The sequence below is a fragment of the Myxine glutinosa genome, chromosome 9 (genome assembly GCF_964187855.1).
Source record: "Myxine glutinosa chromosome 9, kmMyxGlut1.1, whole genome shotgun sequence".
Classification (NCBI taxonomy): domain Eukaryota; kingdom Metazoa; phylum Chordata; class Myxini; order Myxiniformes; family Myxinidae; genus Myxine; species Myxine glutinosa.
The window spans coordinates 51194664-51320557 of NC_136269.1; the positions used below are offsets into that span (position 1 = coordinate 51194664).

General features: G+C 48.0%; 2 protein-coding genes across 2 annotated transcripts; one reads left to right on the forward strand and one right to left on the reverse strand.

Moving 5' to 3' along the window:
* Positions 1-1964: 1964 nt before the first annotated feature.
* HSBP1 (heat shock factor binding protein 1) lies at positions 1965-44595 on the reverse strand. The gene is made up of 4 exons (XM_068129161.2): positions 44501-44595; positions 13287-13353; positions 8897-8985; positions 1965-3372 (listed from the first exon to the last, which is right to left on the reverse strand). The coding sequence occupies exons 1-4, from the start codon at positions 44537-44539 to the stop codon at positions 3361-3363; spliced, it is 207 nt and encodes a 68-aa protein (XP_067985262.1). The 5' UTR covers positions 44540-44595; the 3' UTR covers positions 1965-3360.
* A 1228-nt stretch (positions 44596-45823) lies between these two features.
* On the forward strand, positions 45824-105050 carry SLC66A2 (solute carrier family 66 member 2). The gene is made up of 4 exons (XM_068129160.2): positions 45824-46415; positions 58788-58921; positions 95469-95685; positions 103329-105050. The coding sequence occupies exons 1-4, from the start codon at positions 46204-46206 to the stop codon at positions 103558-103560; spliced, it is 795 nt and encodes a 264-aa protein (XP_067985261.1). The 5' UTR covers positions 45824-46203; the 3' UTR covers positions 103561-105050.
* The last annotated feature ends 20844 nt before the right edge of the window (positions 105051-125894 follow it).

The following is a 125894-nucleotide window of genomic DNA, read 5'->3' on the forward strand; positions in this document are numbered from 1 at the left end:
GTTGTCTGTGATCGGTCTGTGCCTGGTGCCTGCATGGCATGGCAATGGCCTGCAGCCTGTGCCTGGGCTAGGGGGTTTCACCTCTGCAACTGGTTCTCCCCCACCCAGCAAATCAACAGTCGACTACTGCACGCCTATCCACCAACCGATCACAGACAACGCAGTTGTTCGTGAGCTACTGAAGCGTTCCGAGGCAGCAACTGCTGAGGTGGGTCAGAGATGGGTCCTGAATACATTTGATCTGGGTGTCTGCATGAAAGCCCTTCCCATCATCTGGCGCTGGCCAAATGAATTTGCTAGTCATGTAGTAACGATTGGACCCTTCCACACATCCATGAACTACATCGGGATGCTCACTGGACACAAGATGCGTGGTTCTGGATATGCAGAGATTCTCTTTGAGGCACAACTAGTAACAAGTGGATCTCTCAAAGGTGTTCTCAGTGGAAAGGCCTACGCAAAGTCCCTCTTTTGCCTCAAAACAGTGTGTGAGGCAATGGAGAGGCTGTTGATGGAGAGATTCACTGAGGAGGAGAACATCATGATCTCTGACCCTGCTGTGCTTCTCAGAATGACCCAGTCTTGCAACCGAGAGCACCTCGATGAAGCCCTCAAAGACCCCTCAACTCTACTCCTCATCAAAAATTTGCATAAAATTTGCATAATTTTGCATAAAATTTGCAGCAGTAATTTGCATAAAAATGGTATGTGGGACATTTTTTCAGCTTGGGGCCATAGCTAGTCATTTTCTACACATTTTTTCCAATCTAGAAACACTGATTAGAAGTATATCTCCGGGGGGTGCAGAGGGACCTAGTCTTCCTACTAGACTACTTGTATCAGATGTATAACCTCAATTATTATCCCAATGTCTCACAAGGAATACGAATGGGAATTTCGTTGTGGCTGCACATTTCTGAAAATAAACGTCCTTTAAAACGAGAACGACATGCCTCCACCCACATTATTACATCATCATACATACTTGAACCGAGTTTGATTTAAATCCATTCAGCTGTTCTCAAGTACAACATTTTTACTTAACATGACCTCTTACCTTTGACCACATGACCCCAAAATCTAATCAGTTAATCTTTGCATCATAATATATACTTATACCAAGTTTGGTCAAAATACCATCACTGTCTAACAAGTTAGCGCAGCAACATAATTTTTACTTAACATGACCTTGGACCTTTTCACCCCAAAATCGAATCAGTTCATCCTCACATCATTATCAACAAGTAATAAAAAAATTTTTTATGTAAAAGGATGTAGGGATGTTTCTCCAAAAAGTATGGAAACAAGGTAGGGATGATTAAAATAAATGATTTCATTTTAATTTAGGGAGCGGGAAGCGTCAAATCTTTTGTATGGAAAAAGGTCCTCTGGCACATAAAGCTTGATGACAGGGTGTTTGCCAATTCAGAATACAGACTATCATACTCGTTCCGTGGATTCTGCTCATGCATAATGATCTGCATCCTCAACTCATAACTTGTTGCCTGCATCCAGCTGACCATTTGTGTGTGTGTGTGAATCAAGTTGGCCATACACCATTAATAAAATAAAACATGAAAACACTCAAAATATAATCAAATTCATTTTGAACTTATTTTATCAATGGGATATCAATTGAATGTCCTACACGATGCTCAAATAAATAACATACAATGTAGTATTAAATAGTCAATGATATCATCATAAAGTTACAACTCACATTCCCAATGAATAAATCATCTTCCGTGAATCGGAAGATTATTCAGCTACATCGCATTTGATCGTGAAAACCCTTTAGGAACTTTATCAGAGCAACCGAAGTACAAGTTTGAATTGGCAACTGATTATTACCCAAACCAAGTAATGTTTCTTTTTATAAGTGTTCTGATACATCAAGATTGCACATATGGGGGGGGGGGGGGGGGGTTCAAAATTTTCGATAAACAATGTACAGTATTCACAACAACAGAAACACCAACATTTTATTATCTTGTAGATTGAAAAGAAAAGGTGTACTTTGGTCTATTGTGAGCATATTTATTTTTTGAATGCCACTCATAAGGATGCAATGCAACGGCAAGAGGACTGCACACCGTTTTAATGCAGGAACCCCAGATAAATAAAAGATCATGTCCGCAAGCTGTTTTATTTATCGTGCACACTTGTAAAGGGGCTGGCAGGATAGCCTGCAGATATGCACACGCTTGCCTCCGAGTGGTCTAGCCTGGGTTTAAATATTGGTCCAGCTATAAACTGTCATCGTGGTGTTTCACAGGTATGGCGAGGTATCAATGTGAGCACTTATCCCTTGGATTGACACCAAGTCGGATGTCCTGTCTGCTATCCATTAGTTGGTGGATGTTGGTGGATTCCTGTCCGAATGTGCAGGGAGCATGGCATCAGTGGTACGTAATGCAACCAGCTTGGTAACCAGCGTAATGCAAACTTGGTGATGATGCAACCAGCGGGTCAAATTCAGAATTGAATGCCAGTCTAATATGCATTTGCAAATAACAGTTTGGGATTGACAAATTGCTCTCCCAACTATCATTCAATAATCTGTCCAAGAAGAACATTTTAAATCATACAACTGTGTTTTTATACCTTAATTACAATCTTTGTCTGTTGCAGGGCATCCCTGTGTTTCGTCGTTTTCGACAGTGCTGTTCTATATCTCGTCTGCGCAAGTCAAGTTGGATTTTATGATCAAACAAATGCAAGAAGAAAAAAATGCACTTTCAAATCTGTCATTGTTGATGACATAAAATAAAAAAAAGCAATTCATTTTTTCACTGGTAAATCGTTTTGACGATAAACCAATCGTAAAGAAGGCAAAAAAAAAGAGAGGAATGTTTAAAATGAAAATGGCATTCCAAATCTCAGATTCCTGATACAAAGATTACCATTTCATGTGAATCCCTGAGAAATGGATTAACCACACAAACACCCATGTGAAGTGTGGCACTTTTATTCCTCACATTTTCTGAGATTAAAAATGCAAGATTTAAAAGCTCTTTACCCATGGCACTTTTGATGAGCTAAAAGGTCAAATTCTTGGAATACTAAAATTATTAACCTCTCAATTTCCTTCTACATTTTAAAATCCCTATGCTTCCACAAACCTTGACATGTGTCTGAGGCCAACTAAGCAAAAACAAGAATTTAACAGAAAAGTAAAAATTCAATGAAGCCAACCATGCTTAAGTCAAGCAAAATGACAGCAGTAAAAACTATATTAAAACCAAATAAAGAATGCAATTATTACTATACATGGAAATAGAGTTTAATAGATGAAGACTGCAGAAAAAGAAGAAGGGGAAACCATTAATTACACGAGACATTATCAGCTCGTGTTCCAAGTCAACGGATGCCCTGAAACACAAAAGGCAGGTGGTTTATACAAACATTCAACTCTTCAAGAGAAATACAAATAGTATATATAAATATAATATACAGTGATTCCCCGGTTTACATACACCCAGTTTCTCCACATTTGTTCATACGAACATGATACTCTATCATCATGTTTCCTCTTTCGAACGCTCGACGAACATGGCTTTTTTAAACATATCGCGCCAAGCTCTAAATGCAGAAAATCGCACCTCGAGAGTCAATTACACATTCGCATCATAATTTACACCTCATTCACATGGGCTTCACCCCATCACTCTTCTGCAATTCCACGTCATTATCTCCACGAGTTCCTTTCCAGCACGAGAGAAAGCATTCTCTCCAAGAAGTTCCTTACTGGCACGAGAGAAAGCATTCTCTCTAAGTGTTGTTTATACCAGCACGAGAGAAAGCATTCACTCCACGGGTTATTTACCGGCAAGAGAGAAAGCATTCTCTCCAAGAAGTTCCTTACTGGCACGAGAGAAAGCATTCTCTCCAAGAAGTTCCTTACTGGCACGAGAGAAAGCATTCTCTCTACGAGTTCCTTTCCAGCACAAGAGAAAGCATTCTCTCCAAGATGTTCCTTACTGGCACGTGAGAAAGCATTCTCTCTAAGTGTTGTTTATACCAGCACGAGATAAAGCATTCTCTCCAAGAAGTTCCTTACTGGCACGAGAGAAAGCATTCTCTCCAAGAAGTTCCTTACTGGCACGAGAGAAAGCATTCTCTCCAAGAAATTCCTTACTGGCACGAGAGAAAGCATTCTCTCCACGAGTTAATTTCCAGCACAAGAGAAAGCATTCTCTCCAAGAAGTTCCTTACTGTTACAGGCACGAGAGAAAGCATTCTCTCCACGAGTTCCTTTCCAGCACGAGAGAAAGCATTCTCTCCAAGAAGTTCCTTACTGGCACGAGAGAAAGCATTCTCTCCAAGAAGTTCCTTACTGGCATGAGAGAAAGCATTCTCTCCAAGAAGTTCCTTACTTGCACGAGAGAAAGCATTCTCTCCAAGAAGGTCCTTACTGGCATGAGAGAAAGCATTCTCTCCAAGAAGTTCCTTACTGGCACAAGAGAAAGCATTCTCTCCAAGAAGTTCCTTACTGGCATGAGAGAAAGCATTCTCTCTAAGTGTTGTTTACCAGCACGAGAGAAAGCATTCACTCCACGGGTTATTTACCGGCAAGAAAGAAAGCATTCACTCCAAGGGTTATTTACCGGCAAGAGAGACAGCTGCCTGCTTCACTTCGCCATACCCCCCTCTAACGAGCTCATTATCCCTTGTCACCCCTTTCACTACGCAAGTTTGATCTACTCTAATATATTTATTCTTGTTTTTAAAAGTACATTTTATAACGTTTAATGTAAAAAAAAAAAAAAAAAAAATTTAATTGCCTTTCAAACATACCACACAGAGTGGCACAGGAAATCGGACGAGAAAACCATTGTGCAAGCAGGGCGCAGGGATTCATTCATGCTCTCATGATGCATCTGGCCTTTCTGGTGGCACCATACTGTACTGTGTCATACTGTATTTGTACACGTTGACCTCCCCAAATTGCCATGTCTGTCAATTGGCCAAAACAAATTGTTCGTACAAGTTGTGTTCGGTGTTGCACTTAGTGAGCATTTTTCATTTTTTTGCTGTAATAACGATTAACAATGGCCAGTAGTGTAAAGCAAGTAGTACCAGTGACCATGGTGAAAAGCTTTTTGGTCTGGTCTCATCAGAGAAAAACGCAAACAGAATGAAGTAGTAACAAAAACACGTTTCATAGATACAGAGGAATAAGCTCAATGGTCATTGGTTGATTCAGGGGGCACCCAGTAGCCAATATGATAGGAGGATGGATCATCTGTCGATGATTCACTAATATTGGTGCAGGGAGTTAAGATTGTCAAAACAAATACAATGTGCGCACAAATTCCTTTTGTCGACAAAGTACAGGATCATTTGACTTGATAAATGTTGCTTCCATTATGCGGAAGTGTGTATGTGTGTGTGCCTTGCTCAGGGTTCAGAACCAGCTTTCATTCCATTGCTCTGCACACAAAGGATTACTTAAAATATGAGATCCAATTGCTGAAGCACATGGAACACCAGCCATACTTTGTACATTCCGACATGTCCGCCATGGTAGTCTTTGTCCAGTTGATAAATGACAGTCAAAGAGACATGCTGTTTAATGTGTTCCATCAATCACAAAGATGTACGGCCCACGTACTGAGCTCAGAATTGACACTTAAACTCGGAAACAACATTGCTGGGTTGAATGGTAGGCAGTACATCCTTACGGATTGACGGAAGCGGCCTGCGGGTGGTGAAAATTACTCGTAGTTGAACAGTATAGTGTTACGGATTCGTCACTTCCGCTGTTGTGGTTTTCCTCCCCTTGAAAGATTTCTGATTCAAGGTACAATTATTGTCTTCCAAAGGTTTATTGTTTATGAACAGTTATTAAAAGTTAAAAAGGTAAACTTAAAATGATACAGGAAATCGTGCCCCGGAAAACGACGAGCGAAGAAGAAGAGGTCGTGAGGAAAAGGTCGAAGAAGAAACGTGTCTTGAAGCTCCATTGCGAGCGTGGTCGAGCGAACGGCGTCGAGGGAACTTTGAGTCCGTGAAAAGAATCTCATGCGACTGGTGATATCGCCGGAGTATTGTGGAGCCTGCGTAGTCGGGTATCGGCATTGAGATTTCCAGAGAATCCTTGCCTAGAAGCTCCGGCTCGAGTGAGAGCCGTCCGCCATTTCGCCCCGCGCGCTGCCTTCATCGGAAAAGGTTTTTGTCGCGTCGGCCGGGCTTATCCTCCGGTGGTTTGCCGAGGACGGCTGTGCAATAAAGCGGCGTTTGAGGAGTACACGGCGATTCGCTGATTGAACGGCAAACGTGTACGTCGGCGCTCGTCTTTGGAGATTTTCCATGCTACCGCGAGTTTGCTGGGTGTTGGACCATGTGACTTCGGTGTCGCTTCAACCGTCAACGCCTCGATTGCTCTTGATCGGACATTGTTCCAATGATCGCCGGAGCGAATCAACTTCATCTTGAAGGTTATAGAGACATTGAAGAGGTTCTTTCCATGTACTGGGAACAGTGAGTTCGATTACTTTAACAGATGGTACCATCCTAAGATATTGATTGTATGGTGGCTGGCTATCAGGGTTGTATCATAATTCCTGTGTGATTTTTTATATATTATTTTTGTTGATAACCATTGGTCTGGTTTCGATCTTGATTTTGACACGGAGTAATACATTTCTTTTCTGCCGTGGCTCCACCCGGGGTTCGGGGGTATACCGAGACCAGGGGGTCGGGGAGGAGCACGTAACAATAGGAGTAATTGTACACCGTCGAAACATTGAGATTTGATTCTCGAAACGTTGAGACACTTTTTCTTTCCAGGGTAGACAGGTACACCGGACATTTATCAGGTCCAATTGTTTCTTTCATTTGCTTAACTCAGGAACTTGTGCAAGTACCTGTTAATAACTTGCTCAGGATATCCATTATCAAGGAGGATCGACCTCATGGTCAGGACTTCATTAGGGAGTTTGTCTGCTGTGCAAATATTCATTGCTCTATTGACCAGAGTAATATCAGTCCAATCTTGTACCTAATGGGACTATAAGAATCCCGTATACTGTCCAGTAAATGTCTAGTATACTGTCCAGTAAATGTTGGAATGACGAGTGTTTTCTGAAAATATAAGGTAAGTGAGATGAGCGTTTTCTGAGAATATAAGGTAAGTGACGTGTTTGTGGGGTTTCAGGTTTTGATTTCATTAATGTTTAAAATTCCCCGTGCTTACAGATCAAGTTCGAACTTCACGACGTTTCGATCATTTCTGACAAAGTTATCGCACTTTGAACTTTGGGAATTCTGATAATTCTGATGATCCTTACCTCAGTGCCATTTTAAGTTTTAATTTCCTTTAAAAAAGATTTTCTCTGCAATAATAGGACCGATTGAGATCAAATTTTCACCATAGGAGGGACTCAGTCTGTAGAATATTTTAATGGTAATTATGACGTCACAGGTCACGTGGTTCGGGCGCCATATTGTTTTTCGTGAAAACACGAAAACCCCTTTTTCTCTGCAACGGCTGAACAGATCGAGGCCAAACTTTGCAGGCAGTATCGCATACCCATGACGAACAAAAAAGTCAGCGAGCATGACGTCATGCGTCACATGGTTTCAGAGTTATGACGTTTTTAAGCATGAACCTTTAAAACCGAGCCCCTCCCTCATTCTTGATCCAATCGAGGGGAAACTTCACAGATCTGTTCCGCATGTCAGTCTACTAAAATGTCCTTTTGGAATTTGTGATTGCTCACGTGGTTTGGCAGATATCGTTAATTAAACGAAAATATTTTTTAAAAATGGAAATCTCTTGAATCGCTTTATTGATCAACGTGAAACTTCATACTATAGTAGAAGTCATGGAGTAACAAGTGTGCAAAATTTCAAGTTGATTGGATGTACGGTCTGGAAGCTAGAAGTTGTTATTGCGTGAAGAAGAAGAGGCGTCAAGTGTGCGGATTTAATTATTTATCACATGTACAGACTGAAAGCATTGTTGGACACGACCTGTCACGGTCATTTTAACCTCAAATAAAATTCTAATTTAAGATTTGTAAATAGCTGAGGTATATTAACAAACGAATAAAACAGATTTGGTCAAATTCTGACTTTTTTAACTCGATCGCATTTGACAGAGTTGTATCAAGCTGAGGAAGAAGAAACCTCGCATTGGCTTCTCCAATGTGCCATAAAAAAATGGATATCTCTTGAATCGCTCGTACCTCAGACCGTGAGTTGGTAATAATTTATATAATTCACACAGTGCAATACGTGCAGGCCGCTCCACGGAGCGACCTTGCGGGCTTATCAACGAGGCGAGGCGTGACACATGTGTCTCAGCATACCTCAGATCAAGTTTGAAAACCAGCATCAACCGTGCATAAATTTGCATATTCGATCATTTTTGACATAGTTATGGCACTTTGAACTTTGGTAGGGGACATGTATTGCAGCGCAATACTCAGAATGCTTGTTAATTTACTTATGACATCATTTTTTTTGGTGATGTAATTTTTCACTGTCACACATAGTTTAAGACACGACTAAAACAAATCCCGAGAAAACTGGATACATTTTTTTTTTTTTTTTAAACAAAAAATGCATTTTAAATGACAAAATAGATGTGTAGCTTTTGGACTTTGTAGTGGTGACGTGAATCCATTTTAGATTTTAACGAGCACATATTGCCTACAAAGCAGACACAATGCTTTCGTCAAAATAAACAAAGGATTCATTTGTAGCTTTGGTTATGGTGTTACAAATTAAATGTGCTCTGTGTTTGTCGCATACTGCATCCACCCAACATTTGTTTACAATCAGCGGTGTGCAAGCGGTCCAAGGGCACTGTACTGCATATGCAAATAGGAAATCAACAACCTGTGACGTTAAAACCATGGTATACATTGTGAAGGAGCATTACTCATACCTCTGGATCTGTGCTTTCATCCTTTGCTTGTGACATTAAATCCCCGATGTTCTTTTCAAGGTCATCAATCCGCAAACTCATTTCATCAAGTAGAGAGAAAGTCAAGAAAATAATCCAAATTCTGTTTTATTCATGTCATTAATATCTGGAGACTGATATACCAAAATGGCACTCTACGACATTGCGACGTTGACCTATATGCCTCCACCCACATTATTACATCATTATACATACTTTTGTACAAGGTTGATTTAAATCTCTTCAGCTGTTCTGACATATCAGATTTATACCTGACATGACCTCTGACGTTGAAATCGAATCAATTCATCCTTGCATCATAATGCTTATTTATACTGTACCAAGTTTTTTTAGCCTGGTGTTGGCTCAGCGGTTAGGGTGCCGGCTTGGGATCCTAGGATCCTGGGTTCGAATCCCGGTCAATCACTGAATTAACACCAGGGGGGTTGACTCAGCCTGTCATCCTTCCGAGGTCGGCAAATTGAGTACCAGCTTGCTGGGATGAATGATCCCGGTGTGTACCCCAATTTAGAATAGGTACACCGTATCCCTGCGCATCGTAAGAGGCGACTAAGGGTTGGCGCCAGGAAGGGCATCCGGCCATAAAAACATTGCCTCAAACAGGGAACCATGATTGTCATGGGGGGAGGGGGGGAGGGGGGGAGAGGATACTGTACCAAGTTTATATATATAGAATATAGATACTGTACCAAGTTTGATCAAAAGGGGGGAAAAATAGGAACTGAAGAAAAATAAATTAGAGAAAGGGAAGAGAGGACAGCAGAGGACAAGAAGGGCTCGATATATTGGGCAGGATGTTTCAGAAAAAAGTGAAAAAGTGGTTTGGAAAATAAATGATTGAAGGGTGGGGAGGGAAAGTGTATGGGAAGAAAGACTAAAATAAATATTACACCTTTTTTGGGCAATCTACAAATTAAATAATTTGCCACTTAAATTTGTGTCAAATTAAATAATTTGCAGATGGTCTCTTTCAAAAGACAAGACATCGGCCATAGCACTAGTAAACCAAGTTTTGTGTGTAAAAGAAACAAAATGTTGTTACATTTATGGGGGGTAGGTAAAAGGATCCCATAGGAAAGGTAGGATTGTATAATTTATAGCATGGGCCGTGTCATGCGTAGAAGAAACCTCAATGTAATAAGTAGGGAAACCAGCTTACGGTTGTTTATGTGGTCTTCACACGGGGAGGGGGTGGGGGGACATGCTAATTAGTGTAGGGATTAAGGTTAGTTTCCCCAGTGTGCAATTCCCTCAGGAACAAACCAAGCTATGATAAATTCCTAACATTTTACAAACCAAGCTAATCCAGCCCCATGAACACTTACCACACTTGCAATAAGCCAGGAAGAGCCAATTGGACTAAGCCCCGCCTCTAAAGGACGAAAAAGGCCATGAGGCCACGCCCCGATGGACGCGATTTGACCATGGATGTAGGCGGGGCGAACTGGGAGGCGAACAATACGATTGGCTCTGAAGAGTGAAGAGGAAGAGGTCGCTCTCTATTGGTCTTGGACAAGGAGACTTCGCCATCTTTATCATCTTGGTCGGGACAATTGTATTTTTTTTATTTTTTTTTGTATACAAGACTGAGGCTCGTGAAAGAACCAACATTAATCACACAGAAAGACAAACCGACACATAAAACATATAACATGGGGAGCGGTAGACAAGATGGGGCGAGAGGGGGAGGAACACAAACACAACATCTGAGAGCAGGGACATCGAGAGATCTGTGGGAGGGAGAGGGCTTTTGGGGGGAGGCATGGGAAGGGGGGGTGGGAGAGGTATAAAACATATGGAAACTGCCAGGACTTCCAGGAAAGAAGTTGGAATTTCAAACAAGGTGGATCTGGGGTGAATTCGTGGGGGTAGAAAAGATCAAGGTTTTGGATGGGGAAAGATAAGAGATGGTGGTGAACAGCTGTTTTAAAGACCTGGTGGGAGCAGTGGGATTGAAGGGAGTGTGGGAGTTTGTTCCAGAGGCAGGAGAAAAGAGGAATGAAAGAGTGAAGGTGAGCAGAGAGCCGAGATTTCGGCAGTTTAACCATCAGAGGGCTGCTGGCAGATCTTGTGCGACCTGTAGGAATATTTGGGGGACAAAGCACAGAGAGAGCTGGGGGAGCAAGGCCGGAGAGGAGTCGGTAGAAGACAGAAAGACCACCTACCTGTCTGCGGTGATTGAGTGAAAGGCCCTCGGAGATAGCTTCATCACGGGAGATTCCAATGATTCTGAAAGGTTTGGTTTCAACAGCTTGAAGCCGAGCTAGGTGTGAGGCAGGAGCACCGGCCCATAGGGGAGAACAGTATTCCATTGAGCTGCGGATGAAAGCCTTGTATGTGGTGAGGAGCTCAGGTGTGCCGAGGAAGGACTTCGCACGACGGAGGATGCCCAGTCGGCGACTGGCTTTGGAGGCCAGCTTGGAAATGTGGTTTTCCCAAGAAAGATCATGGCAGATAGTGAGACCAAAAGCTTGAGCGACAGAACTTCTTGGAGAGGATTGTTGAGAAAGTAGATGGGAGGGTTGTCCAGTCGATCTTTTCGGAGAGACAGAGTAAGAGTGTGAGATTTGTCAGGATTGAAAGACATGTTCCACTTGTTTGACCAGTCTGTGATTTTGTCCAGGTCTTCAGAGAGTGAGGAGGCTGCAGACTGCCGATCTGAGGGAAGAGGAATGGAGCGGCAGAGAGTGGAGTCATCAGCAAAGAGATAGAGAGGATTTTCCAGAGTCGGAGAGATCATTGATAAAGACCAGAAAAAGTACAGGGCCCAGAACACTGCCTTGGGGAACTCCAGCCTGAACAGGAAGGGGAGATGAGAGAAATCCATTCAGGGCCACACGTTGTCTATGACCAGAGAGGAAGTCCGCAAGCCATGCACGGAGATTTCCATGGATACCATAGGAGGAGAGTTTGGTGAGCAGAGCTGGGTGCCAGACCGTATCGAAAGCACATGATATGTCAAGGGAGACGGCTCTGATTTCCTGTTTGGCATTGAGGACCTCCATCCATTGTTGAGACAGCAGAAGCAGCATGTCCAGAGTAGAATGACCTGATCTGAATCCAAATTGATGATCGGAGATCAAGCTATTGGAGAAGAGGAAGGATTTCATATCCGAAGCAATGATGGATTCCATGACTTTGCTGATAATTGGGAGCAGGCTGATTGGTCTGTAGTTGCAAGGATCTGTTTTTGCACCTTTTTTGTGTAAAGCGGTAATGTTTGCTGATTTCCAGGATGCTGGCAGATGACCTTGAGCAAAAGAGAGGGTGAAAAGAACAGTGAGAGGGTGAGATAGAGCGGCAGAGCAGGATTTTAGGACCCGTGGGCTGATGCCGTCTGGTCCAGTTGCAGAATCAGAGTCGAGGTTTGACAAAAACTCCTCCACCTTGTCAGGAGAGGACACAGAGTCCAGGAGCAGTTGGGTTCGACTGGGTAAGGTGGGAACAGAGAGAGATGGGTTTGGGACACAAGATTTTGAGGCAAACACAGAGTTGAGGCATTCGGCTTTGTCACGTGCGGTGTCAACTGTGTAGCCATTTGAGGTAAGGGAGGGGATGGAGGGAGAACAAACACCAGAAACGGATTTGACCAGACGCCACCAGGATTTGGAGGAAGGAGACAGGTTTGAGAGTTCATTCTTGAGTGTGGAGAGATAGTGCTTCCTGGCACTCCTGAGGGTATGGGCGTTTTGAGGAGGTTTTGACAGTGGTGCTCTGTCAGGAAGCTGAAGGTCACGCTGTCCGTTACAAGGTTAAACAGTGTGTGGAGAAAGCCTCATCCCCGGGCGCCCATGGTGCCTTCGACACGCGGTGTCCGACGTCGCCTTTTAGGGCAACCTTCAACGTGCGGTGGTGCCGCCATTTTGAGCTTCCCATTGGAGGGAGGCTTTTTTTTTTTTTAGCTTTGAGCCTCCAGTTTCAACGGCCACTGCCAATCTCATCAAAATAACTCATTGCGGCCAAGCTAAGTGCTGGCTGAAGGAGTTTTATTTTATTTCATTTCCCCCTGTGTGATCGTATTTGAATCCGTGTGTGGAAGTACCTCCGTTAGGAATTAAATTTACCTCAACATTTATTTCGACATTTTCACCACTTGCTTTATTTTAATCATTTTATTTGTTGTATTTACTGTGGTGTTTGCACATTTTGTGGGTTCGGGAATAAGCCCGTGTTTCTTTTCGTTTTGTGAGATAAACGTCTCGCAGCCTCCATCACGCGCGCGCAATAACCGTCAAAAATTTGGGACGTCGCCTTGGGAATAAAGCTGGTTCGGCTATTCGTCCAAGGCTGGTCTTGACTAACTACGGACAGGACAATATAAATATATTTCAGCAAACCAAGCAAAGGATATTTCTGTTGATTATCTGATCAGACATGCCCTGGAACTTGTCCTGCATTTGCTGCATGAGTGTTTGCACCTAAACATACAAACAAAAAAAAACAAGAATAGTGTTTTCACCTATTAAAAACAACAACACCAATATTCACAATGTCTTCAGGAAAAATGATTCAAGGAAGAGTGAAAACATTTCCCCATTTTCTAAAACTGAGACAAAAAACATGACTCCTAGTCCAGGAACCAAGTGAGTCGATTGCATCACCCATGGTTGACCGAGTGGGATAATTTGCTAATTTCATAAATCTAATCCTTATCCTCTGAACTTGATTTTCACTTGTCATTTGGACATTATGGAAAGTACCAAAAATGGTCAATAAGCACAGTCTTTAAAAACGCTAAACGATAAAGGAGCGAAGCTGCATAACTTGCAGCTTTTAACTAACATGGCTAACAAGTACATATAAATAGTCCCAAGCATCTCTTGAGGTTGTAGTTCAGACCCCTGCTAATTTTTGGGGACCCCTTGGGAGCCCCTCTGATCCACTGGAAGGCTGGCTGAGAGGTAATAGAAGAATCTAAGACTGAGAAATCCTGCAGACCATCGAATAGAAGGGCTGTATCGGGTTTCAGAGCAATCGGTTGCAAAACCAGGGACGGGAAGGGATCCAAAGTTATTTGGGGTAAACCTCCAACCCCCCCCTCCCCCCGCCCCCACCCCCCTCCCCGGGAGGTCCCATAATCTGAGACTTGGTGGAACGAAGTGGAAGGGGGAGCCAGCGATTTCGCAGACCTGCGATTTAGCGGTGCCAGCTAGCATGCTGTGCCACCTAGCTAGGCCCCTTAAGCTGTGGGTATTGTGTGCATGCTGTGCCAGCTAACGAGGCCCCTTAAGCTGTGGGTATTGTGTGCATGCTGTGCCAGCTAGCTAGGCCGCTTAAGCTGTGGGTATTGTGTGCATGCTGTGCCAGCGAGCTAGGCCCCTTAAGCTGTGGGTGTTGTGTGCATGCTGTGCCAGCCAGTTAGGCCTCTTAAGGTGTGGGTATTGTGTGCATGCTATGCCAGCTAGGCCTCTTAAGGTGTGGGTGTTGTGCGCATGCTATGCCAGCGAGGAAGGCCTCTCAACGTGTGGATATTGTGTGTGTCATGTATGAAGCTGCAAATATTCACCGTTTTATCCCGACACCGTGACCGCGGGTTTATTTCCGTTTCCGGGAGTTACGGTTCAGCTCAGAAGGCGCTGGGGTGAATCGGGCCTGTATCTGCAGAGTCAATAAACGTGTGCAACAATCGATCGTCGTCTGTCGAGATACCTCACAGTGTGCATGCTGTGCCAGCTAGCTAGGCCCCTTAAGCTGTGGGTATTGTGTACATGCTGTGCCAGCTAGCTAGGCCCCTTAAGCTGTGCCAGCCAGCTAGGCCCCTTAAGCTGTGGGTATTGTGTGCATGCTGTGCCAGCTAGCGAGGCCCCTTAAGGTGTGGGTGCTGTGTGCATGCTATGCCAGCTAGCTCGGCCCCTTCAGCTGTGGGTATTGTGTGCATGCTGTGCCAGCTAGGTAGGCCCCTTAAGCTGTAGGTATTGTGTGCATGCTGTACCAGCTAGGTAGGCCCCTTAAGCTGTGGGTGTTGTGTGCATGCATTGCCAGCTAGGTAGGCCCCTCAAGCTGTAGGTATTGTGTGCATGCTGTGCCAGCTAGGTAGGCCCCTTAAGCTGTGGGTAATGTGTGCATGCTGTGCCAGCTAGCTAGGCCCCTTAAGCTGTGGGTATTGTGTGCACGCTGTGCCAGCTAGCTCGGCCCCTTAAGCTGTAGGTATTGTGTGCATGCTGTGCCAGCTAGCTAGGCCCCTTAAGCTGTGGGTATTGTGTGCACGCTGTGCCAGCTAGCTAGGTCCCTTAAGCTGTAGGTATTGTGTGCATGCTGTGCCAGCTAGCTAGGCCCCTTAAGCTGTGGGTGTTGTGTGCATGCTGTGCCAGCTAGCTAGGCCCCTTAAGCTCTAGGTATTGTGTGCACACTGTGCCAGCTAGCTAGGCCCCTTAAGCTGTAGGTATTGTGTGCATGCTGTGCCAGCTAGCTAGGCCCCTTAAGCTGTGGGTGTTGTGTGCATGCTGTGCCAGCTAGCTAGGCCCCTTAAGCTGTAGGTATTGTGTGCACGCTGTGCCAGCTAGCTCGGCCCCTTCAGCTGTGGGTACTGTGTGCATGCTGTGCCAGCTAGCTAGGCCCCTTAAGCTGTGGGTATTGTGTGCACGCTGTGCCAGCTAGCTAGGCCCCTTAAGCTGTAGGTATTGTGTGCATGCTATGCCAGCTAGCTAGGCCCCTTAAGCTGTAGGTGTTGTGTGCATGCTGTGCCAGCTAGCTAGGCCCCTTAAGCTGTGGGTGTTGTGTGCATGCTGTGCCAGCTAGCTCGGCCCCTTAAGCGGTGGGTGTTGTGTGCATGCTATGTCAGCTAGCTCGGCCCCTTCAGCTGTGGGTGTTGTGTGCATGCTGTGCCAGCTAGCTCGGCCCCTTAAACTGTGGGTATTGTGTGCATGCTGTGCCAGCTAGCTAGGCCCCTTAAGCTGTGGGTATTGTGTGCATGCTGTGCCAGCGAGCTAGGCCCCTCAAGCTGTGGGTGTTGTGTGCATGCTGTGCCAGCTAGCTAGGCCCCTTAAGCTGTGGATATTGTGTGCATGCTGTGCCAGCTAGCTAGGCCCCTTAAGCTGTGGGTGTTGCGTGCATGCTGTGCCAGCTAGCTAGGCCCCTTAAGCTGTGGGTATTGTGTGCATGCTGTGCCAGCTAGCTAGGCCCCTTAAGCTGTGGGTATTGTGTGCATGCTGTGCCAGCTAGCTAGGCCCCTTAAGCTGTGGGTATTGTGTGCATGCTGTGCCAGCTAGCTAGGCCCTTTAAGCTGTGGGTATTGTGTGCATGCTGTGCCAGCTAGCTAGGCCCCTCAAGCTGTGGGTATTGTGTGCATGCTGTGCCAGCTAGCTAGGGCCCTTAAGCTGTGGGTGTTGTGTGCATGCTGTGCCAGCTAGCTAGGCCCCTTAAGCTGTGGGTATTGTGTGCATGCTGTGCCAGCTAGCTAGGCCCCTCAAGCTGTGGGTATTGTGTGCATGCTGTGCCAGCCAGCTCGGCCCCTTAAGCTGTGGGTATTGTGTGCATGCTTTGCCAGCCAGCTAGGCCCCTTAAGCTGTGGTATTGTGTGCATGCTGTGCCAGCTAGCTCGGCCCCTTAAGCTGTGGGTATTATGTACATGCTGGGCCAGCTAGGTAGGCCCCTTAAGCTGTGGGTATTGTGTGCACGCTGTGCCAGCGAGCTAGGCCCCTCAAGCTGTGGGTATTGTGTGCATGCTGTGCCAGCGAGCTAGGCCCCTTAAGCTGTGGGTATTGTGTGCATGCTGTGCCAGCTAGCTAGGCCCCTTAAGCTGTGGGTATTGTGTGCATGCTGTGCCAGCGAGCTAGGCCCCTCAAGCTGTGGGTATTGTGTGCATGCTGTGCCAGCTAGCTAGGCCCCTCAAGCTGTAGGTATTGTGTGCATGCTGTGCCAGCGAGCTAGGCCCCTCAAGCTGTGGGTGTTGTGTGCATGCTGTGCCAGCTAGCTAGGCCCCTTAAGCTGTGGGTATTGTGTGCATGCTGTGCCAGCTAGCTCAGCCCCTTAAGCTGTGGGTGTTGTGTGCATGCTGTGCCAGCTAGCTCGGCCCCTTAAGCTGTGGGTGTTGTGTGCATGCTATGTCAGCTAGCTCGGCCCCTTCAGCTGTGGGTGTTGTGTGCATGCTATGTCAGCTAGCTCGGCCCTTTCAGCTGTGGGTGTTGTGTGCATGCTATGTCAGCTAGCTCGGCCCTTTCAGCTGTGGGTGTTGTGTGCATGCTGTTGCTGTCCCAGCTAGCTCGGCCCCTCAAGCTGTGGGTGTTGTGTGCATGCTGTGCCAGCTAGCTCGGCCCCTCAAGCTGTGGGTGTTGTGTGCATGCTGTCCCAGCTAGCTCGGCCCCTCAAGCTGTGGGTGTTGTGTGCATGCTGTGCCAGCTAGCTCGGCCCCTTAAGCTGTGGGTATTGTGTGCATGCTGTGCCAGCTAGCTAGGCCCCTTAAGCTGTGGGTATTGTGTGCACGCTGTGCCAGCGAGCTAGGCCCCTCAAGCTGTGGGTGTTGTGTGCATGCTGTGCCAGCTAGCTCGGCCCCTTAAGCTGTGGGTATTGTGTGCATGCTATGTCAGCTAGCTAGGCCCCTTAAGCTGTGGGTATTGTGTGCATGCTGTGCCACCTAGCTAGGCCCCTTAAGCTGTGGGTATTGTGTGCATGCTGTGCCAGCTAACGAGGCCCCTTAAGCTCTGGGTATTGTGTGCATGCTGTGCCAGCTAGCTAGGCCCCTTAAGCTGTGGGTATTGTGTGCATGCTGTGCCAGCGAGCTAGGCCCCTTAAGCTGTGGGTGTTGTGTGCATGCTGTGCCAGCCAGGTAGGCCTCTTAAGGTGTGGGTATTGTGTACATGCTGTGCCAGCTAGCTAGGCCCCTTAAGCTGTGGGTGTTGTGCGCATGCTGTGCCAGCTAGCTAGGCCCCTTAAGCTGTGGGTATTGTGTGCATGCTGTGCCAGCTAGCTAGGCCCCTTAAGCTGTGGGTGTTGTGCGCATGCTGTGCCAGCTAGCTCGGCCCCTCAAGCTGTGGGTGTTGTGTGCATGCTGTCCCAGCTAGCTCGGCTCCTCAAGCTGTGGGTGTTGTGTGCATGCTGTGCCAGCTAGCTCGGCCCCTTAAGCTGTGGGTATTGTGTGCATGCTGTGCCAGCTAGCTAGGCCCCTTAAGCTGTGGGTATTGTGTGCACGCTGTGCCAGCGAGCTAGGCCCCTCAAGCTGTGGGTGTTGTGTGCATGCTGTGCCAGCTAGCTCGGCCCCTTAAGCTGTGGGTATTGTGTGCATGCTATGTCAGCTAGCTAGGCCCCTTAAGCTGTGGGTATTGTGTGCATGCTGTGCCACCTAGCTAGGCCCCTTAAGCTGTGGGTATTGTGTGCATGCTGTGCCAGCTAACGAGGCCCCTTAAGCTGTGGGTATTGTGTGCATGCTGTGCCAGCTAGCTAGGCCCCTTAAGCTGTGGGTATTGTGTACATGCTGTGCCAGCTAGCTAGGCCCCTTAAGCTGTGGGTGTTGTGCGCATGCTGTGCCAGCTAGCTAGGCCCCTTAAGCTGTGGGTATTGTGTGCATGCTGTGCCAGCTAGCTAGGCCCCTTAAGCTGTGGGTATTGTGTGCATGCTATGCCACCTAGCTAGGCCTCTTAAGGTGTGGGTGTTGTGCGCATGCTATGCCAGCTAGGTAGGCCTCTCAACGTGTGGATATTGTATGTGTCATGGATGAAGCTGCAAATATTCACCGTTTTATCCCGACACCGTGACCGCGGGTTTATTTCTGTTTCCGGGAGTTACGGTTCAGCTCAGAAGGCGCTGGGGTGAATCGGGCCTGTATCTGCAGAGTCAATAAACGTGTGCAACAATCGATCGTCGTCTGTCGAGATACCTCACAGTGTGCATGCTGTGCCAGCTAGCTAGGCCCCTTAAGCTGTGGGTATTGTGTGCATGCTGTGCCAGCTAGCTAGGCCCCTTAAGCTGTGGGTATTGTGTGCATGCTGTGCCAGCTAGCTAGGCCCCTTCAGCTGTGGGTGTTGTGTGCATGCTATGTCAGCTAGCTCGGCCCTTTCAGCTGTGGGTGTTGTGTGCATGCTATGTCAGCTAGCTCGGCCCTTTCAGCTGTGGGTGTTGTGTGCATGCTGTCCCAGCTAGCTCGGCCCCTCAAGCTGTGGGTGTTGTGTGCATGCTGTGCCAGCTAGCTCGGCCCCTCAAGCTGTGGGTGTTGTGTGCATGCTGTCCCAGCTAGCTCGGCCCCTCAAGCTGTGGGTGTTGTGTGCATGCTGTGCCAGCTAGCTCGGCCCCTTAAGCTGTGGGTATTGTGTGCATGCTGTGCCAGCTAGCTAGGCCCCTTAAGCTGTGGGTATTGTGTGCACGCTGTGCCAGCGAGCTAGGCCCCTTAAGCTGTGGGTATTGTGTGCACGCTGTGCCAGCGAGCTAGGCCCCTCAAGCTGTGGGTGTTGTGTGCATGCTGTGCCAGCTAGCTCGGCCCCTTAAGCTGTGGGTATTGTGTGCATGCTATGTCAGCTAGCTAGGCCCCTTAAGCTGTGGGTATTGTGTGCATGCTGTGCCACCTAGCTAGGCCCCTTAAGCTGTGGGTATTGTGTGCATGCTGTGCCAGCTAACGAGGCCCCTTAAGCTGTGGGTATTGTGTGCATGCTGTGCCAGCTAGCTAGGCCCCTTAAGCTGTGGGTATTGTGTGCATGCTGTGCCAGCGAGCTAGGCCCCTTAAGCTGTGGGTGTTGCGTGCATGCTGTGCCAGCCAGGTAGGCCTCTTAAGGTGTGGGTATTGTGTACATGCTGTGCCAGCTAGCTAGGCCCCTTAAGCTGTGGGTGTTGTGCGCATGCTGTGCCAGCTAGCTAGGCCCCTTAAGCTGTGGGTATTGTGTGCATGCTGTGCCAGCTAGCTAGGCCCCTTAAGCTGTGGGTATTGTGTGCATGCTATGCCACCTAGCTAGGCCTCTTAAGGTGTGGGTGTTGTGCGCATGCTATGCCAGCTAGGTAGGCCTCTCAACGTGTGGATATTGTATGTGTCATGGATGAAGCTGCAAATATTCACCGTTTTATCCCGACACCGTGACCGCGGGTTTATTTCTGTTTCCGGGAGTTACGGTTCAGCTCAGAAGGCGCTGGGGTGAATCGGGCCTGTATCTGCAGAGTCAATAAACGTGTGCAACAATCGATCGTCGTCTGTCGAGATACCTCACAGTGTGCATGCTGTGCCAGCTAGCTAGGCCCCTTAAGCTGTGGGTATTGTGTGCATGCTGTGCCAGCTAGCTAGGCCCCTTAAGCTGTGGGTATTGTGTGCATGCTGTGCCAGCTAGCTAGGCCCCTTAAGGTGTGGGTATTGTGTACAAGCTGTGCCAGCTAGTTCGGCCCCTTAAGGTGTGGGTGCTGTGTGCATGCCATGCCAGCTAGCTCGGCCCCTTAAGGTGTGGGTATTGTGTGCATGCTGTGCCAGCTAGGTATGCCCCTTAAGCTGTAGGTATTGTGTGCATGCTGTACCAGCTAGGTAGGCCCCTTAAGCTGTGGGTATTGTGTGCATGCTGTGCCAGCTAGGTCGGCCCCTCAAGCTGTAGGTATTGTGTGCATGCTGTGCCAGCTAGGTAGGCCCCTTAAGCTGTGGGTATTGTGCACATGCTGTGCCAGCTAGGTCGGCCCCTTAAGCTGTAGGTATTGTGTGCATGCTGTGCCAGCCAGCTAGGCCCCTTAAGCTGTGGGTATTGTGTGCATGCTGTGCCAGCTCGCGAGGCCCCTTAAGGTGTGGGTGCTGTGTGCATGCTGTGCCAGCTAGGTAGGCCCCTTAAGCTGTAGGTATTGTGTGCATGCTGTACCAGCTAGGTAGGCCCCTTAAGCTGTGGGTGTTGTGTGCATGCTTTGCCAGCTAGGTAGGCCCCTCAAGCTGTAGGTATTGTGTGCATGCTGTGCCAGCTAGGTAGGCCCCTTAAGCTGTGGGTATTGTGTGCATGCTGTGCCAGCTAGCTAGGCCCCTTAAGCTGTGGGTATTGTGTGCACGCTGTGCCAGCTAGCTAGGCCCCTTAAGCTGTAGGTATTGTGTGCATGCTGTGCCAGCTAGCTAGGCCCCTTAAGCTGTGGGTATTGTGTGCACGCTGTGCCAGCTAGCTAGGCCCCTTAAGCTGTAGGTATTGTGTGCATGCTGTGCCAGCTAGCTAGGCCCCTTAAGCTGTGGGTGTTGTGTGCATGCTGTGCCAGCTAGCTAGGCCCCTTAAGCTGTAGGTATTGTGTGCACGCTGTGCCAGCTAGCTAGTCCCCTTAAGCTGTAGGTATTGTGTGCATGCTGTGCCAGCTAGCTAGGCCCCTTAAGCTGTGGGTGTTGTGTGCATGCTGTGCCAGCTAGCTAGGCCCCTTAAGCTGTAGGTATTGTGTGCACGCTGTGCCAGCTAGCTCGGCCCCTTCAGCTGTGGGTACTGTGTGCATGCTGTGCCAGCTAGCTAGGCCCCTTAAGCTGTGGGTATTGTGTGCACGCTGTGCCAGCTAGCTAGGCCCCTTAAGCTGTAGGTATTGTGTGCATGCTATGCCAGCTAGCTAGGCCCCTTAAGCTGTAGGTGTTGTGTGCATGCTGTGCCAGCTAGCTAGGCCCCTTAAGCTGTGGGTGTTGTGTGCATGCTGTGCCAGCTAGCTCGGCCCCTTAAGCGGTGGGTGTTGTGTGCATGCTATGTCAGCTAGCTCGGCCCCTTCAGCTGTGGGTGTTGTGTGCATGCTGTGCCAGCTAGCTCGGCCCCTTAAACTGTGGGTATTGTGTGCATGCTGTGCCAGCTAGCTAGGCCCCTTAAGCTGTGGGTATTGTGTGCATGCTGTGGCAGCGAGCTAGGCCCCTCAAGCTGTGGGTGTTGTGTGCATGCTGTGCCAGCTAGCTAGGCCCCTTAAGCTGTGGATATTGTGTGCATGCTGTGCCAGCTAGCTAGGCCCCTTAAGCTGTGGGTGTTGCGTGCATGCTGTGCCAGCTAGCTCGGCTCCTTAAGCTGTGGATGTTGTGTGCATGCTATGTTAGCTAGCTCGGCCCCTTCAGCTGTGGGTGTTGTGTGCATGCTGTGCCAGCTAGCTCGGCCCCTTAAGCTGTGGGTGTTGTGTGCATGCTATGTCAGCTAGCTCGGCCCTTTCAGCTGTGGGTGTTGTGTGCATGCTGTCCCAGCTAGCTAGGCCCCTCAAGCTGTGGGTATTGTGTGCATGCTGTGCCAGCTAGCTAGGCCCCTTAAGCTGTGGGTATTGTGTGCATGCTGTGCCAGCTAGCTAGGCCCCTTAAGCTGTGGGTATTGTGTGCATGCTGTGCCAGCTAGCTAGGCCCCTTAAGCTGTGGGTATTGTGTGCATGCTGTGCCAGCTAGCTAGGCCCCTTAAGCTGTGGGTATTGTGTGCATGCTGTGCCAGCTAGCTAGACCCTTTAAGCTGTGGGTATTGTGTGCATGCTGTGCCAGCTAGCTAGGCCCCTCAAGCTGTGGGTATTGTGTGCATGCTGTGCCAGCTAGCTAGGGCCCTTAAGCTGTGGGTGTTGTGTGCATGCTGTGCCAGCTAGCTAGGCCCCTTAAGCTGTGGGTATTGTGTGCATGCTGTGCCAGCTAGCTAGGCCCTTTAAGCTGTGGGTATTGTGTGCATGCTGTGCCAGCTAGCTAGGCCCCTCAAGCTGTGGGTATTGTGTGCATGCTGTGCCAGCCAGCTCGGCCCCTTAAGCTGTGGGTATTGTGTGCATGCTTTGCCAGCCAGCTAGGCCCCTTAAGCTGTGGTATTGTGTGCATGCTGTGCCAGCTAGCTCGGCCCCTTAAGCTGTGGGTATTATGTACATGCTGGGCCAGCTAGGTAGGCCCCTTAAGCTGTGGGTATTGTGTGCACGCTGTGCCAGCGAGCTAGGCCCCTCAAGCTGTGGGTATTGTGTGCATGCTGTGCCAGCGAGCTAGGCCCCTTAAGCTGTGGGTATTGTGTGCATGCTGTGCCAGCTAGCTAGGCCCCTTAAGCTGTGGGTATTGTGTGCATGCTGTGCCAGCGAGCTAGGCCCCTCAAGCTGTGGGTATTGTGTGCATGCTGTGCCAGCTAGCTAGGCCCCTCAAGCTGTAGGTATTGTGTGCATGCTGTGCCAGCGAGCTAGGCCCCTCAAGCTGTGGGTGTTGTGTGCATGCTGTGCCAGCTAGCTAGGCCCCTTAAGCTGTGGGTATTGTGTGCATGCTGTGCCAGCTAGCTCAGCCCCTTAAGCTGTGGGTGTTGTGTGCATGCTGTGCCAGCTAGCTCGGCCCCTTAAGCTGTGGGTGTTGTGTGCATGCTATGTCAGCTAGCTCGGCCCCTTCAGCTGTGGGTGTTGTGTGCATGCTATGTCAGCTAGCTCAGCCCTTTCAGCTGTGGGTGTTGTGTGCATGCTATGTCAGCTAGCTCGGCCCTTTCAGCTGTGGGTGTTGTGTGCATGCTGTCCCAGCTAGCTCGGCCCCTCAAGCTGTGGGTGTTGTGTGCATGCTGTGCCAGCTAGCTCGGCCCCTCAAGCTGTGGGTGTTGTGTGCATGCTGTCCCAGCTAGCTCGGCCCCTCAAGCTGTGGGTGTTGTGTGCATGCTGTGCCAGCTAGCTCGGCCCCTTAAGCTGTGGGTATTGTGTGCATGCTGTGCCAGCTAGCTAGGCCCCTTAAGCTGTGGGTATTGTGTGCATGCTGTGCCAGCGAGCTAGGCCCCTCAAGCTGTGGGTGTTGTGTGCATGCTGTGCCAGCTAGCTCGGCCCCTTAAGCTGTGGGTATTGTGTGCATGCTATGTCAGCTAGCTAGGCCCCTTAAGCTGTGGGTATTGTGTGCATGCTGTGCCACCTAGCTAGGCCCCTTAAGCTGTGGGTATTGTGTGCATGCTGTGCCAGCTAACGAGGCCCCTTAAGCTGTGGGTATTGTGTGCATGCTGTGCCAGCTAGCTAGGCCCCTTAAGCTGTGGGTATTGTGTGCATGCTGTGCCAGCGAGCTAGGCCCCTTAAGCTGTGGGTGTTGTGTGCATGCTGTGCCAGCCAGGTAGGCCTCTTAAGGTGTGGGTATTGTGTACATGCTGTGCCAGCTAGCTAGGCCCCTTAAGCTGTGGGTGTTGTGCGCATGCTGTGCCAGCTAGCTAGGCCCCTTAAGCTGTGGGTATTGTGTGCATGCTGTGCCAGCTAGGTAGGCCTCTCAACGTGTGGATATTGTATGTGTCATGGATGAAGCTGCAAATATTCACCGTTTTATTCCGACACCGTGACCGCGGGTTTATTTCTGTTTCCGGGAGTTACGGTTCAGCTCAGAAGGCGCTGGGGTGAATCGGGCCTGTATCTGCAGAGTCAATAAACGTGTGCAACAATCGATCGTCGTCTGTCGAGATACCTCACAGTGTGCATGCTGTGCCAGCTAGCTAGGCCCCTTAAGCTGTGGGTATTGTGTGCATGCTGTGCCAGCTAGCTAGGCCCCTTAAGCTGTGGGTATTGTGTGCATGCTGTGCCAGCTAGCTAGGCCCCTTAAGGTGTGGGTATTGTGTACAAGCTGTGCCAGCTAGTTCGGCCCCTTAAGGTGTGGGTGCTGTGTGCATGCCATGCCAGCTAGCTCGGCCCCTTAAGGTGTGGGTATTGTGTGCATGCTGTGCCAGCTAGGTAGGCCCCTTAAGCTGTAGGTATTGTGTGCATGCTGTGCCAGCGAGGTCGGCCCCTTAAGCTGTGGGTATTGTGTGCATGTTGTGCCAGCCAGCTAGGCCCCTTAAGCTGTGGGTATTGTGTGCATGCTGTGCCAGCTAGCTAGGCCCCTTAAGCTGTGGGTATTGTGTGCATGTTGTGCCAGCCAGCTAGGCCCCTTAAGCTGTGGGTATTGTGTACATGCTGTGCCAGCTAGCTATGCCCCTTAAGCTGTGGGTATTGTGTGCACGTTGTGCCAGCTAGCTAGGCCCCTTAAGCTGTAGGTATTGTGTGCATGCTATGCCAGCTAGCTAGGCCCCTTAAGCTGTAGGTGTTGTGTGCATGCTGTGCTAGCTAGCTAGGCCCCTTAAGCTGTGGGTGTTGTGTGCATGCTGTGCCAGCTAGCTCGGCCCCTCAAGCTGTGGGTATTGTGTGCATGCTGTGCCAGCGAGCTAGGTCCCTTAAGCTGTGGGTATTGTGTGCATACTGTGCCAGCTAGCTAGGCCCCTTAAGCTGTGGGTATTGTGTGCACGCTGTGCCAGCGAGCTAGGCCCCTCAAGCTGTGGGTATTGTGTGCATGCTGTGCCAGCGAGCTAGGCCCCTCAAGCTGTGGGTATTGTGTGCATGCTATGTCAGCTAGCTCGGCCCCTTCAGCTGTGGGTGTTGTGTGCATGCTGTGCCAGATAGCTCGGCCCCTTAAACTGTGGGTATTGTGTGCATGCTGTGCCAGCTAGCTCGGCCCCTTAAGCTGTGGGTATTATGTACATGCTGGGCCAGCTAGCTAGGCCCCTGAAGCTGTTGGTATTGTGTGCATGCTGTGCCAGCTAGGTAGGCCCCTTAAGCTGTAGGTATTGTGTGCATGCTGTGCCAGCTAGCTAGGCTCCTTAAGCTGTGGGTATTGTGTGCATACTGTGCCAGCTAGCTAGGCCCCTTAAGCTGTGGGTATTGTGTGCACGCTGTGCCAGCGAGCTCGGCCCCTCAAGCTGTGGGTTTTGTGTGCATGCTGTGCCAGCTAGGTAGGCCCCTTAAGCTGTGGGTATTGTGTGCATGCTGTGCCAGCCAGCTAGGCCCCTTAAGCTGTGGGTATTGTGTGCATGCTGTGCCAGCTAGCTCGGCCTCTTAAGCTGTTGGTATTGTGTGCATGCTATGCCAGCTAGCTAGGCCCCTTAAGCTGTGGGTATTGTGTACATGCTGTGCCAGCTAGCTAGGCCCCTTAAGCTGTGGGTATTGTGTGCATGCTGTGCCAGCGAGCTAGGTCCCTTAAGCTGTGGGTATTGTGTGCATGCTGTGCCAGCTAGCTAGGCCCCTTAAGCTGTGGGTATTGTGTGCATGCTGTGCCAGCGAGCTAGGCCCCTCAAGCTGTGGGTGTTGTGTGCATGCTGTTCCAGCTAGCTAGGCCCCTTAAGCTGTGGGTATTGTGTGCATGCTGTGCCAGCTAGCTAGGCCCCTTAAGCTGTGGGTGTTGCGTGCATGCTGTGCCAGCTAGCTCGGCCCCTTAAGCTGTGGATGTTGTGTGCATGCTATGTTAGCTAGCTCGGCCCCTTCAGCTGTGGGTGTTGTGTGCATGCTGTGCCAGCTAGCTCGGCCCCTTAAGCTGTGGGTATTGTGTGCATGCCATGTCAGCTAGCTCGGCCCTTTCAGCTGTGGGAGTTGTGTGCATGCTGTCCCAGCTAGCTAGGCCCCTCAAGCTGTGGGTGTTGTGTGCATGCTGTGCCAGCTAGCTCGGCCCCTTAAGCTGTGGGTATTGTGTGCACGCTGTGCCAGCGAGCTAGGCCCCTCAAGCTGTGGGTTTTGTGTGCATGCTGTGCCAGCCAGCTAGGCCCCTTAAGCTGTGGGTATTGTGTGCATGCTGTGCCAGCTAGCTCGGCCTCTTAAGCTGTTGGTATTGTGTGCATGCTATGCCAGCTAGCTAGCTAGGCCCCTTAAGCTGTAGGTATTGTGTGCATGCTGTGCCAGCGAGCTGGGCCCCTTAAGCTGTGGGTATTGTGTACATGCTGTGCCAGCTAGCTAGGCCCCTTAAGCTGTGGGTATTGTGTGCATGCTGTGCCAGCTAGCTAGGCCCCTTAAGCTGTGGGTATTGTGTGCATGCTGTGCCAGCTAGCTAGGCCCCTTAAGGTGTGGGTATTGTGTACAAGCTGTGCCAGCTAGCGAGGCCCCTTAAGGTGTGGGTGCTGTGTGCATGCCATGCCAGCTAGCTCGGCCCCTTAAGGTGTGGGTATTGTGTGCATGCTGTGCCAGCTAGGTAGGCCCCTTAAGCTGTAGGTATTGTGTGCATGCTGTACCAGCTAGGTAGGCCCCTTAAGCTGTGGGTATTGTGTGCATGCTGTGCCAGCTAGGTCGGCCCCTCAAGCTGTAGGTATTGTGTGCATGCTGTGCCAGCTAGGTAGGCCCCTGAAGCTGTAGGTATTGTGTGCATGCTGTGCCAGCTAGGTCGGCCCCTTAAGCTGTGGGTATTGTGTGCATGTTGTGCCAGCCAGCTAGGCCCCTTAAGCTGTGGGTATTGTGTGCATGCTGTGCCAGCTAGCTAGGCCCCTTAAGCTGTGGGTATTGTGTGCATGTTGTGCCAGCCAGCTAAGCCCCTTAAGCTGTGGGTATTGTGTACATGCTGTGCCAGCTAGCTAGGCCCCTTCAGCTGTGGGTATTGTGTGCATGCTGTGCCAGCTAGCTCGGCCCCTTCAGCTGTGGGTATTGTGTGCATGCTGTGCCAGCTAGCTATGCCCCTTAAGCTGTGGGTATTGTGTGCACGCTGTGCCAGCTAGCTAGGCCCCTTAAGCTGTATGTATTGTGTGCATGCTATGCCAGCTAGCTAGGCCCCTTAAGCTGTAGGTGTTGTGTGCATGCTGTGCTAGCTAGCTAGGCCCCTTAAGCTGTGGGTATTGTGTGCATGCTGTGCCAGCGAGCTAGGCCCCTTAAGCTGTGGGTGTTGTGTGCATGCTGTGCCAGCGAGCTGGGCCCCTTAAGCTGTATTGTGTGCATGCTGTGCCAGCGAGCTGGGCCCCTTAAGCTGTGGGTATTGTGTGCATGCCATGTCAGCTAGCTCGGCCCTTTCAGCTGTGGGTGTTGTGTGCATGCTGTCCCAGCTAGCTAGGCCCCTCAAGCTGTGGGTGTTGTGTGCATGCTGTGCCAGCTAGCTCAGCCCCTTAAGCTGTGGGGATTGTGTGCACGCTGTGCCAGCGAGCTAGGCCCCTCAAGCTGTGGGTTTTGTGTGCATGCTGTGCCAGCTAGGTAGGCCCCTTAAGCTGTGGGTATTGTGTGCATGCTGTGCCAGCCAGCTAGGCCCCTTAAGCTGTGGGTATTGTGTGCATGCTGTGCCAGCTAGCTCGGCCTCTTAAGCTGTTGGTATTGTGTGCATGCTATGCCAGCTAGCTAGGCCCCTTAAGCTGTAGGTATTGTGTGCATGCTGTGCCAGCGAGCTGGGCCCCTTAAGCTGTGGGTATTGTGTACATGCTGTGCCAGCTAGCTAGGCCCCTTAAGCTGTGGGTATTGTGTGCATGCTGTGCCAGCTAGCTAGGCCCCTTAAGCTGTGGGTATTGTGTGCATGCTGTGCCAGCTAGCTAGGCCCCTTAAGGTGTGGGTATTGTGTACAAGCTGTGCCAGCTAGCGAGGCCCCTTAAGGTGTGGGTGCTGTGTGCATGCCATGCCAGCTAGCTCGGCCCCTTAAGGTGTGGGTATTGTGTGCATGCTGTGCCAGCTAGGTAGGCCGCTTAAGCTGTAGGTATTGTGTGCATGCTGTACCAGCTAGGTAGGCCCCTTAAGCTGTGGGTATTGTGTGCATGCTGTGCCAGCTAGGTCGGCCCCTCAAGCTGTAGGTATTGTGTGCATGCTGTGCCAGCTAGGTAGGCCCCTTAAGCTGTAGGTATTGTGTGCATGCTGTGCCAGCTAGGTCGGCCCCTTAAGCTGTGGGTATTGTGTGCATGTTGTGCCAGCCAGCTAGGCCCCTTAAGCTGTGGGTATTGTGTGCATGCTGTGCCAGCCAGCTAAGCCCCTTAAGCTGTGGGTATTGTGTACATGCTGTGCCAGCTAGCTAGGCCCCTTCAGCTGTGGGTATTGTGTGCATGCTGTGCCAGCTAGCTATGCCCCTTAAGCTGTGGGTATTGTGTGCACGCTGTGCCAGCTAGCTAGGCCCCTTAAGCTGTATGTATTGTGTGCATGCTATGCCAGCTAGCTAGGCCCCTTAAGCTGTAGGTGTTGTGTGCATGCTGTGCTAGCTAGCTAGGCCCCTTAAGCTGTGGGTATTGTGTGCATGCTGTGCCAGCTAGCTAGGCCCCTTAAGCTGTGGGTGTTGTGTGCATGCTGTGCCAGCTAGCTCGGCCCCTTAAGCGGTGGGTGTTGTGTGCATGCTATGTCAGCTAGCTCGGCCCCTTCAGCTGTGGGTGTTGTGTGCATGCTGTGCCAGCTAGCTCGGCCCCTTAAACTGTGGGTATTGAGTGCATGCTGTGCCAGCTAGCTCGGCCCCTTAAGCTGTGGGTATTATGTACATGCTGGGCCAGCTAGCTAGGCCCCTGAAGCTGTTGGTATTGTGTGCATGCTGTGCCAGCTAGGTAGGCCCCTTAAGCTGTAGGTATTGTGTGCATGCTGTACCAGCTAGCTAGGCTCCTTAAGCTGTGGGTATTGTGTGCATACTGTGCCAGCTAGCTAGGCCCCTTAAGCTGTGGGTATTGTGTGCATGCTGTGCCAGCGAGCTAGGCCCCTCAAGCTGTGGGTATTGTGTGCATGCTGTGCCAGCGAGCTAGGTCCCTTAAGCTGTGGGTATTGTGTGCATGCTGTGCCAGCTAGCTAGGCCCCTTAAGCTGTGGGTATTGTGTGCATGCTGTGCCAGCGAGCTAGGCCCCTCAAGCTGTGGGTGTTGTGTACATGCTGTGCCAGCTAGCTAGGCCCCTTAAGCTGTGGGTATTGTGTGCATGCTGTGCCAGCTAGCTAGGCCCCTTAAGCTGTGGGTATTGTGTGCATGCTGTGCCAGCTAGCTAGGCCCCTTAAGGTGTGGGTATTGTGTACAAGCTGTGCCAGCTAGCGAGGCCCCTTAAGGTGTGGGTATTGTGTGCATGCTGTGCCAGCTAGGTAGGCCCCTTAAGCTGTAGGCATTGTGTGCATGCTGTACCAGCTAGGTAGGCCCCTTAAGCTGTGGGTATTGTGTGCATGCTGTGCCAGCTAGGTCGGCCCCTCAAGCTGTAGGTATTGTGTGCATGCTGTGCCAGCTAGGTAGGCCCCTGAAGCTGTAGGTATTGTGTGCATGCTGTGCCAGCTAGGTCGGCCCCTTAAGCTGTGGGTATTGTGTGCATGTTGTGCCAGCCAGCTAGGCCCCTTAAGCTGTGGGTATTGTGTGCATGCTGTGCCAGCTAGCTAGGCCCCTTAAGCTGTGGGTATTGTGTGCATGTTGTGCCAGCCAGCTAAGCCCCTTAAGCTGTGGGTATTGTGTACATGCTGTGCCAGCTAGCTAGGCCCCTTCAGCTGTGGGTATTGTGTGCATGCTGTGCCAGCTAGCTCGGCCCCTTCAGCTGTGGGTATTGTGTGCATGCTGTGCCAGCTAGCTATGCCCCTTAAGCTGTGGGTATTGTGTGCACACTGTGCCAGCTAGCTAGGCCCCTTAAGCTGTATGTATTGTGTGCATGCTATGCCAGCTAGCTAGGCCCCTTAAGCTGTAGGTGTTGTGTGCATGCTGTGCTAGCTAGCTAGGCCCCTTAAGCTGTGGGTATTGTGTGCATGCTGTGCCAGCTAGCTAGGCCCCTTAAGCTGTGGGTGTTGTGTGCATGCTGTGCCAGCGAGCTGGGCCCCTTAAGCTGTATTGTGTGCATGCTGTGCCAGCGAGCTGGGCCCCTTAAGCTGTGGGTATTGTGTGCATGCCATGTCAGCTAGCTCGGCCCTTTCAGCTGTGGGTGTTGTGTGCATGCTGTCCCAGCTAGCTAGGCCCCTCAAGCTGTGGGTGTTGTGTGCATGCTGTGCCAGCTAGCTCAGCCCCTTAAGCTGTGGGCATTGTGTGCACGCTGTGCCAGCGAGCTAGGCCCCTCAAGCTGTGGGTTTTGTGTGCATGCTGTGCCAGCTAGGTAGGCCCCTTAAGCTGTGGGTATTGTGTGCATGCTGTGCCAGCCAGCTAGGCCCCTTAAGCTGTGGGTATTGTGTGCATGCTGTGCCAGCTAGCTCGGCCTCTTAAGCTGTTGGTATTGTGTGCATGCTATGCCAGCCAGCTAGGCCCCTTAAGCTGTAGGTATTGTGTGCATGCTGTGCCAGCGAGCTGGGCCCCTTAAGCTGTGGGTATTGTGTACATGCTGTGCCAGCTAGCTAGGCCCCTTAAGCTGTGGGTATTGTGTGCATGCTGTGCCAGCTAGCTAGGCCCCTTAAGCTGTGAGTATTGTGTGCATGCTGTGCCAGCTAGCGAGGCCCCTTAAGGTGTGGGTGCTGTGTGCATGCCATGCCAGCTAGCTCGGCCCCTTAAGGTGTGGGTATTGTGTGCATGCTGTGCCAGCTAGGTAGGCCGCTTAAGCTGTAGGTATTGTGTGCATGCTGTACCAGCTAGGTAGGCCCCTTAAGCTGTGGGTATTGTGTGCATGCTGTGCCAGCTAGGTCGGCCCCTCAAGCTGTAGGTATTGTGTGCATGCTGTGCCAGCTAGGTAGGCCCCTTAAGCTGTAGGTATTGTGTGCATGCTGTGCCAGCTAGGTCGGCCCCTTAAGCTGTGGGTATTGTGTGCATGTTGTGCCAGCCAGCTAGGCCCCTTAAGCTGTGGGTATTGTGTACATGCTGTGCCAGCTAGCTAGGCCCCTTCAGCTGTGGGTATTGTGTGCATGCTGTGCCAGCTAGCTCGGCCCCTTCAGCTGTGGGTATTGTGTGCATGCTGTGCCAGCTAGCTATGCCCCTTAAGCTGTGGGTATTGTGTGCACGCTGTGCCAGCTAGCTAGGCCCCTTAAGCTGTATGTATTGTGTGCATACTATGCCAGCTAGCTAGGCCCCTTAAGCTGTGGGTATTGTGTGCATGCTGTGCCAGCTAGCTAGGCCCCTTAAGCTGTGGGTGTTGTGTGCATGCTGTGCCAGCTAGCTCGGCCCCTTAAGCGGTGGGTGTTGTGTGCATGCTATGTCAGCTAGCTCGGCCCCTTCAGCTGTGGGTGTTGTGTGCATGCTGTGCCAGCTAGCTCGGCCCCTTAAACTGTGGGTGTTGAGTGCATGCTGTGCCAGCTAGCTCGGCCCCTTAAGCTGTGGGTATTATGTACATGCTGGGCCAGCTAGCTAGGCCCCTGAAGCTGTTGGTATTGTGTGCATGCTGTGCCAGCTAGCTAGGCCCCTTAAGCTGTAGGTATTGTGTGCATGCTGTGCCAGCTAGCTAGGCTCCTTAAGCTGTGGGTATTGTGTGCATACTGTGCCAGCTAGCTAGGCCCCTTAAGCTGTGGGTATTGTGTGCACGCTGTGCCAGCGAGCTAGGCCCCTCAAGCTGTGGGTATTGTGTGCATGCTGTGCCAGCGAGCTAGGTCCCTTAAGCTGTGGGTATTGTGTGCATGCTGTGCCAGCTAGCTAGGCCCCTTAAGCTGTGGGTATTGTGTGCATGCTGTGCCAGCGAGCTAGGCCCCTCAAGCTGTGGGTGTTGTGTGCATGCTGTGCCAGCTAGCTAGGCCCCTTAAGCTGTGGGTATTGTGTGCATGCTGTGCCAGCTAGCTAGGCCCCTTAAGCTGTGGGTGTTGCGTGCATGCTGTGCCAGCTAGCTCGGCCCCTTAAGCTGTGGATGTTGTGTGCATGCTATGTTAGCTAGCTCGGCCCCTTCAGCTGTGGGTGTTGTGTGCATGCTGTGCCAGCTAGCTCGGCCCCTTAAGCTGTGGGTATTGTGTGCATGCCATGTCAGCTAGCTCGGCCCTTTCAGCTGTGGGTGTTGTGTGCATGCTGTCCCAGCTTGCTAGGCCCCTCAAGCTGTGGGTGTTGTGTGCATGCTGTGCCAGCGAGCTAGGCCCCTCAAGCTGTGGGTGTTGTGTGCATGCTGTGCCAGCTAGGTAGGCCCCTTAAGCTGTGGGTATTGTGTGCATGCTGTGCCAGCCAGCTAGGCCCCTTAAGCTGTGGGTATTGTGTGCATGCTGTGCCAGCTAGCTCGGCCTCTTAAGCTGTTGGTATTGTGTGCATGCTATGCTAGCTAGCTAGGCCCCTTAAGCTGTAGGTATTGTGTGCATGCTGTGCCAGCGAGCTGGGCCCCTTAAGCTGTATTGTGTGCATGCCATGTCAGCTAGCTCAGCCCTTTCAGCTGTGGGTGTTGTGTGCATGCTGTCCCAGCTTGCTAGGCCCCTCAAGCTGTGGGTGTTGTGTGCATGCTGTGCCAGCGAGCTAGGCCCCTCAAGCTGTGGGTGTTGTGTGCATGCTGTGCCAGCTAGGTAGGCCCCTTAAGCTGTGGGTATTGTGTGCATGCTGTGCCAGCCAGCTAGGCCCCTTAAGCTGTGGGTATTGTGTGCATGCTGTGCCAGCTAGCTCGGCCTCTTAAGCTGTTGGTATTGTGTGCATGCTATGCTAGCTAGCTAGGCCCCTTAAGCTGTAGGTATTGTGTGCATGCTGTGCCAGCGAGCTGGGCCCCTTAAGCTGTATTGTGTGCATGCTGTGCCAGCGAGCTGGGCCCCTTAAGCTGTGGGTATTGTGTGCATGCCATGTCAGCTAGCTCGGCCCCTTAAGGTGTGGGTATTGTGTGCATGCTGTGCCAGCTAGGTAGGCCCCTTAAGCTGTAGGTATTGTGTGCATGCTGTGCCAGCGAGGTCGGCCCCTTAAGCTGTGGGTATTGTGTGCATGTTGTGCCAGCCAGCTAGGCCCCTTAAGCTGTGGGTATTGTGTGCATGCTGTGCCAGCTAGCTAGGCCCCTTAAGCTGTGGGTATTGTGTGCATGTTGTGCCAGCCAGCTAGGCCCCTTAAGCTGTGGGTATTGTGTACATGCTGTGCCAGCTAGCTATGCCCCTTAAGCTGTGGGTATTGTGTGCACGTTGTGCCAGCTAGCTAGGCCCCTTAAGCTGTAGGTATTGTGTGCATGCTATGCCAGCTAGCTAGGCCCCTTAAGCTGTAGGTGTTGTGTGCATGCTGTGCTAGCTAGCTAGGCCCCTTAAGCTGTGGGTGTTGTGTGCATGCTGTGCCAGCTAGCTCGGCCCCTCAAGCTGTGGGTATTGTGTGCATGCTGTGCCAGCGAGCTAGGTCCCTTAAGCTGTGGGTATTGTGTGCATACTGTGCCAGCTAGCTAGGCCCCTTAAGCTGTGGGTATTGTGTGCACGCTGTGCCAGCGAGCTAGGCCCCTCAAGCTGTGGGTATTGTGTGCATGCTGTGCCAGCGAGCTAGGCCCCTCAAGCTGTGGGTATTGTGTGCATGCTATGTCAGCTAGCTCGGCCCCTTCAGCTGTGGGTGTTGTGTGCATGCTGTGCCAGATAGCTCGGCCCCTTAAACTGTGGGTATTGTGTGCATGCTGTGCCAGCTAGCTCGGCCCCTTAAGCTGTGGGTATTATGTACATGCTGGGCCAGCTAGCTAGGCCCCTGAAGCTGTTGGTATTGTGTGCATGCTGTGCCAGCTAGGTAGGCCCCTTAAGCTGTAGGTATTGTGTGCATGCTGTGCCAGCTAGCTAGGCTCCTTAAGCTGTGGGTATTGTGTGCATACTGTGCCAGCTAGCTAGGCCCCTTAAGCTGTGGGTATTGTGTGCACGCTGTGCCAGCGAGCTCGGCCCCTCAAGCTGTGGGTTTTGTGTGCATGCTGTGCCAGCTAGGTAGGCCCCTTAAGCTGTGGGTATTGTGTGCATGCTGTGCCAGCCAGCTAGGCCCCTTAAGCTGTGGGTATTGTGTGCATGCTGTGCCAGCTAGCTCGGCCTCTTAAGCTGTTGGTATTGTGTGCATGCTATGCCAGCTAGCTAGGCCCCTTAAGCTGTGGGTATTGTGTACATGCTGTGCCAGCTAGCTAGGCCCCTTAAGCTGTGGGTATTGTGTGCATGCTGTGCCAGCGAGCTAGGTCCCTTAAGCTGTGGGTATTGTGTGCATGCTGTGCCAGCTAGCTAGGCCCCTTAAGCTGTGGGTATTGTGTGCATGCTGTGCCAGCGAGCTAGGCCCCTCAAGCTGTGGGTGTTGTGTGCATGCTGTTCCAGCTAGCTAGGCCCCTTAAGCTGTGGGTATTGTGTGCATGCTGTGCCAGCTAGCTAGGCCCCTTAAGCTGTGGGTGTTGCGTGCATGCTGTGCCAGCTAGCTCGGCCCCTTAAGCTGTGGATGTTGTGTGCATGCTATGTTAGCTAGCTCGGCCCCTTCAGCTGTGGGTGTTGTGTGCATGCTGTGCCAGCTAGCTCGGCCCCTTAAGCTGTGGGTATTGTGTGCATGCCATGTCAGCTAGCTCGGCCCTTTCAGCTGTGGGAGTTGTGTGCATGCTGTCCCAGCTAGCTAGGCCCCTCAAGCTGTGGGTGTTGTGTGCATGCTGTGCCAGCTAGCTCGGCCCCTTAAGCTGTGGGTATTGTGTGCACGCTGTGCCAGCGAGCTAGGCCCCTCAAGCTGTGGGTTTTGTGTGCATGCTGTGCCAGCCAGCTAGGCCCCTTAAGCTGTGGGTATTGTGTGCATGCTGTGCCAGCTAGCTCGGCCTCTTAAGCTGTTGGTATTGTGTGCATGCTATGCCAGCTAGCTAGCTAGGCCCCTTAAGCTGTAGGTATTGTGTGCATGCTGTGCCAGCGAGCTGGGCCCCTTAAGCTGTGGGTATTGTGTACATGCTGTGCCAGCTAGCTAGGCCCCTTAAGCTGTGGGTATTGTGTGCATGCTGTGCCAGCTAGCTAGGCCCCTTAAGCTGTGGGTATTGTGTGCATGCTGTGCCAGCTAGCTAGGCCCCTTAAGGTGTGGGTATTGTGTACAAGCTGTGCCAGCTAGCGAGGCCCCTTAAGGTGTGGGTGCTGTGTGCATGCCATGCCAGCTAGCTCGGCCCCTTAAGGTGTGGGTATTGTGTGCATGCTGTGCCAGCTAGGTAGGCCCCTTAAGCTGTAGGTATTGTGTGCATGCTGTACCAGCTAGGTAGGCCCCTTAAGCTGTGGGTATTGTGTGCATGCTGTGCCAGCTAGGTCGGCCCCTCAAGCTGTAGGTATTGTGTGCATGCTGTGCCAGCTAGGTAGGCCCCTGAAGCTGTAGGTATTGTGTGCATGCTGTGCCAGCTAGGTCGGCCCCTTAAGCTGTGGGTATTGTGTGCATGTTGTGCCAGCCAGCTAGGCCCCTTAAGCTGTGGGTATTGTGTGCATGCTGTGCCAGCTAGCTAGGCCCCTTAAGCTGTGGGTATTGTGTGCATGTTGTGCCAGCCAGCTAAGCCCCTTAAGCTGTGGGTATTGTGTACATGCTGTGCCAGCTAGCTAGGCCCCTTCAGCTGTGGGTATTGTGTGCATGCTGTGCCAGCTAGCTCGGCCCCTTCAGCTGTGGGTATTGTGTGCATGCTGTGCCAGCTAGCTATGCCCCTTAAGCTGTGGGTATTGTGTGCACGCTGTGCCAGCTAGCTAGGCCCCTTAAGCTGTATGTATTGTGTGCATGCTATGCCAGCTAGCTAGGCCCCTTAAGCTGTAGGTGTTGTGTGCATGCTGTGCTAGCTAGCTAGGCCCCTTAAGCTGTGGGTATTGTGTGCATGCTGTGCCAGCGAGCTAGGCCCCTTAAGCTGTGGGTGTTGTGTGCATGCTGTGCCAGCGAGCTGGGCCCCTTAAGCTGTATTGTGTGCATGCTGTGCCAGCGAGCTGGGCCCCTTAAGCTGTGGGTATTGTGTGCATGCCATGTCAGCTAGCTCGGCCCTTTCAGCTGTGGGTGTTGTGTGCATGCTGTCCCAGCTAGCTAGGCCCCTCAAGCTGTGGGTGTTGTGTGCATGCTGTGCCAGCTAGCTCAGCCCCTTAAGCTGTGGGGATTGTGTGCACGCTGTGCCAGCGAGCTAGGCCCCTCAAGCTGTGGGTTTTGTGTGCATGCTGTGCCAGCTAGGTAGGCCCCTTAAGCTGTGGGTATTGTGTGCATGCTGTGCCAGCCAGCTAGGCCCCTTAAGCTGTGGGTATTGTGTGCATGCTGTGCCAGCTAGCTCGGCCTCTTAAGCTGTTGGTATTGTGTGCATGCTATGCCAGCTAGCTAGGCCCCTTAAGCTGTAGGTATTGTGTGCATGCTGTGCCAGCGAGCTGGGCCCCTTAAGCTGTGGGTATTGTGTACATGCTGTGCCAGCTAGCTAGGCCCCTTAAGCTGTGGGTATTGTGTGCATGCTGTGCCAGCTAGCTAGGCCCCTTAAGCTGTGGGTATTGTGTGCATGCTGTGCCAGCTAGCTAGGCCCCTTAAGGTGTGGGTATTGTGTACAAGCTGTGCCAGCTAGCGAGGCCCCTTAAGGTGTGGGTGCTGTGTGCATGCCATGCCAGCTAGCTCGGCCCCTTAAGGTGTGGGTATTGTGTGCATGCTGTGCCAGCTAGGTAGGCCGCTTAAGCTGTAGGTATTGTGTGCATGCTGTACCAGCTAGGTAGGCCCCTTAAGCTGTGGGTATTGTGTGCATGCTGTGCCAGCTAGGTCGGCCCCTCAAGCTGTAGGTATTGTGTGCATGCTGTGCCAGCTAGGTAGGCCCCTTAAGCTGTAGGTATTGTGTGCATGCTGTGCCAGCTAGGTCGGCCCCTTAAGCTGTGGGTATTGTGTGCATGTTGTGCCAGCCAGCTAGGCCCCTTAAGCTGTGGGTATTGTGTGCATGCTGTGCCAGCCAGCTAAGCCCCTTAAGCTGTGGGTATTGTGTACATGCTGTGCCAGCTAGCTAGGCCCCTTCAGCTGTGGGTATTGTGTGCATGCTGTGCCAGCTAGCTATGCCCCTTAAGCTGTGGGTATTGTGTGCACGCTGTGCCAGCTAGCTAGGCCCCTTAAGCTGTATGTATTGTGTGCATGCTATGCCAGCTAGCTAGGCCCCTTAAGCTGTAGGTGTTGTGTGCATGCTGTGCTAGCTAGCTAGGCCCCTTAAGCTGTGGGTATTGTGTGCATGCTGTGCCAGCTAGCTAGGCCCCTTAAGCTGTGGGTGTTGTGTGCATGCTGTGCCAGCTAGCTCGGCCCCTTAAGCGGTGGGTGTTGTGTGCATGCTATGTCAGCTAGCTCGGCCCCTTCAGCTGTGGGTGTTGTGTGCATGCTGTGCCAGCTAGCTCGGCCCCTTAAACTGTGGGTATTGAGTGCATGCTGTGCCAGCTAGCTCGGCCCCTTAAGCTGTGGGTATTATGTACATGCTGGGCCAGCTAGCTAGGCCCCTGAAGCTGTTGGTATTGTGTGCATGCTGTGCCAGCTAGGTAGGCCCCTTAAGCTGTAGGTATTGTGTGCATGCTGTACCAGCTAGCTAGGCTCCTTAAGCTGTGGGTATTGTGTGCATACTGTGCCAGCTAGCTAGGCCCCTTAAGCTGTGGGTATTGTGTGCATGCTGTGCCAGCGAGCTAGGCCCCTCAAGCTGTGGGTATTGTGTGCATGCTGTGCCAGCGAGCTAGGTCCCTTAAGCTGTGGGTATTGTGTGCATGCTGTGCCAGCTAGCTAGGCCCCTTAAGCTGTGGGTATTGTGTGCATGCTGTGCCAGCGAGCTAGGCCCCTCAAGCTGTGGGTGTTGTGTACATGCTGTGCCAGCTAGCTAGGCCCCTTAAGCTGTGGGTATTGTGTGCATGCTGTGCCAGCTAGCTAGGCCCCTTAAGCTGTGGGTATTGTGTGCATGCTGTGCCAGCTAGCTAGGCCCCTTAAGGTGTGGGTATTGTGTACAAGCTGTGCCAGCTAGCGAGGCCCCTTAAGGTGTGGGTATTGTGTGCATGCTGTGCCAGCTAGGTAGGCCCCTTAAGCTGTAGGCATTGTGTGCATGCTGTACCAGCTAGGTAGGCCCCTTAAGCTGTGGGTATTGTGTGCATGCTGTGCCAGCTAGGTCGGCCCCTCAAGCTGTAGGTATTGTGTGCATGCTGTGCCAGCTAGGTAGGCCCCTGAAGCTGTAGGTATTGTGTGCATGCTGTGCCAGCTAGGTCGGCCCCTTAAGCTGTGGGTATTGTGTGCATGTTGTGCCAGCCAGCTAGGCCCCTTAAGCTGTGGGTATTGTGTGCATGCTGTGCCAGCTAGCTAGGCCCCTTAAGCTGTGGGTATTGTGTGCATGTTGTGCCAGCCAGCTAAGCCCCTTAAGCTGTGGGTATTGTGTACATGCTGTGCCAGCTAGCTAGGCCCCTTCAGCTGTGGGTATTGTGTGCATGCTGTGCCAGCTAGCTTTGCCCCTTAAGCTGTGGGTATTGTGTGCACACTGTGCCAGCTAGCTAGGCCCCTTAAGCTGTATGTATTGTGTGCATGCTATGCCAGCTAGCTAGGCCCCTTAAGCTGTAGGTGTTGTGTGCATGCTGTGCTAGCTAGCTAGGCCCCTTAAGCTGTGGGTATTGTGTGCATGCTGTGCCAGCTAGCTAGGCCCCTTAAGCTGTGGGTGTTGTGTGCATGCTGTGCCAGCGAGCTGGGCCCCTTAAGCTGTATTGTGTGCATGCTGTGCCAGCGAGCTGGGCCCCTTAAGCTGTGGGTATTGTGTGCATGCCATGTCAGCTAGCTCGGCCCTTTCAGCTGTGGGTGTTGTGTGCATGCTGTCCCAGCTAGCTAGGCCCCTCAAGCTGTGGGTGTTGTGTGCATGCTGTGCCAGCTAGCTCAGCCCCTTAAGCTGTGGGCATTGTGTGCACGCTGTGCCAGCGAGCTAGGCCCCTCAAGCTGTGGGTTTTGTGTGCATGCTGTGCCAGCTAGGTAGGCCCCTTAAGCTGTGGGTATTGTGTGCATGCTGTGCCAGCCAGCTAGGCCCCTTAAGCTGTGGGTATTGTGTGCATGCTGTGCCAGCTAGCTCGGCCTCTTAAGCTGTTGGTATTGTGTGCATGCTATGCCAGCCAGCTAGGCCCCTTAAGCTGTAGGTATTGTGTGCATGCTGTGCCAGCGAGCTGGGCCCCTTAAGCTGTGGGTATTGTGTACATGCTGTGCCAGCTAGCTAGGCCCCTTAAGCTGTGGGTATTGTGTGCATGCTGTGCCAGCTAGCTAGGCCCCTTAAGCTGTGAGTATTGTGTGCATGCTGTGCCAGCTAGCGAGGCCCCTTAAGGTGTGGGTGCTGTGTGCATGCCATGCCAGCTAGCTCGGCCCCTTAAGGTGTGGGTATTGTGTGCATGCTGTGCCAGCTAGGTAGGCCGCTTAAGCTGTAGGTATTGTGTGCATGCTGTACCAGCTAGGTAGGCCCCTTAAGCTGTGGGTATTGTGTGCATGCTGTGCCAGCTAGGTCGGCCCCTCAAGCTGTAGGTATTGTGTGCATGCTGTGCCAGCTAGGTAGGCCCCTTAAGCTGTAGGTATTGTGTGCATGCTGTGCCAGCTAGGTCGGCCCCTTAAGCTGTGGGTATTGTGTGCATGTTGTGCCAGCCAGCTAGGCCCCTTAAGCTGTGGGTATTGTGTACATGCTGTGCCAGCTAGCTAGGCCCCTTCAGCTGTGGGTATTGTGTGCATGCTGTGCCAGCTAGCTCGGCCCCTTCAGCTGTGGGTATTGTGTGCATGCTGTGCCAGCTAGCTATGCCCCTTAAGCTGTGGGTATTGTGTGCACGCTGTGCCAGCTAGCTAGGCCCCTTAAGCTGTATGTATTGTGTGCATACTATGCCAGCTAGCTAGGCCCCTTAAGCTGTGGGTATTGTGTGCATGCTGTGCCAGCTAGCTAGGCCCCTTAAGCTGTGGGTGTTGTGTGCATGCTGTGCCAGCTAGCTCGGCCCCTTAAGCGGTGGGTGTTGTGTGCATGCTATGTCAGCTAGCTCGGCCCCTTCAGCTGTGGGTGTTGTGTGCATGCTGTGCCAGCTAGCTCGGCCCCTTAAACTGTGGGTGTTGAGTGCATGCTGTGCCAGCTAGCTCGGCCCCTTAAGCTGTGGGTATTATGTACATGCTGGGCCAGCTAGCTAGGCCCCTGAAGCTGTTGGTATTGTGTGCATGCTGTGCCAGCTAGCTAGGCCCCTTAAGCTGTAGGTATTGTGTGCATGCTGTGCCAGCTAGCTAGGCTCCTTAAGCTGTGGGTATTGTGTGCATACTGTGCCAGCTAGCTAGGCCCCTTAAGCTGTGGGTATTGTGTGCACGCTGTGCCAGCGAGCTAGGCCCCTCAAGCTGTGGGTATTGTGTGCATGCTGTGCCAGCGAGCTAGGTCCCTTAAGCTGTGGGTATTGTGTGCATGCTGTGCCAGCTAGCTAGGCCCCTTAAGCTGTGGGTATTGTGTGCATGCTGTGCCAGCGAGCTAGGCCCCTCAAGCTGTGGGTGTTGTGTGCATGCTGTGCCAGCTAGCTAGGCCCCTTAAGCTGTGGGTATTGTGTGCATGCTGTGCCAGCTAGCTAGGCCCCTTAAGCTGTGGGTGTTGCGTGCATGCTGTGCCAGCTAGCTCGGCCCCTTAAGCTGTGGATGTTGTGTGCATGCTATGTTAGCTAGCTCGGCCCCTTCAGCTGTGGGTGTTGTGTGCATGCTGTGCCAGCTAGCTCGGCCCCTTAAGCTGTGGGTATTGTGTGCATGCCATGTCAGCTAGCTCGGCCCTTTCAGCTGTGGGTGTTGTGTGCATGCTGTCCCAGCTTGCTAGGCCCCTCAAGCTGTGGGTGTTGTGTGCATGCTGTGCCAGCGAGCTAGGCCCCTCAAGCTGTGGGTGTTGTGTGCATGCTGTGCCAGCTAGGTAGGCCCCTTAAGCTGTGGGTATTGTGTGCATGCTGTGCCAGCCAGCTAGGCCCCTTAAGCTGTGGGTATTGTGTGCATGCTGTGCCAGCTAGCTCGGCCTCTTAAGCTGTTGGTATTGTGTGCATGCTATGCTAGCTAGCTAGGCCCCTTAAGCTGTAGGTATTGTGTGCATGCTGTGCCAGCGAGCTGGGCCCCTTAAGCTGTATTGTGTGCATGCCATGTCAGCTAGCTCAGCCCTTTCAGCTGTGGGTGTTGTGTGCATGCTGTCCCAGCTTGCTAGGCCCCTCAAGCTGTGGGTGTTGTGTGCATGCTGTGCCAGCGAGCTAGGCCCCTCAAGCTGTGGGTGTTGTGTGCATGCTGTGCCAGCTAGGTAGGCCCCTTAAGCTGTGGGTATTGTGTGCATGCTGTGCCAGCCAGCTAGGCCCCTTAAGCTGTGGGTATTGTGTGCATGCTGTGCCAGCTAGCTCGGCCTCTTAAGCTGTTGGTATTGTGTGCATGCTATGCTAGCTAGCTAGGCCCCTTAAGCTGTAGGTATTGTGTGCATGCTGTGCCAGCGAGCTGGGCCCCTTAAGCTGTATTGTGTGCATGCTGTGCCAGCGAGCTGGGCCCCTTAAGCTGTGGGTATTGTGTGCATGCCATGTCAGCTAGCTCGGCCCTTTCAGCTGTGGGTGTTGTGTGCATGCTGTCCCAGCTAGCTAGGCCCCTCAAGCTGTGGGTGTTGTGTGCATGCTGTGCCAGCTAGCTCCTTAAGCTGTGGGTATTGTGTGCACGCTGTGCCAGCGAGCTAGGCCCCTCAAGCTGTGGGTGTTGTGTGCATGCTGTGCCAGCTAGGTAGGCCCCTTAAGCTGTGGGTATTGTGTGCATGCTGTGCCAGCCAGCTAGGCCCCTTAAGCTGTGGGTATTGTGTGCATGCTGTGCCAGCTAGCTCGGCCTCTTAAGCTGTTGGTATTGTGTGCATGCTATGCCAGCTAGCTAGGCCCCTTAAGCTGTAGGTATTGTGTGCATGCTGTGCCAGCGAGCTGGGCCCCTTAAGCTGTGGGTATTGTGTGCATGCTGTGCCAGCGAGCTGGGCCCCTTAAGCTGTAGGTATTGTGTGCATGCTGTGCCAGCGAGCTGGGCCCCTTAAGCTGTGGGTATTGTGTGCATGCTGTGCCAGCGAGCTGGGCCCCTTAAGCTGTAGGTATTGTGTGCATGCTGTGCCAGCGAGCTGGGCCCCTTAAGCTGTGGGTATTGTGTGCATGCTGTGCCAGCGAGCTAGGCCCCTTAAGCTGTAGGTATTGTGTGCATGCTGTGCCAGCGAGCTGGGCCCCTTAAGCTGTGGGTGTTGTGTGCATGCTGTGCTAGCTTGCTTGGCCCCTTAAGCTGTGGGTATTGTGTGCATGCTGTGCCAGCCAGCTCGGCCCCTTAAGCTGTGGGTATTGTGTGCATGCTGTGCCAGCTAGCTAGGCCCCTTAAGCTGTGGGTATTGTGTGCATGCTGTGCCAGATAGCTAGGCCCCTTAAGCTGTGGGTATTGTGTGCATGCTTTGCCAGCTGGGTAGGCCTCTTAAGCTGTTGGTATTGTGTGCATGCTATGCCAGCTAGCTAGGCCCCTTAACCTGTGGGTATTGTGTGCATGCTATGCCAGCTAGCTAGGCCCCTTAAGCTGTAGGTGTTGTGTGCATGCTGTGCCAGCGAGCTGGGCCCCTTAAGCTGTGGGTATTGTGTGCATGCTGTGCCAGCGAGCTGGGCCCCTTAATCTGTGGGTGTTGTGTGCATGCTGTGCCAGCGAGCTGGGCCCCTTAAGCTGTGGGTGTTGTGTGCATGCTGTGCTTGCTTGCTAGGCCCCTTAAGCTGTGGGTATTGTGTGCATGCTGTGCCAGCTAGCTAGGCCCCTTAAGCTGTGGGTATTGTGTGCATGCTGTGCCAGCTAGCGAGGCCCCTTAAGCTGTGGGTGTTGTGTGCATGCTGTGCCAGCTAGCTAGGCCCCTTAAGCTGTGGGTATTGTGTGCATGCTATGCCAGCGAGCTCGGCCCCTTAAGCTGTGGGTATTGTGTGCATGCTATGCCAGCTAGCTCGGCCCCTTAAGCTGTGGGTATTGTGTGCATGCTATGCCAGCTAGCTCGGCCCCTTAAGCTGTGGGTATTGTGTGCATGCTATGCCAGCTAGCTAGGCCCCTTAAGCTGTGGGTATTGTGTGCATGCTATGCCAGCTAGCTCGGCCCCTTAAGCTGTGGGTATTGTGTGCATGCTATGCCAGCTAGCTCGGCCCCTTAAGCTGTGGGTATTGTGTGCATGCTATGCCAGCTAGCTCGGCCCCTTAAGCTGTGGGTATTGTGTGCATGCTATGCCAGCTAGCTCGGCCCCTTAAGCTGTGGGTATTGTGTGCATGCTATGCCAGCTAGCTCGGCCCCTTAAGCTGTGGGTATTGTATGCATGCTATGCCAGCTAGCTCGGCCCCTTAAGCTGTGGGTATTGTGCGCATGCTATGCCAGCTAGCTAGGCCCCTTAAGCTGTGGGTATTGTGTGCATGCTATGCCAGCTAGCTCGGCCCCTTAAGCTGTGGGTATTGTGTGCATGCTATGCCAGCTAGCTCGGCCCCTTAAGCTGTGGGTATTGTGTGCATGCTATGCCAGCTAGCTCGGCCCCTTAAGCTGTGGGTATTGTGTGCATGCTATGCCAGCTAGCTCGGCCCCTTAAGCTGTGGGTATTGTGTGCATGCTATGCCAGCTAGCTAGGCCCCTTAAGCTGTGGGTATTGTGTGCATGCTATGCCAGCTAGCTCGGCCCCTTAAGCTGTGGGTATTGTGTGCATGCTATGCCAGCTAGCTCGGCCCCTTAAGCTGTGGGTATTGTGTGCATGCTATGCCAGCTAGCTCGGCCCCTTAAGCTGTGGGTATTGTATGCATGCTATGCCAGCTAGCTCGGCCCCTTAAGCTGTGGGTATTGTGCGCATGCTATGCCAGCTAGCTAGGCCCCTTAAGCTGTGGGTATTGTGTGCATGCTATGCCAGCTAGCTCGGCCCCTTAAGCTGTGGGTATTGTGTGCATGCTATGCCAGCTAGCTCGGCCCCTTAAGCTGTGGGTATTGTGTGCATGCTTTGCCAGCTGGGTAGGCCTCAAAGCTGTGGGCGTTGTCAGGCGTCAACACGTATTCTATTCTGTACTAATGAAACCCTCACATAACAACATTGCATCCCCTCCACCATAAGGTATAATTAATAAAATCCCATCATCATCGTTTGTGTCTCATCTGTTCCCGACGTATTTCACTATTTGCCCCTGCCCTCCCCAGGATGTCCCCTTTCAGTTTCTCATCGAGTTGTATTTTGACCATTTGACCCTTTCATGACCTATATAATTGAGTGCATATAATGCAATAATTGAGGTCTATAATAAGAGAATAAAGACGGAATGAGCTTCGAATCAATAAATAAAACGACCAAATCTCACCACTTCCGTCAGCTGTTGCGCGTCCTCGGTGTCCGCCATTATCCACGGACAAAACACATAAAACGTCAATTATTGTAACGATCATCACGGAAAATATTTATTATTCGTGCTCGTGTAAATAACCTCTCCCTTAAAAGTAGTAAAGACTGCGATTTTTCTTTATTTGTATTTTCATATCTTTGGCGATATCTTTAATACGCACAAACTTTAAATTCTTAGATATGTGTTGTTGTTGTTTAATGGGCTCAGACAAATCCACCACAGACTCATCGAGATAGCCTTCTGATTTTGATTTAAATAGAATGAAGCTTGATCATGTCTGATAATCAATCGTTTATTCCTTAATATCTGTCAAATACCAAATAAAACAAATTCTGTCTTTGAAAAATACACAAATCCGGCCAGGCTCGAGTGTTATAAAATAAACTTCCTTCCTTTACGTGATCATACCTCATGCTCCTTGTTATTTATTTGTCCTTTGTCGTTTAAAAGTTCTTACTGTTGGAGGTGTATCGTAGTACGTATGATTGACTCAGTTGGAGTTTTACTTATTCGATTATGTATGCGCTTCATTTAAATTGCTGACTCGAGCCTTGTCGAGTCGTTCTCTATGACGATGCCAAAGTAAAATAATAAAGGGATTAAAGACGTGTTCATTGTCTGTTTGAAATGAAATCTCGACACCAACCATCATTTTCCCTCGACCGCCGACTACACCCTCTCCACCGCCGACTACACCTCCTCCACCGCCGACCACACCCCTCCACCGCCGACCACACCTGCTCCACCGCCGACCACACCCCTCCACCGCCGACCACACCTCCTCCACCGCCGACCACACCCCTCCACCGCCGACCACAACTCCTCCACCGCCGACCACACCCCTTCCACCGCAGACCACACCCCTTCCACCGCCGACCACACCCCTTCCACCGCCGACCACACCCCTTCCACCGCCGACCACACCCCTTCCACCGCCGACCACACCCCTTCCACCGCCGACCACACCCTTTCCCGCCCTCTAACAACATCTTGCATCGCCTCATTTGATTTCTGATGATGTGTAAAAAGTATGCCGTACTGGGGTAGTAACGCATGTAATTGTATGTTGGAGGAGGGGCGTAAAAAGAAAGTATAAATGTTTTTCACATGTTTACGACACATTCAATTATATAAGCGGTGTATGGTTGACGTAGGTTGGCTATTTTGGAATATTTTAAAAAGCCGATTATAAATATATTATGTATAGCGTTACGTCAAACCATATCATAGGATAATGTTTAGTATATCACCATTTTAAAAAGGCCTCGCATTGTCGATGACAACACACATTGAATGCGGAAGTCGCAATCATCTGGCTGTTGCGTGTTGGAGTGCTGGGTCAATCACCAAGTAGATTTCTATTCGTTTGATTTCACAGCAGTAACAGCACTTTCCAGTGATGAGTGGGAGAAGGAGAAGCGTTAATGAGCAATGCTTTACTTATCGTATTCGTCGGCCGGGACGTCTCCCAGAGACCCAGGCAACACTGTATAAGGAGAGGTGACGCCCTCTTTGGCTGATACACGTGTACGCTTTTCACATTTCACTACCTGCCTGACAGAATGCCACACAATTTCCGTGTTCGCTCGGGCGGTACTTGAAGGAAAGTCATTCGGCTCGAGGTTCCGGATTGCATCTGATATCGTCACAAGACTCGTCCGATGGACGAAACCGCCGCTGCCGCAGTGGATGGCGGCTTGCACGTGTTCCTCTGGTTGGTGTCCTGGGTCGCCACCGTGGCCATCGTCGTCGGTGGTGTGGTGCCGTTCATGCCGCAATACAGCAGGATCCGCCGCTCGCAGAGTGCCGAAGGCTTCTCCACGCACGTGTGCCTCGTTCTTCTGCTCGCAAACATCTTGCGCATTATTTTCTGGTTTGTCTCTTCCTCCCAGTTTCTTTTAGCTCACTTGAAACATAGTTCATATTAGCATCGCGCGGTGTTCGTCAGTAGACGGTCAGTATGTTATGTAATCACTCGGATCTTCTTCACCAAACACAAGACAACACGCACGATTTCGATGAAACTACACATCGTCTTCTTCTTCACCCAGATGTACCAAAGTTTGTTCACGGCATTAAAAAAAATGATCAGGGCCCAGGAGGGTGTACAATGGGTTTGAGCCCCCAAAAATAGGTATTTGCTTTCTTCTCCGAAACTACACACGCAATTTCGACCAAAATTTACCCCAACCTTCATCTCCCGTGATGTACCAAAGCTTTTTCATGGAATTAAAAATAAATAATGGTCTAAGGGGGTCTACGGTGGGGTTTAACCCTCACCCTCCCTCCCCCCCAAAAAAAATATGTATATGTGGTATATCTTTCACCTTTTCCCCTTCCACTCTCCCCACTCCCTTCCTCACCCCTGGGTACTCATGCTAGTATTTTATAAAAGTATAAGCACAATGAATGATGTTCATTTTAAACCACATGTTCAGTATGGCCAAAATAACAAAACGCATCAAAATCTAATATTTGATCAGATATATAATATAGTCCCAAAATTTACTATCAATTTGAAATTGCAGCCAGTACTTTTATATATTTCTCCTTCAAAATGTTGTTCAGTACGACAATAGAGTGAATGACACTTGAATGAATGTAACTTTATCATTTCTTCAATTTTTGTTTGCAAATACTGCAAAAGTTCTGCAAAATATGTGTACATAGCACTTTACACCAATGTGCATGCTTTCAACTCCCAATCAAAGCAAGGACTGTCTTTAGAGATAGAGAAGTCATTCTAATACAATGTCATAATTAACTATGAGATACATAAATGGCTTACATGTTAAAGCGCGGTGCTACGCGCGCTTACTTGCTACCAAGGAGGAAGCGGACAACGCGGTTAAACAAAAGTCTATTCACAAGAGGTCACTGCAGCACTGGCGCGCCCGGTGTATATCCGGAGGCCACGCCTACCCCTCGGGCGTGGCCGCCGCCCACTTGGTGCGCGGAATGATGTCACCACGCCAGTGGGCTTTCGTGTCCGCCACACGCGCCCCCCCAGAATTCCCGCGCACCTGGAGGGCCAGTTTGCGGGGCAAACGGATGACCCGGCCGAAGCGCCCTCTGGCGACCGGCGGCGTCTGGGGTGTAGGGATGCCAGCTGGGATGCCCCCGGCTGTACCCGGGATGGGTGCCGGACCGGGGGGCGGCGTGCCGGCGGTGCTGGGCGGTGCCGGGGGGCGGCCCTGACGCGGGGGCCTAGCCACAGGCGGTGGGTGGTCCACGTCGAGGTGGGCCGGCTTGAGTCGATCCACCGAGACGCGGTCCGGAGTACCGCCGATGTCCAAGGTGAAGTATTTCACCCCGGTCTCCAGCACGCGGAAAGGCCCATCGTACAGGGGCCGCAGTGGTGTCCGGTGGGCGTCGTGCCGGACGAAGACATACTCCTCGGGGCGAAGCTCTGGGGCGACGTGCGTGGGTGGGTGCCCGTGGTGCGCCGTCGGCACCGGGGTGAACCTCCGGGCGGTCTCCTGGAGCGCTCCTGCGCCGCGGACCAAGGTGCCGTGGGGTCGGGGAGGAACTCGCCTGGCACCCGCAGCGGTTGTCCAAAGACCAACTCAGGCGCGCAGGTCCTCCTTGGGCGCCGTCCGGAGGCCCAGCAGGACCCAGGGGAGCCTGTCGACCCAGCCGCCGTCGCAGAGGGTGGCCCGGAGCGCGGCCTTCAACGAGCGGTGGAACCGCTCGCACAGGCCGTTGGCCTGGGGGTGGTAGGCCGTGGTTCGGTGCAGCTGGACCCCGAGCCCCCGCGCGACCGCGGCCCAGAGCTCCGAGGTGAACTGGGGGCCGCGGTCGGACGAGATGTCCGAGGGGGCGCGGAACCGGGCGACCCAGGTGGCGATGAACGCCTGCGCGACGTCTGCCGCCGTCATCGTCGCCGCCGCCAAAGGCACGGCCTCCGGCCACCGGGTGGTGCGGTCCACCATGGTAAGGACATGGGTGAAACCTCGTGAGGGGGGCAGAGGTCCCACCAAGTCCACGTGCACGTGGTCGAACCTACGTGCCGGCACCGTAAACGGGGCCAATGGGGCCTGGGTATGCCGGTGCACCTTCGCGCGCTGGCACGCGAGGCACGTCCTGGTCCAGCCGCGGACGGCCTTCCGGAGGCCATGCCAGACAAACTTGTCGCCGACCAACCTCTGGGAGGCCTTCGTGCCCGGGTGGGACAGGCCGTGGATGGCGTCAAAAACCTGGCGCTGCCAGCCTGCGGGCACGATGGGGCGAGGCCGCCCGAGGGAGACGTCGCAAACGAGGGCCGTGCCCGCGCCGTCGAAGGGCACCTCAGTGACGCGGAGGCCCGTGACGGCGGTCCGCAGGGCCTGGACCCCGGGGTCGGCGGCCTGGTCCGCCGCCATCCGGGCATAGTCGATGCCAAGGTGGACTGCGTGGGCGACAGCCCGGGAAAGGCAATCGGCCACCGGATTGTCCTTTCCCGCGACGTGCCGGATGTCCGTCGTGTACTCGGACACGGCCGAGAGGTGACACTGCTGCCGGGCCGACCACGGCTCGGTGACCTTGCCCATCGCGAAAACCAGCGGCTTGTGGTCGACGAAGGCCGTGAACGCACGGCCCTCGAGCAGATGGCGAAAGTGCCTGACTGCCAGGTTTAACCGCGTTGTCCGCTTCCTCCTTGGTAGCAAGTAAGCGCGCGTAGCACCGCGCTTTAATTGGTGACCCCAACGTGATGCGTCGAAGCCTGAACTGGGCTTCGGCCTGCAGGAACCAGATCTCCGCCTGAGCTTCCCAGAAATCGGGGAGCTTCATTGCTACCGCGTTGGTTGCCATGTCGGGTGGTCAGCGACGGCTGACCAGAACGTCGGAGGTCACCAATTAAAGCGCGGTGCTACGCGCTCTTACTTGCTACCAAGGAGGAAGCGGACAACGCGGTTAAACAAAAGAGTCTTTATTCACAAGAGGTCACTGTAGCACTGGCGCGCTCCGGGCTGCACGCCCGGTGTATATCCTGAGGCCACGCCTACCCCTCGGGCGTGGCCGCCGCCCACTTGGTGCGCGGAATGATGTCACCACGCCAGTGGGCTTTCGTGTCCGCCACAATATAATATTATACTGTGGTTGTGATAGTTTAACATGATTACATTATTTGGTCATCTCATTTCGAGTCTCGAAGAGATTAACTTATAAAATGGATCATGATGATCAGTGCCGTATATTAACAGAGTCTGACCAGCCTTTGATCTGCTCAACTACCGCCGTGATTGGTCGAGCCCACGTCACGTTGTTTACAGGTGCCATTTTGCATACCACCTCAGCCGAGCAGCTTTCCTGCTGCACCCATTCCGTGCCATTGCTTCGTATCGTTGCATATTTCATTTGAGTAATATTTCAATAAAATCAACCAATATGGTGTGTTGTGCCGTTTGGGGATGTCAGATATTGACGTTCCCAAATGTCATGATGCCAAAAACCGCCTGTTAGTGAGATTCTTCATTGTCCGTTTGTATATTTTTTCAAGAGGACAAGCACACAGCCGTAAAACGCAACGTAAAGTTACGACCGGAGAACATGGCAGCAAAAGTATGGCAATGCGAACGCTTGTCAAGAAATTGAAATAGGATAGATGTATATGTCGGGCTTCCTCTTAAACTCAAGAAGAGGCACGTTTGAAGCAGCAAGAGTGGTTTAATAAAAAATCGAACAAACACAATTGTAGAGCGCGTCCGGAATCGCAGAGCTTTGTGTCACACAAGGCAGTGCAAATCCGAGCCACACTGAAAATACTCTGAAACAAGATTCCTTATATAATCGAACAGTCTAAAAAACTCTCCGCTGAAGTAATGACCTCAGACAAGAGAGGGCCGAGTTTGAAGGCACAGATGTGTGTGAAAGTAAGATATTTCTCAAGCAATTATTCCAAACAAGCTGGGCTCACAAGGCCCAGGGATGCATTCTCATAATAGAGTTCAATGGTGTTATACTTGGCAGTAAAACATATTGAGCCAGGGCATGAACAAATCAAAGGATACATATTAGATCATACTCTGCTCGAGGTTAACTGAAGGCAAAACAAGAATTAAATGGCAACTATTCCCATAACTGTTCTCCCTTTGGCAAATATTGAAAAACGTCTCCAAGGCTGGATCTGACCAAGCCGTGAAACAACATGTTTTGCAATTGAATCTAGTTTTTTTGAAGCAAGCAAAAGAAAGACACAATTATATATATATATCTCAGGTGCCCCCCCCCCCCCCCACCCGACATATATATATATATATATATATATATATATATATATATATACACGTACACATTTGATATATATATCTATTTTATCTAAATATATCACCAAGGTTATAATGTTTAATGGTGGATTTCTTCAAGAATAACAAATAAACAATGTACCTCTGAGTCTGTTTACTTTTTTATTGCTGATTACGGTGCGAGTCAAGTTTTAACAACATTTGAGAACCCAAGCTAATGAATAAAATAATAGACATTGTACTTTCATAGCATTATGGGAATATTGTATGTTACGTTTCCAGATAATAGATGAAAACTAGTTTACAAGCTCCATTTTATCAAATTACAATTTCATGACAAGAGAAATCAAATTTATCAGTATCCTGTATGCAGCTGACAATAAATCGTGTGCCGCGACAGGCAAACAATTCGTGTGAATAAATGACGCCGCTTGCAGATTTTATTATTCCAATAACAAACAACACGTCACTTTAACTTGAATTAGTTGTTCCTCATTAAATCTGCGACCAAACAGTAATAACATTGATTCCCTCGTCACAGAACTCCAGGATTGCCACAGCTGACATACATCTCGCAGTGCCAGCGCGCGAAGTTAGGTATGCAACATGGCGCCAGTATTTCAGTTGGCCAGACTCTCAATATACACGGCACTGATGATGATGTCTGTCTGTTAAATTTTTGCTATTTTTGCTTCTCCTCCGTTATCACCCAGCTGATTGTTCTGAAACTTTACACATGAATACAAGACGGCAGCCCAAACAATCACTGAGGCTTCGATTTTTTATATATATATTTATTTCACAGTGTGGGGTTATCCCTTGAAACTTGAGGTCCTTAGTCATCCTTTGTTGACCAACTGATTGCTCTGGAGCCCAATGGTCCGCAGGATAGCTTGGTCTTAGATTCATTGATTTCTTATCGGAGGGGGTCCCCAAAAATCGGCAGAGGTCTGAGCTACAACCTCAAGAGATGACTGAAATCCCATTGGGGTTATTTATTGGCAAATAAAGTAGCACACATTTCAATTACACAACCATCCTGGATGTATGAAAGCCATAGCCAAAAGGGCGGTCATTGAATGAGAATATGGAAATATGGCTGCTATTTACTAAATACAGTGCATTCAGAAAGTAGCCACACCCCTTGACTTTTTCACATTTTGTTCTGTTACAGCCTGAATTTAAAATTGATTCAATTTAGATTTTTTTTTTTTTGTCGCTGGTCTACACATAATACCCCATAATGTCAGAGTGGATTTTTTATTTATTTATAAATTTTTACAAACTAATTAAAAATGAAAAGCTGAAATGTCTCTAGTCAATAAGAATTCACACTTTGCTATGACACTGCAACTTGAGCTCAGGTGCATCCAATTTCCTTTCTTCATCCTTGATAGGTCTCGACAACTTGATTGCTGTCCACCTGTGGCCAATTCAATTGATTGGACATGACTTAGAAAAAAAAAAAACACCTTTCTATATAAGGTCCCACAGTTGACAGTGCATGTCAGAGCAGAACCTCCACCATGAAGTCCAGGGAACTGTCCGTAGAACTTTGAGATAGAATTGTGAGGAGGCATAGATCTGGGAAAAGGGTATAAAACAATTTCTAGAGTGTTGAAAGTTCCCAAGAGCACAGTAAGCTCCATCATTAGGAAATGGAAAGAATATGGAACTACCCAGAAACTTTCTAGAGCTGGCCATCCGACCAAATTGAGCAACCAGGCAAAAAGGACCTTGGTCAGGGAGGTGACGAAGAAGCGAATGATCACTGACAGAACTAGATTTCCATGGCTGAGATGGAGAACCTGCTGGAAGGACAACAGTCTCTGCAGCACTTCACAAGTCTAGAATTTTTTTTGGGAGAGTGGCCAGATGGAAGCCACTCATGAGAAAAAGGTACATGACAGCACACCTGGAGTTTACAAAAAGGCATGCGAAATACTCAGAGTATGAGCCAAGAGATTCTGTGATCTGATGAGACAAAAATTGAATTATTTGGCCTGAATGCAAAGCACTATGTCTAGCAGAAACCGAGCATAGTTCATCACCAATCTAACACCGTCCCTACTGTGAAGCACGATGGTAGCAGCATCATGCTATGGGGATGCTTTTCTCCGGCAGGGACTGGGAGACTTGTAAGGATAGAGGGAACAATGAATGGACAACAGGCAAATACTTGAGGAGAACCTGCTTGAGAGTGCACAGACCTAAGACTGGTGAAGATTTACGTTCCAACAGGACGATGATCCCAAGCATACAGCCAATGTAACACTGGAATAATAATAATAATAATACATTTATTTTATATAGCGCTTTTCAAAAAGCCCAAAGACGCTTTGACAGAGTACAAAAAAACAAGTGCAAAAAGACAAAAATCAACAGGTAAATAATCAAAGCAAAAGGAAGGAGAATGAGAAGAGATAGTCAGGGGTTAAATGCTGTGGGTTAAATGTTGAATGCAGTGTTGAACAGGTGTGTCTTGAGTGATGTTTTGAATGTGGTGAGTGAGGAGGAGTTTCTGATGGTGTGAGGTAGTGAGTTCCAGAGGGTGGGAGCAGCGATGGAGAAGGCCCTGTCCCCCCAGGATCTGAATTTGGTCCGCATGGGGAGGGGTCATGAGGTTGGTACCAGCAGAGCGGAGGTTGCGGGTGGGAGTGTGTCTGGAGAGGAGGTCAGTCAGGTAGGATGGGGCCAGGTTATGGAGGGCGTTGTAGGTCAAGAGGAGGATTTTATACTGGATTCTCTGGGGGATGGGGAGCCAGTGAAGCTTGTAAAGGACGGGGGTGATGTGGTCACGGGTCCGGGAATGGGTGAGTAGACGGGCAGCGGAGTTCTGAATGTATTGGAGTTTATTGATGATTATTGAGGGTGAACCAAAGAGGAGGCTGTTGCAGTAGTCCAGACGGGAGGTGATGAAGGCGTGGATGAGGGTTTCTGCAGCCATGGAGGAGAGGGATGGACGGAGACGGGCGATGTTTTTCAGGTGAAAGAAGGCTGTCTTTGTGATCTGTTTAGTGTATTTGTCGAAGGAGAGGGTTTGGTCAAAGATGATGCCAAGATTCCGGATGTGAGGGGAGGTGGATACTGGGAAACCGTCGATGTTGAGGGCAAAGTTATGGGTGGATTTGGTGAGCGTTTTTGGGCCAATGATGATTATTTCAGATTTATCATAGTTAAGTTTGAGGAAGTTGATTTGAAGCCAGGATTTTATTTCAGTGATGCAGTTTGTCAGGATAGAGTGGGTGGCGGTGGAGATGGACTTGGTGGAGATGAAAAGCTGGATGTCATCGGCAAATCAGTGGAAATGGAGACCATGACGGCAGATTAAGTGACCAAGGGGGGACAGGTACAGGATGAAGAGGAGGGGGCCAAGAACTGAACCTTGGGGGACACCTTGGGGGAGGGGAGTAGTGGGGGATTTGCAGTTATTGATGGAGATGAACTGGCGTCTGTCGGAGAGGTATGATTTGATCCAAGAGAGGGCAGTGCCGGTAATGTTAAAGGTGGTTTCAAGTCAGGTGAGGAGGATGGTGTGATTGATGGTGTCAAAGGCGGCGCTGAGGTCGAGGAGGATGAGAATGTTGAGGTTGCCAGCGTCAGAGGAGAGGAGAAGGTCATTGGTGATTTTGAGGAGAGCAGTTTCAGTACTGTGGTTGTAGCGGAATCCGGATTGGAATGTTTCATACAGGTTATTGGCAGAGAGGTGATGCTTAGGTTGAGTGGCTACAGTGCGTTCCAAAACTTTTGACAGAAAGTGTAGGTTGGAGATGGGTCTGAAGTTGTTTAGGGTGTCAGGGTTGAGTCCAGGTTTTTTCAGAATGGGGGTAACAGCAGCAATCTTGAGGGATGGGATGATGCCTGTAGACAGGGAGGAGTTTATTGTTGCAGTGATAAGTGGAGAGAGAGCAGGAAGGGAGGCCTTGACAAAGCTGGAGGGGATGGGGTCAAGAGTGCAGGTGGCAGTTTTCATTCCTATGATGAGTTCAGAGTGGTCAGTAGGGGAGACTGGGGAGAACTGAGACAGGGGTTGGCAGGATAAGGGGGGGGGGGCAGGTGGTTTGAGGGGGAGCAGGTGCGGTGGTGGTTAAGCTGCTGTAGATGTTGTCAATTTTGCTTTGGAAGAATGAAAGGAAGGAGATGCAGTTGTCTACTGTGAATGACTGGGTGGTGGTGTTCAGGGGGCTGAGGAGTTTGTTTATTGTAGAGAAGAGTGCTTTTGGGTTTCCAGAGCCAGAGTGGATAATTTGAGAGTAGTAGGCGGAGCGGGCGTGGGAGAGGGCATCTTTGTAGTGTTGTAGGTGGTCCTTGTAGGCTTGGGAGTGAATTGTGAGACCTGTTTTATTGCGGAGTCTTTCAAGTTGGCGAGCACGAGTTTTCATCAGGCGGAGTTCAGGGGTAAACCAGGGAGCAGAATGGGTGAAAGAAACTGTTTTGGTTTTCACGGGCGCAAGCTGGTCAAGGCAGGAGGAGAGAGTGTGGTTGTAGTAGTCAGTGAGGTCAGAAGGGGTGTGGAGGTCAACAAAGGGAGAAGTGGACATTTTTTCACAGAGGGTGGATGAGAATGAGGTCGGTGAAAGAGCGTTTAGCTTACGGAAATTGATAGTGCGATAATGCCTTGGTGCTGGGGTGGGGATGTTGATGGTCATAGTGATGGCTAAGTGGTCAGAGGGTGAGGTCGGAGCCAGAGAGATGGTGCATAATTAATCCAGTAGAGCAGACAATGTCCAGAATGTGCCCACGGTTATGGGTAGGAAAGTTGACATGTTGAGTGAGGTTAAAGCAGGTGAGTAAATCAGTGAAGTCAGTGGTTATTGTGGAGTCAGTGGAGTCCATGTGGATATTGAAATCACCGAGGAGGAGGATTGAGGGAGAGAGGGAACAGAGCTGGGTCAGAAAGTGGGAGAAGTCAGACAGGAATGATGGGTGTGGTTTGGGAGGGCGGTAGACGACAGCCATGACTGACTGTGTGTGACCAGAGAGTTTAAAAGCCAGGTGTTCAAATGATGGAGCAGATGAGATGGAGATGAGGCTGGTCTTGATGTCCTGTCGGTGTATTACGGCAATTACACCACCTCGGCCCTCCGAGCGTGGTTTATTGATGTAAGAATATCCATTGGGTGTAGTGATGTTGAGTGAGAAGTAGTCCAGAGGTTGTTGACAGGTTTCAGTGAGACAGAGAAAGTCCAGTTTATTTTCCAGACTGTAGTCGTTCAGGATGAGGCTTTTGTTGTTGAGGGACCGGGTATTGAACAGGGTGAGCTTGATGTTGCTTTGTACGGTGGGGATGAACTCAGGTGATTTAGCCAGGGTTTGCAGACAGGAGGTGCGATCGTGTGCGTTGCTGTGACCAGGTGCGCTGGGACGATGAGTGGGAGTGCGCTGAGCCGACCAGAGTACGGGAATGAAGTGACCTGTTTGTAAATAAACAAACTTACGATCAGAGCCTCTATGAATGTATCTGGGTCGTCGCAGGAGTCCGTGGGATTTGATTGCAGAGATTCATGATGGGGTGGAGTGAGTATTGAGCAGAAGAAGCCTTGTGGCGGAGTACCTTGGAGCCATGCTAGGCAGGAGCGAAGGGACGAGTAAGAGGCCAAGGTTGAGGAGGATGAGTAGGCCTTGCCGCAGCGGCAAATGACCGCAGCCGCTAATCAAGAAAACCAAGACCGCAGCGGCAAACGACCGCAGCGGAAAAAAGGACCGCAACCGCTAATCAAGCAAACCAAGACCGCAGTGGCAAACAGCCACAGCCGCAAGCCAAGACAACAAAGGCCGCAGCGGCAAACAGCCACAGCCGCAAACAACGGCCACAAACAACGGGAGCGGGCCTGAGGAAACAGTGGAAGAGCCGGGCAGGCGGAGCCAGGAGCAGAGCCAGGACCGAGCAGAGGGCAGACCCAACGGCCAAAAAGCCGCCACGACCACCAGAAAAGCAGACTATGTACAATGACCCAGTCGGAGAAGCGGCGAACAAGTAACGCCAGCGTCCTCTCCAGACAGGACCGGAAGCCGTTTCTTCAGAAACGAATGGCTTCAGAACAAGAACGTGAAAAACCTTGAATGGTCCAGCCAAAGCCCAGACTTGAATCCCATTGAGAATCTGTGGAAAGACTTGAAGATTGCTCTTCACCATTCTCCCCATCCAAATTGACAGAGCTTGAGCAAATCTGTAAGGACGAATGGGAGAAACTCCCCAAATCCAAATGTGCAAAGCTGATAGACATACCCAAGAAGACTTGAAGCTGTAATCATTGCAAAAGGAGCTTCTCCGCGTTATTGAATACTTATTTAAATTAGATATTTATGTCTTTCATTTTCAATAAATTTGTAAAAATTTAGAAAAACATGTTTTCACTTTGACATTGTTGAGTATTATGTGTGGATCAGTGACAAAAAAATCTCAATTTCATCCATTTTAAATTCAAGCTGTAACACAATAAAATGTAAAAAAGTCAAGGGGTGTGAATACTTTCTGAAGGTGATGTAATGTGCCTTAGGTTGACATAACACTTATAAATTAATACAATACACCAATGTTTATGAGTTCAGGTAAAAATGCCTATCGAATAATGAATATGCAGATATGAAATATATTGCATGTCTCTTGAAAAAAATGTAATGCAAAAAAATGCCAATTTAAGAGACTTTGAGCAACAGAAAAAGAAAAACTCTCGTTTAGTTCAAAATAATCAATCACAACAACCCAGCAAACAACAACGTTTTTATCACAAGTTTTAGCGTTTTTATAACTGCAACAATGTAAAATTGTTTGCTGGGAACACAACAACAATGTCCAGCACGAAGGGTTACTTCTTTAACAAAACACAACAAGAAAAAGAGCAATCGGAGGTTGCAAACCCTCGCCAGGATGTATTTTCAGTGGTTTTTTAAGGCTTTTGTGTTCAAAAAAATGGCGACCGAACCACGTGACCGATGACGTCATTTTTATTTTTCTAAACTAATTTATTCCTCGATTATGCTCAAGAAATTGCTTCTTGATCGGATGAAGTTTTGTACTTGTCGAATTATGACATCATAATGGAGGCACCTATGACATCATCATTAACATTTTATTCCGCAAGGAGAGTTCTTTACAATGAGCCATGTCTCCATTTTTTCTGTTCAGCACGCGGAGATATAGAGGTGCAAAGTTTTTCGGTTTTTCCAAGATGGCGGCCGAACCACGTGACAGATGACGTCATCGTTATTTTTTTTTCTCCACCAGTTTATGCCGACATGGCGCTCAAGAAATTTCATCTGATCGGATGAAGCTTTTTCTTTGTCGAATTATGACGTCATAATGGAGGCATCTATGACATCATGAACATATTATATTCCCCATGGAGAGTTCTTTACAATGAGCCATGTCTCAATTTTTTCTATTCAGTGCTTTCAGAGATATAGGGGTGCAAAGTTTTTCGGTTTTTCCAAGATGGCGGCCGAACCACGTGACATATAACGTCATAATTATCAGTAAAACATTCTACAGGTGGAGTTGCACCAATGGTGAAAATTTCCTGTCGATCGGACCAACGGTTGCAGAGAAAATCGTATTTATTCTGTGCGGACAAACAAATAAACAAACAAACGGACTCAAATGCAATACCCTCTGCTCTGGTGAGGGTAACAACACAACAATGTCCAGCATGAAGGGGAAGAACTCTTTGCATGGGAAATTTTTTCCTCCTTCTCTTCCTTCCTTCCCCCAAAACGGAGGAACCCATCCCCAAAGTATGTATAATTGTATATGTAGTATATCTCTCCCCTCTCCTCCCCCTTCCACTCCCCCATCCCTCTTCTGCTTCCTTCCTCCTGCCCTCCCTCCTCCCCTCCTCTCCTGCTCCCTCATTCCCACTGATAACTAACAAAAATTGTGGACATGTGCCAACATGCAATTGTGGGTAACCTTTGACAGCACGATGAGTGCCAGCTAGTGATTGCTGTGGTGATTTTGTTACTTCAAACAAAATATGATGCGTGTGCGTGTTGCTTATTATTTATTTTTTTTGTTAATGCAGGTTTGGCCACGAGTTTGAATTCCCACTGTTGATGCAAAGCGTAGTGATGATCTTTGCTATGATCCTAATGATTCACCTCTGCACGACGGTGCATGCTTCCTCCGATATTGGTACCAAGCACCATCACTTTTCAGGTCGGACAATTAGTTTTGCACCTCTGTGACCTGTGAGCCTATTCATGGAAACTCATTACTCCCCCCACCCCTCTCTCATCGCCCATCCCACTCTCATCGCCCATCCCACACCACTCATGTAAGATTTATTTTGTTGAAAGTTTATTCACATTTTATGCTTGTGCTTTGTTCCTTGGTGCCTCCCAGCTTTATTTATTGCTTTGTTCCTTATCTTTGAATATTCATCACAATATATATACAGTCACGTGAAAAAGTAAGTACACCCCATGTAAAGTTTTGACTTTTTCAACATATTTCAACACACAGCGATTTGATCTTCATTTCAACAATATTGATAGATAAAGGTGATATAATATAACAAATATCATGAAACATTTACATTTTGTAGTCCATTGTATAATTTAAATAAACATAAATGCAAATTTCACGTGTGGAAAAAGTAAGTACACCCCTACATTTATCACTCCTTCAATTACCGAAAATTAGAATCAGGTGCACCAGCTCAGGTGCAAATGATAAGAACATCGTTAAAGAGGATCTTGGAGGAACCTGTCTTATTTATACCTCAGACATTTAGTTTGGTTTGCTCTTTGTTGTTGAAGTGTGTGGCGTCACCATGCCTAGATCAAAAGAGCTCTCTGAGGCCTTCAGAAAGAAGGTTATAGATGCCTATGAGTCTGGGAAGGGATTTTAAAAGATCTCCAAACAATTTGAAATCAATCATTCAACTGTCCGGAAGATCATCTACAAGTGGAGAAGATTCCAAACAACTGCCAACTTGTTCAGGCCAGGCCGCCCCAGCAAGTTCAGCCTGAGAGCAGACCGCAAGATGCTGAAAGAAGTCTCTAAGAACCCCAGAATGTCATCACGGGACCTCCAGGCAAGCTCTTGCCACTGTTGATGTCAAAGTGCACGAGTCTACCATTAGAAAGAGGCTGCACAAATTTGATCTACATGGGAGGTGTGCCAGGAGGAAACCTTTGCTGTCCAGAAAGAACATCAGGGCAAGACTAAAGTTTGCCAATGAACACCGAGGCAAAGACCAGCACTTCTGGAACAATGTGCTCTGGACAGATGAGTCAAAGGTAGAGCTATTTGGCCACTACCAGAAGACATGTTTGGCGAAAACCAAGGACAGCATTTGACCACAAGAACCTGATACCAACTGTAAAACATGGTGGTGGAAATATTATGGTTTGGGGTAGTTTTGCTGCATCAGGGCCTGGGCAGCTCACCATCATAGAATCCACTACGAATTCTTCATTGTACCAGAGGGTACTTGAGGATAATATGAGGCGATCTGTCGGAAAGTTGAAGCTCAACCGAAGGTGGACCTTGCAACATGACAATGACCCTAAACATACCAATAAATCCACCAAGGAATGGCTGAAAAAAAAGAAATGGAGGATTTTGGAATGGCCAAGTCAAAGCCCGGATCTAAATCCCATCGAGATGTTGTGGGGGGATTTAAAACAAGCTGTGCATGCAAGAAACCCCTCAAACATCGCACAGCTGAAAGAATTCTGCACGGAGGAGTGGGAAAAAATTTCTCCCAGTCGATGTCAGGGACTGGTAGACAGTTATAAGAAACGCCTACTTGAGGTTGTTTCTGCCAAAGGGGGAAATACCACCTATTAGAGCCAAAGGTGTACTTACTTTTTCCACATGCGAAATTTGCATTTATGTTTATTTAAATTATACAATGGTCTAATGTTTCATGATATTTGTTATATTATATCACCTTTATCTATCAATCTTGTTGAAATGAAGATCAAATAGCTGTATGTTGAAATATGTTGAAAAAGTCAAAACTTTACATGGGGTGTACTTACTTTTTCACGTGACTATATATATACTGAACAAAATTATAAACGCAACATCCGACATTTTGAAATAATTTATGAACGTTGCAGTAAAATATCACCTATATTTTTCGGTATGTACAAAAGGTTGATGAGTCTTGAATTTGAGTGCATAAGGGTGTTTCAACATTTTCAATGTTGTGGCAATCCCGTTATGAGATACTGCCCCCACCAGACGGGTGTGGCATGTACTGTCGCGTTTCAAAGAGCGTGAGCATTGCTCAGACACTCCTTGTACTGGGGACAATAAAAGGCCACGCAAAAATGACAAGATTTGTCAGACGTCACAATGCCACAGATGCCACAATTCATGAGGGAGCGTGCCATTGGCATGCTGAATGATGGGATGTTCGTCAGAGCTGTTGCTGCACAGTGCAATGTGCATTTCTCCACCATCAACTGCTTGCGGTGCCATTTCAGACAGTTTGGGGCGACAGCCAATCAACCACTTGCCCGCAGACCACGTGTTACCACACCAGCCCAGGATCGGTACATCCGGCTCCTCCACCTGCGTGATCGTCTGCGACCAGCGACACAGACAGCACAAGAGACGGTTGGTCTGAATAACCGACGAATCACAGGACAGACCACACAAAATCGTCTCAGAGAAATCAATCTCCACGCCCGTCGTCCTCACCAGGGTCTTGACCTGACAGATGTTCGCCGCCGGAACCGACTACAGTGGGTGAAAGCACATTTTCGATGGCCCTTGGCACGCTGGAGAAGAGTCCTCTTCACGGACGAATCCCGTTTCCTACTCTTCCGGGCCGACGGTAGATAGCGTTCATAAATTATTTCAAAATGTCGGATGTTGCGTTTATAATTTTGTTCAGTATTACATACAGAAAAATTAGAGGTGATATTTTACTGTAACGTTCATAAATTATTTCAAAATGTCAGATGTTGCGTTTATAATTTTGTTCAGTATATATTATATATATATATATATATATATATATATATATATATATATATATATATATATATATATATATATATATATATCTATATATATATATATATATATATATATATATAATATATATATATATATAATATATATATATATATATATATATATATATAGATATATAGATATATATATATATAGATATATATATAGATATATATATATATATATATATATATATATATATATATATATATATATGTAGGGAGCTGTAATGCCCCTCCCCCTTTGTATATCCTTGCTGCTTTACCAATTACCAAGTATAACCAATTATATGTTTTGTTTTGACTTGCTACTGTACTCTTTCATGATACTGAGTTCTTTCTTGTGCATTAAGGATGTGTAATATCCTAATAAGGAGTTCTCTGCCTGTGAGCTCTGGCCTGCGTGGGCACAATCTCTAGTTCCCCTTCCCAGGCCTTGGAAGCAACCGTTATCTCTCTTTGCCTTTCTCCTGACTTTGCCATTATCTTGCAAGTTGACAGTTTTATGAGTGTCCACTCCCTTTTGTACTTTCCCAAGCCAGCTGCTATACAGAAAGTTGTAAACATGTTGCCACATAATGCTGACCATCTCCTTATCAGAGCTAACCCATGACTGGCCTTGGATGAACTTCCTTTAATTAACTGAACAACAGGATGGGACTATGGTGGGGGAACCAATGAGCCCATTTTGTCTCTGTGTCTTGTGAGCTAACTCCACCCCTGATTCTCCTTATATAAAGCAATGTTAATTGAATTATTTCAGAGCATCTTGTTGTACTGTTGGTCATTCCTTGTGAGTTTCAATACAACTTTGCTGTCCTCAAGCTTGTGTACTCGAGTTCCAATAAATATATCCGTTGCTCCTTTCTTCTGAGTCTTCTGAGTCCCAAGTCCTAAGTCCCAATCCGACAACTGGTGGCAGCGGTGGGATCAGTCTGGGCAGTCCGGGACGCGGTCCCAGGCAAGGGAGTGGTGAGAGACCAGCTGGCAATTGATCCGGGTCAGGTGAGCTGTGGTTTTCTTTTGTTTTTTCCTTTTTAGCCCGGGGGTCAGTCCAAATTGTAAACCACTCTCTTGCTCGGTTGCCGTTTGTTCCGTCCCCTGCTCATACCTGTTCCACGAACCTAAATTTAATTACGGACCGCTTGGGTCCTGGAGCAACTGATTGTTTATGGACTCGTTAGGGTAACGTTACGTAAGGAGAAGTGCCCCACGTTGGGCGCCTGAGGTTATATATATATAGGTATATATATATATATATAGATATATATATATATATATATATATAGATATATATATATAGATATATATATATATATAGATATATATATATATATATATATATATATACATATATTATATTTATATATATATATATATACATATATTATATTTATATATATATATATATATATACACACACACACACACACACACACACACACACACACACACACACACACACACACACACACACACACACACACACACACACACACATACACACACAGTGAAACCTTGACTTACGAGTGCACCAACTTACGAGTTTTCCGAGATACAAGCCGTCGCTCGGGCGGTTTTTTGCTTTGAGATGCGAGCCGAGATCTGAGTTACGAGCTTACGCCACCCGCCACCAGGTGGCCCAACGAGCGTTCCGGTCACGTGGTTATCTTGCCGTGCAAGCATCTCTGCCGTATATCGCTGCTGCTTTGTTTTCGCATGTTGGTTATTTTGGAAAATTTCTTAGTTTTAACCATGGGTCCTAAGAAATTGAGTGCCAAGGGCAGTACTGAGAAGAAGAAGAGAATGATGTGCTTGGATATAAAACACGCAATCGTCGAAAAACATGAGCGAGGTGTGCGTGTTGTCGACTTGGCGAGGCAGTACGATCGTAGTACTTCTACGATATGTACGATTTTGAAGCAGAAGGAGTCGATAAAGGCTATAACGCCAGCCAAGGGCGTTACGATTATTTCAAAGCTCCGGACCTCCATCCATGAAGAGATGGAGAATTTTCGAAACATTTTGAAAGGGAGGAAGAAACAAACCTCGTTGGACAGGTTTTTATTGAAACGCCCTGCAAGTGAAAGCGAGGAAAGTGTGGCGAAAAGGTCAAAAGTTATCTCCTCCACCTCCGCCAGCATCTTTGTCTGATCTTCAAGGTAAATACACTGTAGCGCGATGCTGCGCGCGCTAATGCTTACGCAAGGAGCAAGCGGACAACGCGGTTCATACAAGTCTTTATTCAAACTGCAGCACTAAGCTGCTCAAGGCTGCGCGCCCCGTCTATATCCTGAGGCCACGCCTCTCTCCCCGGCGTGGCCCACCCCCACTTGGTGTGCGGGGTGATGTCACCACGTCAGTGCTTTCGTGTCCGCCACAACACTTAATAAAACCAGTTTATTTCTTTACATTGAAGGAGTCTGGACTCCAGCAGAATACGGATAAAAGGATGGCAAGGCACAAACTCGTCCGAGAAGATGTTTATTCGTAAAACCAACTCGGGAACACTAAAAAGCCCGTTTATCGGGCTGCCTTATAAAGCAAAACCAAAAACCCAAACCCAAACCGAAAGCCACGCCTCTCAAGCGAGGCGTGCTTCGGTGGTCACGTGATCCACAAGTGTAGCTCATTATACCCGCACGCGCGGGACGCTTTGGCGGTCACGTGACGTGACCAGCTGGAGCAAGGAGATTCTGATGCCGGTCTTGCTTGGGGGACCCATGGGTCGCTACAACATTCTCTTTTATTATGAACAGTATATACGAGGTCGTGCTTGTTTATACATTATTTGTTATTTATAAAGTACATTTTTCTTATTTAAAAACACGTAACAAAAAAAATTGGTGTGGTTTTTTGGGGGCTGGAACGGATTAATAGCATTTCAATGCCTTTTAATGGGGAAATTTAATTTGAGAAACGAGCAAATTGAGTTACGAGCTCGGTCACAGAACGAATTAAACTCGTAAGTCAAGGTTTCACTGTGTATATATATATATATATATATATATATATATATATATATATATATATATATATATATCTATCTATCTATCTATCTATCTATCTATCTATCTATCTATATATATATATATATATATATGTATGTATATATATTGTTACGGATCTCGGTTACGGCACTCCCCTTGCCGAGGGGGGTTTCATCCCCTCGTCTTTTTCACTGGCCGTCAGAGTCCTAGAAGATATCGTGCGGGGTTGAGGTTGACCAGGGTGACTGGTCAATGGAGTCCCAGGTACCTTCGCCAACCTCTCCGCAAAGCAGGACGATACTTTTGCTCGAACCGCGGATGTGATGGTAATTGCCGAGCGGTTTAGCAATCCACGATCCGAGCCGTTAGCAATAAAATAACCCGATTCTGAGCGGTTCTAATCGTGCCACCGATATTCAATGGGGAAAAGACTAAGACGATCGGATGAGAGGAAGCAAAGAATACGAAGGGTAAAGGAAGAACAAATATGATTTATTACTATCTACAAGAGGAAACGAAAGAAGGGAATATACAAGGAGAGGAAAAAGCAGATACACAGGGCAACCTTAAAACAGTCTTATGTTACCATACGCCCAGACAGAACAAACAGACTTACACGAATAGGGAATGGCAGGAAGGAATGGCTGGAAGGGGGAGAAGGTCCAAGCAGATGGCAGAGCAGGAAGGTCTGGGCAGATGGCACAGCGTCGAGGTCTGCTCCAGGTCGCGCTCCGGTCCACGCTCCGTGCTTGAGGCGAAACCCGGCGGCAGCTGCACGTATCGGTTTCACGCGGTCGGACAATGCGAATATATCGCGGTATTGTCGTCAACGGACCCACTCTCCTGCCTTATGATTCAGCTGTATTCTCATCTGGTACCTCGTATCTCGGACCTTCGCACTCATCTGGTGAAGCAGTCCCTCCCAGCCGCTTTTATTGGGCGTTTCTGTATCCCGCCGCCGGCTCCTAGGACACGCCTACCGGTCGGCTCACCTCGGCCCTGGTTGGCCGGCGAGGGCTCGCTGGCTCCACCTCTTGAGGAGACATTGACAGGCCACACCTCGTTCCTGGCGCTCGAACCCACTCCTCCCCTTTTTCCTCCAGATTACCGCGTGCGTAATGGCGGCTTGGGGCCAGCAAACGCTGCCATACCGCTACTGCACTTTGAAGAGAGAGAGATGATTGGGGATAATTGAAGGGGCCTATCTTATTTGATTAATGCAACGTAGATTCAACTATTGGGAACAGATCCTTAACTAAAACACATAATAATGAGATAACTACAGAGAGGTCCTATGGTGTTCTACGTGTTGTACATGGACTAACTAGGGTGCGATCTTTAATATTAGCCAAATAATGGGGATATTTACAGGGGATTATTTATAAGGGAACATTTACCAAAATTTACAAAGTGAAGGTTCTAAAAACCGTAACTATATATATATATATATATATATATATATATATATATATATATATATATATATTGTTATGGATCTGTCGCCAGCCTTCTCCCCTTATCAAGGGGGGATTAATCCCCTTGTCTTTACTGCCCTGGCGCGACCTGAGACCTATTACGTCCCTTTTGGACAGCGCTAAATCGGGTTTCATGACCAAATTCGCTGTTACCTAAGTGCTATCGCTGCCCTGGAAGCGAGGGAATAAGCCTCGCACGAACCACGTGTGATGGCGATACGCCGAGCGGTTTGCGTACACGTGACCCGTGCTATTATTAGTTACTAGACCCGATTGAAGCGATCTTATTCGTACCACGCTTAGTCAATGGAGAAATCACCAAGGCGATCGAATTGGAAAGAAAAGGAAGAACAAATTGGTTTAATTATGATTGCACGTATTTACAGCTCAGGACAAAGAGACACAGGGAAATCCTTAAACAGTCTTACTCTTAATACCCCAGGACAAACGTGCCCGTCTGACACAAACACTCACACGGGGATTGCTGATGGGCAGGATGATGTTCACCAGCGCCGCGGTGGTCGTAAAGGATCGGCTCCGTCTCACTCTCCAGGGTCCCCGGCATGTCCAACGAAGATGAAGGTAGGCGAAGGCAGGGACTCGTATCGTGTCAGGTAATCTCGGGGTAAACAAAGCGGGTAATCTCGGGGCGAACGGTAGAGCACAGACTTTGCGCGGCTGGCGGTTACTCAGCCGCGTTCACTCGCCTTGGCCGAACCGCGTGAGTTATCAACGCCCTGTCTGCGCCCACGTATTCCACGTAACAAAGTTCATACAGTGCAAAGGATTTCCGTCAAGCGCGTCTCCTTTCTCCGTACTCAGAAGTCACTTCAGCGCACCTCTCCCGTAACTCTGGTCTGCGCGCAACTCTGCTCAACTCACAAGCGCCTCTCCCATAACTGGACTCCACGACTCACCAGCGCCTCTCCCATAACTGGACTGAGGTGGGGGCTTCGCGCAAAGGGTTTTATTGCCACGCCCTTAGAACCCTCTGGAACTCACCAGACGCTCTTCACCACGCCCTCACGCCATGCCGCTCGTGCTCTGATGGGCTGGTTCTTTCTTACCGTCCCCACTGCTGCCGCGCCGAGCTCAACCCTCCTTCACCTTTCGAGGCCCTGCCTCGTGTTAACTTGACTAGTGGACAGCCAAATGGGACGCGGGATGGATTGCGCCCATAGAGGTAGAATGGAGGTGTACGCAAAATGAATGTAGGGCCTATTCTCTTGTCTTTACACAACGCAGGTACTAAGAGGGGAAATGGCCTATTCTTACACATACTAAGACATAACTATACTACAAATGGGCCTATATGTTGCTCGTGTGACTAACTATGGGGGGCAAACCTTCAAACTTTATTAACCTTTACTGTAACAATCTCAAAACCGCAGCATTGCCCCCCTCCCTCGTCAGACTCGTCTCCGAGTCAAACCCACACCGGTGTGAACGACCGGTTTTGAGAAAGACTTGGGACTAGTTTTTAATTACATGTGACCCTTAGATGTGGTTCCCCTCTAACATTTACTCTAACCCCGTGTATGCGACAGTTTTACAACACTAAATATGTCCCACCTACTGCGTTGTGTAACTAACTGACTCGCACCCACAACTAACCGAATTGCGGAATTAATTCTCAAACTACACCTAAAGCCGGTGGGTAGCATCTTATTTACAATTACAAACCCAAATTATTTACATTCCTATAACCCCCAGGACCTGTTCTTTTTGTGGAAAGAAGATTGGAGGGGAGAGAAAGCACAGCAATGCACCAATACACCAAAACACATTCATCAATGCACAATTCAAAAAGTTCACCATTTGCTGCTGGGCCGCATCTTCTTCTTGCTTCATCTTCTGTGTGCAATAAAAACTTGGTTCTTCTTTCCTGGCACACCAGAATACAATGTACAAGAACCCGTGTTCGTTTTTATTTTTCAGCAGGGCCAACCTTATGTGGTCCAACTGCGTGACATTGATGCCACTTAAAACCAGTGGTCCGAAGATGAAAGGTAAGTCTGCAGCAAATGACTGCTCAGCAAAGTGTACGGCCACAAAACGTGTGGTCCATGTGTAAAGTGGGGCAGCAAAGTGTCTGTGCATGTGCAACAAAGTTATAATAAGGAGTACGGCAGCAAAGCACTGCGCAGTTCATCTGCACAAGTGTAGCAATGTGCAGCCGCACAGGTGTAGCATGGTGCAGCTGCACAGGTGTAGCAAAGTGCAGCCGCACAGTTCGAGGTTGCTGCACAACTCCTCCAAAATGGTTCCATGGGTGGGGAGGAGAGACAAAGCACAGTTAGCAGAGGAAAGGGCGCAAGGGTACACCAAAACACAAGGTAATGCAACATGAGGGGCGCGGGAGAATGAGCAGAGCAAGCTCGTCCCTAACTGTTCGTAACCCCCCATGTCAGCTTACACTACCCTTGCCCCTCCCTGTATTTACAAATTACAAATCCGTCTCTTCGTCTTGTCTCCCATATCCCCCTCTAATCCAAATTCGTCATCCAATCCCTCCCAAGAAGGAAGAGATGGAATGCCACACAATGTCACATCACGTCGAGATGCGTCTTACTCACTCAAATCATCCACTTGGTGCTGGTGCGGAGCTTTGTCACCTCGGTGAATGAATGTGGATGGCGCAAAGGGAATTCCTCTTCCTAACTACTCTAATTGACATTAACTCCTTTACACTACCCGGGGTCATGCCCTGCCAATTCAATTGGCCATCTTTAAACTATGTGGTTCTAAAAACCTGATTCCCATTGACCACTCTGCGGTGCCCCTGAATTTGGGGGGTCACTTCCCATTTTTTCTAACTGTGCCTTTGCACATTTTCGGGGCTGGGTCGTGTGGCTCCACTCGCAGGTCCAACTACCTGCGCACCTCTGCCACTGAAGTCGCCACCCGAGCTTACCTTGCTCCTTGCGACTACCTAAATTGGGGAAGGCCCCTCCTGGCTCTCTCACCCCCTGATGCCCTCTCTGGCATTGGGCTACCCGGGTCCTTCTCCTGGATCCTCGGGCCCCACTGAACACTACTCTGACTGGCTCCCAGAGCCTACCTGCGGCCTCACCTGGCCGACAAACTGCCAGTGGCGGAGTGCCCCAATAACCATACGCACCAACAAAGCCCACACGCCCAGCCATTTCACAGACTCATGCACCCATCCAAGCACTTCTTTGCCACTACCTGCACCACAGGTGTCGATATCCAATAATTTACCGAAGCCCTCCACCTGACTTTAAACTACCCTCCCCGGGTATTCGTGAAGGGGTCCATCTCCCCCCATTCGCTCCTTCGCACCATGCATCCCGCACCTTTTATTTCACACCAAGCATTCCACACCACTCATTCCACACCATTTATTCCACACACCAAGCTCTCTTGCACACCTCTTGTGCTCTCACACCTGTTCCCCACTTGCACACCATGCAAGTCAATTCACTTCAACACACTCCATTCGTCCTCAATACACCACTCATACACCACCACTGGTTATCCCCAATCAATGCCTCATTTGCTCAAGCTCATCCACCCAGTGATTCTCATTCAATTCCTCATTTGCTCAAGCTCATCCACACACACAATTTCTCCACACTACTACACACACACACACACAGCATCATATAACTAGCTACTTCCCCTAATACTCGTGCTTTCCCGTCTTCCCTTACACTAAGCACTCCCTCGTCATTATCATCCACCGAAGCTAACTACGTCCCCTCTACCTGTACCATGTCCCGACTTAAATCTTGTCCTCTACCGTCATCTTTCTAAATCCCTATCAATTAACCTAGCACGCCCTCGGCTAGTTTACACTGCCATCCCCATAATCTATTGCTCATGTGCCCCAAGTGAGGGATGGTAAAACGACCATCCCTCTACACCGGGCACCATTCCCCAACACTATTGGTATTCCAGTCCTCTGAACTATGAGCCTCTCTGTGCGGCAATACATTTTCGTCACAGCTCGGCTTCGTAAAAGCCGAGCAATGCATGCGGGTGGTTGGTCGCCTGTAGGTTGGGTCCGTCCGGCATTTTCGATTCAGGGGAGGAGGTTTTGTTGGGCCAAGGCGCCAGGCGCCATCTCTGCGCAGAGCCTTTCGGTCCCATGCACGACGGCCCAACCATCCACGGTCGGAGCACCGCACCCGCCAGGGGGCGCCTCTCCTACCCCCCCTCGAACCGTGCCGATCGCCTTTCCCGCCAAGGCGCGGCACCGACCATACAGGGCGGGGCCCGGCACAAATCGTGCACGCCACCGCGGCAACGATCCCCGCCGATCCCCGCTGCACACAAAGCACACCACGTACCGAGGGCTCGCGTCGGCTATACGTCACCCTAACCGCTCCCCCGGTCTGCATCGATGCCCGAGCCGCGTTCTCAGCACTCGCGACCCATTCCACTCTCGCACACCGAGGCGCTCCAGTGCCTCTCATACACCCCATGCATTCTATTACAGCACTCTCCCGCGCATTCTCTTCTCTTGCACACAGGTGCACACAACTCAGGCGCACTCGCACTGTTCGCACACTCCATTATCACACACTTTTCCTCCACACACTTCGTCACACAATCGGCCATCGCACACCCTCGCGCGCACTCTCGTTACACCCTCAGTAACAACTACGGGTGTGCACTCCCGGTACACACCCAATCACGCGCTCTGGTGTGCACTCCTGCACACTCTCTACGACACGCTCCGGTGTGCATTCGCTCTCACTCTTGGCCATCGCACACTGTTTCACACTCTCCGTCGACGCACTCTTCCCACTCACATTCCGTCATACACCCGTGCTTTGGTGCACACTTTTCTCGCACACGTGCGCAATTTGCTCGCACACATCGCACCACGGACTTTCCACGAGCGCCCGGGTTTCGTCGGGATCCCAAGCGCGCCAAAAATGTTTTCCCGCCAAACACTTTCGCGCCATACACACCCCAACTCACCTTCGGGATTCTCTTCTCCGCCAGCACCTGCAAACCTTCATTTTTGTAAGGAAGCACGACATCACAATGCAAATCCAAACGTTGTGTACATTCCATTTCAACCTCCGATTTAATTTCTGATTCTGCCGTCTCTTCGGCCCCAATTTCAACTATAATTTCTATAATTTCTTTTTCTTCGACAACTGCTGGCGCGCATGAATTTTCCCTGTCAAATTCGGCGGCCGTCAGCTTTTCCACACCCCGAGTCGCGATTTCTATCCCCTCGGTCAATGTAACCACGCTCTGCTCTACCCCGCTCTCCACGCGTTCCTCACATCGCGTTACCTCGTCGTGTCCCGATGCGACCTCTTCGCTCAACATGTGCCCAATGTTCTCCCCCATGGTGTCCACCCGAGTACTCATTTTATTCTTCTCACATCTCGCCTCCTACATCCTACCAAATCTTCCGCTGATATCTTCACCCCATTCTTTTATGAGCGCTAACACTCGAGTCGTGAATAATTGCATGTCTAAAACCGTTGGTACAGTGGGCTCGGCTCTCGCCGCCCCGTGCGAGGTGCCGCCATTTTCTTTGCCAGCTGCCGCACCCTTTTCTGCTTCCATTACTACCAACTGTCCCTCTCGGTCCTGGGTCATTAATTTTACATTTTCTACCCCCACCGACATTCGACCGCTTTGGCCATCCATGGCACGAATTTAATTTTTGGATCTTAAAAACTAAATATTGGTCGCTCGTAATTTGGAGTCAATTTGTCCAAAAAAATTTGGTAGGGTTCCAAATCCCACTCCCCGACACCAGTTGTTATGGCCAATATTTACAATTGGTGTCCAAAATTTGGTCTAAAAAATTTCGTCCCAGGTTCCAAATCCCCACTCCTGACTACCAATTGTTGTGGATCTGCCTCCGGCCTTCTCCCCCTTATCAAGGGGGGGATTAATCCCCTTGTCTTTACTGACCTGGCGCGACCCGAGACCTATTACGTCCCTTCTGGACAGCGCTAAATAGGGTTTCAGGACCAAATTCACTGTTACCTAAGTACTAGCGCTGCCCTGGAAGCGAGGGAATAAGCCTCGCACGAACCACGTGTGATGGTGATACGCCGAGCGGTTTGCGTACACGTGATCCGCGCTATTATTAGTTACTAGACCCGATTGAAGCGATCTTATTCGTACCACGCTTCGTCAATGGAGAAATCACCAAGGCGATCGAATTGGAAAGAAAAGGAAGAACGAATTGGTTTCATTATGATTGCACGTATTTACAGCTCAGGACGAAGAGAAACGGGGAAATCCTTAAACAGTCTTACTCTTAATACCCCAGGACAAACGGGCCCGTCTGACACACACACACACACACTCACACGGGGATTGCTGATGGGCAGGATGATGTTCACCAGCGCTACGGTGGTCGTACAGGATCAGCTCCGTCTCGCTCTCCACGGTCCCCGGCACGTCCCACGAAGATGAAGGTAGGCGAAGGCAGGGACTCGTATCGTGTCGCTCGAACAAAGCGGGTAATCTCGGGGCGAACGGTAGAGGGCGGACTTTGCGCAGCTGGCGGTTACTCAGCCACGTTCACTCGCTTTGGCCGAACCGCGTGAGTTATCAATGCCCTGTCTGCGCCCACGTATTCCACGTAACAAAGTTCATACAGTGCGAAGGATTTCCGTCAAGCGCGTCTCCTTTCTCCGTACTCAGAAGTCACTTCAGCGCACCTCTCCCGTAACTCTGGTCTGCGCGCAACTCTGCTCAACTCACGAGCGCCTCTCCCATAACTGGACTGAGGTGGGGGCTTCGCGCAAAGGGTTTTATTGCCACGCCCTTAGAACCCTCTGGAACTCACTCGAGCTCTGATTCTGACATTCGGCTCGAGCTCTGATTGGCTGGTTCAATCTTACCGTCCCCACTGCTGCCGCGCCGAGCTCAACCCTCCTTCACCTTTCGAGGCCCTGCCTTCTATTAACTTGACTAGTGGACAGCCAATTGGGACGCGGGATGGATTGCACCCATAGAGGTAGAATGGAGGTGTATGCAAAATGAATGTAGGGCCTATTCTACTGTATTTACACATTGCAGGTACCAAGAGGGGAAAATGGCCTATTCTTACACACACTAAGACATAACTATACTACTAATGGGCCTATATGTTGCTCGTGTGACTAACTATGCGGGGCAAACCTTTAACCTTTATTAACCTTCACTGTACCAATCTCAAAACCGCAGATATATATATATATATATATATATATATATATATATATATATATATATATATATATATACACACACATACATTACATACATACATACATACATACATACATACATACATACATACATACATACATACATACATACATAAAAAAAGTCACGTGAAAAAGTAAGTACACCCCATGTAAAGTTTTGACTTTTTCAACATACTGCTATTTGATCTTCATTTCAACAATATTGACAGATAAAGGTGATATAATGCAACAAATATCATGAAACATTTACATTTTGTAGTCCATTGTATAATTTAAATAAACATAAATGCAAATTTCGCATGTGGAAAAAGTAAGTACACCCTTGGCTCTAATAGGTGGTATTGCCCCCTTTGGCAGAAACCACCTCAAGTAGGCGTTTCTTATAACTGTCTACCAGTCTCTGACATCGACTGGGAGAAATTTTTGCCCACTCCTCCAGGCAGAATTCTTTCAGCTGTGCGATGTTTGAGGGGTTTCTTGCATGCACAGCTCGTTTCAAATCCCCCCACAACATCTCGATGGGATTTAGATCCGGGCTTTGACTTGGCCATTCCAGAACCCTCCATTTCTTTCTTTTCAGCCATTCCTTGGTAGATTTACTGGTATGTTTAGGGTCATTGTCAGGTTGCAAGGTCCACTTTCGGTTGAGCTTCAACTTTCCGACCGATAGCCTCACATTATCCTCAAGCACCCTCTGGTACAATGAAGAATTCATAGTCGATTCTATGATGGTGAGCTGCCCAGGCCCTGATGCAGAAAAGCTGCCCCAAACCATAATATTTCCACCGCCATGCTTTACAGTTGGTATCAGGTTCTTGTGGTCAAATGCTGTCTTTGGTTTTCGCCAAACATGTCTTCTGGTACTGTGGCCAAATAGCTCTACCTTTGACTCATCTGTCCAGAGCACATTGTTCCAGAAGTGCTGGTCTTTGCCTCGGTGTTCATTGGCAAACTTTAGTCTTGCCCTGATGTTCTTTCTGGACAGCAAAGGTTTCCTCCTGGCACACCTCCCATGTAGATCAAATTTGTGCAGCCTCTTTCTAATGGTAGACCCGTGCACTTTGACATCAACAGTGGCAAGAGCTTGCCTGTAGGTCCCGTGATGACATTCTGGGGTTCTTAGAGACTTCTTCAGCATCTGGCGGTCTGTTCTCGGGCTGAACTTGCTGGGGCAGCCTGGCCTGAACAAGTTGGCAGTTGTTTGGAATCTTCTCCACTTGTAGATGATCTTCTGGACAGTTGAATGATTGATTTCAAATTGTTTGGAGATCTTTTTAAATCCCTTCCCAGACTCGTAGACATCTCTCACCTTCTTTCTGAAGACCTCAGAGAGCTCTTTTGATCGAGGCATGGTGACGCCACACATTTCAACAACAAAGAGCAAACCAAACTAAATGTCTGAGGTTTAAATAGGACAGGTTCCTCCAAAATCCTCTCGAAGGATGTTCTAATAATTTGCACCTGAGCTGGTGCACCTGATTCTAATTTTAGGTATTTGAAGTAGTGATAAATGCAGGGGTGTATTTACTTTTTCCACATGCGAAATTTGCATTTATGTTTACTTAAATTATACAATGGAGTACAAAATGTAAATATTTCATGATATTTGTTATATTATCACCTTTATCTATCAATATTGTTGAAATGAAGATCAAATAGCTGTATGTTGAAATATGTTGAAAAAGTCAAAACTTTACATGGGGTGTACTTACTTTTTCACATGACTGTATATATATATATAACCTTGTAATGCGACTGCAGCACCGTCTTCAGCAATCATTGCAATAGTCAGTAATTTAAAAAGTGACAAACTGAACTAAAGTGACCTGGGTATCCTCAATTTTCTTTCTTAAATCACCAATAAATCTTTCTAGACATTGTGTTGAACAACCTTTATTACGTCTGCCATTGGAGGCAGACAGAGGTTATGTGTTCACCCATGTCTGTTTGTTTGTCTGTGAACAAGATGTATCAAAAGGTTATGTCGGAGTTGGAAGAAATTTGGCGGAAAGATTGGGAGTGTGACGAGAACGATTTTTTTCATGTTGAGATGTCCTTTGCCAAAGAGTTGGTTGCCATTGCTTGGTAATACAACAGCAACAACGTTCATTTTAAGGCCATTTTAAGGAGTTAGCCTTGCGATCCCCATGACAATCTTCTCCATTTTGCCCTATTTTCTGCATCTCTCCTTGTTAACCCCCTTGCCCGCATTTCTTCTTCCACCATCTTTAGCCAAGTCTTTCTCGGTCTTCCCCGTCCTCTACTTCCTTCTACATTCATTTCCATCACTCTTCTCAACCAGTCACTTTCATCCTTCCTCAACACATGACCAAACCATCTCAACCTGTTCCTCTTCACAGCATCAATCACAGGCTCCATTCCCATCATCTTTCGCAATTCATCATTTTTTCTTCCTCTCTCTCAACGATACCCCACACATCCACCGAACCATTCACATTTCCACCCTTTCCAGCCTTCGTTGCTGCTCTACGTTCATTACCCATGTCTCGCTCCCATAAATCATAAAACTTCTCACACATGCAGCATACACCTTTTCGTTCAACTTCAACGACACTCCCCTCCTCATCAGCACGCCACTCAGTTCCCGAAACTTCTTCCATGCACATCTCACTCCAGCAACCGTTGCCGAGTCTGATCCACCTTCTCCATTCAGCATGTCTCCGAGGTAGCAAAATGTTTTCACACCTTCCAGCTTCACGCCGTCTCCAAGATCCAACTCAACATTTCCTCCATCTGCAGCTCCCTCTGTGCACACCTTACATTTGAATGTAGCTGCCACACTGGTTAATGACCCTCTCAGACCACTACATTTTTGATGAACCCACTCAGCGCACATTGTACATTGAATGGAATTCACTCCGACACCCTTCCTGCACACAGCACATGGCCACTTCCCAGTTCTTTCCACCTCACCACATGCTTTACCACTTGCCATCACCTTCGTCTTTCCGATATTCACCTTCAGACCTTTTGTCTCCATACATTCCTTCCACTTGTTCATCTTTTTCTTCAGTCCATCCATACTTTCCGCAATCAACACCAGATCATCTGCATACAACAACTCCCACGGTAAACCCTCCTTTACGTTCTGAGCCAGCACCTCCATCACAGCTACAAGTAGTAGTGGACTTAGTACCGACCCCTGATGCACTCCCACCTTCACCTCAAACTCACCACTGTTCCCATCCTTCGTCCTTACAGCTGTGCGCGCTCTTTTGTTCATTGCCATCACTACTCTGATCAACCATTCCTCCACTTCTAACTTACTCAATGCCCATGTCATTACTTCGTGTGGAACCCTATCGAATGATTTCTCCAGATCAACAAACCGAAGAAACAACTTCTTCCTCTTCTCCATGTCCTTCTCCTGCAACTGCCTCACAATAAAGAGTGCGTCTGTCGTTCCTCTTCCTGGCATAAATCCAAACTGCATTTCGTCGATCTTCACTTTCTTCCTTATCATCCTCTCCAACACCCTTTCCAATACCTTCATTCCATGCTCCAATAACTTTATCGCTTGCTACGAGCCACACTCCAGAGGGTCACCTTTCCCCTTGTATAGAGGGACGAGGGTACTCGGTTCCCAATCTACTGGAATGCGGCCTTCTTTCACCACCATATTACAGATCTGTCATTCTCTTCACACCCCAACTTCCTGCTGCCTTCAACATATCTCCCACAACTCCCGTCGGCCCTCCCGCTTTTCGATTCTTCATTGCTTTTATCGCTTCCTCAACTTCCTTCTCAGTTATCTTCTCTGCCGGTCCTAAAACTGGGTTACTCTCCATATTGCCATCCCTTTAATTCTCTGTATTCAACAGCATTTCCATATATCTTTTCCATCTTCCTTTAATTCCATCTGGGTCCACAACGATTTGTCCCACTTCATCCTTCAAGCAACTCACCCCCATCACATCACACCTCTCTTTCGCTATCTGCTTTGCAATCCTGAATGCCGCTCTGTGACCCTCTTCCGAATCCAAGCGTTCTCCGAACATTTTCCTACATGCCTCCTGCGCCTTTGTTACCTGTTTCTTTGCTGCCTTCGTGGCTGCCTTATAACTTTCATGCTCTGCTTTTTCTTCTCCCGTATCCTTCGCCTTCTGCCACTCCTTGAACTTCTTCCTCTTCTCGTCAATCCTCTTTTCAACTTCATCATTCCACCACTTCCCATCATCATGCCATCAGACAGTATTGTCAGACGTCCATTAAATAAATCACCAAGCCTGCCATGTTCACAGGAGGAACTTCCACAAAGTTCAAACTCCATTCGCTGGTAGCGATCCTTCAGGGGTTGCGTAGCACATGTCCACCCACTCGGGCCTTGCACCTGCCCACATGGCAGGAGTTTGCAGTACGGGTGGCTGCCCGTTCGGCGAGCCGAGAAGGTTATCCAAGTTTTATGTTGTGCAGAGGCACAGCCCTTTCTCTCAGGTACTTTTGCAAGTATTTTTGGCATTTTTAGAAGCTTCGTGAGCCATTGTAGGCTTAGAGAGCCAATCCGTATCTCGCACCCATGATATAATTTTGGCACCCCAAACATCACCGTTTTCAGGGGATGCTGCGCATGCGCACCAAGCACACTTGGGTGGATTACGTCATTTCGGAAGTCGTGTATTACCATGCCATTGTTGAATTATTGTTTAAAAACTCAACTGCTTCACGAAGGTCATTTAGGAATGGGGATTATCTTCCTGTCTTGCTTGGTTCTGCCCACAAGTGAGAAGTTCACACTTTGTATCCGATATAATAATACGTTTGTCATCATTGAAAATGGGTAGAAAGGGGGAGGGGTGGAGAGAGTTGGTGTGGGATAGGGGGGGTTGATAGAGAGGAGATGGAGTTGGGAGGGTGGGTTGCGTCTTCCTGTGGGGGTGAGGAGGGGGGATCTTAGCACTTGGAGTAGGGAGGTGGTTGAAGTCCTGGGCTGGGGGGTGGGGGGTGGGGGTTGAGGATTTGAGGGTTGCGGGTGATTTAATCAAGTAACTTAACTTTTTATAATATAGGGTGTCCACCTTCGGCTTGGAAAAAAAAAATTGTTTTGGTTTAAACATTTTTTTAAACCAAACCAAACGAGTTTGTTAACACCCTGGAATGTTGAAGTTACATTTCCATGATGCTGAATTTTTCTGGGTACCTGCTTAGCAGACTTGTAATGTCCTTGGGGCAATTTGAAATCCTCATTAAAATGCTATTTATGAATTGGCATTGCCACTGAAAATCCTTGTAACCAAACAAAAGTAAGTCTGAGGTGTTGTCTTTCCGAGCATCTATTTTTATATCATCGATCATCTGGTATTTCAGTTTTTTGAATTTGATAATTAAAAATGAAAAGTTTTAAATCTGAAAATGAAGGAATTAATTTGTGATTGTCTTTCCTTTTTTGGGTAAATGATAACCCCTTTCACACTACAAATTGCTTACCCAGCGGTTCTTTACCCCTCCATCGCTTTCACACCGATTTTACTAACCCCTTGGTTTACTTGACGCAGGATCTGCTTACCCGAGGTATTGCAGTGCCTTATTCGACTATACCTTCGTGATTACTGTCCACTGAGTCATGTTGGACCAGAATGCTTTGCCTTGCATTGCAATGGCTGCATCACACGACTGTCACAACATAGAAAATGGGTCCCGTTCCCCCAAAGCTGTGCTTGCTGTTTTTCTCTTGATTTGTTTTTCAAGATTCTGCGACGGAGTATGTGGTTCAACCAAAGTAGGCGACGCTGTCGACAGCTTCAAAGATCAAAAAGATTTAGAGCGGTTTGAGACTTGTCAAAGCCAACAGTGGCTCATCTTTGTGCTTGTGTTGTCCGTAGCTTTGGCGGACAGCATATCACATGACCACTGAGTTCCATTAAAATAAAAAAAACATTGTATACATAGTCGAGGCTCATGGAAGAGCTAGCACTTGTACACTGAACAGATCAGGATGCAACAGGACAAAAGGCACAACAGAGAGAGAGAGGGGGGGGGGGGAAGCACCTCCAGCAGAGCCGATGGCCAAGGAAGAGGAAGACGGACAAACAATGGGTGTGAGGGAGGAATAGGGGGGCAGAAGAGGATGCATAGGGTGGACAAGATGGATACAGAAAGAAACAATCAGGAGGGAAAACTGGAAATTTGGAAGGAGGCATTGGGGATAACGAGGGTAGAAAAAGTCATGGTTTTGGATTGGGGTTGATCCAAGATGATGGTGAACAGCTGTCTTGAAGACCTGAGGCGCGTGCGATTTGCACTTCTGGAAGAGGAAGAGACTTCCCGAAGACTCTTCCGGTCGTTCGATTTGGACTATTCTCTTCTCGGAAGCTCTTCTGCCTCTTCCCGTCATCCAGCAGAAGAGGCGTGGGCTCTTCGAAAACAAAATGGCCTCGTCTAATTTCAGTCACGGAGCAACGCTGCTGGTTATACTTACGCAGCAAAACTTGCAAGTGAAAACACAATCTGGATATTTGCATCAACTTGTGATGTAGTGTCATCTTTGTCTAATTCTTCCATCATGAGCGCGAGTAATACATGTTTGGCCGCCATCTTGCTTCTCTTCTGCCTGTTCGGCGCAAAGCAATCTTTCGGAAGAGGCTTCTGTCTTCGGAAGAGACCAAATCGCACGCGCCTCTGGAGGGAAGAATGAGATTGAAATGGATGTGGAAGTTGGTTCCACAGGTGGGAAAAAGAGGAATGAATGAGTGAAGGTGAGCAGGGTTCCTGGATTAGGTAGTGTTGAGATCATATGTGAAGTGTAACAATATTTAATAATGCTCCTGTAAGTATAAGGGCACATGCCCAGTGCCTCTCCTTCCAAGTGTAGGAATAGTGCAATTTCAATCAAACGAATCACAAAATCAATTTATATTCTCATAGGAGTAGGGACCAAAAGACCTTTGACCCCACACTATTTCATAAACCTTTACCCCACAATTAAATAAACCCCACTCATGTCACACTTCCTCTAATACCCCAGGGTACAGTGTTACCTTCAAGATAACGTTGGGCCTGAGCAGGACTCCAAATTTGTGGAGGTTGTGGTTGGGTAGAATCACATTTACCTCTGAGATTTTGTAGTGTGAAGGTGTTGTGTGCATTTGCAGTCTACCTTATTTAGCAATAGTTGTTCACATGGTATGATAAACTGCACAACATGTTTGTTTTGTGTTTGGCTGATAACCTTTTGAACCACTTACCCCACCCTTGTTTACTACCTGCATGCTTAATTACTTTTATGATGCACTGCACGAAACGCCCCATCAAGCGTGTTCTATCATTGTGCTGGAAGCACCACGGGCTACTGAATGAAGCAAGTAATCCCTCCAAATTACACTCCTCTCGGAATTAGTAAAGTGATGTAAGGAATATCTTCATGAACAGCCAGATATGTGATCCTTTCTGCTATGCTGATTCGATCTCTCCTTGGCTTAATCAGCTCATTGAGCATTAGGGGGTACTACTGTTCTGTGCTCACCTATTCGGGAGCAAATGCAAAATACGAATGCAAAGGGATTACCCAACATTGTTGGCCGTATCAAAAAACGAAAAAAGCCTGCAATTTTATCATGAGAGCGACAAAATGTTCTGGAAGAGTTAGCAATAGTTGTAGTTAATATTTTTTCAATGTACATTGGTTGTGTGTCATGGACTTTTGTCTGAAAAGCATGTTACCCTCCATATTGCAGTATAATGCAGAGATGGTTTGGGGATTGGTGAATTGTGCTCTATGAGCACGTTTTCATTGAAATGGTGTTATTAATGAGCACCGAGTGTGTTTTCTGAATTTATTTAGTTTATTTACTTTTATTTTTTACACGGGAAAGCTGCTGGTTATACTTACGCAGCAAAACTTGCAAGTGAAAACACTTTTTACCATTAGAGGCCATTTTTTACCATTACCATTAAACTAAAAAAGTTTTTAAAATAAAAAATAAAAAAAACCTTCAGAGGCCATTTATCCCCACAACCGGGGGTTGGCCTTTTTCGGGCACCGTGGTTGTTGTTGTTTTTCGGTCCCCTTTTTGAAGCAATGTTTTACGGCCGGATGCCCTTCCTGCCGCCAACCCTGTTTGTCGCCTTTTACAACAAACAGGGAATTACCAGTGAACTGGTACTCAATTTGCCGACCTGGGAAGGATGACAGGCTGATTCAACCCCCCTGGCGTTAATTCAGTGATCGACCGGGATTCGAACCCAGGCTCCTCGGATCCTAAGCTGGCACCCTAGCCGCTAAGCCAACGCCAACGCCTTCCCGTTCCATGGGAAGGTTTGAACCCCAAAAAACCAAGAGGGGCCTCCTGGGCGAAAAAGCGAAGAAAGACAGGAGAATGTAGAATGATCGTGCCGTGGATGATTGGCCCACAATAAAATATAGATGTGGCGAGGGGCTTTGGGGAGCTTTGCACACAAACGGGAGCATTCCAGATGACACGTACATTGCAAACTTCCAGCCTTGGCAGGACCTGTGCTCAGTGTATCTCCAGTCATGAACTAGCAGAGAAGGGGACCTTTGGAAAAATTGTTTCTGCAAAAAAAAAAAAACACCTTTAGAGGCCATTTTCCTCACAGAGCAGGGGTTGGCCTTTTTCTGGCACCGTGGGCCGCTTTTTGAAGCAATGTTATATGGCCGGATGCCCTTCCTGCCGCCAACCCTGTTAGTCGTCTCTTGCGACACACAGGGAATTACAAGTGAACTGGCACTCAATTTGCCGACCTCGGAAGGATGACAGGATGAGTCAACCCCCCTGGAGTTCATTCAGCGATCGACCGGGATTTGAACCCCAGATCCTAGGATCCCAAGCCGGCACCCTAACCGCTAAGCCAACACCAGGCTAATGGATCATAATCTAAATTTTCTGCATAATGCATCTAAATGTTTCATTACTTGTACCGAGTGAATACCTTTGCGTGTGTGCGTGTATGTATGTATGCTGTTCTTGCCCGCCATCCCCACATGTGGATGGGCCTCAGGAGATGGAACGGAGATCAACCAGGTCTCAAAGCATCCACCTCCATTAGCGATCATTGGTTAAGAAGTGACAAACCCAATTGAGTTTGGTAGGCCAAAGCGCAATCCCTACACAACTTGAAACAGTCCGTAGCTCTGGTGTTTGGTGTAACCCGAGTGGCGATGCGGGGACGGCAGAGTGTCAGCCACTGACATTGCCCAAAACGTAGTTGTGGCCCTACACTCTGGTTTGTCTGATACCAAAGAATCGTAGAGGATGCTAAAGCAGCCTGGCAGCACTTCAGGTGGCAGAGAATCCCTGTTTAGGTACAGCACTGCTCGCCCCAATTATAGGGCCGGGCTGGAAAATATGCCTCAAATACTCTCCTCAACTTCATCAATGGCCTAAACTCTAAACGAAAGAAAAACCATCAGAAGCCTAATTCTCGGTGCATCTAATGTTCATACCCTTCAAAGTAACTGCTATCTACCCTTGGCCTTGAATTGAAAAAGTACAATGTTGACATTGCTGTTTTTAGTGCCTCGAGATTTGCCAAGAGTGGTCAATTAACCGGCTATACTTACTTTTGGAGTGGAACAACCGTTCGCAGATATAGAGTTCACTGTGTAGTTATTGCTATGAGTCTGAAATTGCAAACAAGTTGCAAAAGTGCACTTGTCCCATAAATGAGCTGCTGATCACAGCCAGACTGTTGCTGAATTAAGATTGCCATCTTGCAATTATCGGGGCATGCGTGCCAATTGTGACCAATAATGATACAAGCAAAGAAAAGTCCTTTGATTGCGAAAACAGCCTTAAACCATAGGGTTTTATCGAATTGAATACAGTTGGGTTTCCTGATTTTTTTCAGTGGGTGTGCAAAGCTTTGTTCACAACGGTAGGTATTTATCCTGCTTTCCCTCATTTTCATGCCTTCCCCAGCATGCTGCACATTGCATGGGTAATTACCATGTCTTTTAGTCGATAATTGGGAGAAGTAAATGACACTGACTCTCTTTCGCTTGAGATTTGTTTATCGCCTCGCTCCATGCCTGCAGAAAATAACTCGGAATCTCTTGCCCTTCCCCGGAGAGCTCGTCTGGGTAGGTACTGCCTTGTTGACTTTGACCAATAAAGGATGATAAAGTGTGTTTGTGTCAACTGAATTAAGCCGCACCTTCATTCCTTCCAGTTTATTACTTCTTCCAGGGTACGTATGGGAAATAGGGGCAGGTGAGGTCAAAATTTCCACTGTTTCTGAATTCTGAATGTACAGGGTGGGCCATTTATCTTTTCCAGTTTTAACCCCAATAATTCTGTTGCTAAGAAACAAAATCGAACAAAATATTTACAGCATGTAGGTACATATTTCAAATTTTTGTGGTTAAAATCTGTATTGAATTTAGAAGTGTGCAAAATTGTTATGAATTTTGACGTTATTTCCATCATTTTCAAGCAGTGTGTGCATCCTTTCGCGATGCTCTAAGACCATTTTCTGTCACTTTCCCACTGTAATTTCTCCAAAAGCTGCTTGACTCTGCTCTTTTCGGTCTTGAATGTTCGCTGGTTGAGTTGCATAGACCCTGCCTTTAAGAAAGCCCCACAAGAAAAAAATTGCACCGGGTGAGGTCTGGTGAACGAGGGGGCCAGGGCATATTGGGTGAACCGCAACTCATCCACCAGTCGTGAAAAGTGTCGTCGAGTCATTTGCTGAATGGGGTTGAAAACCAAGAATAGATAGTCATGTGAAAAAGTAAGTACACCCCATGTAGAGTTTTGACTTTTTCAACATATTTCAACATACAGCAATATGATCTTCATTTCAACAATATTGATAGATAAAGGTGATATAATACAACAAATATCATGAAACATTTACATTTTGTAGTCCATTGTATAACTTAAATAAACAAATGCAAATTTCGAGTGTGGAAAAAGTAAGTACACCCCGATATTTATCACTACTTCAAACACCTAAAATTAGAATCAGGTGCACCAGCTCAGGTGCAAATGGTTAGAACATCGTTGGAGAGGATCTTGGAGGAACCTGTCTTATTTAAACCTCAGACATTTAGTTTGGTTTGCTCTTTGTTGTTGAAGTGTGCGGCATCACCATGCCTAGATCAAAAGAGCTCGCTGAGGCCTTCAGAAAGAAGGTTATAGATGCCTACGAGTCTGGGAAGGGATTTAAAAAGATCTATAAACAATTTGAAATCAATCATTCGACTGTCCAGAAGATCATCTACAAGTGGAGAAGATTCCAAACAACTGCCAACTTGTTCAGGCCAGGCTGCCCCAGCATGTTCAGCCTGAGAGCAGACCGCAAGATGCTGAAAGAAGTCTCCAAGAACTCCAGAATGTCATCACGAGACTTATAGGTAGCTCTTGCGACTGTTGATGTCAAAGTGCACGAGTCTACCATTAAAAAGAGGCTGCACAAATTTGATCTACATGGGAGGTGTGCCAGGAGGAAACCTTTGCTGTCCAGAAAGAACATCAGGGCAAGACTAAAGTTTGCCAATGAGCACCTAGGCAAAGACCAGCACTTCTGGAGCAATGTGCTCTGGACAGATGAGTCAAAGGTAGAGCTATTTGGCCACAGTACCAGAAGACATGTTTGGCGAAAACCAAAGACAGCATTTGATCACAAGAACCTGATACCAACTGTAAAGCATGGTGGTGGAAATATTATGGTTTGGGGCAGCTTTGCTGCATCAGGGCCTGGGCAGCTCACCATCATATAATCCACTATGAATTCTTCATTGTACCAGATGGTGCTTGAGGATAATGTGAGGCCATCTGTTGGAAAGTTGAAGCTCAACTGAAGGTGGACCTTGCAACATGACTGACCCTAAACATACCAGTAAATCCACCAAGGAATGGCTGAGAAGAAAGAAATGGAGGGTTCTGGAATGGCCAAGTCAAAGCCCGGATCTAAATCCCATCGAGATGTTTTGGGGGGATTTGAAACGAGCTGTGCATGCAAGAAACCCGTCAAACATCACAGAGCTGAAAGAATTCTGCATGGAGGAGTGGGCAAAAATTTCTCCCAGTCGATGTCAGAGACTGGTAGACAGTTATAAGAAACGCCTACTTGAGGTTGTTTCTGCCAAAGGGGGCAATACCACCTATTAGAGCCAGGGGTGTACTTACTTTTTCCACATGTGAAATTTGCATTTATGTTTATTTAAATTATACAATGGACTACAAAATGTAAATGTTTCATGATATTTGTTATATTATATCACCTTTATCTGTCAATATTGTTGAAATGAAGACCAAATAGCTGTATGTTGAAATATGTTGAAAAAGTCAAAACTTTACATGGGGTGTACTTACTTTTTCACGTGACTGTAAATGACCCAACCTGTACATTCAGAAATGGTGGAAGTTTTGATCTCACCTGCCTATACCCTCCCATACATTCCCCTTCTCTTCCTCCCACTCCCACCGCCCCTCCACCCCTCCCCCCACCCCCCACATAAAATGCTCTGTTCTCTCCTTTTTCTTCCCTACCTCTCAGTATTGCCCCCTCCCTTTCCATTTTTTAACTTGTGTAAGTAGTAGTTAACATTTATCTGCACTTTTATTGTTCTTGTAGCTGTTACAGAACTTAAGTGAAAAAAACGAATAAAATGTGGTTTTGTATGAGATAGGAAGGAAAACGGAATGTTAGCGAAGAACTAAGATTATCTTGCTACTTCAATATTTTTCTCAGTCGGTGGCACTCTCACGTAAGATATGGAATCATCAGCTAAAGTGATAATTTTGGGACTTCTGGTCTACTCTAATATTGTGCAAAAGTGTTTAAGCATTTTTGGTTTAAATTAACTCTGCAATAGATATACAAGCTTGAAATTATCAAGAGAACTACACAATAGCATATTAATGAACAGGATTAAATAATTAAATTGATGTATGTGGGAAAATTACGCGCACAGACCAGGAATCGAACCCAGGTCCTCTGGTGAACAGTACCAGTGCCCTGCCCTCTGAACTATCTGGGCGACCCTGATTGAGCATGCAATTTTCCCACACATTGAATTGCCACTCTCTTTCTGTCAATCTTTCCGGGGCATTCGCTGCCAACCATTGGTGACCTATGAAGTCATAACTATCATTTAACAAGACCGAAAGTCTAACAGCGGCGTAGCCGTGCTTGTAAAATATTATAATCCACAAACATATGATTAGCTTTTGAAACAGTCGCTAATGCTGTTTATAACATTAAACAAAGAGATTTGGGGAAATCCCGACATACATGAGGTAAGTTTTACTTGCAGAACTGAGGGAAGATCTACTGTAATCTGTATACCCCACAAGTATTGGGTTAATAACATGCCATCAAAAAAACCTAGGCAAATTCCTTACTTCCGCGGTTGTTTTTACCCCACACTGCTTATCACCGATTCATGAACCATAGACCGTTTCAATCCATTAACTTTGTATTCACGACGTCAGGATCAAAGTGTTATGGTCCTATTTACGATTTTTTTATTATTATTATTATTTTTTTTTTGTATACAAGATCGAGGCTCGTGAATGAGCGAACATTAATCACACAGAAAGACAAACCGACACATAAAACATATAACATCGGGAGCGGTAGACAATATGGGGAGAGAGGGGGAAGGACACAAACACAACATTTGAGAGCAGGGACCGAGAGACATGGAGACATCGAGAGATCTGAGAGAGGGCGAGGGCTTTGGTGGGGGTGGGGGGGGCATGGGGGGGGCATGGGAAGGGGAGGGTGGGAGAGGTATAAAACATATGGACACTGCCATGACTTCCAGGAAAGAAGTTGGAATTTCAAACAAGGTGGATCTGGGGTGAATTAGCGGGGGTAGAAAAGATCAATGTTTTGGATGGGGGAAGATAAGAGATGGTGGTGAACAGCTGTTTTAAAGACCTGGAGGGAGGAGTGGGATTGAAAGGGAGTAAGGGAGTTTGTTCCAGAGGCGGGAGAAAAGAGGAATGAAAGAGTGAAGGTGAGCAGAGAGCCGAGATTTCGGCAGTTTAACCATCAGAGACATAGTAAGAGTGTGAGATTTGTCAGGATTGAAAGACATGTTCCACTTGTTTGACCAGTGTGATTTTGTCCAAGTCTTCAGAGAGTGAGGAGGCTGCAGACTGCCGATCTGAGGGAAGAGGAATGGAGCGGCAGAGAGTGGAGTCATCAGCAAAGAGATGGAGGATTTTCAAGAGAGTCAGAGAGATCATTGATGAAGACCAGAAAAAGCACAGGGCCCAGAACACTGCCTTGGGGAACTCCAGCCTGAACAGGAAGAGGAGATGAGAGAAACCCATTCAGGGCCACACGTTGACGACGACTAGAGAGGAAGTCCGCCAGCCATGCGTGGAGATTTCGCTGCCAAAGCGATTTTCGCATGGATACCAAAGGAGGAGAGTTTGGTGAGCAGAGCAGGGTGCCAGACCGTATCGAAGGCACGTGATATGTCGAGGGAGACAGCTCTAATTTCCTGTTTGGCATTGAGGACCTCCATCCATTGTTGAGACAGCAGAAGCAGCATGTCCAGAGTAGAGTGACCTGGTCTGAAACCAAATTGATGATCAGAGATCAAGCCATTGGAGAAGAGGAAAGATTTCATATCCGAAGCAATGATGGATTCCATGACTTTGCTGATAATTGGGAGAAGGCTGATTGGTCTGTAGTTGCTAGGATCTGTTTTTGCACCTTTTTTGTGCAAAGCGGTGATATTGGCTGATTTCCAAGCAGATGGCAGTTGACCTTGAGCAAAAGAGAGGGTGAAGAGAACAGAGAGAGGGTGAGATAGAGCGGCAGAGCAGGATTTTAGGACCCGTGGGCTGATGCCGTCGGGTCCAGTTGCAGAATCAGAGTCGAGGGTTGACAGAAACTTTTCCACCTTGTCAGGAGGAAAGGACACGGAGTCCAGGAGCAGCTGGGTACGACTGGGTATGGTGGGTACAGAGAGGGATGGGTTTGCGACACAAGATTTAGAGGCAAACACAGAGTTGAGGCATTCAGCTTTTTCACGTGCGGAGTCAGCTGTGTAGCCGTTTGAGGTAAGGGAGGGGATGGAGGGGGAACAAACACCAGAAACGGATTTGACCAGACGCCACCAGGATTTGGAAGAGGGAGACAGACAAGAGAGTTCGGTCTTGAGAACGGAGAGATATTGTTTCCTGGCTCTCCTGAGGGTGGACACACACTTGTTTCGGGCTTTGTGAAAGGAAATGAGATTTCCTTCCGTTGGATTTGCTTTCCAGGAGACGAAGGCAAGTTGTTTCTGGGCAACAGCCTCATCACAAGATTCCGTGTACCATGGACGGGAGGAAGGGTATGACAATTGAAGACGAGATGGGATAAATCTGTGCATGAGAGAGCGCAATTTACTTTGGAAGAATTCCCAGGATGAGTTGATGTCAGAGGTGGTAGAGATGGGAGACCAGTCCAGATGATTGATGGCTGCTTGAAGACCGTGCCAGTTGGCCTGAGTGAAATGCCAGACTCGTCGATGCTGAGCAGGCTCCCTGAGGATGGTCAGAGAGAGGTCCACTTTAACAAGGACATGATCAGATGATCCGATTGGAGCAGAAGAAGAGCAGCAGACATTTTCAGGTAAGTTAGTCATAACCAAGTCCAGAAGAGAAGAAGCTCCGTTGACTGAGATCCGGGACGGGAAATTGACAGATTGTGTCAGTCCCAGTGAGTCGCAGAAGTACTTTGCTGAGGAGCCATGGCTGGTGAGAGAGGTACCCACACCCAGCCAACTGGCATGGTGACAGTTGAAATCACCACATATGAGGAAGAGAGAGTTGGGATGATTAGATAGAAGTTGGTCCATATTATCAGACAGCGAGATGTAGATGGAGTCATCACTGTTTGGTGGACGGTACAACACACATATGAACAAGAGGTGGGAGCGAAGGGGAAGCCGTAGCCAGAGGTATTCCTGGGGGTGAGGTGGAGAGAGTGCAGTACAGGGCGAGTGAGGAAGAGAGTTTTTGATAAAGATAGCAACCCCACCTCCAGGACGAGGCTCAGGTCTATCATACTGGAGGAGGGAGTAACCCGGGAGAGATACTAAGGAATCGGAGACATCATGAAGGAGGAAAGTTTCTGTTAAGCAGATCACGTCTGGTTTGACAGAAGCAACCTGTATGGAGAGATCAGTTAAGTTTGAACGAAGGCCCCGGATGTTTGAGGTCCATACCGTTAATGAAGAGGAAGGGGGAGCATCGGATACAGAACAGGGGGGAGGAGGGGTAGGGTAAGAGGTGGAAGAGGTAGGGAGAGCTGTTGAAGGTGTGTCAGAGATTTCGGAATAGCTCGGAGAAAGGGAAGGATTGGGAGGACAAAAGGTTTGATGGTGATTTGGTGAGGCACAATGAGGTGTTATTTGAGGAGGGGGAAGAGCGAGGCAGAAGGTTGGGGGAGATTGAGGTGAGAGTTGGAAGGGGGAAGAAGCGGGGAGGACGCTTTGAGGAGGGGGAGTGAGAGGGGGGAAATTGAGAAGAAATGAGGGTGGGGAGATTTGAAGGGGAGGGGCGAGGGGGGAGTTTGGGAGGGAAGGGATAGGGGGAGGGATTTGAAAGGGATGGGATATGGGGGAGATTTGGAGGGGAGGGGTGAGGGAGGAGTCTAGGAGGGGAGGGGCGAGGGGGAGTCTTTGAGGGGAGGGGTGAGTGGGTAGTTTAGGAAGGAGGGGGCAAGGGGGGAGATTTGAAAGGGATGGGTGATGGGGAGGATTAGGAGGGGAAAGGGGGAAGATTTGGAGGGGAGGGGTGATGGGGAAGATTTGGAGGGGAGGGGTTATGGGGAAGATTTGGAGGGGAAGGGTGAGATTTGATTTTAGAAAGTGTACGATTAATGGGAAACGAACATTTATTGCAAAATGAGTTTCTTGTGACCTTCGAGTCAAAAATACGTTTAAGGACGCTGGATAGAGGATGGAGTGCAGGAGAGTTTAGGGAATGTAGAAAAAAGGCATTATAGGAGATAGAAATTTTTTTTGGGATGAATAGATTTGGTGAGCAAGTCGAAAGCAGCCTTTTAAAGAAGAAGAAGAAAAAGGTGTTATAATATATGACGGAATACATAACGTGAGGGGAAAGTGTAAACATTGAAGGTTAATAACAGTGAAAACTATCTGGGGAAATGGGGGAAGTATTATTACTATTATGAAAACGATACTACTGAAACGATACACTACTGTTTTAAGAAACCTGGGCTTAATTTGTCCGAAGCGGTCCGAAGGGGAGGTATAAAGCCTAAGGCCTATACGTACAGCTTTTTTGCAAGAGACATAACGCCGATCCTTTCGATATTTGATCGTCATTTTAACAAACGGTTTGTTTGTGTTTCACACTGAATGAAAAGCGTAAAGGTAGAGAGAGCATGGATATTGTGATATATGACAGGTTTGACGATATGTTCGGCATGAACGAAATTCAAATAAAAATGCCGGAGTGTGGAGAGTCAGCTGCCGTACCGCCGTAATGACATCAGACGTAATCACATTACCCTGTCATGTGACCAGATCCTCAGCTCTGATTGGTATATGTTTGAGGGGACATACATTCATAAAGACGGACAAACACTGTTCTAGACGGCTTTGCTCTTTCGGCTATGCAGTAAAAATATACTGGTGGATATTTTTGGACCAACAATTGCAGAGAAAAAAAAAATCATATTGATCGGATCAAGTGTTGTACTTGTCGAATTATGGCACCATAATGAAGGTACCAATGACGTAATCAGAAACATATCTTATTCCCCATGGGGAGTACTTGACAACACCATGTTTCAATATTTCCATGGACTGGTTTGAAGATCAAGAGGTGCAACGTTTTTCGCTTTTTTCCAAGATGGCGTCTGTACCACATGACCTATGACGTCATGATTATCATTAAAATTCTACTGGTGGAAGCGCTCCGATGGTGAAAATTTTGTGTCCATCGGACTAACAGTTGCAGATAATTTTATTTTCATACTGATCAGATCAAATGTTGTACTTGTCGAATTATGGTGTCATAATGAAGGCACCGATGACATAATCAGAAACATAACTTATTCCCCATGGGGAGTGCTTGACAATAAGCCATGTTTCCTTTTTTTTCATGGAGGAGTTTCGGAGATATGGAGGTGCAACGATTTTCCAAGATGGCGCCCATACCACGTGACCTCTGACGACATAATTATGAATAAAAGAGTTCTACAGGCGGAGGCAGAATAGCTCAGAGGTACACACACTCAACTTTGAGCCCTTAGCCTGGGTTCTAATTTCGGCCCAGCTATAAACTCTCATCCTGGTGTCTCGCAGTCAGGACAAGGCATCAATGTGTGTATGCATCGTTTCTCAGATGGACGTTAAACTGGGCAACCTGTCTGCCAGCATTAGTTGGTGGACATTAAAGATCGCACCGAGTCCTTTGCAAATAGGAGGCAAGCTATCTCTGGTACCCTGGTCAAATTCCTGCTCTTACCTGGAGAGGGCACTGCATCAGCTGCACAGCTGTGTCATTGCTCTGAGCCACAGGTGCATACGAAATTTATAGGTTTGATAGATTGGGGTATAAACAATAACATACCAAGAAAGATATGTTAGAATTATCTGGAGAGAAATATTTTCAAGGGAGTTGTCAATCATTTTGGTGTAGTTAATCCCAGTTAGTACGAACAAATTGACAAAGTAAGCTTTTTATGGAGGGATGTGAATTGGAGAGTGTGAAGGGTTGGCAAAAGAAATAAAACATTGGTTTGAGGAATCAAGGTGCACGTTTACAGAAACCTGAGACTATAACGTTAGGGTTACCAATCGGACAATCGGAGATATTTGTCTGGTCTGTGACAAGCTGAGGAAGGGCCTTTATACTGGTGAATGCCTCAGATTCTTGTCCATGTCCATCAGACACAACAAAGGAATTTGGTGAAGTTTGAGAGAGTGCGTCACCTAAAGAAGCTGAAAAGCAATTGGAGAAGTACAGTCGACTCGAAATGCTGCCCTTTTTTTCTGCCAACATTAGTGCCGATGTCAGCTTTGAAGCCAAATGAATGGTGGAGGTTGCAGCCAGAACACTGGAAATAAGTACCCTTTACTTGGCTTTGATGTGAATTTCTACAAGTATGAGGAGGTGGGGTTTAGATGATTGAAGGGTGGTGGTGCACAGAGTTGAGATTTGAGTAAAGTCCATGGATGTTCTTGCAGGATGTGGGGCAGGCCGATTCTGCATAATGGACCAGAGAAAAATTGGTTTTGCTGATATTTTATGCCATTAGTTACAAGAAGATATGCATGCTGAAGTGAGAGCACCAAGCTCAACCAATGAAATTTAACCAGGATCAAATGAGCTTCTCAAAATCCCAATGTTGATGCGTCCTTTGTTTACAAAGTGGTAAATGGGACTCTAGATTATACAACAGGGTGATTAGTCAGCATCCCTGGAAAATACACGAGTCTGGTCCTTTGATTATGTGCTGTCTGGGTTGCAGTCTGCAAACTCCATCAATGCAAATTGCAAAATTCCATCAAAAAACTCCATCAAAATGCAAAACCCCCTCTGCAAATTGATGTGGCTCCAAAGGTTTCACCAACCACTCCAGAGACTGAAAATGGTAAGCCATTGAACATCCTTAATGTTGTGGGTTTATGGAGAGAGGTGTGTGATTCTGTAAGAATGTATGCAGCTTGCATGTGTTGGGGGAGGGGTGAGAGGGCAGGAGTAAGGCTATTTATAAAACAAGAGTCCACCAAAAACTGCATCTGGTGGGTGAGAATCAGACATTGGTAATCGGCCTCTTGCGGAGGAATACCAAGGACTTCAACAGCCTTGGACTTTATTCTGATATTTTCTGAGAACCATTCTGGAGAAATTCTGCTATCAATTCAAGAAGGTGCCCTGCTGGCTTGGGATCCTAGGAGCAGTTAGGGTGCCGGCTTGGGATCCTAGGATCCTGGGTTTGAATCCCGGTCGATCACTGAATTAACACCGGGGGGGTGGACTCACCCTGTCATCCTTCTGAGGTCGGCAAATTGAGTACCAGTTCACTGGTAATTCCCTGTGTGTCGCAAGAGGCGACTAACAGGGTTGGCGGCAGGAAGGGCATCCGGCCATAAAACATTGCTTCAAAAATGGGATCAAGGTGCCTGAAAAAAGACCAACCCCCACTCTGTTGGGGGGAAATGGCCTTAAAAGGTGGTTGTTTTCTTCATTCAAGAAGGGGGCCCTGCGCACCATTACAGCAGACTTCCTCAAAAGTTAGGCTGTGTGCCAGACAATATTGAAAGCCCAAGAGATTGTTCTGATGTATCCTTTGTGATTTTGTGAATCATCTCTCCATTTAATTGAAGCAAGCTTTCGTTTTTGAGTTTTTTTTGCATTTTCAGTTGGCATTTTGCATTGTTTTGTGGAGCCGAAGCTTTTACAAGGTAAGACTTGTGAGCCATGAATGAAGAGCTCTCTTGTCCTGCAGGAGCTTTCGCTAACAACGATTCATATTTTGTCTCGCCCGGCAAAACGTATGGTAATCCAACTTCTTCTTCTTTTTTCATTTTTTTTAAATAGTCTCTATGCTTTTATTACAATGAGGAAGATTGTAATGCTGCAAAGGGTGGTGAGATTGTGGAGATGAGAGATTTAAAAAAACAATAAAAAAACAGCTTGTACTTCACCTGATATGGCACCGAGGCAAACAATAATCCAAACAACCAGTTACTCTCACAGCATAATTACCATGCAACATTACCTGTATTCCAATATTCAGCAAGAATCTTCGAGATTGAAAGAGGCAGAATAACCAGAAGAAAAATAAACCAAATATCTGACCTTTGTAACAACAGTAACTGACCGGTTTAATAATTATCTGGATCATCATCCGAGACCCCTTCTTCGGTGAGGATTTGACCCTTTAATCCCAAGAGATTTGCTTTGGGGATGAGGTTGATAAAGGAGATTCGTCCTGGACATTGAGATGCCAGTTAATATCTCTTGCCCGCTCTCACCCAGCCCTTGTTGAGGCTTTTCTAATAGTGTTTAATTTGTAATGTAGACTATGAGCTGAAGATGACGCAACTTGGGCCACCTCCCTGCAGTGCCATGTGTGATGGACAAACTCTCGTTCTGTTACCGGGTGCAAATCATGGGATTTCTGATCCATCTCCGTGATCCTCACCACAGATTTCCAGCAGTCGAGGGTCTTAACTGCATTATGCTATTTTTGCCTTGTACTTGCAATTTTGTTTTTGCTGGGATGGCATCCATTAAGCTCTCACCTTTTGGAGACCTCTTTACGCTCTACACATTGTTGAATTTCCAGATGTTTCATAATGTCTACTCTTTAATTTTTCTGGCTTTTCTGTCGAGATTGATTTGATGCGATGTTTTGACTTTGCCATTGTCGTCGTTTTAATTTCTGATGTGTTTAATATGAACTGCGAAAATGTTTTTGTATCAATGTAGCACAGATCGCACCAAGGCTCTGCTCTAATACAGTACTCTTTTATTCCTTTATCTTCTTCTTCTGATGTAGCCTCTTCTGCAGAGTTTTATGAGTATTCTTGCTTCGATGGTGAGATAAATCGTGCTTGGTTTAATTTTATTTTCTTTTGCCTTGTGGTGATGCCTGGTGTTGGCTTAGTGGTTAGGGTGCCGGCTTGGGATCCTAGGATCCTGGGTTTGAATCCCGGTCGATCGCTGAATTAACACCAGGGGGGTTGACTCAGCCTATCATCCTTCTGAGGTCGGCAAATTCAGTACCAGTTCACTGGTAAATTCCCTGTGTGTCGCAAGAGGCGGCTAACAGGGTTGGCGGCAGAAAGGGCATCCGGCCATAAAACGTTGCTTCAAAAAGGGGTCCACGGTACCCGAAAAAGGCCAACCCCTGCTCTGTGGGGAAAAATGGCCTCTAATGTTTTTTTTTTGGGGGTTTTTTTGCACCTTTTCACTTGTGCGTTTTTATTTTACAGTTCTGCTAGTTTCATATTATGGTTGTGTTTGGACGGACATGCCAGCTTCTGGAGTGGAATTTTAGATTATTTGAAAGAAGGCTTGTATTAAGAATTAAGTACGTCTTGTGTGCTTTAAAAGTTTTTTTAAATTACTCTCCCCATGTCTTTTCTCATCACCTGGCAGATCTGCAGCTTCGCGATTTTTGGTGCTGGAGTCGCTTTGTGGATTATATACAATGCATTTTCGTGTTCTCTTTGCTGGCCACCGTCATTGCATTCCTGCTCCGCTCGTCACCCATTTGCATCGAGGCCATAGGCTTCCTTGCCCTCTTCACAGAGGCAATGCTTGGTGCTCCTCAGCTCTACCACAACTACCACAAGCACTCTACCGAAGGCATGAGGTAGGCATCAGGTACACTCAAACACCTCTTGTATAGTTTTGCTTACTGTTTAATCACCCTGTAAGGTGAGGGGCCATACAATATGCCATTTATTTTGCCTGGCCATGAGAAGCTTGCTTAAAATAATTTCCACCACTGTGATGGTACAGGAAGGTGAATCCCATGGGTGCTCTCTCGCTCTCGCTCTCCCTCTCTCCTTTTTTTTTTTTTTTACTCTTTCCTATTTACTCCTCTCTTTTCTCCTTCTCTTGCTTTCTTTCTGTCCTCTCTCTCCTTCTTTCTATTTCTCTCTGTAAAATCTAAAAACTCATCATGCATAGATTTTGTTTACATGCTTGATATCCATATAATGTTGTGTTGTGACTACCTGACACGATAATATCACCACTTGAGTGAACGTGTGATGCACCAAATTCACATTGCTACTTTAAATTCCTTTTCTGTGGCTCGACAGTATTGCGATATGTTACTATGCAATATGTATTATCATGATGTGTATATTTAGGGTGGTTCAGAAACTCTGGGCACATTTTGAAGAACGATACCTGCAACAAACAACTAAGTTTATTATTGTTCTTTGGTGCAAAAAACATGATTACTCGTAAATGGATGTGACCGCTTCAACACGCACAAGCATCTTGTGATATGCAACAGGGTGAGGTGCATCACGTGATACACAACAGGGTGAGGTGCATCACGTGATACGCAACAGGGTGAGGTGCATCACGTGATACGCAACAAGGTGAGGTGCATCACGTGATGTGGATCGGGGTGAGCTTTGCTCACTGTGCTGCACGCGTTTGTCTTTGCATTAGTTCAGTTCATTGTGAATTAAACGCCCTAATATGACAGAGGATATCGTGAGACAGAAAATTAACGCTGTACGCTTACGCAAACGTCACCAACATTAGCCGATCATCGATTCGAAGAATACTAAAAGACCTTAATGTGAAACCACACATACCCAGATTAATTCACCAACTATCTATGGATGATTTTGACAGGCGTGTTGAGGCATGTGAGGCATTGCTTGGGTTGATGGATATGGACAATGATTTGCAGAACAGGATCTTGTGGTCAGATGAATCCAAGTTTACTTTATCTGGAACTGTGAATCGTCATAACAGCATAATATGGGCAGTCGACAACCCACAATTTATTGTTGAGCACAACGTCCAGTATCAAGCTAGTGTGTCCGTCTGGGCAGGCATTTCTTCTGGAGGCATTGATGGACCAATATTTTTCAAAGAAAATGTGAATGCTGCAAATTACCTTCGAATGTTGGAGCAGCATGTATTTCCACTCAATGATGGCCAAATGTGGTTCATGCATGATGGTGCGCCTGCTCATTATGCTGTCAGTGTACGCCAGGCCCTTGATTTGAACTTTACAGCCAAATGGATTGGCCGTCATGATCCGTCAAATGGATTGGCCGTTGAATGGCCGCTGCGGTCTTTAGCACCCTGTGATTTATTCAAACACAAAGTATATGCGAGGAAGACTACAAGGCCCTTAGCGACTTGAAACCATTCATCCGTAATGAGACTGCTGCCTTAACGACTGAATCATGCAGAACTGTGTGTCAGAGTGTTTCGTCATGGCTACAGCTGTGCATAGACAATGAAGGAAAGCAGTTTGAACATTTGAACTGTTCTATTTCATGTATATTAGACAGATTCGACTGTTTAATGAGTAATCATGTTTTGTTTTGCACCAAAGAACAATAGTAAACTTAGTTGTTTGTTGCAGGTATCGTTCTTCAAAATGTGCCCAGGGTTTCTCGACGTGTGTGTGTGTGTGTGTGTGTGTGTGTGTGTGTGTGTGTGTGTGTGTGTGTGTGTGTGTGTGTGTGTGTGTGTGTGTGTGTGTGTGTGTGTGTGTGTGTGTGTGTGTGTGTGTGTGTGTGTGTGTGTGTGTGTGTGTGTGTGTGCGCGCGCGCGCGTATGTGCAAGTTTGTCTGTGCGTCTTTGTCTGTGCGTCTTTGTCTTGTATGCGCTTTTGAACCACTGGACGGAATGAGTTGAAATTTGGTTGTTGCCCTTGGGGTGTGCTCGGGATGGCTTTAACCCATAAAGTGTCTGGCCACGATCCCGGCCGACACACAAGTTGACCGGCCACAACCGTGGCCTTACCAAATATGCTCATTATATGGTCATGCTGTGTTCGTGATCGAAGGATTCCGATCTGTCCTGCTTCTGGCCCTGCCGGTGGAAGGTGTCGGGCCATGGTGGAACAGGATTCGGTTGATAGCTTTCCTTGCCACGCACCCAGGCCGCAAGCCCAACGGCGGTTCATTGCCATGTCTCCTGGGGACGCCAGACAATCTTGGAGACAGAATTATGACCTTCCAGGCCAGGGACTACATCATGATTATGGGTGCAGATCCAGTGAAGTGCTGGCGCGTTGTCAGGAACCGTTGCTGGGCAGGTGATCAGGCAACTTGGCTGTCTTCAGACATGGTGGCGCTCAGCGTAGACACCGATGCTCCAGTGGTCCACCTCTTTGAGTGGCTTTGTGTCCTCGATGCCAAAGCTGTTGTGGTGACCAGGCCTGAGATAGGTGCCTGTGTTCTGAAAGAGAGGGAGAGAGTTCCCAGTCCCATCCCCATGTGGGAATGGGAGGTGAGGTCGGCCCCACGTCACCTTGCAGCGACACTGGGGTGGGCCTAATGGTCCAGCCCATGCCTGGATCTGAGATTTTTAAAAAGTGATTCTTCACCATTGAGAGACGGAGCCAAAAATGATATATAGCGCGATATCTCAAAGTTATGGACGGGTTTTGATGAAACTTTGGACTGGTTGGGGGTATGACAAGAACAAGCCAATTATATTTTGGTTTACGTTGATGCAGATTCGGCCTATCGGTGGGATACAAAATGTAAACTGTTCAGACCGGCAGATTTATGCACTCCACGGAGTGTCGTTCTTGTTTATTTTGAATTTCTTCATTTATTTATTTATTTATCTCTATCTCTGTAGGTATATATGCCTTGCCAATGGACTGTCACAATTTTCTTTTAATTTCCTTGTACTGTACCCAGTGTGTACCCCGGTTTAGAATAGGTACACCGTATCCCTGTGTGTCGTAAGAGGCGACGAAAAGGGTTGGCGTCAGGAAAGGCATCCGGCCATAAAAACATTGCCTCAAAAAGAGAACAATGACAATTACAACTACATGTGGGCAGGGTACAGCCGGAAGTACCCCGTGGGGGACCCCACTCCCTCTCAAAATTCTAGGTGGGGAACCCGATCGAAGCAAGGGTGGAAATCACTCCATTTATGATGACAAAACGTCTGATGCCCGACGTGGAGATCGGTTTCTGAGGTTTGGGACATGGAATGTAGGGACAATGACAGGGAGATCAGGAGAAGTGGTGGAAGTATTGGTTAGAAGAGTGGACATATGTTGTGTGCAGGAGACGAGATGGAAGGGAAGTGGTGTGAGAATGGTGAAGGGTAGGCAGGGACAGAAATGCAAGTTTGTGTGGCAAGGGTGCCCAGAAGGCGTGAATGGTGTTGGTGTCCTGTTTTCTGAGGAGTATGTAGACAGTGTGGTGAGTGTGACTAGAGTGAGTGAAAGGTTGATGATGGTGAAAATTATGATTGGAAAGCTCTTGGTGAACGTCATCGCGGGATATGCTCCGCAGGTTGTTCGGAGCGATGAAGAGAAGGACAAGTTCTGGTGTGCGATAGAGAAGCTGATGGAAAACGTGAAAGATGAGGAAGTTGTTGTGGAAGGAGGAGACCTAAATAGACGTGTGGGAAGGAGTATGGATGGTTTTGAGTGAGATCATGGGGGTTACGGATATGGTGTGAGAAATGGAGAAGGTCAAAGGATTTTGGAGTTTGTTGATTTGCAATACTCAGTTCCAGAAAGAGGATAATAAGCTTGTCACATACACATCAGGTGGGTTGACGACAACCGTTGACAACCTGCTGGGGCGTAGGTGAGATAGGGGGCACCTCCAGGACACAAAGGTGATCCCGGGGGAGGAGGCTGTTTCACACCACCACTTGGTTGTCTGCGACATAAGGGTTAAAGGCGCGAGGAGAGCTCGGCGGGTGAAGTCCCAACCGAGAATGAAGTTGTGGAGGTTGAAAGAGGTGACAGTGAGGGAGGCATTAAAAGAGAGGCTGAGTATGGTAGAGGATGATGTGGTTGAGCTTGAAAGTGGTTGGATGTCAATGAAAGATAGTCTGTTGGGAGCCGTTAGTGAGGTATGTGGATGGATAAAAGGACAACCGAGGCACTCGGAAACATGGTGGTGGGATGATGAAGTTGGAAAGAAGATTGACGAGAAGAGGAAGAAGTTCAAGGAGTGGCAGAAGGCGAAGGGTATGAGAGCAGAAAAGGCAGAGCATGAAAGTTATAAGGCAGCCAAGAAGGCTGCAAAGAAAGAGGTCGCAAAGGCGCAGGAGGCATGTAGGAAAAAGTTTGGAGAATGCTTGGATTTGGCAGAGGGTCAGAGAGCGGTATTCAGGATGGCAAAGCAGATAGCGAAAGAGAGGTGTGATGTGATGGGGGTGAGTTGCTTGAAGGATGAAGTGGGACAAATCGTTGTGGACCCAGATGGAATTAAAGGAAGATGGAAAAGATATATGGAAATGCAGTTGAATACAGAGAATTAAAGGGATGGCAATATGGAGAGTAACCCAGTTTTAGGACCGGCAGAGAAGATAACTGAGAAGGAAGTTGAGGAAGCGATAAAAGCAATGAAGAATCGAAAAGCGGGAGGGCCGACGGGAGTTGTGGGAGATATGTTGAAGGCAGCAGGAAGTTGGGGTGTGAAGAGAATGACAGATCTGTAATATGGTGGTGAAAGAAGGCCGCATTCCAGTAGATTGGGAACCGAGTACCCTCGTCCCTCTATACAAGGGGAAAGGTGACCCTCTGGAGTGTGGCTCGTACCGAGCGATAAAGCTATTGGAGCATGGAATGAAGTTATTGGAAAGGGTGTTGGAGAGGACGATAAGGAAGAAGGTGAAGATCGACGATATGCAGTTTGGATTTATGCCAGGAAGAGGAACGACAGACGCGCTCTTTATTGTGAGGCAGTTGCAGGAGAAGGACATGGAGAAGAGGAAGAAGTTGTTTCTTGGGTTTGTTGATCTGGAGAAAGCATTCGATAGGGTTCCACGTGAAGTAGTGACATGGGCATTGAGGAAGTTAGGAGTGGAGGAATGGTTGATCAGAGTAGTGATGGCAATGTACAAAAGAGCACGCACAGCTGTAAGGACGAAGGACAGGAACAGTGTTGAGTTTGAGGTGAAGGTGGGAGTGCATCAGGGGTCGGTACTAAGTCCACTACTATTTGTAGCTGTGATGGAGGTGCTGGTTCGGAACGTAAAGGAGGGTTTACCGTGGGAGTTGTTGTTTGCAGATGATCTGGTGTTGATTGCAGAAAGTATGGATGGACTGAAGGAGAAGATGAACAAGTGGAAGGAATGTATGGAGACAAAAGGTCTGAAGGTGAATATCGGAAAGATGAAAGTGATGGTAAGTGGTAAAGCATGTTGTGAGGTGGAAAGAACTGGCAAGTGGCCGTGTGCAGGAAGGGTGTCGGAGTGAATTCCATTCAATGTACAATGTGCGCTGAGTGGGTTCATCAAAAATGTAGTGGTTTGAGAGGGTCATTAACCAGTGTGGCAGCTACATTCAAATGTAAGGTGTGCACAGAGGGAGCTGCAGATGGAGGAAATGTTGAGTTGGATCTTGGAGACTGCGTGAAGCTGGAAGGTGTGAAAACATTTTGTTACCTCGGAGACATGCTGAATGGAGAAGGTGGATCAGACTCGGCAACGGTTGCAAGAGTGAGATGTGCATGGAAGAGGTATCGAGAACTGAGTGGCGTGCTGACGAGGAGGGGAGTCGTTGAAGCTGAAGGGAAAGGTGTGTGCTGCATGTGTGAGAAGTGTTATGATTTAGGGGAGCGAGACATGGGTAATGAACGTAGAGCAGCAACGAAGGCTGGAAAGGGTGGAAATGCGAATGGTTCGATGGATGTGCGGAGTATCGTTGAGAGAGAGGAGGACAAATGATGAATTGCGAAAGATGATGGGAATAGAGCCTGTGATGGATGCTGTGAAGAGGAACAGGTTGAGATGGTTTGGTCACGTGTTGAGGAAGGATGAAAGTGACTGGTGGAGAAGAGTGATGGAAGTTAATGTAGAAGGAAGTAGAGGATGGGGAAGACCGAGAAAGACTTGGCTAAAGATGGTGGAAGAAGAAATGCGGGCAAGGGGGTTAACAAGGAGAGATGCAGAAAATAGGGCAAAATGGAGAAGATTGTCATGGGGACCGCAAGGCTAACCCCCACTCTTGCAGGGAAAATGGCCTTTAAAATGCCTGTTGTTGTTGTTGTTGTTCCTTGTACTTCCTTGTGATTAATATTTTTGTAGCCATAGCGAGTGTCGCTTCCACTGTGGAGCTTTGGCCAAATTTAGTGTGAACTGGGAAATTTTAATAACCTTTTTATTTCATTTTTAATTGAACGTGTGATAATCACTGCATTGAGTTGTGGTCTCATTTGAATAGCTTTGTTGACAAATGTATGTGTAAAATAATGACTGCTGAATTGGGACCAATTAATTGTTTGCTGTCTTGTAATGTCTGTTTTCATTGCACCTCAATGCACAATAGTCTTGGGTCGGCAGAATCCGGGTCATTTTCAAAATGACGTGGGAAGTCACATTCCCCTCATATCCCTTTCACATTGACATTCCCCCTCCCTCCCCCCCCCCCCCCCCCCCCCAATTCCACAAGAAGTTTAATTAAACCTCAAAATTGTGCCTGTATATCTGAGATGGGGCAACACAGGAGAATGTTTCATTTTAATGCTTCTTCATCCTCGTCTTAACTTTTTTTTCCTCTTAAAATCCTGCTGTGTATATACCTTGTTACTTGCAAAATCAAAGATTTTTCAAGTATATTGGTTGGTCTTGTGCATTATTCTGTCTGTTTGTGTCTGTCTGTTTGTCTGTCAATCGCCTGCAGGTCACAATTTATAACCAATCTTCACGAAAGTTTACCAAATGGTAGAGTTGGTCAGAAGGAAAAAGTCTATTGATTTTGAGGTCAAAGGTCATCGTGAGGTCAAATTTATAAAATTGTCATTTTTCATCCGATTGCCTTGAAAATTGAACAGCATTTGCATATTGTCACTAAATTGGGAAACCAACTGTTTTTGAGGTTAAAAGGTCAAAGGTCAATTCAAGGTCAAACTTCTAATATCAATTTTCATTTGAAAAATCATCAATCTGATTGACCCGAGCTTTGATTAAGATCGTCAATTTTTATCTTGATGAAATGGACAATTTGATGTATCAATGGCAACTTTTGGGGGGGGGGGAAGAGGTGGATTTTACAAGTATCGTGCTTTGTTTGTTGCTTGTTTGATATTGCATGACGTCTTGCTTGTTGCTTCATCAAATACCTTTGCCAATGTATGTGCACAAATAATGTGACAAGTTGAGCATCATTTTACCAAAGCTGGTGTATAGATGTGATTTCAAATAAAACTTTGGGATCTTGGATCTTGTACCTAATGCATAGGCCAAAAACTTTTACGCAAATGTGCAGAATCACAATCTTGAATGTATTGCCTTGCTTTAACCACTGTCTATCTCTCTCTCTCTTGCTGACAGTGTGCCCATGGTTCTGATGTGGACAAGTGGTGACACATTCAAAACAGCATACTTCCTGATACGCTCAGCGCCCATGCAATTCTGGTTGTGTGGTGCGCTGCAAATGTGCGTCGACGTGGCAATTTTGGTACAGGTGTGCTACTATGGGCTCTCGGCGCACCAATCAACACCACACAATGTTGTGCCATTGTCACGTAGCTCCATCACGGAGGACTCAACAAAGACGTTGTAATCTGTCTGCTGAGCACCTGATCCATTAATTTCCTTTGTGTAGCAGTGTGCTCTCCGGCATATCTTTCCACCTTTGCTACTTCCTTGCAGAATCCAGATCTCTTGTATCGGATTGGTTGACTTTTGATTGCACTGGTGGTGTCGGACAACTTTGACGCATTCTTTTGACTTCCTCGGGTTCCATCTTTGTGCAGAATACCAGTAATACTTTCTGGTAATTATGAATATTACTTTTTGCATTGTACTCTTAAACAGCTGTCCAAATTTAAATTTTGTGACAAAACTTGTTTATATTTATCTTAAAACTTCGTACCAAATGTGTTTTGATGACTTGGGAAGGGAAAATTGAGGTGGGAGGGGACTGCGGATGTTGCAATTTCTACAGTAAACTTGAGTGTTGGGGGTGGGTGCATGGGTTTGTTTTGGGCGAATTTCATTTTTCTTTCTACTTTATTTGCTCATTTAATGAGACCTTACATGTTTTGAAAGTTGACTAATCAACGACGTTGACAACGAAAGTTGTCGTTGACTAATCTGTATTAGACCGGATTCAATTGTGAATTTGTTTCTCCAGTTGCATCAATACTGTGGCGCAGCTGTGCCACATGCCTTTGCATGTTGGGGCAGGATTTGGAATTTGACGATAACCCACAATGGGATCTCTCACTTCCACCAGCCAATGCTGGGAGATTCTTCACATTCATTCGAAGGAATGTATGAGAAACATCATCCTGACAGCCTAGTTGCTCTCGCAAGAGCGCTACCTTTGTGGTATCCTGTCGGAATGTTTTGGAAGTGTCATGTACTCCCGTTGTGATTGGTAAAGACAAGTCGTACAATCGATCAAATTTTATTTTGGGACATTTAATGTCAGGTCCTTGTGGTTTAGCATCCACCACCTCGTACATAAATCTCGAGCTACACCACTGCTTAAAACGTAACCTTCTGGCTGCGGTTTTGAAGAAACTTTACTCCACCCATAAGTATTTCCTGGACTGTGCTTTATATTCATCATCATACAACTAATTCTACCATAGAGACTGATTGGACAATCTTTCTGTGTCAGCTTTATTTATTCTTACCAGTCCTACAACCTTTATTCTTCTTTTTTTTCTTTTTTTCTTTTTTTTTGTATGGGATATATATAATTTGTCCAGTTCCATTTTTTTTAATTCAAATTTTATTCAATGCAAATGTATGATTGCAAAAGGACATCTACATAGTATATATGTTGTTGGGTGGTGGTGCTGGGAGTGGGAGTGCGGATAAATTGGGAGGAAAAGACATTCATATTAGAGCAGGGATGAAGAAGAGGATGCGGGAAAATGTGGCTATCTTTTTTTCTTTTTTCTTTTGCATACATGTGTACTGGAGGTTTTCACCACCATCTCGGGCCTACGAAGTGCTGTTTGGATTGAAATTTCATCTTTTTTAAAATAATACCACACTGCCAAAGCATCCTCCTCTTTTATTAAAGCCAAACCAAAAGTATTTATTTTTGTATTTAGTAGGATCGGAAGCAATACATATATTGAAGTAGGTTTCAACATTAATAATTCATCAACAACATTCCATCAATGTTCGAACGTTACCAAAAAAAACCTGTAACCATGAAACTGTGACGGTCACTTGCGCAACACTACCATTGACTAATCAACCCTCCCACAACTTTTTCACCAACAGTCAGTTTATAAGAACTGCACACCCCATTGGCTGGTTGTTGTGTGGTGCTGGTTGGTTGGTTATTGTGTGGGTGCTGATTGGTTGTTCATTGGGTGTTGCTGATTGGCCGGTGTGGTTTTTCTCATCTTGGCCCATTGGTCTCAATGAGTTGATACCTATGTTCGTAGGTGTCTGCTTGTTGATGAGGGAGAGATATTGCTAATGGGTAGCCTGTTTTCTTGGGGGACCATGTGATATGGATGTATCTCCATAGCTTTGTTGATTCTCCTTGTGTGCCAGTGGCTGATGGAGGTGAGACGTTTGCTGTCTGTCCATAGTATTCGATGATTATTGGTCTGTGCATGATTGACTATTACTGATTTTTCTCATTCACCTCGTCTATTATGTGCTTGATGGTCTTTCAGTCTAGTATTGAATGTCCTTCCAGTTTCACCAATGTAAACATTGCCGCTTCCAATACGAGATTGAAAGACCATCAAGCACATAATAGACGAGGTGAATGAGAAAAATCAGCAATAGTTATTCATGCAGAGACCAATATTCATCACATACTGTGGACACACAGCAAACTTCTCACACCCATCAACCACTGGCACACAAGGATAGTCAGCGAAGCTATGGAGATACATCTACATTACACGGTCGCCCACCCCAAGAAAACGGGCGACCCATTAGCAATATCTCCATCAACAAGCAGACACCTACCAACATTGGTATCAACACATCGAGGACAATGAGCCAAGATGAGCAAAACCACACCGGCCAATCAGCAACACCCAATGAACAACCAATCAGCACCCCACAACAACCAGCCAATAGGGGGTGTGCAGTTCTTACAAACTCTGCATCCCATTCGTTCCAGTTACTTCCTCCTGCCGATGGGTGGAGCATGCTGCCCGAAACGTTTAGGCCTACTTTTATTATTTTTCTTTTGCTTTGCAGTTATTTTTAAAATATAAATAATATGAATAGCTCTTGTAAGAGCCAACACATGGTGCAAGCCGTAAACTGTTTACTTTATTGTTATTCGACCATGGAAACTTTTAAACAGCACTGTCAATTTGTTTTGCACAAGTTTCCTTTCCAAATGGCATTTCAATGTCGTTCGCTTTGGTAAATTGAAAGTTCCAATGTAAATATGCCTCTTGGTCATCTCGGCTGAACCTGCGACTACCCTCCCACCAACCCTCCCCTCCCTTTTGCACATAAATGACAAATTGAAGGGAGTGGGTGAGTGCTTGGGATCATACTAATGCATGAAACAAACAAAAAATGTGCAAGAAACTTTTAAGGGGACATAGATGTTAAGTTTTTTTTTTTTTTTTTTTTTTTGTATACAAGGTCGAGGCTCGTGAAAGAGCGAACATTAATCACACAGAAAGACAAACCGACACATAAAACATATAACATAGGGAGCGGTAGACAAGATGGGGAGAGAGGGGGAAGGACACAAACACAACATTTGAGAGCAGGGACCGAGAGACATGGAGACATCGAGAGATCTGAGAGAGGGCGAGGGCTTTGGGGGGGGGGGGCGTGGGAAGGGGGCGGTGGGAGAGGTATAAAACATATGGACACTGCCAGGACTTCCAGGAAAGAAGTTGGAATTCCAAACAAGGTGGATCTGGGGTGAATTAGCGGGGGTAGAAAAGATCAAGGTTTTGGATGGGGGAAGATAAGAGATGGTGGTGAACAGCTGTTTTAAAGACCTGGAGGGAGGAGTGGGATTGAAGGGAGTGAGGGAGTTTGTTCCAGAGGCGGGAGAAAAGAGGAATGAAAGAGTGAAGGTGAGCAGAGAGCCGAGATTTCGGCAGTTTAACCATCAGAGGGTTGCTGGCAGATCTTGTGCGACCTGTAGGAATATTTGGGGGACAGAGCACAGAGAGAGCTGGGGGTGCAAGGCCGGAGAGGAGTCGGTAGAAGACAGAAAGACCACCTACCTGCCTGCGGTGAGTGAGTGAAAGGCCCTCAGAGATAGCTTCATCGCGGGAGATTCCAATAATTCTGAAAGCTTTGGTTTCAACAGCGTGAAGCCGAGCTAGGTGTGAGGCAGGAGCACCGGCCCATAGGGGAGAACAGTATTCCATTGAGCTGCGGATGAAAGCCTTGTATGTGGTGAGGAGCTCAGGTGTGCCGAGGAAGGACTTCGCACGACGGAGGATGCCCAGTCGGCGACTGGCTTTGGAGGCCAGCTTGGAAATGTGGTTTTCCCAAGAAAGATCATGGCAGATAGTGAGACCCAAAATCTTGAGCGACAGAACTTCTTGGAGAGGATTGTTGAGAAAGTAGATGGGAGGGTTGTCCAGTCGATCTTTTCGGAGAGACATAGTAAGAGTGTGAGATTTGTCAGGATTGAAAGACATGTTCCATTTGTTTGACCAGTCTGTGATTTTGTCCAGGTCTTCAGAGAGTGAGGAGGCAGCAGACTGCCGATCTGAGGGAAGAGGAATGGAGCGGCAGAGAGTGGAGTCATCAGCAAAGAGATAGAGAGGATTTTCGAGAGAGTCAGAGAGATCATTGATGAAGACCAGAAAAAGCACGGGGCCCAGAACACTGCCTTGGGGAACTCCAGCCTGAACAGGAAGAGGAGATGAGAGAAACCCATTCAGGGCCACACGTTGACGACGACTAGAGAGGAAGTCCGCCAGCCATGCGTGGAGATTTCCATGGATACCAAAGGAGGAGAGTTTGGTGAGCAGAGCGGGGTGCCAGACCGTGTCGAAGGCACATGATATGTCGAGGGAGACAGCTCTAATTTCCTGTTTGGCATTGAGGACCTCCATCCATTGTTGAGACAGCAGAAGCAGCATGTCCAGAGTAGAGTGACCTGGTCTGAAACCAAATTGATGATCAGAGATCAAGCCATTGGAGAAGAGGAAAGATTTCATATCCGAAGCAATGATGGATTCCATGACTTTGCTGATAATTGGGAGAAGGCTGATTGGTCTGTAGTTGCTAGGATCTGTTTTTGCACCTTTTTTGTGCAAAGCGGTGATGTTGGCTGATTTCCAAGCAGATGGCAGTTGACCTTGAGCAAAAGAGAGGGTGAAGAGAACAGAGAGAGGGTGAGATAGAGCAGCAGAGCAGGATTTTAGGACCCGTGGGCTGATGCCGTCGGGTCCAGTTGCAGAATCAGAGTCGAGGGTTGACAGAAGCTTTTCCACCTTGTCAGGAGGAAAGGACACGGAGTCCAGGAGCAGCAGGGTACGACTGGGTATGGTGGGTACAGAGAGGGATGGGTTTGGGACACAAGATTTAGAGGCAAACACAGAGTTGAGGCATTCAGCTTTTTCACGTGCGGAGTCAGCTGTGTAGCCGTTTGAGGTAAGGGAGGGGATGGAGGGGGAACAAACACCAGAAACGGATTTGACCAGACGCCACCAGGATTTGGAAGAGGGAGACAGATAAGAGAGTTCGGTCTTGAGAACGGAGAGATATTGTTTCCTGGCTCTCCTGAGGGTGGACACACACTTGTTTCGGGCTTTGTGAAAGGAAATGAGATTTCCTTCCGTTGGATTTGCTTTCCAGGAGACGAAGGCAAGTTGTTTCTGGGCAACAGCCTCACCACAAGATTCCGTGTACCATGGACGGGAGGAAGGGTATGACAACTGAAGACGAGATGGGATAAATCTGTGCATGAGAGAGAGCAATTTACTTTGGAAGAATTCCCAGGATGAGTTGATGTCAGAGGTGGTAGAGATGGGAGACCAGTCCAGATGATTGATGGCTGCTTGAAGACCGTGCCAGTTGGCCTGAGTGAAATGCCAGACTCGTCGACGCTGAGCAGGCTCCCTGAGGATGGTCAGAGAGATGTCCACTTTAACAAGGACATGATCAGATGATCCGATCGGAGCAGAAGAAGAGCAGCAGACATTTTCAGGGAAGTTAGTCATAACCAAGTCCAGAAGAGAAGATGTTCCGTTGACTGAGATCCGGGTCGGGAAATTGACAGATTGTGTCAGTCCCAGTGAGTCGCAGAAGTCCTTTGCTGAGGAGCCATGGCTGGTGAGAGAGGTACCCACACCCAGCCAACTGGCATGATGACAGTTGAAATCACCACATATGAGGAAGAGAGAGTTGGGATGAGTAGATAGAAGTTGGTCCATATCATCAGACAGCGAGATGTAGATGGAGTCATCACTGTTTGGTGGACGGTACAACACACATATGAACAAGAGGTGGGAGCGAAGGGGAAGCCGTAGCCAGAGGTATTCCTGGGGGTGAGGTGGAGAGAGTGCAGTGCAGGGCGAGTGAGGAAGAGAGTTTTTGATAAAGATAGCGTGATCTTGTCCTTTGTGAGAATGGAGCCAGATGACTCTTTAATTGATGATGATGGTGAGTTTCCTCGGGCAATGATGGCGTGTTTGCCATCATATTGCCTTTCTCTGGCTGGTACACGCGTGTGGTATAGACGGGGGTCGCCACTCCTCTCCGTCCCTCTGCTGGCCTTTGGGGAATTGACCCGCTTCCGCCCATTCTGTTGGAGGCGACTGGACTCTCATCCACCAGATGTGCAGAGCCATCTGCCATTTAAACCGCATGGCTGTGGACCGTTACCCTGGTAAGGGGGGCTGACAGGTACTACACCTTGCCCACAGGTGACCTGGGATTATGCAAGGCAGGGGCATCCATCTTCCTGACGTATCAAAAGACACCTGCATACCCATCTAATTGGTAAGTTGATGGGTTTAATGGTTAAAAATAAATGTGAGAACTTCTTACGAGTAAGATTCAAAATATTCGACGAGCCAGGCAAAATATTCCAAAATACATGTTTAAATTTATAAGAAAATATATTCATCGTAGCTAGTTGGAAATTTAAAAAAAAAGTTTGTTTCAAGGCCAAACTGGCAGGATAGCCTAGATATTTGTGAACTCTTTTCCGAACTGTCGAGCCTGGGTTTGAACCTCGGCCCAGCTATAAACTGTCATCCCGGTGTTTCACAGGCAGTGAGATTGATCAATGTGTGTGCCGTCCCTTGGATGGATGTTAAACTGGGCGTCCTGTCTGCTAGGTTCATTGGAGGTTAAATATCCCAAAGTATCCATCATGAGGAGTAGGCAAGCCATCACCGGCACACTGGCCAAATTCCTTCTCCAACCTATTTGGTTGAATGAACAGCAGGCCGAGCCAGCCAGTTCATGAGTGTTTGGTCAAAAACCTTCTCCAGCCAACCCCACGACATGATAATAATTGTGGCCTCTCAAGCCAAGTAATTTTTGAAAACCATTTTTGTGTCTAGGACTGTTTTGAAATTTTTGAAGCCCACTTGAGTATTTGAGAAAGTGCCTCGGACTATTTCGTGCCCACATAAATGTCTCGGACTATTTTGTGCCCACATAAATATTTCGGACTATTTTGTGCCCACATAAATGTCTCGGACTATTTTGTGCCCACATAAATGTCTCGGACTATTTTGTGCCCACATAAATGTCTCGGACTATTTTGTGCCCACATAAATGTCTCGGACTATTTTGTGCCCACATAAATATTTCGGACTATTTTGTGCCCACATAAATGTCTCGGACTATTTTGTGCCCACATAAATGTCTCGGACTATTTTGTGCCCACATAAATGTCTCGGACTATTTTGTGCCCACATAAATATTTCGGACTATTTTGTGCCCACATAAATGTCTTGGACTATTTTGTGCCCACATAAATGTCTCGGACTATTTCATGCCCACATAAATGTCTCGGACTATTTCGTGCCCACATAAATGTCTCGGATTATTTCGTGCCCACGTACATGTCTCGGACTATTTTGTGCCCACATAAATGTCTCGGACTATTTCGTGCCCGCATAAATGTCTCGGACTATTTCGTGCCCACATACATGTCTCCGACTATTTTGTGCCCACATAAATGTCTCGGACTATTTTGTGCCCACATAAATGTCTCGGACTATTTTGTGCCCACATAAATGTCTCGGACTATTTCGTGCCCACATAAATGTCTCGGACTATTTCGTGCCCACATAAATGTCTCGGACTATTTCGTGCCCACATAAATGTCTCGGACTATTTTGAGCTTTGCGTGTTTCGGACTATTTCGGTCCTTTTTTTTTTTTTTTTTTTTACTATTTCGAGCATTTGTTTAGCTTTTTGAACAACCCACATAAGTAATTGAATCGACATGTGAATTAAAAGAACGTCAAAAAAAAATCGATGAAAATGTGACAAACAAAGTGAAAATACAGTATATATACAAACAAGTACGATTCACACTTATTCAAGCACGGAGCATTCTTCCCTCTGCATTATTATGTACCAAGGCAACCCCCCAACCCCATCCTCAATGCTTTACCAATAAATAGATAGGAAAGGATATTTGGGGAAAATGTGCATGGCAATGAGGTGTTTTTAGGGGGTGAGGGGGAAGAGGGTATGAATTAAATAAATGTCATTTTGCATTCCTAATATGTACATATCTCTTGAAGTTTATTCGTGTTATTATCGTTTTTATTTGATTACAGAACATTTTTGCAGGTTTGTATGCTTCTATTTTTTTTTTTTAAGCCTGGTGTTAACTTAGCGGTTAGGGTGCCGGCTTGGGATCCTCGGATCCTGGGTTCGAATCCCGGTCGATCGCTGAATTAACACCAAGGGGCCTTGCCAAGGGGCAAGGGGACTTAGCCTGTCATCCTTCCGAGGTCGGCAAATTGAGTACCAGCTCACTGGTAACTCCCTGTGTGTTGCAAGAGGCGGCTAACAGGGTTGGCGGCAGGAAGGGCATCCGGCCATAAAACATTGCTTCAAAAAGGGGACCATGGTGCCCAAAAAAGGCCACCCCCTGCTCTGCGGGGAAAAATGGCCTCTAAAGGTGGTTGGTATGCTTCTATTTTTGGCATTGAATGTACTTATTGTATGGGTTTACATGGAAATGACGTTTGAGCCACAGTCTGCCTGAAGGGGCCTCATTAAGCCAGGTGACCGACCCCTCAACCTGTGGACATGCGATGTTGCTTTTTCAGACCAGAGACGACTGTCGCATGGAGAAACTGTCCGTCTTGTAATTTGCAATTTTCACCTGATGTTTGGTTAACTGTCACATCCATACTGAACACTGATATTGCACAATAATCGTTATCGTTAATGAAAACTGTGATAATAAATCTGGCAAAAGGATGGCATCGTAAAACGAGGAGCTTTAACGATCTTGGGAAATGCATAAAATAATTAAAATGTAAATTCCGATTGTTTTTTGTTGGGAGTTGACAACTGGAATTATGAAGATTTTGCAGTAGAATGCAAATTGTGAAATAAAGGTGGTTCTTTGGTTCAGTGGTCCATCATGGGCAGGGTGGTTCTTGTTAATTAATTTGCCTCCAAATTCAAAAGGGCTTTCAATGTTTTATAAACTACGAGCCGAATGCACCCGGCGTTGCCCGGGTTCTTTTTGAATGAATTTACTACTATAATTCAGCTTTTACTCGCGGCCGTAGAAGATTGACTACTATAATTCATCTCAGCTGTTAATTGCGAAATGGGCCCAGCCCGGCCGAGGTGGCCTCGACCGGCTTCGCCACCTGGCCTATAACCTTCCCGGGGCCCGTCCCGACATTTTTTCTTTCAGAGGTTTCCTCCTATCTTTCACCATTCAGGAGATTAGCGCATGCAAACAAACAAACAAGAAGACGTCATGCGGAGCACGATACTTGTAAAATCCACCCCCCCCCCCCCCCCCACCAAGAAAAAAATTTGACTATCTTGATCAAAGCTCGGGTCAATAGGAAGAAAAGTGACGATTTTTCAGATGAAAAATGATGATTTTGGAAGGTTGACCTTGAGTTTTTTTTTTTTTTTTTTTTTTTTTTTTTTTTGTATACAAGATCGAGGCTCGTGAAAGAGCGAACATTAATCACACAGAAAGACAAACCGACACATAAAACATATAACATAGGGAGCGGTAGACAAGATGGGGAGAGAGGGGGAAGGACACAAACACAACATTTGAGAGCAGGGACCGAGAGACATGGAGACATCGAGAGATCTGAGAGAGGGCGAGGGCTTTGGGGGGGGGGGGGCGTGGGAAGGGGGCAGTGGGAGAGGTATAAAACTTATGGACACTGCCAGGACTTCCAGGAAAGAAGTTGGAATTTCAAACAAGGTGGATCTGGGGTGAATTAGCGGGGGTAGAAAAGATCAAGGTTTTGGATGGGGGAAGATAAGAGATGGTGGTGAACAGCTGTTTTAAAGACCTGGAGGGAGGAGTGGGATTGAAGGGAGTGAGGTAGTTTGTTCCAGAGGCGGGAGAAAAGAGGAATGAAAGAGTGAAGGTGAGCGGAGAGCCGAGATTTCGGCAGTTTAACCATCAGAGGGTTGCTGGCAGATCTTGTGCGACCTGTAGGAATATTTGGGGGACAGAGCACAGAGAGAGCTGGGGGTGCAAGGCCGGAGAGGAGTCGGTAGAAGACAGAAAGACCACCTACCTGCCTGCGGTGAGTGAGTGAAAGGCCCTCAGAGATAGCTTCATCGCGGGAGATTCCAATAATTCTGAAAGCTTTGGTTTCAACAGCGTGAAGCCGAGCTAGGTGTGAGGCAGGAGCACCGGCCCATAGGGGAGAACAGTATTCCATTGAGCTGCGGATGAAAGCCTTGTATGTGGTGAGGAGCTCAGGTGTGCCGAGGAAGGACTTCGCACGACGGAGGATGCCCAGTCGGCGACTGGCTTTGGAGGCCAGCTTGGAAATGTGGTTTTCCCAAGAAAGATCATGGCAGATAGTGAGACCCAAAATCTTGAGCGACAGAACTTCTTGGAGAGGATTGTTGAGAAAGTAGATGGGAGGGTTGTCCAGTCGATCTTTTCGGAGAGACATAGTAAGAGTGTGAGATTTGTCAGGATTGAAAGACATGTTCCACTTGTTTGACCAGTCTGTGATTTTGTCCAGGTCTTCAGAGAGTGAGGAGGCAGCAGACTGCCGATCTGAGGGAAGAGGAATGGAGCGGCAGAGAGTGGAGTCATCAGCAAAGAGATAGAGAGGATTTTCGAGAGAGTCAGAGAGATCATTGATGAAGACCAGAAAAAGCACGGGGCCCAGAACACTGCCTTGGGGAACTCCAGCCTGAACAGGAAGAGGAGATGAGAGAAACCCATTCAGGGCCACACGTTGACGACGACTAGAGAGGAAGTCCGCCAGCCATGCGTGGAGATTTCCATGGATACCAAAGGAGGAGAGTTTGGTGAGCAGAGCGGGGTGCCAGACCGTGTCGAAGGCACGTGATATGTCGAGGGAGACAGCTCTAATTTCCTGTTTGGCATTGAGGACCTCCATCCATTGTTGAGACAGCAGAAGCAGCATGTCCAGAGTAGAGTGACCTGGTCTGAAACCAAATTGATGATCAGAGATCAAGCCATTGGAGAAGAGGAAAGATTTCATATCAGAAGCAATGATATTGACCTCAAAATGACCTTGAGTTGACCTTTTGACCTCAAAAATAGTTTCCCTATTTAGTGACAATGTGCAAATGCTGTTCAATTTTCAAGTCAATTGGATGAAAATTGAGGATTTTTGAAACTTGGCCTATGTTGACCTTTTGGCCTATGTTGACCTCAAAAATACTTTGTGGTCGAATTCAGTGACCAGATATGCAAGTCCTCTTCAAATTTCAAGTCAATTGGATGAAAATTGAGGATTTTAGAAATTTGGCCTATGTTGACCTCAAAAAGACTTGGTGGTTAAATTGAGTGACCAGATATGCAAGTCCTCTTCAAATATCAAGTCAATCGGATGAAAATTGAGGATTTTAGAAATTTAGCAAAGTTGGTGACTTTTGGCCTATGTTGACCTTTTAACCCCAAAAACAATAGGCTTCTTGTGTTTGACCAACTCTACCATTTGGTGAAGTTTCGTGAAGATTGGTTGAAAATTGTGACCTGTAGGCCAGTGATACAGACAAACAGACGGAACCACAAACGCAACCGACCAATAGGAAAGGTGAATATGCGGATGAAACGGAAAATAAACAAACCAACAACTAACTGGCATTCGAAAAGAGGTGAGGGTGATGAGGGGAAATCACAATAACCTAGAAAAAGAATGGTCTTGGGAATTGGGATCATTTGGAATAAAATGTAAATTTAGATTTTCTTGTTAGTCAGGGATCCACGGGCTCAAAAGCTCAATAAAATGGGTTAGACCTGACACGGCATGCTATACTTTTTGTTTGTGTTTTTTCTATTAATTTGGACATTAAGGTCCGCTGAATGAGAGGTCTGCTCTGCCGGAAACCTTGCGAAAAAAATTTGTGGCCATTTTTGTATATGCAGCCTTTATTTTTTGACCGAAAAATGTTTTTTTTCTTCAAATCCTCAGTGGGTTGTGTAGGCTGTCAATAAATGCATCCCAGACACACAGAACACATGTGTTGACAACATCAAGTTGAGAAATACACTTGCAAAACCTTTCCAAATGATTTAGAATCATTTTTATGCAAAAGCGCCCCCGATTTTTTTTGCATTTTTTCATTATTTTCATCTTTACTTCATTAGTAATCAACTATGCCCTGAGTTATGACATCAGCCAATGTGTCATTCTTTTCACCAAACATTATAGTCATTCCAGAGTAAACATTCTGAAAATCAATGGATCTGTGGTGATTTTATTACCCTTACGCTAAAAACCCTAGATACAAACCGTATATTTAGCATCATGGTAGTTTATGTCCATTTCATTAAACATCCTGGCCAAGGCACCTTTTTTATTTTAACAGAACCCCGTTCCCCCAAAGAAAATACTTGTAACACAAGAAATACAAAACAGCAAAATGATTTTTTTTTAACAAAATGTGCACAGGATGACGAGCCAACAAAACAATGATCGTTACGCAGCTGAATTTGGATAGATTAGTGACCAGTATGTAGAAAAAATGAAATTAAACTTTAACTGAACAGAATAATTGAACATAACAAAATAAAAATTACTGGCAACAACGTCTGTAATATCACATGAAATTAACATTGCACTGAACAAAATAACTTATAATGTGTAATGCATGTCACTGTCTTCGAGTGTGAGTTCAATCCCTGAACATTTGTTGGGATCCCCGGTGCAGAGACATGCGATGACACACCACATTGGCTCTCGCACAGCAGCATCCTCGGGCACACGTGCTTTTCTTGCAGTGACAGTATTTGGTGCGTTTGAATTCTGCAGGTTTTGCCTCCTTCAGCATCATGGTTGCCACCAACTTACCATTAATAATAATAATAATAATAATACATTTATTTTATATAGCGCTTTTCAATAAGCCCAAAGACGCTTTGACAGAGTACAAAAAACAAGTGCAAAAAGACAAAAATCAAAAGGTAAATAATCAAAGCAAAAGGAAGGAGAAGGAGAAAAGATAGTCGGGGGTTAAATGCTGTGGGTTAAATGTTGAATGCAGTGTTGAACAGGTGGGTCTTGAGTGATGTTTTGAATGTGGTGAGTGAGGAGGAGTCTCTGATGGTGTGAGGTAGTGAGTTCCAGAGGGTGGGAGCAGTGATGGAGAAGGCCCTGTCCCCCCAGGATCTGAATTTGGTCCGGATGGGAGGGGGGGGGGGGGTCAGGAGGTTGGTACCAGCAGAGCGGAGGTTGCGGGTGGGAGTGTGTCTGGAGAGGAGGTCAGCCAGGTAGGATGGGGCCAGGTTATGGAGGGCTTTGTAGGTCAAGAGGAGGATTTTGTACTGGATTATCTGGGGGATGGGGAGCCAGTGAAGCTTGTAAAGGACGAGGGTGATGTGGTCACGGGTCCGGGAATGGGTGAGTAGACGGGCAGCGGAGTTCTGAATGTATTGGAGTTTATTGGTGATTATTGAGGGTGAACCATAGAGGAGGCTGTTGCAGTAGTCCAGACGGGAGGTGATGAAGGCGTGGATGAGGGTTTCTGCAGCCGTGGAGGAGAGGGATGGACGGAGACGGGCGATGTTTTTCAGGTGAAAGAAGGCTGTCTTTGTGATGTGTTTAGTGTATTTGTCGAAGGAGAGGGTTTGGTCAAAGATGATGCCATGATTCCGGATGTGAGGGGAGGTGGATACTGGGAAACCGTCGATGTTGAGGGCAAAGTTATGGGTGGATTTGGTGAGCGTTTTTAGGCCAATGATGATTATTTCAGATTTATCATAGTTAAGTTTGAGGAAGTTGATTTGAAGCCAGGATTTTATTTCAGTGATGCAGTTTGTCAGGATGGAGTGGGTGGCGGTGGAGATGAAAAGCTGGATATCATCGGCGAAGCAGTGGAATTGGAGACCATGACGGCGGATTAAGTGACCAAGGGGGGACAGGTACAGGATGAAGAGGAGGGGGCCAAGAACTGAACCTTGGGGGAGGGGAGCAGTGGGGGATTTGCAGTTATTGATGGAGATGAACTGGCATCTGTCAGAGAGGTATGATTTGATCCAAGAGAGGGCAGTGCCAGTAATGTTAAAGGTGGTTTCAAGTCGGGTGAGGAGGTTGGTGTGATTGATGGTGTCAAAGGCGGCGCTGAGGTCGAGGAGTATGAGAATGTTGAGGTTGCCAGCATCAGAGGAGAGGAGAAGGTCGTTGGTGATTTTGAGGAGAGCAGTTTCAGTACTGTGGTTGGAGCGGAATCCGGATTGGAATGTTTCATACAGGTTATTGACAGAGAGGTGATGTTTGAGTTGAGTGGCTACAGTGCGTTCCAAAACTTTTGACAGAAAGGGTAGGTTGGAGATGGGTCTGAAGTTGTTTGGGGTGTCAGGGTTTAGTCCAGGTTTTTTCAGAATGGGGGTAACAGCAGCAATTTTGAGGGATGGTGGGACGATGCCTGTAGACAGGGAGGAGTTTATTGTTGCAGTGATAAGTGGGGAGAGAGCAGGAAGGGAGGCCTTGACAAAGCTGGAGGGGATGGGGTCAAGAGTGCAGGTGGCAGTTTTCATTCCTTTGAGTTCAAAGAGGTCAGCAGGGGAGACTGGTGAGAATTGAGACAGGGGTTGGCAGGATAAGGGGGGGGGCAGGTGGTTTGAGTGGGAGCGGGTGCAGTGGTGGTTAAGCTGTTGTAGATGTTGTCAATTTTGCATTGGAAGAATGAAAGGAAGGAGATGCAGTTGTCTACTGTGAATGACTGGGTGGTGGTGTTCAGGGGGCTGAGGAGTTTGTTTATTGTAGAGAAGAGTGCTTTTGGGTTTCCGGAACCAGAGTGGATAATTTGAGAGTAGAAGGCGGAGAGGGCATCTTTGTAGTGTTGTAGGTGGTCCTTGTAGGCTTGGGAGTGAATTGTGAGACCTGTTTTATTGCGGAGTCTTTCAAGTTGGCGAGCACGAGTTTTCATCAGGTGGAGTTCAGGGGTAAACCAGGGAGCAGAATGGGTGAAAGAAACTGTTTTGGTTTTTATAGGCGCAAGCTGGTCAAGGCAGGAGGAGAGAGTGTGGTTGTAGTAGTCAGTGAGGTCAGAAGGGGTGTGGAGGTCAACGTAGGGAGAAGTGGACATTTTTTCAGAGGGTGGATGAGAATGAGGTCGGTGAAAGAGCGTTTCGCTTACGGAAGTTGATAGTGCGATAATGCCTTGGTGCTGGGGTGGGGATGTTGATGGTCATAGTGATAGCTAAGTGGTCAGAGAGGGTGAGGTCGGAGCCAGAGAGATGGTGCAAAATTAATCCAGTAGAGCAGACAAGGTCCAGAATGTGACCACGGTTATGGGTAGGAAAGTTGACATGTTGAGTGAGGTTAAAGCAGGTGAGTAAATCAGTGAAGTCAGTGGTTATTGTGGAGTCAGTGGAGTCCATGTGGATATTGAAATCACCGAGGAGGAGGATTGAGGGGGAGAGGGAACAGAGCTGGGTCAGAAAGTAGGAGACGTCAGACAGGAATGATGGGTGTGGTTTGGGAGGGCGGTAGACGACAGCCATGACTGACTGTGTGTGACCAGAGAGTTTAAAAGCCAGGTGTTCAAATGATGGAGCAGATGAGATGGAGATGAGGCTGGTCTTGATGTCTTGTCGGTGAATTACGGCAATTCCACCACCTCGGCCCTCCGAGCGTGGTTTATTGATGTAGGAATATCTATTGGGTGTGGTGAGGTTGAGTGCGAAGTAGTCCAGAGGTTGTTGCCAGGTTTCAGTGAGACAGAGAAAGTCCAGTTTATTATCCAGAATGTAGTCGTTCAGGATGAGGCTTTTGTTGTTGAGGGTCCGGGTATTGAACAGGGTGAGCTTCATGTTGCTTTGTACGGTGGGGATGAACTCAGGTGATTTAGCCAGGGTTTGCAGACAGGAGGTGCGATCGTGTGCGTTGCTGTGACCAGGTGCGCTGGGACGATGAGTGGGAGTGCGCTGAGCCGACCAGAGTATGGGAATGGAGTGACCTGTTTGTAAGTAAACAAACTTACGACCGGAGCTTCTATGAATGCATCTGGGTCGTCACAGGAGTCCGTGGGATTTGATTGCAGAGATGCATGATGGGGTGGAGTGGGTATTGAGCAGAAGAAGCCTTGCGGCGGAGTACCTCAGAGCCATGCCAGGCAGGAGCGAAGGGATGAGTACGAGGCCAAGGTCGAGGAGGCAAAGCGGCAAATGCAGCGGCAAACGACCGCAGCCGCTAATCAAGACCACAGCGGCAAACGACCGCAGCCGCTAATCAAGACCACAGCGGCAAACAGCCACCGTCGCAAACAACGGCCACAACGGGAGCGGGCCTGAGGAAACAGTGGAGGAGCCGGGCAGGCGAAGCCAGGAGCAGAGCCGGGACCGAGCAGAGGGCAGACCCAAAGGTCAAAAATCCGCCACGACCACCAGAAAAGCAAACTATGTACAATGGCCCAGTCGGAGAAGCGGCGAACAAGTAACGCCAGCGTCCTCTCCAGACCGGACCGGAAGCGGCTTCCAATCCAATCCATTGACAAGCTCTCTGCCAAAGTCAGTGGCAGCAGGGTAGGTTGGCTGAAACATGTGTGCTTGCTTGCATACAGCCAACTGATGCAGGGCTCGGCGAAGGTGTAGCTGGAAGGCATCTTCGGTAGGTGGAAGGCAACGCATGTCTCATTTGATGTTACCAAAGAGATGGGCTCGCAGTGCATCCAAATTACCACCGAAGTCACTCCTCTCTCACAGTGACACCATGTATCGCCTTGCTGCTGTCACAACATCTTCCTGAACAACCAGGCTTTCTTCAGGGTCACCGTATCTGCACAGGGGCAGAAGGTCTGCCAGGTGATCAACGGCAGTTTTGTCGGCACGCCTTTTTGCTCTTCTGTAGAGACAGCTCACTGTGTCACATCCAGTCAGTATGTAGGTGCTGAGGAGCATGGATGTAAGATCTGCAGCTTCAACATCATACTTCACTGCCAGGGCTTCGGCGATTGCATGAGCAGGTAGGTAGATATCCATCTTCTTCACCCATAGCTCCTGCAGGCCATCCAGGTGTGTGATGTCGTATATGCACATCATGATCACGTCTGTGTCAGTAGCCACCACTACAGCCTGTTTGTGGTGCAGATGTTGTGCTGAGTATGCAATGTGGGCAAACATCCTGGTATCTGCCTCCTCATGCTTCTCACAGGACAGTTCTGGAAGCTCAACCTGACAATCTGCTGACAACAGGACAGTGCGACCAGGATCACGGAAGATTCCACCAAGAATAAGTGTGCATCCTGCAGGAAGGTACTTCAGGTACTTTACTTGCAGTTCATGGAAGGTGCTGCTCCCAAGATGTTGGTGACGCTGGATGAATGCCATGGCATCTACTACCATTACAACAGGCTTGTCGGACGGTGGCAGTCTGTCCACTTCCCTCCATGAGCTGCCAAGGGATGTCTTGATTGCAGCCAAGTAGTCGGCCTTGTTCCCTTTACGCATGGCATAACCTTGGTCAAGGGATGGATCTGGCTCAAACAGGGAGGCTGGGCAACTTGTCCACTCATGACTGAAGACCTCCACCTTCTTGCCTTCATCCAAGTCCTGCACAAAGTACAGGTTTCGGACAACTGCACTCTTCCTCGTCGACCTTCTTGGCTTTGAGTTCCATGGACAGTGACTTTTTTGGCTTTGCTGCAAATGTGGCAAGTTTTATTGGGGCTATTTTCTCACTGTCTGTTTTTCTTGCTGCAGCCAGTGCCTCCAGTCCTTTTTCATGGGTGCTCACCAAGTCTGCAGATGCAGCTTTGTGGCCTGTTGGGAGGTTCATCAGCTCCTGTTCTTCACATGTGAATGGATTGATCATCTGGTTGTTGATGACATCTGTTATTTTCCTAGCACTTTCAGCCTCCATTGTGCCTTGGCTGTTGGAGTCCTCATGGTGTTTGGTGTCATCCATATCCAGGTGTGCCATAGCCTTTGTCTGCTCTGACACTGCTGTCAGAACTGGAAGAGCTCGCAAGTATTTCTCCATGGCTGCTGACTGATGCCAGTGAAGAGTTTTGTCTTGCTATCACGATTGTAGGTTTTCTCGAGTGCCATGTCTGTCCAGACACCATTGAAACGACCTTCTGTTTGACGTACAGTGAATTGCCCATCCTTGAATTCGCTATGGATGTTCAGAGCCACTGTAGATAGACTTCTCATTGCTTCTAGGTCGTGGGGCAGGCAGGATACATACTTGTAGTGGCCAGCAGCTGCAAGGTATGGTAACATCTTTTCTACTTCAGCCAGGTGTTCCTCCCACAGGCCTGCATGCTCAGCGTGGATGAACCGTTTCAGAATCATCGCCATGTCCATGTACATTAGCCATAGCTTTGTGGTACGTGACGTACATACTTCATCAAACTCAGCCATCAAACGTGACAGCTTTTTCAGTTGATCCGTTGCATCAGCACATGCAGAAGATGCCTTCTCTACATCCTTTTCTGACGGGGCATCTAGGAGTAGCTGGACATTGATGGCAAGCACAGACATGCACTCCAGGTCCTTCTTTTCAATGATCAACCATCTGGCAAATGCTTCCCAGTGTAGGGCGAACATGGCTGCATGCACCATAGTGTGGGCACGCAGCATTGCGTAGTAGTCTTTCCCACTGATGATCTTGTTTGCTGTTCCACGGAGACAAACATCAGCTTCTACCATGATGTCTTCGATTCCAGTGGCCTGCATCAAATTCCCAATTGCTCCCAGGAAATTTTGAGCAATATGGAAGCCACCCATGCACAAGATAAGTTTGGCATACTTCTGGGGGTTCTTCTTTTGCAGACCCAGAACCACTTCATAGATTGCTTGGTCGCATGTGATGATGGTGAACTCTTGGCCCCGTTTTCTTGACGCATCCATGCAGTACTGAACTGACTGTTGAACCACATCTGAGTCCGTTGGCCACAATTTTTTTTTAGCAAGATGAAAATAATGAAAAAATGCAAAAAAATCGGGGGCACTTTTGCATAAAAATGATTCTAAATCATTTGGAAAGGTTTTGCAAGTGTATTTCTCAACTTGATGTTGTCAACACATGTGTTCTGTGTATCTGGGATGCATTTATTGATGGCCTACACAACCCACTGAGGATTTTAAGAAAACAAACGTCTCACATTTTTCGGTCAAAAAATAAAGGGCGCATATACGAAAATGGCCACAAATTTTTTCGCAAGCTTTCCAGCAGAGCAGACCTCTCATTAAGCGGACCTTAATGTCCAAATTAATAGAAAAAACACAAACAAAAAGTATAGCATGCCATGTCAGGTTCTCTCAAATTTTGGTGACTGGATCCCAGACTGTGGGTGTTAATGGAAATAAAGGAATTTTGAGCAAAATGATGGACACTGCTTGCTTGACGAGATGTGTTCAAAATGTCGGAGGACTCGAATGTCATTCCAATAGCTTTTTGATTGTATAGCAAGGCTCTGCGTTAACGATTGCCCGGGACAAATGAATTTTTGTGTTGGGCAACCAAACTAATGACTTGGTTGCCCGATCGAGCCTCTATAGAGGGGAGGGAGAAAGGAGGGGTGGGGAAGTGAAGCCCCGTGACATGTCGCCATACTGTACACTCTGGGAGGGAGGTGGGGTGTGGTGAGATGGAGAGAGGCAGGGGTGAGAGAGGGTTAGTGGAGGGGAGAGGGGTGGAGGGGAGAGACAGAGAGGAGTGGGAGAGAGAGATGGGTAGTGGAGAAAGAGTGGGGTGGGGGACAAAGGGGTGTGGGGACAGGGAAGAGATAGAAAGGGGTGGTGGAGGGCGAATGGAAGGGGGGAACGAAGCCTCACCACATGTTGGTATGCTATACACTCTGGGAGGGAGGGGTGGTCCAAGGAAGGGAGTAGGAGAGTGGTGAGGTGAGACAGAGAGGGGTGAGGGAGAGAGACAGAGAGGGGTGGGGGACAGAGAGGGGTAGTGAGGAGAGAGAGGGGTGGGGGAGAGAGAGGGTTGGGGAGAGACAGAGAGAGAGGGTTGGGGAGAGACAGAGAGAGGGGGGTGGGGAGAGAGAGAGAGGGGGGTGGGGAGAGAGAGAGGGGTGGGGAGAGAGAGAGGGGTGGGGAGAGAGAGAGAGAGAGAGAGGGGTGGGGAGAGAGAGGGGTGGGGAGAGAGAGAGGGGTGGGGAGAGACAGACAAACAGACAGAGAGAGGTGTGGGGAGAGACAGACAGACAGAGGGGTGGAAAGAGACAGACAGACAGAGAGAGGGGTGGGGACAGACAGAGAGAGAGGGGTGGGGACAGACAGAGAGAGAGGGGTGGGGACAGACAGAGAGAAAGGGGTGGGGAGAGACAGACAGACAGAGAGAGGGGGGTGGGGAGAGAGAGAGAGAGAGGGGTGGGGAGAGAGAGAGAGGGGTGGGGAGAGAGAGAGGGGTGGGGAGAGAGAGAGAGAGGGGTGGGGAGAGAGAGAGGTGTGGGGAGAGACAGACAGACAGAGAGAGGGGTGGAAAGAGACAGACAGACAGACAGAGGGGTGGGGACAGAGAGAGAGAGAGGGGTGGGGACAGAGAGAGAGAGGGGTGGGGACAGACAGAGAGAGAGGGGTGGGGACAGACAGAGAGAGAGAGAGAGGGGTGGGGAGAGACAAACAGACAGAGAGAAAGGGGTGGGGAGAGACAGACAGAGGGGTTGGGAGAGAGGGGTGGGGAGAGGGGTGGGGAGAGACAGAGGAGAGGAGAAAGAGAAGAGAGAGAGCGAATGGAAGGGGGAGCGAAGCCTCACCACATGTCGCTATACTCTACACTCCTGGAGGGAGGTATTGTTCGAGGAGGGGAGTTGCAGAGAGGGGGGGGGGGGGGGGAAGAGCTTCTCTTGATCACTGTGGCGCTGCACAATAATTCTGGTCAGAGCACGAGTTGTTCCCTTTTCATCAATGGTTCGCTTCTTGTGGTCCCAGTTGTCAGCTGCAGCAAGTATGAGGTGGCCATCTGTACCTCCTGCAAATTACTTCTGGTATATAATATGTATATATAAATATATATATATACATGTATGACATTATGATGTCTGGGGTTTATGGCAGAGTGGCAAGACAGAAGCCTCTCCTCAGTCAAAGACACATGAAAGCCCACAGAATCTTGTTTCTCACAGTCTGAGAGTCCTTTAGGTGCTTTTTTGCAAACTCCAAGCGGGCTTTCATGTGTCATTCACTGAGAGGCTTCCGTCTGGCCACTCTGCCATAAAGCCCAGATCGGTGGAGTGTTGCAGTGATGGTTGTCCTTCTGGAAGTTTCTCCCATCTCCACACAGGATCTCTGGAGCTCAGCCAGAGTGACCATCGGGTTCTTGGTCACCTCTTGGTCTTGGTCACCAAGGCCCTTCTCCCCCGATTGCTCAGTTTGGCCGGGCGGCCAGCTCTAGGAAGAGTCCTGGTTGTTCCAAACTTCTCCCATTTAAGAATTATGGAGGCCACTGTGCTCTTGGGAACCTTCAACGCAGCAGAGATTTTTTTGTTGGCTTCCCCAGATCTGTGCCTCGACACAATCCTGTCTCTGAGCTCTGCAGGCAGTTCCTTCGACCTCATGGCTTGGTTTTTGCTCTGATATGCATTGTCAGCTGTGAGACCTTATATAGACAGGTGTGTGCCTTTACAAATAATGTCCAATCAATTGAATTTACCACAGGTGGACTCCAATCAAGGTGTAGAAACATCTCAAAGATGATCAAGAGAAATGGGAGGCACCTGAGCTAAATTTCAAGAGTCATAGCAAATGGTCTGAATACTTATGTCAATGTGATATATCAGTTTTTTATTTTTAATAAATTTGCAAAACTTTCTAAAATCCTGTTTTCTCTTTGTCATTATGGGGTGTTGAGTGTAGATTGATGAGGGAAAAAATGAATATAAACGATTTCAGCACAAGGCTGCAACATAACAAAATGTGAAAAAAGTGAAGGGGTCTGAATACTTTCTGAATGCACTGTATATACGCACATACAGTGCCCTCCATAAGTATTGGAACAGCGAAGTCAAATTTGTTGTTGTTGCTCTATTATATACCAGAGAAAATTGGATTTGAGAACAAAAGATGAATTTGAGGCAAGAGTACACAAGGTTGGATTTTATTTCTTGGTATTTCTATGTATATATATGTTTTACCATTGTCGAACAACAGCAATTTTTATGTTCAGTTCCTCCATTTTAAGTAGCACCATCTGTGTCCACTAACTCACATTATCAAGTACAATGTAAAAACTATCAAAATATTTAACTTATTGGTCGTTTCCAGATTTCCGGCAGACCCAAATATTTCCACCAGATTTCCCATTGCCGGCGTTTAGTATAATTACAGGTTTGGGTTTCAAGCGCTATTCATGG

Bases quoted from the DNA above. Each gene is read 5' to 3' on its own strand.
- HSBP1 (XM_068129161.2), bottom strand. From the start codon at position 44,539: ATGGCGGACACCGAGGACGCGCAACAGCTGACGGAAGTG. The intron at 13,354-44,500 runs GTGAGATTTGGT...TTGTATGTTTAG, and splicing joins CGCAACAGCTGACGGAAGTG to GTGCAAACACTCATGCAGCA. The intron at 8,986-13,286 runs ATATCCTTTGCT...CTTTCTCTCTAC, and splicing joins TGATCAGATAATCAACAGAA to TTGATGAAATGAGTTTGCGG.
- SLC66A2 (XM_068129160.2), top strand. From the start codon at position 46,204: ATGGACGAAACCGCCGCTGCCGCAGTGGATGGCGGCTTGCACGTGTTC. The intron at 46,416-58,787 runs GTTTGTCTCTTC...TTGTTAATGCAG, and splicing joins ATCTTGCGCATTATTTTCTG to GTTTGGCCACGAGTTTGAAT. The intron at 58,922-95,468 runs GTCGGACAATTA...ATCACCTGGCAG, and splicing joins CAAGCACCATCACTTTTCAG to ATCTGCAGCTTCGCGATTTT.